At 46.9% G+C, this 144,179-nt stretch overlaps 1 protein-coding gene and 2 long non-coding RNA genes across 4 annotated transcripts; 2 read left to right on the top strand and 1 right to left on the bottom strand.

Moving 5' to 3' along the window:
• Positions 1 to 7,509: 7,509 nt before the first annotated feature.
• Positions 7,510 to 24,565, top strand: LOC136021405 (uncharacterized). The gene is made up of 5 exons (XR_010615763.1): positions 7,510 to 7,656; positions 7,741 to 7,789; positions 19,064 to 19,202; positions 20,346 to 20,517; positions 23,221 to 24,565. It is a non-coding gene; the product is annotated as an uncharacterized LOC136021405 (long non-coding RNA).
• A 54,261-nt stretch (positions 24,566 to 78,826) lies between these two features.
• On the bottom strand, positions 78,827 to 134,603 carry MAP2K6 (mitogen-activated protein kinase kinase 6). Of its 2 annotated transcripts, XM_065693832.1 has the most exons (13): positions 134,256 to 134,603; positions 110,987 to 111,053; positions 109,991 to 110,039; positions 107,587 to 107,700; positions 106,666 to 106,785; positions 105,821 to 105,937; positions 105,300 to 105,351; positions 103,181 to 103,308; positions 102,411 to 102,488; positions 101,584 to 101,723; positions 98,772 to 98,817; positions 95,154 to 95,269; positions 78,827 to 79,173 (listed from the first exon to the last, which is right to left on the bottom strand). In XM_065693832.1, the coding sequence occupies exons 1-12, from the start codon at positions 134,269 to 134,271 to the stop codon at positions 95,192 to 95,194; spliced, it is 1,005 nt and encodes a 334-aa protein (XP_065549904.1). In that variant the 5' UTR covers positions 134,272 to 134,603; the 3' UTR covers positions 78,827 to 79,173; positions 95,154 to 95,191. The 2 variants fall into 2 exon arrangements, with proteins under 2 accessions (XP_065549904.1, XP_065549905.1); XM_065693833.1 differs by lacking the exon at positions 95,154 to 95,269.
• Positions 125,655 to 133,640, top strand: LOC136021356 (uncharacterized). The gene is made up of 3 exons (XR_010615741.1): positions 125,655 to 125,714; positions 131,704 to 131,915; positions 131,989 to 133,640. It is a non-coding gene; the product is annotated as an uncharacterized LOC136021356 (long non-coding RNA).
• Positions 134,604 to 144,179: the final 9,576 nt, after the last annotated feature.

The following is a 144,179-nucleotide window of genomic DNA, read 5'->3' as shown; positions in this document are numbered from 1 at the left end:
CAAAAACTCACTGCAGGCAGCACAGGTACTGGAGGAACACTCAGATCCAATTTTCTCTTGTACTGAGCCCATGGAAAATATTCCTAAAGCCTCGTGCCCTGGGTCACTGAGTTGACCCCATCTAGCCCAGCCAGTCTGGAGGCATTTCTGCAAGCTTGACCTATTAAATAGTCCTCTATATTTTTGTTATTTCACAAAAAATACTTCCCTCTCTCCTTTTCTAATGGGATATTTGACTGGGAAGCATGTAGGGAATGGAGAAATTCCATGCCATCATTTGCAGGTGGGACAGGCAGAGGTGTCTTTACCATCAGGTTTTCTTTTTAGAATCATAGAATAGTTAGGGTTGGAAAGGACCTCAAGATCATCCAGTTCCAGCCCCCCTGCCATGGGCAGGGACACCTCACACTAAACCATCTCACCCAAGGCTTCATCCAACCTGGCCTTGAACACCGCCAGGGATGGAGCACTCACAACCTCCCTGGGCAACCCATTCCAGTGCCTCACCACCCTAACAGGAAAGAATTTCCTCCTTATATCCAATCTAAACTGCCCCTGTTTAAGTTTTAACCCATTGCCCCTTGTCCTGTCACTACGGTCCCTGACGAAGAGTCCCTCCCCAGCATCCTTATAGGCCCACTTCAGATACTAGAAGGCTGCTCTGTGGTCTCCATGCAGCCTTCTCTTCTCCAGGCTGAGCAGCCCCAACTTCCTCAGCCTGTCTTCATACGGGAGGTGCTCCAGTCCCCTGATCATCCTCGTGGCCTCCTCTGGACTTGTTCCAGCAGTTCCATGTCCTTTTTATGTTGAGGACACCAGAACTGCACACAATGCTCCAGGTGAGGTCTCACAAGAGCAGAGTAGAGGGGCAGGATTACCTCCTTCGACCTGCTGGTCACGCTCCTTTTGATGCAGCCCAGGATAGGGTTGGCTTTCTGGGCTGCGAGCACATTTTATTAGATATTACAAGAAAAAAAAGCCTAAAAAACATGTAATCTGACTGAACTGCAGCCCAACAGCAGCAAACTTTCACACAGCCATCTACTGCAGTAGATTAACAGCCTTCAGAAGAAGCCAAAGGACCTGTTTTCTTTAGCAACCTTTATTAAGATCTCTAAATCTTTTGGATGTTTTCAATCCCAGAATAACTTCTGAAGTACAGGGATGCTTTTCTCTTTTCATCTTGTCAACAATTCCAAGCACAGATTTGTTCCGGAGAAACCAGAATCTGCCTTAGGTTCAGATAAGTGGAGGAGCATTGGCATCTTTGTGCTGCTAAATGCATCCTCCAAACACAACTCAACCACATAAATTTCAATGGGACTGTTGAGAAACCTACTCCTCCGTTCTGACTCCAACATTTCCACTTCAGGTCAGACATAGCAATGTCGTAACACAAAAATGGGTCTTGAAGTTTTCCATTCTTTAAGAGCTGTGTCAGCCCTATTTAAATAGGAGTAAATATTGTGGGTTTTTAAGGTGTCACAAAGAAGTTTAACCAAAACCTATGTTTTGGCAACAGCAACGTAGCGTTCATTGCACGATGGTTTCTGCTGATAACACTCTGATGGTCCGTTCTGCGTATAAAATCTGCTTCTGTGGGTTTGGATTTCAATGGGGAAAAAAATCACTGTAAGCCTAAATATGTTAAGAGGTTTCTGAGCCTCACACTGTCTCTGCAGGGGTGAAGGCTGATCAGTATCTTGGAAGATCTAGAGTCTATTTCAGCTCAGATGGAGTGTGTTTGGAATAGAAAGAGTTCCTGAGTTAATGTAGGGTGAGGGTGCAGGTTAGAAAGCTGCAAGTGAGACTCGTTATTAGAGGGCTGAAAATATATGGAGGGAAAATCCATCATGTGCGCTTTCCGCATGATTTCAAAGAAAAAAGAAACCACTTTGAGTTAAAGCTCTGAAAAAAAGATCCCCTCTAATTCCAGAAGTTATGGATCTATGAATCAGTCAAATACTACAGAGCTGGCCACAAGGCAAATATATCTTCTAGCACCAAGAAGGGAGATTCTCTTAGTCAAGAGTCATTCATAATTCACTATAATTGGTGGGAAAGTGAGGGTTGAGACAATTTAATTCATTCACAGTCGGCGGTGTTATTATTTCAGGACAAAAATATTGAGCTCTATGAAAACCATCTGGTGTCCACAGAAACCATCCCTATGGTCAAGCAACAGCTCGGTACAAGTGGCTCTTGTTTGAAAAGTCCTGGGAATGAAAGGTTGCTTGGTTCCAGCCCAGGCGCAAAAGCTTCACTTTGAATAAGGGTGGTGTCACCCGAATGTGAAGGGTCCTGCGGGGCTGATGTCAAGCTCTGTTTACCCTTTTTATGTGTTTTCATAGAGTTTTTGAGAGCTGGCCATTTGCAGTCAGTGTGGTGGAGGTGACCAGGGGCAGTCATTGGGCTCTGTCTGCAGAGGGACTCCTGAAGCTCCAGGAGAATTCCTTCTGATCTGAGTAGCTTTAGATGGAAGATACTTAGAAAAGGCTTTTCAGCAGAGCTGAGGAGAGGGTAGCACCTTATTATGCAGTAATATATTAATTATTATATATTATTGAGCATAATATTATGCTTATTACGATGGCATCATGATAAGCAAACCCCAGGGTCTGTGCAGCCTCAAGCGTTCAGTAAAGAAGAAAGCCAGAGCTTTTTTCTCCCGCTTTGAACATCTCTGTAGATGACTGGGATGGTTCTTGGCTCTTTGCTCAGGAGATCTCATGTTTTAAAGAGCCCATGTAAGCTCCTGGGCTTTTACATTCACCTGGGTCTTCACAGAGGTTCCAATCAAACCTCTGCAAAATCAGAGCATCTCCCATGCCTTGGAGGAGAAGGGGGGGCTTCTGTTCTGTTGTCAACACTTTGTGTTTTAATCTCCAGCCAGAACAGGAACCAAAGGGGAATGGAATAACCCATGCACATCAGGTTTTGTGTTGGGATCTCATGCAGGTGCCTGCGGGACCCCCTCCCCACGGAGTGCAGGGTCTGGGTTTTGCAGGCTCAGGCAACTGGGATGCCCTTGCACAGACATACACGAACGTGGGAGTGCTTGTGTGAACTCAAAGCCTCCTCCGGAGCCTTTCGAGGCCTGTCTGTCAGCACTGCTGACATCAAATGTGTATCCCCACATCAAAGCCCTGTCGAGGCTGCTGACTTCCTACTAAGGAAAACAAGGGAAAACAGATTTTCGCTGCGTGTTGTTTATTTTAACATGGGTTTAGTATTTGATTGATTTCTTTTTTTCTTCTCTAGAAGCAGCCTGAGGGGGGTGGTTTGTTCTATCAGGAAATGAGGATGAATTTACTGAAGCAAGCTTGGGCAGTGCAGGCAGGCGCGCTCTCAGGGCTGTTGTACTTTGCCTGTGGGTCCCCCAGTGCCCCAGAGCAAGGGCTGGGGCTGCTGATGGAGGTGGCAAACGTTCTGCTCAACCATGCAGGGATGGGGGGACCCATAAAGGGGCTATTGCTGCTAGAAATGGAGCAGTTTTAGACAGAATGAAGCAAAGTCTCCCCACACTGGAATGCCCCAAGTCAAACCCCACGTTAGAATTGTGGTCTTTACCCTGCCTGTTTGCCTGGTCTAGTGGAAGGTGCCCCTGCCCCTGGCAAAGGGTTGTAACTGGATGAGCTTTAAGGTCCTTTCCAACCCAAACCATTCCATGATTCAATGATTCCATGAAATAAGGCAGACCTGTCAGCTCTGTATGTTTGAATCTTCTAGTGAATGGCCCACAGAGGACCTAGAGACATCCGTGCCTTTAAGACTCTTCTTTGCTTATGGATGGTTTACAAATCACTTCTGATTCCTGTAGACACAACAATCAGCTTTGTAACAACCAACATAATCAGCTTCAGCGATGCCTAAAAGTGATCACTTTATAGATTATAAACTAAAAACTGAAACAAGAGGATGCTACAGCAATGCCCATACTGAATACCAGGAGGAAACCCATAAACACAAGCTGCACCCAGTCTGATGTCCGGGGGGCTCAGGTATGCACCTTCTCAGGGTCTCTGTGTAGTGCTGCCCCGTTGTCACTGACTGCTCCTAAAGACATCGCACACAGCTTAAAACTGCGTCCTCCACTGCTTGCCACTTGGCTGCTGAGGTTCACTACTGCGGGTATACATAAAGCCTCACGTTAGGCATAGAAAGTGAAACAGCCTTTCAGACGCGTTCAGTTGGGTGCGAAGGAGTGAATCCCAGCACAGAGAATATCCAGGGCAATTTTAGCTGCAAAAGCACGAACTTGAGCACAGCCTGAAAGGGAGGTTGCTGCACGTTGCAGGGATATAAAGGAGTATTTCCCCTGTGCTTTGTGTTTGCTGAGTTGCTTACACAGAGCAAAACGAGTGTGAAGGCAGCAGCCACTGTTAGGGACCAGGGTGAAGCTGAAAATGCCTCAGCTTGGGGGATCTGAGACTAAAAGGAAGTGTGGTGGCATCGGGATTCCAAAGCAGCACATAGAACAGTGAAGCTTCATTGTCCCTCTGAAGACCCCACTTCTCCACATGTATAGAGACCCTTTACAATGGCTTCATTCACAGGGGACATTGCTTCTGGGATGCTGCAATTCTCCTGACTTGCATATTTGTTCTTTTCTGACAAAGACGTAGGAAAACGGCTCTTCAGTCATTAACGATAAAGTTTCAGGTGGGGTTTTCTGTGTGTACATCCATAAGACCCTGACACTGGCATCAGTTATTACATCCGCAGGAGCATCAACTTTTGGAATCGAATGGTGCACAAAATCCAGAAGATACCAACTTTATCCTCATTTATTTTCCTTTCCCATAGCTACAGTGATAAGGACATAAGAAGAAGAGCCTGACTTCTTCCAGGTTTGGATAAAAGCTTTCCCAAAAGTCTCAAGAGAAAGATGGGAAAAGAAAGAGGAAAAAAGTCAGGACAGGCTCGGGGATGTGAGAGTTAAAAGGAACCTGCAGCTTGGACTGCTCTCGAGGGAGACAGGAAAGCCGTAGAGATTTGGCAATAAGCGCAGATCTCAAAAATTAGATCATAGCACATAATTATCCTCTGAACTATTCCCGGTGCCAAAATCTTAATATCTGGGATTGTTATAATTTGAAGTCATGTAGGAAATGCAGCGTTTCAATCAGTTGCCTTCCCATGCCCAGCCGCTCCGTGTCATTGCCCGTTCCACAATAAAACGTACCTGGCATTGTGTGCGGAATGAGTAACGATTCCTGTGCCGAAAGGGAAGAGGGAGAAACACCGAGAACTCTCTCAGCGCTGCAGCCAGCGGGAGCCGGCGGTGCTGGCAGGGGCTCAGCACCATGAGTCAGCCCCTTGGCTCCGTCCCTGCTGCTGCCACCCCAAGCCTGCCCAAAAACGTGTCCCTGGGGCTTGTTCCAGCAACACCCGCTTGGGTTTAGTCAAAGCAAAGCGCTCACAAGAGACACGATGCCCGATCCGGTGGAAGGTCCCATGTGGGGGCTGTGAGGTCAAGTCATGGTTTGGCACCCACCTCTGACAACCTTGGACAAATCACTGTTCTCCACTCTATTTCAACAGTTACACAAATGCCTGCTCATTTCAGGTCATGATTTCCATGGAGGGGGTTATATGAGTGCAAACACAGAGGTTTGAGGCTGCCCAAGGAGATAACACTGGCTGTCCTTCCTGATAGGGTTGGTGGGAGATGCCCAAGCAGTTTGGGGATTTGCTGCACTAAGATGTCTGCACAGAGGTTTCTTTCCCCCTCCACATCCAGGCTTTTCCTGTTGCTCACCACAATACACAGAGCCAGCTCAGCTTTCCACCCTCAAGGTCTTGGAGCTGCAGCATCCCATGGGATCAAGCTCCCATGTTTTGCACAATAGGTTCAGATAAATGCAGCATAAACCCTGTTAATTCAATCCCACGCTCCTGATCTGAGTTTGGTGCTTGGGCATTGCTAACATATGATCACCATCACGTCCTACGTGCTGTCCTGCTGTGCTGGTCTATGGCTGTCCCTAGCTGGATTCCTTCCCTGTCCTCTCCCACTCTCCCAGTTTGATGCTTAAGCCCATCGATGGAATGCTGTGTGTCCAAACCTGATATAAATGTTATAAGCCTGTCTTGCACCTTTCCTTCAGGAGGGCACCCAGCTCTTCCACATCTCCAGCCCTTTGCAGGGCTGAGTTAAATGCATGTATTCCTAAAATAGATCATTGCACAAAACCCCTCAAAATCCCAGGAATCCAACCAGCAGAGGGCATGAGCAGTCACTGCCATGCCCCACAATGCCCAAGGCCAGAAAAAAGCTCTTTGGGGGCAAAACCCCCTATGTGCAGGATGGGATCCATCACCATGGTGGCACTGGGAGAAAGCAGTGGCTTATTCAAGTGTTAAGTACCGTGATTTCCTCCAGGCAATTGCACAGCCTGGTAGGAAACCACAAGCTGAACAACTAAAGTGTGATAGCACAAAAGCAAGTTTCATATGGCACTGGGGTGGGGATTAAAGATGTTGTGCCAGCGATGATGCTGATGCTGATGGAGCTACCAGAGTTTACCTGCTACCAGGGGCTGTACTAAGGACAAGCCACGAAAGCCTTGGTTGGCTCTGGTGAGGAAAGTGCAGCAGAGTGATGGCAGCTGAGGCTGTGGTGGGTGATTAAGGGCAGGACATGCCTTGGGATTTAGGAATTCTTTCTTTTCACTTCCTGTTTACAGGTTGACCGCGTTTCCCCAGCGTTTGAACTCCTTCGTCATTCCATTTCTGCGCTGCTCCGGCACTCAGTGAGGATTAATAAGCTTCCTCTGAGCAAATAGCTTTATTGAAACAAGCTGCTGTCTTGCCCTGCAGGCAGAAACCCTCTGATAATGCCATTTTGCAGGAGGCAGGATGCAGGCAAAGACCCTTCCTGGCAGCACTGCTGAAGGCCAGGATGCTCTCCCACTGCACTGGTGCAAACACAAGGATTTGGAGGGTTGATCTCTTTTTCCACAAGTGTGGAAGAGCAGGAGGCTGAGCATGACTGAGAACCTGGCTCCAGTCCCTGGTGCCGCACGCTCGACCTCAGACTGGCCATATTATTCCCCAAACTGCCTGTTTTGCCCCTTCCAACCCCTGAACGGTTGTTGTGAGCAGTGGGGCAGGGAGGTGGCAGCTGTGTTTTCTGCTTTTCCTGCATGGAATTACCCTGCAGTGATCTCCAAACAAGATGTTTTCCGATCAGACCTGAAATGTTTATTTTGCTGGTCAAAGAACCCAGTCTGCTCACTGCGGTATGCATGGCATCTCGCATGCTGCTTCCCCTCCTCACTGTCAAGTGACTGCATATTCCACCAGATACTGCCACAAAAGCTGGAAGTCAGATGCTTTGCAGGCTAATTAATCAGTTTGCTATATTAGCAACCTTAAAGGAATTCTGATGCAGACCCAGTGCTTGAGCCTGCTGCCACATCTGCAGCCAATCATGCTTACATTACCCCATTAACAAATCACATATGTGCTAAGCAAGATAGCCTGTGGTTCCAGTGTGCAGAGAGCTCCTTGCTGTTTCTGGAAGGACCGCAGCCGCTTCATAAGCAGAGCACAAAAGGGTAAAGGCTTCTTTGGTGGAGAAGGTTTATTCTGTGCTTGTTGCACTTGTTGCTTGGACTCAGTAGTTTGAAGAAGGCCAGACTGGTTCAGGAGGTAGGAGACATTTAGCAGTGCTGTGATGGGGTGATAAAAGAAGTTTGAATAGATATAGCCTTTATAAAAAGCTTTTATTACAAGGTCTGCAGGTCACTGGAGGACTCGTGTGCTGCGCTGCTCCCTCCTAAAGGTAAGCAGCTTGCAGGCAGTTATAAGAGTTGAGGGCAGTTTGGGAGCAAGGAGAGGCTGGCTCTGCCCTGCTTGCTGTGGTTGGAGCGTTGTCCCGTTCCAGCATTGCCAGGAGCTGTTTCTCCCAGGGAGGGATTTGTGCTGAGCACGTGGGGCAGAGCCCCTTTTTGGGGTGCATTTTGCTAAAGCCCAGCACTGACACAGTGCTTGGGGTCTGGGTGATCTGCAGCCGCTGTGCTGCTTGTGCTGCTTTAAAGCTTATCCCGCAGGTACAGTCCCTGCAGCCCACCAGTGGCTCTTCCCACTGTCCTGGGATGGGACGTGGCCCTTCAATGGCAACCAACAGCACCCTGCAGATGTACAGAGCCCCGCAGCAAGGAGGTAACTTCATAGCTGCTCTTGTGAAGCCCTGGATTTGAATGCTTTCCTCTCACAAAGCCTCCCTGTTATGCACTGCACAAATGAACATGCACTTTATTTCCCTTCATTCATTTCCAAGAACTGCTTCTGTTAAATGGAGAGCTGAGTGGTGCTTCACCTTACTTATACTGGGCAGCTTCAAGCCCCGGAGTGGCTCAAGCCTGTTTTGTGTTTGCCCTTCCTTGCTACATACAGCACTGTCAGGGCAGCAGATGCTTTGCAAACAGCTTTAAAGATGGATTCAGTGCCACAGAAGAGTTTGAAAGCTGAAGAGGACGGTCAGGGCTCACAGAACACTGTGTACTGTTGTATCAGGCATGAGTCTCCCACTTCTATATCTTTCTGCTGTCTTTATACCTATTATTTCCCCCATACAACTTGTTTATACCTTTTACTGCTGAATGGGAAAGTGAGTTGCCAGCATCAGTGGCAGACGAGCAGCTCAGGGCCAGCTTGTTCCCACTCACCCTTTAGGAAGCATCCATGGCTGCCCTCCAGCTGTATCCATGGTGGGGTGTTTCCTTGCCTACTGCCCAGCACCTTCACCTCTGCTGGAAATGGGGCTCTTGGCTGGTTTGGGGGCAGCTCCTCCTATGAAGAAGTCAGAGAGCCCCTTTAAAGAACAGAGTCCCTTTAAAGCACGTAAAAACCAAGTGCATCCAACTGTGAGCTGCTGGTTTTGTTCCCCTGTGATTATTTGCTGCCTGATAACCTCACAGCAGAGGTACTGATGAGTTTAATTTCTTATTACATGCCACTTTACATCAGTGAGGCCACTAGCTTAATGGACACCACTGGTTAACGTAGGCTCACCACAGCCTCATCAGTGTATTGCAATTTGCTGTGGCATTTTGAGGCAACTAATTGATCCAGCAGATTTATCCCATTGATTTGTATGTGTCTGATAGAGTTGGGTCAGGTTCCAGATTGGGAATTGCACTGAATAGCAACGTGTATCCTTGGGAAAAAGAGTTAGTCCAGAGGTGGCATCCTCTCTCCTGTAAAAGATCTCTATTCGCTGTGGATGGTTAGTGAGATTCCTTCAGTGACAGCAAAGATGAGTGAATGAATGGCTTTTATATTTGCTGTGGGTGCTTGTGGGCTCAGTTAGATAAGCATCTGTGCTTTTGGTTATGTTCTTCATACATATGATAAAACTTCAAGCCAGGCTTAGTGGGGCTGCTCCTTCCAGGACATGGGTGCTCTTTTTGAATCCACTAAGGTAAAACCATGTTACTTGGACATCTGTAAGCTCGTTGCCATGGGTCAGGATGCTGCTGCGCTGCTCCTCTAGTGCCCTGCTGGCAGCCTGGCTGCAGCCCTTAGTGATGCCCTTAGCTCAGGGTTAGTGGAGCTTATTTTAATTCAGCCCCCACAAGGTTTAATTCCCAGCAGTGTGCCATTAACAGGCCATGGGGAGTCTCTAGGAGAAGCAGAGACAAAAGCAAAGAATGAAACAGTGAAAAGAAAGGGCACTAAACTGGAGCGAAGCTTGGCTTGGGTCCCTGCTGACTCCGAGGAGCTTTGTGCAAGGAGCTCCTGCTAAGCACCAGCGTGCAGATGCGAATACATAGTTCCTTTTTCTGCTGAAGGCGATGTGAAAATCCTGATTCCCGACTCTGCCAAGGACAGGATGGAAATCCTCTTATGGGGATTAAACTTTCAGAAGGACAGAAAAGTTCTCTTCTAAGAAAAGCTGTGCACTTCGCTGTAATGCAGGTAATTAGGCACAAAACATCGGGCAGCCAGTTCTGCTGTCAGCACCACGAGCAGATAGAGGTGAATTTGCTATGATTTGGACTCAAGCTTTCATCTGTAGCTCCAGATTAAGTTGTATTTTCCTGATAGGATTATCAGTTTAGTCCTTTATTCTCCTTCTGTACAGTCTTTCCAAAACTGCTCAGCGTCTGATCCTGTGCATTACTTCTTTGGTCAGCACAAGGCATACTTTTGACTAGAGGCCAGTGACTTGCCATTGACATGGAGGAAATTTGGACTATACCTTGACTGCAGAATCCTTTTTCATTTGTCTGCTTTATTGCATTATGGCGATTTGATCCTCCTCTGGAGTCTATTGGGTGATTTCCAAGGGATACAGTTGGATTCCCCACTTCTTTGTTTCTCCTTCCAAGATGGAATGGACTTTTATGGAGTACGAAATCAAAACACAAGCTATCGCTTGCATTTGCTACACAACTCTTCCTGTGCGTTGGTGGAAGTGCTCTCTGGGGGTTTCATAGCCTGTTGTATGATGTGTGGGATGGCAAAATGATGGTAAAGGGCTTTGTGGAGATGGAGTGCTGTGAGGAGGTGACACCCCTGCTCCAAATGCCTGTGCTTACCTCCATCCTCTGCGGTCTGACCTGCAAACCAGGCACTTGGGAGCAGAAATCCCAAGTTTTAGAAGAATCCAGAGCTTTAGAAGCACAAGTCGCATCTGGAAAATCAGGAAGCTGCTTTTTAAGGAATAGTGTCAGAGATGAGGCAGAGTTCCTTGCCAAGGGATGTGTTCTTAGTTCATAAATAACTCGAGGAGAATACACCTTATTATATACCTGGCCTGCTGATATGAAGCTTTTCCTGTAGCAAAGCCAGGGCTAGACGCAAGCCAAGCAGAGTTGTGTAACACACACTTAGAGGGAAGAGGAAGTGCCAAGCAGAAAACTCATCTGAGAAAACCAAAGTCCATCAAGCACTTAATGGGCAAGTCAATACAACACTGCAAGTCAAAGCTTCCTTGTAATCTCTGCTGCAATTCCCTGAACACCCATCCCCTTCACTGATCATTCACCAGTTGCTGATGAAAACGATGACAGCAGATCCCCCCCCCCCCCAACCTGGTGCCTTTGATCCCTGCTCTGTGTTTAGCTTAGCGAGTTTATGTCTCGGCTCAGTGGTATTCAAGTGGCATCGCTCACAGTGGTGGTTCACAGAGAAGCTGTGGGCAGGCAGCCTGGCCCAAGGACACTCACAAAATAACAAGCAACTGCGCTGAAAGCATTTCCTGCTCCAGCTCTGTGCTCCCAAAGCAGCGGAGTTACTGCCTGGGAGTAATTTGGAGGAATTCTACCAGCAAGTGCAAAATCAATGCAAATGTGCAGCTCCTCCAGGCTTAATTGCAGGGGAGCATCTGTTTGTGTTGCAGTATCCAAAAGGCAGCCTCGTCTCTGGGGGAGTTTGCAGTCTGTAAGGGTAGTGTGTTACTGAGTGAAGTTTTCAAAAGGATATGCTGTCATTCACCCCTTCCGTGCAGTTGCATCTATTCAGCCGCTAGCCAGAACCACCCTATTAAAACCACAACTGCGCGTACAAGTATGTCTAAGAGCCTTCATTGAAGGCTTCTATCACAGCCTTGAAAGCAATCATTCTGATTGCTCTCCGTTTAGCAATTACGGCTGAGCGACACATTTTCAGCTTCGGAAAATGATATGCCAGTTTCCTTATGCATAAATCTCTCATATACATATATATACGCACATATTTACCAGCTTTCATGTGCTGAATGGCTTCTAAACTCCTGCCTGTCAAGAAGCTGGCTGATGTGGGAGCAGGATTCCTGTCTGATGGCTGCGTGATGTGTGCCAACAGCTCCCTCTGGGCTCTTTGTCCACGATTTACTTCAGCTGCTGAAAACTCGAGGAGTGTCTTTGTTCCCAGGAGTATTTTTGGCAACCGACCGTACAGATCATGACCCATCCTCACAGCCCCTTTGCGTGGTCTCTATAGAGCAGCTCCTCAGGGCCAGCCCAGCTTGGGGGGATGAGACAAGCTCTGTGATGGAAATGGTTGTGCCTTTGTGTCTGGGTAGTCAGCAAATGTCATTCTTTGAAATACAGAATCTGCTTCAGAATAGAGCATCTCCAGCAGGGATGGGCTGTAGCTTCCCAGGCACCATGGAGACATCCAGTTGCATAACCCTGACAGTCACTGGGAGACGATGCTGCTGGAAAGAGCCAAAAATTCCCCTTCTCCCGCTAAACACAAAGCGTCGATGACCTCAGCCCTTGGCCATCCCATCCGCATCCAGCAGAAAGCGTTAGAGGGAATAACATCTCGGGAGCCCCTCCCATCATTTATGGACTAGCTCAGCTAATATCACAGCTACTAAAATATGCCCAATTGCTAAACAATAGCTTTACACATTGACTAAGTGGAAACCAGGAGCCAAAAGCAGATGGATTCATACTGAGGTGAGCAGTAGGCAGAGGAGGAGCTGGAGTCCCTGAGCCTGGAATTGAAGGCAACAGCTTTATGCTGAATTTCACCATCTGAGAGCCTGGTGCTGTGTTTTGCAGCCAGTGGTGTTGATCTAACCAGATCTCAGATAAGAAGCAGGCTGGTTTGTTCCTTTGTTCATCGAAACTGGAGAAGAGCTGAGCATTTAGGAAAAATTCTGTGGAATTTGGTCAAAATGAGCGTGCCATGGAAATTTAATAGAGTCATATGCAGAAATTACTGTAAATACTTGTAGAATTTAATAAGTACTTTTATGCTTCCTGTTGGGTTATTTTTAACACTTGCAGAATTCCGTAGTGGGATCAGATTATGTATTAAACTTTAATAGTTGTTTAAAAGAAAAGCTGTTGGGCACTATCATTTTCTATTAGGTTACACGGGGTGCCTCCATTAGGAGTGTTTTTCTGCTTCCAAACAAAGCCTGAACAGATTTGAACACTGTACACGAGCAAAATAATCCCAGCTCTGGGAAGATATTAATGAAATCCAGGCTGAAAATACATGCAAGAAACCGTTGTGCTGATTCCACTCCCAATTTCAGTTCACGCAGGTGAACTGAAGAGCAAAGCAAGCTTCACCACATCCTAAGTGTATCTGGGGGCACTGTCAAAACCCTGAATGGTGAGCTTTTCCTGAAGGAAATCTTCTTGATTCATATCTTCTGCTGTGATCAAGGAGAAGTTTTCCTGCCATTTGAAGAGGCTGTATACATTTCATGCCTTTTCTAATCTAACCCCATGTGGTACAGATCAAAAGCCTTCGTGAAGTTTAGTGTGTGAAGATCAGCAATCTTGCATCCTGTATGAATTATCCTCCAGGAAGACATCTGAGTCCTCTGTGAAGATGCCCATGGCCTTCTATCGTTATGTGTGCTCCTCTGGTTCGATGATTAATCACTATGATTTCTCTAAGACTAACATGGTCATGTCTCATTAGTTTTGGCCACCACACATTCATTAGTCAGGCATCATCAGCACATGTTTGGGTTTTAAGACCATGTTTTCCCAGGTCATGCCCAATTTTCGCTGGAGTGCTTGGGAATGGTGGTTGCATTTGAGTGCCTTTGGGTAAGGGGTGGATTGTTCTCTGCAAGCTCATAAGCTGAGTATGCCAAGATGAAGAGAGACTGAGGAGGATGTGGTCAGCTGCAAATATCATGCGAGTTGCTCCCAATAATGTTTTTGGCAGGATTTTTGTGGGGGAAAATTTGCTAATGAAAGAAGAAAAGCAAAGAGAAGCTCACCAGATGAGGGTGCCACCATGCTGTCCTCAAGCCTTGACACATCAGGAGCTGAGTGTCTCTCATATGGGGGCTTCCCTGGTTTTGGTAGATGAACTTTCCAGCTGGCTCCTTCCAGCCAGATTCCTTGGCTGTGCTCTTGTGCCATGGTCACACTGGTGTGCGGAGGACTCTGTGGTAGCACGGTGGCCATGTCCCGAGGGCAGAGGGCTGTATGGGCACCTCCCGCTTCAGCTGGAGAGGAAAGGACATCCTGTGAGAGATGGGCAAGAGCAGGGATCTGTGTCCAGGGTTTTCCAATAGATGACTCCTGCACTGAGCTGCTCCGGTGCCATGGGTAATGAAGATGTCTGCAAGAAGCAGACATTTTTTTTCCACCGTGGATTCTGTCTCCATTTATTTCTCATGTAGGCACTATTCATCCTGACTCCATTTACTTCTCTAAATACATTGTGTGCTTACTAATACAGACAGCATGTTCTCTTTTTCTTAGCTCAGAAAGGAAAGCTTCATGCAATACTTTGCCAGTCTAAATTATTCCATGACTTGCCTACATTTCAAATTAACTGGAGGAATATCAACAAACATGATGGCAATTCTTTTCCAATCCCATCTCCTTCAGTCAGTCTTTAACCCACTTATCAGACACTTGTTATTACAGAAATAATCAGGAGAGGAAAATACACCAGTGCTGAATCAACACTACTGTACTTCATTTCCCTTTTTTTTCCTTCTTTTGTACTCATGTAACTTCTTGGTTTCTGTTGGACGTACACCAGCCTGAAATAGTAGAAACACAGCTGGCTAAACCCATCACATCTTATTACAGGTTATCAATTCTCCCATGTAATAAACACGTTTGACAATTAGCAGTGAGTTGATGAGTGACTCAGGTTGGGCTTTGCCATATAGAGGAGACTCTTTCTTTACTGGTTTGTGCTTAACAGAAAAGCTCACAATACAAGCTCAATCTTGTAGCAGATGCAAAAAGCTGGAAAAGCCATTACCTTTCCTTATAACTTAAACGACAAATGGTCTTTACATTAATCTCAAATAACTTCTTTAAGGGATCAGGAAAGAATTTTCCTCGAAAGGATATTGCTGCCCAAGTAGGGAGGTGCTTTCATGGGGCTTTCTCACCTTCTGTGGATCCATAGGCTTGATAAAACCATTGTTCTGATTTGCTTTGATGATTCTTCTGCTTCTATAAGAGATTAAATACTGCAAACTCTGCATAGACAGCAGACCAAACCACACCGTGACTCACCCCATACAGTAAACCTTTTAGGGGTAATACTGCAATAACTCAGATTTAACTTGTTCGGTCCCGTATCTTACTGCAATTAAACTGGGATATTTGACCAGCTGGCTTTGTGCAATTTCAGCTCTTAATTTAAGGGAAAAATCTGCCTGTGCCAAACACCGTATCAAAGCTCTGTAAAGCCTTAAAATAAGCATGGAAAGAGATTTTTGAGGAACCTGTTCCTTACCTCTCTGCTCCGCAGGGACTGAGGTTTCCTAAGTGCCCTATCAGGTACCAGACCCCTGCAGCATTCCTCCCATTAGGCTTTATAGAGAGATGCATCAGCCTTGCTGTCTAAAATGAACATTTATCAGGAAAAACACAAGGTATGCTCAGTGTAGTCTCAGAGCAGCACCCGGTCAGCTTTGATGTCTTCAATGTGCAAATAAAATGAGGCTGGTAAGAGAATGAAATCTCTTTCCTTTTCAATTGCTGAGTGCATTAATGTGTTCTTGATCCAAAAATGATTCTCATTTGCTCACTGTAATCACAGTACTTCAGTTTTTCTCTTTCTTTTTATGGGGTTTGCTTGTTTGGGTGGGTTTTGTGGGTAATTTTTCTAATCAAGAGGTTTTTCTATTCATGCAAGGTAAATATTTTCCTATTGACAAACTTGTCCTAACTTTGTAAGTGCATTTTTTCCTTCACTTTGTTTCCTCTACCCGGTGCAGGGATTTGCTCTGGCAGTGGAAATGAAGGGTGCCAAGGTGATGCCAAGGAAAGTAAAGACCAAACAGAGTAGTATTGGTCTAAGCAGCAGCATGAAAATGCCCCACGCACATCCCTTAGTGAGCAAAAGAGTTTTGTTCAGCAAACCCCCAAATCCCCCAAAACAAGTGGATTAGGGTTGAGGCTGGCTTTTTGGGTGGGTTTTTTCTGCCTTTACTCACTGTTTGGAAGGGGTGCAGCTTAAGGCATTACAGTGATTTGCTGTTCACTATATAAATGAGTGAGCTGCCAGATTAGTAATGCTGTGCACCTCCTCGGTGGGCACAGAGGGTCAGGTCTCATTGTGAAATACAAGCTGGTGCTTTAGGATGTTGCTGTTAGAGGCAATAAGAACTCACTGCCTCTGCTAATCAGTGCTGTATGCGAAGCCATGTGCTGACTCCTGAGACTTCAAGATGTGTTTCGCACTCTAAGCATAAGATGCTCAACCCATTATTCCTATGGTTAATGAGTTACATCTCCACATGAGTGTGTGTAAGCATGGTCCGTGGTTACTGCGAGGTAATGTTGTTCAGTACACAGTGAAGACAGGCTTAAAACAAGATGCCTTGGTTTGCATTTGCCACAGATGTAGAAAACAAAGAAAAAGCACATATGGAGATTTCCTACAGCTCAGCTGGTGTATGGTAACTTGTTAAATCTCAGTAAGTCAAAATCTCTTCCTGGCAATCGAAATATAGCTCTCAGTGCTTTAGCAGAATACAATGGCACTTCATGACAGTGATATTCCATTAAAGAATATGTCCAGGTTATATCATACAGGAAGTACGTAGGATGTAACAAAGAGTAGTGGGTGAAAAGCAGAGGTTCCCAAATCAATCTGTGTTGGGAAAATCATCCGCAGGTTCCAATAACTGTGTCAGCTGAATCGCTCGGGCTGCTTTTGTGTGCAGAATCATGCAGGAAATCCCAACAAAGCAGAGTTTCTCGTAAGACTCCTGGTGCATCAGCCTGTGGCCGAGCCAGAAAGAAACCACAAAAACAATTGCTCTCCTCGCTGTGTGGCTACTACAAATCCCAGGTGGAAGCTGAAAATGAAATGTGTGTGTGTCAAAACATCGCAGGGCTTTCCAAATCCTCGCTTTGGATGGAGCTGCAGAACCAAGCACATGATGAGGGTCAGAGAGTCGCTCTCTGTACTATACATTGTTCTCCATCAGCTTGGCTGGAATTGACCTAGTGACTCCATTTGTTTAAGAGTATTTTAAAACGTTTCTTATACATCTCAGATTTGAGAGCCCAGGATCATGTACCACTTTGGAACATCTTTAAGGAAACTTGAGAGCTTTTATATACTTGTGCTGAACAATGGACCTATTTCTTCATTGTTGTTCTGAGATGGATTTCTGCTGAACCAGAAATGTATAAACAGTGAGAAAAATTGGCTCTAAAAGGTCTTTAAAGCTAACTTATTTTCAAGGCTTGCTGAAGGAGTTGGATTATCCTATTCTCACCTTTTAGAGAACCATAATAACGAAGGTAGAAGATTAACAACAGTAACACAAGAGGCATATGTAAGCGAAGAGCCCAGCAAGATGTCTCAATCCTATTTTTATTTAGGGGCAAATATCATCCCTTTTGTGAAGTTTATGAACTACCCAAGTCCATTTTAAACCCCAGCCTGTAGTTTTAAGAACATGGAATATTTCTCATCTTGCAGGAAAATATCTTGGAGAGAAGTAAAAATTCTGAAGCACTGGAGGACGAATCAACAAGAGGAGAGAGCTATTTATGTTTTTTGGGAAGATATGAGTGGATGAAAAGTTGGGAAGTAGCACCAAAGTTACACAGGGTTAACAAATGTATTTATGCCAAGGATCTTGTTGTCTTCCTCTCTGAAATATCCAGCAAACTGCTGGCACTACATGAAACCAGGAGTAAGACTGAGACCGAAAGCAGTCAGACTCTGCTGAAATTGAAGTCTTGTTAAATGTTTTCCAGGGTTTGTGAGAGCTATTTCCCTTCCACCTGCTGACCAAACAGGATAGCAGTAAAATACTTCCTCTTAGTGACTCAGAAATCTGTCGGAGGTGATGAGGCCCAATGGGAGTTCGATGATGTCTTAAATAGCGATTTGCTTTTCGCCTCTTGGCAAGTGGTGTTCTCCAGACTGGGTAACACAAGCTGCGTTTGCAGGCTATGGAAATGGGAACCAAGGAATATCTGTTGTTGGTTGGTTTGCTCCCAGAAGGTGTCTGTCAGGCATCTATAGCTCAGTGCGATTTGAGCAGTACAGAAAAAGAGGGAAAAAAATGAGAAGCTCTCAGTGATGTGCTGCTTATTGGGGGCTGAAAATTACTCATTAAAGCTCATAGTCCCATATCACTGTTAGGAACATGGTCTCTCCTCTGCTGCATGGAATGAGGGCTTTACTTCAGAAGTTATTTTGGTGGGGGGATTTTTCCATTTCTTGACATTGAAAGACAAGCTGTCCTCAGCCCTAGGAGCAGACATCTCCCTGCAAATGGTCCAACACTGGCCTGTTGAAATCATGCGCCCAAATCTATCTCCACAGGGCAAATCACGGGTTTCTATGGCCCATTCAATGCTGTCCTCAAGGCTAGCTCTTTATCTATGCTGATTGCTCTCAAAGAACACTGCTCTCCTCCAGCTGACAGCCAGAAAGCCAAGAGGCTCAAGTAAATCTCAGTCGGACTTTGGTTGGTTTTATTTCCCAGCCATAGAAGCAAGACAACAACGGAAGATTAAAGTGAATTATTATATGCTATGGGTTTCGGAAACATCCTTTTGCTTCCTTCCTAGGTCATGCACAGTCCTGTGGTTTGCAACTGCAGGCTCTGCTCCTGTTTTCAGTTGGTAGCTTTCCATTCACATCGTGCCGAGCTGCTTCTCCGAGCATCCGACGAAACGTGTCCCCCAGTGTGTTTGTAAGGGGAAATGATTAACTTCAACCGTCTATAGAACGCAATACTTCCTATGTAAAGACAAAGTTGAGTGGGAAAAATGGCTTTGGTGGTTTCAGATAAAATATGCTGCACTTTTTCCTAAAACTGTCTGGTGTTTTCCATGAAGGATACAGAGCAGTTTCTGCAGGAGAAGAGCTGCCACCTCGCTACAAGTAACTGCTTTGCAAAGCGACCATATCCACTACTTCTACACTTGAAATAAACCCCTATGCAACCAATATAAATACTGATTTCTAATAATCTTTAGTTGGGGTGCTGAATTAAAGCATAAACTGAAGATCTAGTAAATGAAAGAAACTGGGTATTTAGCTACACAGCTATTAGCACTGGGTTTGTATTTTAACAGATGATCTAAACCCAAGGTGACACCCATGAACAGTCGGACTCAAAATGCTTTCTTTATGTTTTCTTTTGTTTCAGAAGCATGTTCAGGACTGAGCCATCTATTTGAAATGTCCTCCCAGCTCTCCACCCCTGCAGGAGATTTTAAACAAAGGTTAAAGAAGGAAAGAAACAGCATAAGCGAATTTCAAGGGACAAGATTAATCGCTGCACATCGGTAGGTTTTTTCCCACTCTGCTAATAATCCACACTGAAATGTTTGTGCTGTGTTTTCACTGTACTGAAATGTGCCAGCAGACTCTCACTGAAGTGATCCAAAGACATCTGAGCAGTTCTTAACTCACTGCTGGCTTCAGAAGCCAAATTAAACCAGTCCTTGCCCAGCAGGGTCACATTTGTTAGCAAACTTTACAGTGGAGATGCTGGCTTTTCTTTTCCCAAGTCATCAGTTTGCCCGTTCCATAACACTTCCAGGAAGGGGGAGTTTTCTTCAGGCGTCTGCCTTGTGGGATATTCAGGGAAAGGGCTCAAAATTCATAGCAGGAGGTTTCAAAGGCAGTGTCCTGACTTGGGACACATAGAAGTGAACGTGATGTCTAGGGTGAAGCTGTTCGGGTCCATACATGGAACAATCTCTCTCCCTATAAACAAGAAGAAACGTTTTCAGTTTACAGATTTCCAGTTTACATAGCATGGAAGTAACAGGGGGAAAGAGGAAAATCTAATGAATTCATAACAGCCCAGCGAGGCACGGTATCCAGAGCTAAACCTGTCAGGCTCTGGACCAGGGAGGATGCTCACTGGGAGAGCTGACAAGTGAGACTGCAGAACTACAGAGATTTATTGTATACCAAACTCATTCCTACGCTTGCTGAGCAAAGTTGCTGCCCCAGAGTAACTGCTCTCCAGTTACATTTTCCATCGTGAGCTCCAAGTCCTTTTTCTTGCCCAGATTCCATCACGACAAACAGCCCAAGGATTTACGTGCTGCTCACCTTGTGATGACTGCCTGATGTATAGGTTTTATGAAGACAAAAGTGAAGGAGTGCAGCCCCCCTGGGCAGTCACAGCAGAAGGAAACTGAGGACCAGCTCATCCTCATTAAAACAGAGATGTCCAGGTCCTGGGAAAGAGGTGTTGCTTTGGCCCTTGGTGTGGGGGATCTGTTGGAAGAGTAGAACAAGGATGTGTGTCTTAGCTCAGGGCTAACAGTGACCGACCTCAAACTCACTAGATTTGGTTCAGGCACAATAAGAGACATTTTCAGAAGCATTACATCACTTCCTCGTGGTCGATACCAGACTTATAAAAGAGCAGATTTCAGGGAGGTTTGAAATTCTCATGCTCTTTTCATGTGCAGGTGCCCCAGATGAATGGCATCTATAGAAAATACATTTATTTGCTGTCAGTCAGTTCCTGATCTACTGCTCAGCAGCCAGACCTGGCATACCCAAAAGTCATCACTACCTTGCTGATGTAGATACTTAAAAGTGAAATTCATCTCGTCTGGCTTCAGGGTGTCTAAAAGCTACGTGAGTAATTCTGGGCTCATGCCCTCCCTCCTTTCATACTCCTTGAAGAAAACCAGGCACCTCCACATTTCGCTCTGTCTGACTGTAGGCACGGTCTGAGGGTGAGATGAACCTGTGCCTTGTCGTAGGCTATAACGGGATCACAGATAACGAGCCCAGGCTGAGGTGCAGTGGCCTATTTATAGGATTTCAATAGTAAATCAGGAAAATCATATTGTCATAGCAATATAAATCCCAAAATAGCATCTCTGTACCGCTGCCCATCCCCATACCTCCCTTCTGCTGATAAAGATGGCATGGAAATGAGATGAGAGACAAACAACGGAGGCTTCTGTGATGAACAGGCCTTAAAAAGATTGCAAATGGAAAAGAAAGATGTGGCTGTATTAAAGATCACAGGATAAACGAACCATGAGCGTAACAAGAGCTGAAAATGGGAGGCAGATACTAAGGTCAGGAGGCAAAAGGAATGTCCTTGCCTTGTGTGGGATACAGGGACCAGCCAGGATCTGGCCAGTGGAGCAGGTGCAGAGGAAGATGGGGGGCAAACTAAAATAGCTTTGTTTAGGCTAGGAAAAGGAGGAAAAGGCTAGGAAAAGGATTGCCTTCTATAAATAGTCCAAGTAGGCCCCCAGGGAAGTGAGATAATTATTTAAGCTAAAAGACAATGTTGGCCCCAAATCAAACTGGTTGTGAGTAAATAGAGGGTGGAAACATGAAGGAGGTTTCTGAGCATCACAGGAAAGATGTTCTGAAGCAAGTTTCCAGTCACAGCAGGAACCTGAGCACTTCTAAATCCGTCAGAGCAGGAAATTGATCTTGGTGCCAAGATATCTTCCAGATCTACATACACATTACTCATGCTTTATTTAATCTTTATTTTGCCAATGACAAATTTTTGCCTTGCCTTAGAAATAAGACTGGACAAAAACTTCACAGACTGTATGGTCGATCGGTTGATCAAAGGGAGGTTCATTCATACTGATGGGTGTTGGGCTGGCATCAGTTGGCACATCCACAAGTGACATCTACAGTGTTCTAGTCCTCCACCACCCTTGTTATTGTCATAGTTGTTAATATGTTGGGTATTTTCCCTCATTATCTTGGCTTATCTCTCTCTCTGCAGTTTATGTACATCATTAGGCTAATGGAACACTACAAGAATGATGGGAGGTTTTGGCCTGGGAAAAAATGCCATGAAATCTCTTTAGGAGAAACCTCAGTCAACAAAAACTATGGAAACAAAACAAAACCAGGATTGGTGCCTGGGTTTGAATATGGCCATTCAGCAAACAGGGAAACTGAGGAAACAGGGGTACATTTTCCTTCCTCTATTTAGCCCTTTTACATAGCCTTATACAGAGAAATTTGGTAGTGATAGAGGAAAACCCCACATTCCCGTGGAAACTTTGATGCACACTTTCCAGCAGCAGTGCATAAGAACGGACCAGAATGGTTCTTCTTTTGGGATTACCCTAATGCAATCCTTTGGCTTAGCTCTTAGTAAAAAACATATTCCAGCCCAATTTGCCCACAGTTACATTCTCAGTGTTAGAGTTTTACCAAACTGCTTTCTTTTTTTCCCCCTTTATACCTGAGGCAAATAATTGTGCAAGACAGGCACTAGCTTTCTAAGTAGTGAATCCATTCGTCAAAAGGGTTTCCTTGCTGTGTGAATGAGATTTCTACCACTTGTCCCTAAAGCAAATAACTGATTGCATAAAAACTATTTAGATTTAAATAGGAATTCTTATAATGGAAGGAGAGATAAAGAATGTTCTTTTTCTTTTCTCTTTCTGCTTCTGAAAAGATCAGATTCATGCTTACCTTCTAACGTAATCAGGCTACTCTAATCTCAAGCCATCCACCACTGAACTGACCAAAGTACAGGAAAGCAAGAAAACAGCTTTTTCACAGCTGAAAATGAGTCAACTGTCCACCTCAACCCTTTAAATGAAGTAAAAGCAAGGCGGAGATGGGGAAGGGAGTAAGGTTTTGTTAATAGAAGCAGGCTGTGACCCACGCTTACCTTGATGAATAGGAATAACCCCGTGCTCTGAACTAGATAGGTAAATACAACCTCTGCCAGGTACACCATCATCCACCTTCCTCATATATCACGTCTGAACTTTCATACCACGTCACACATCAGTGGGTGGTTATCAAGGGATGATGAACAACCTCTCTGCTTCGGAAATTGTCTGTTTAATAGAAACTCCTTCTGTGTCTCAACAGTTGCATTAGGAGCCCTGTCTATCTCCCATGGTCTAAAAAAAGCCATTCGTGAAAGCAGGCGAGCACACGAGCTGAGTAAACTTGGACACAGCTCCCAGCCAAATTATGAGCATGCTGCCAAACATGGAGAAAAGTGCATCTGATTCTTCTGCTAAGGCGTCCAAGGAGGGCCACAAAATTATAGTTGAAACTATAAACAGAATGAGTACATTTTGTTCATTTTCCTGTTCTCTTTGTAATCGATGCAATATGAAGAGCTGCTATCAGTAGTTATACAATCAGATGGTGGCAATAAAAAGAACGTTAGCAAGCCTAGGTTGTCATAGGAGGTTGACTGAAGGAAGCAGTTATAAACCAAGACCGTTTATATCTATTTAGATGAGAACATCAGTTTCGTGACAAAGTCATTTTGATGTCTGTCTGCCCACTTAATACTCAACTGATGGATGTCTGCATCCTGATTTACAGGGGTTGCCTGGAGAAGGATCAGTACCGAGGATTATACATGCACAGACATGGCTCTTCGTGCACCTTGAATAAGATGTGTGTTATATATAGTCACAACATATCCATGTATAAGTGAGTTCATCTGATGTACACAATATTATGCATATGCACAACTGCATCATTATCATCCGGTTTACTGCTTCCTCATTCTATTAGACTCATGGAAGGTTTTTCTTATTGCCATGTTAACACAAATGGGACTGCAGGTTCACAGCCTCACAAATCTGTGGCGTGAGGAATACAGTGAGTATAAGACAGGCGTCTCCAGCAGCTGTCAGCAGGGAGCCTTTACTGGAGCATCTTTTGTTCTTTGGCATCTGAAAAGGTCCTGGTTCTCAGATGGTCTTCAGGCTTGTTTTCTTCTCTTACAGCCATCGCTCTGGTATCTGCAGAATGCACTTGGAAAATCTAGGGACTATCAAAATGAGAGCTGTAAAGCTCTAAAAACAAACAGACATTTCACCTGTCTCTAATCAGCCCCATCTCATGGTTTGGCTTTGATTTCCCCAGTGCAGAAAAGAAACGTATAGGATTTTAATTTCCTTGGCTCCCAAGAGCAGTATGAATGAGACTGCAGCATTGCATTCGGCTTGTGTTATTAATGGGCTCCATGCTTGCAAATGTCTCATTCAATATATTTGCTCAAAGTGCTTCCAAAAAAAAAGGGGGAAAAAAAGAAGAAAGAAAACATCAGGTTTCTAGGTCTAATGTATGTGACCTGACAGCATGAATACATTAGATCTTCTACAGAAACATACAATTCCAGCACTGTGCATCGGATCTCTAGCCTTTTTATCTCCATCTGGACTCTAATCAATGTGCTAGCATACTGCCTGGAAATAAGCCTTATTTTCCTGCCATTCTGGCTCAGACTTTCTCTCCATTTGAAAGGGTATGACATGCCTTCTTACAGTCACTGTAAGCTGGGAATGTTTCTGATCTCTTTGTTCAAGCATCCCGAGCATCTTCCGATACAAGTGTTTTCTTTCTCGCTGAGTTGCTTAGTCCCCCTATGCCAGATCCTCTGCAGGCAGAAGGCAGCATGGCTCTGCTGAAGGCTGTATGCTCATGTCTCTCTGCTGAGGATCTCATGCGTCATTTTCCAGTCCTGAAGAAGGGACAGTTCAATAATCCCAAATTGAGACCTAGGAGATCTCAGTTGTCTTCCAAAACTTCAGGCAGGTCATGGCATTTCCCCACTTCATGTCTGGTTTTCCCTTCCCATGCTCTGGCTTATCTGGAAGCCTTTAAGTTCTTAAAAGGAAGAGCTGGTTTATATTATGCATCTGGACAGTATCTAACACAAGAGGGCCCCAGTTTGATTAGGGTCTCTTGTGACTACCGTAATACAAATACTGCTAATAAAATGCATTTGAATCAGAAAAAAAGGCAGTGATGCTTCTTTTCCAGTTAGCTCTTTCCTTGGGAAAGTCTGGGAGAGGTGGGATTCTCAGCCAGAGGCTGGGTGGCCCAACTTGACCCATCCTGGCATAGACAACCCTTTGAGCTGCCCTTGCAGTGTTGCAAACCAAACTGTGCTCGCCTGTGCGATGCCTCCCTCTGCCTGGAGTGCTTTGCGCATCCTCATGTGCCACATATTTGCCTTCCCAAAGCAGAGCCTGCTTCTGTTAACAGCAATTAATCACTTTATAGCCAGCCTTTTATTATTATGAACACAGCAGATGTGTTTCCATTAATAGGTCCCCAAGTGAGCCTTATCCAGCATCAGTGATACTTAATGAAGGAGATTATGTGGCCTAAATAGAGTTTTCATTTTCAGTGTCTTCCCACTCCTATCTGCACTACCAAGTAAGCAAACAAAACGAAGTGGAAATCTTGTTCAAGGCTCAGTTACAGTACATAGGATAAACTTGCTGCCAAATACTAAGATGTGTGATTAACAGCTAAAACTTGCATCAGTATTTTTACAGGGATCTAAAACAAAACACTCAAAACAAGCATGTAGATGTCTTCAAACTGCAGTGGTAATTCCAAGCTCTCCACTTCCCCAATTAACCTCAATATTTGAGCAATGAGAGGGCAGGCAGCTGCTCCCTGGGGATGTGTCTGTCTCCAGAATATTGTTCAATCTCAGGGAACTTTTCAAGCGTGCTGGTTGCCATTAAAAAGTCATCACTTCCAACAGTGGCTGAGACCTAGCAAGTCATTGGGTGCTTATAAAAGAGTGTCTAACTAGTAATTATGAGGGTAATCATGAGGGTTACCGAGCTGTGGCACATGAGGTTTGTCCACGTGAGCCAGCCACATCCATGAGTGCAGGGTCAGGTCTGAGGGGGTGGGCTGCGGATGCAGTGCACAGCATCCTGCTCAAGGAGGATGCTCATCCCTCTGCTGAGCTCTGGAGGCATCCCAGGTTGATGCCCACCATTCCAGTGGGCATCACTGAACATGGACCTGTCCCTGATGTACCACCCTCGGGGTGCTCAACACTTTCCATCTCCTCTGAAATGATCGGCAGTTAAATCTCTGCTGACATGGAGCCTCTGGCTTTTCTCTTTCTTAACAGCAAAAAAGCATGGGTCGAGGGCACAGGGCATGGATGCTCTTCCACACCACGAGATGCTTTGTGAATAGGATGTTTTCCAAAGTGTTTCCTTTGGAAGGTCACACTCTGCCATAACTTCTGATGCCCTAAATTACTTGTGGAACCAGATCCCATCTACTCAAATGTCTTCCTACCCATTTTCAGCTCTGAATTATCTGAAGGTTATTGAAATTTAGTCTTTAACTTAGATCTTAAAAGCAGATAGTCAAGGGGCTACACTGACTCCTTATTCCCAGCACAGTAAATAGAGGAGGCAGTTCCCTGTGTAATACAGACAGGAACAATCCTGTGCATTTCAAAGAAGTCCTCTGGGATTCATAAGGAGCACCTCCACTCTATAAGCGTGTCATATAATTTTAAAATCCAGAAGGATTGTCTCATAAATTCTATAGATCTGTCTTCCACTGGTCTGTGCAGTAAAGGATATTAAAATAGGTTGTGTCTGCAGTATGGAGCCACTGGAGAGGGAGTTCAGTCATTCAGGATGCAGTATTTAGCCATTAGATAGTGACAAACTGGCCTTACTCCTATAGGAAAGGTGGGAGTGCGATCATGTTTAAAAGCACAAGGTATTCTGTAGACCGCTTTAACCCATGAGCATGTTTTCAGTCCCTGCACCAAATGCTTGAGGTCTGACAGAACGGAAAAACGATGAACTTTGTTTCTCCCGCACACCAAAACAGCTTTACCATTCAAAAGATACAGATAACTAAGGCATGATCACCCTTAACTGTGTCCCTTTAAAACGAAACAAAACAAAGTGTGGCATTTTTAATTAAAGCCCAATTAATCTGAATAAAGTGAGGAAATCACATCTGGGCCGTTGCTGCTCTACAGCTCCTAACCACAGCATGCGTGAGGTTATGTCAAGGACTTGCTTGTCAGCTTTGCTTTAACTCACATATGGGACTGGGTATGAAAGAAAACCCCAGAGTTTTTACTTTCTGCAGTAAAAGCCAAACTAACATAAAATGAGATTAATGGCAACAGCAGTGACTGCTTTCATTTCCCAATGAACTTTCTCAATAGTACCAGTAATCAAGATCAGGTTGGGTTTTTCTTCCTTTGTTTGTTGGGTTTTTTTGCTTTTTTTCATTTAAAAAACACTATTCATCAGAGAAAAGAAAAAGAGATACTTAAAATACATAGACACATCTGTTCCCCCATATTAACAACATTACGTCTTTCTCCATGTGATGCACAATGAATCATCTCAGTGTGTTTTGCTTTATAGTTTTGTACAAATCCAATTCCTTATGACTATTACTGTAATAATAATATTTTCCAATTCAACAGTACCTTTCATTTTGAGTTTCTCAGGGCAAGAAACTGTGACGAGAAGTGAGTTGGATCCATTGAAACAGCTAGGAAAAAGAGAGGCACAGCTGTAATTACCAGAGTTAGAATTTGTCTTATCATGGGGAGAAGATAACAGTACAAATAATATTTTTGTATGCAGACATATAATTTTCACTACATTTTGGTTAAATGAGCAAGTGTTGCCATCTTCATTTTTAATGCTTGGAAAAGCAAGCCTTAGAGCACCTTACAAATGCTTTTGTCTGGCTTTTGGCTTAAGAAGAATTAAATCACATCCATGGCACACACTGAGCAGGGGAGATTTCACATCGAAGCAATGAACACAGAGCAGAGGTCCTGCAGCCCATCCATCCTTTGAAGAGGTGGTGCTGAGGCTTCAGCAGAGCCAAGTGAACATCCAGCATCCTGCATTCTCCTCTGCTTCTAATAGAAAACCCTCAGGCAGCCTGTTTGTCTTTATGGGCTTCACTCAGTACACCTATGGATTTTACTGGTGTTCCTCATGGAACAAAATGACCTTCAGTTTTCTTTTCCTTCCCAAAGGCTACTTGAAAATGTAATCTCAGCTAACTTTTTACCCAATGAATTAGTAAAACTGCAGTAAACCCCAGTTCGAACACTCTAGATTAGTGGGGATTAATGCCCACAAATAGGTACCAAAGCTGTATCTACATGCTCCCAGTCAGTGGAAAACCACTAAAGTTGGACCCCTACATGGGTTATATAGGCATCATTAATCTAATGTGGCAGCAGCAATTAACAGTTCCTTGAAAGATATCAATCCTGATACTTTTGACCACGTCTCTTAAATGCTGCATGAGGACAAAAGTCTTGTTTGTGTTTGCTACCAACATCCAACAGGAGCGAAGGAATGTTCTCTGCAGCAAGGAACGATAATGATAGTTCTTTATATAAAAAAAAAAAAAGAAAAGAGAGAAGAAAGGGCAAGAATCCTTGATTCAATTAGGTCTTAGTCATGTAAATAGTTGGGAGTTTCCAGAAAGTAATGTCTTTATAGCAGGATGCCAATGTAGTGTATAATTAAAATGTAAAAAATGTAGGAAGGTGGCCAAGCCTTTGATTATAAACAAGATTTTCCTAACCCACCCATGACTTGGCATTTTGATCCTGAAATTTATCAACAGGAAAAGGTGATGATTTCTTTTTTTGGACTGGAATGGAAAATAAGTTAGTTTGTAGAGAAATAAATCTTGTTCACAAACTTCACTTGCTCCTTACAAAGGCTTTTAGCATTTGATCATGCTTTGAACGAGAAGGCTTTTCTGGAAAGGATTTTTGTTTTGTATGATTGGTTGCTTTATGTAATAACTGCTTTCTCTTGTATAATATGAAAAGCAATGCAAAGCAGTCAGCTTTTACATAACAACAATAATTTAATTACAATAATTCAGTTCATCTTTACCGTGCTATAGCAAAATGATAACAAGACTGAGTGTGACATTGGCAGCAAATATCAGTGTTTAGCACAGAGCAATCCCAAAATATCACTGAACGCTTTCTCTGGTTTCTCAACCAGCTCTCCCAAGCAACTTCAATATAAAGCCCTGCACAGCTTTGCTATTATTTATACCCTTCTCTAGTTTGGAAATCAGATGGAGCCCTTGACATAGGGTGACTGAATGGATCGTCAGTTGTATATTACTATATAGATGGAGGGTCAAATAATGGGAACCTGCTGATGTCCCACCCAAAGCCTCTAAGTCCAGGACGAGTTTTTCCATGGACTTTTAAGGGTTGAATGAGGGAGAATTTTTAAATGCAATATTATCTTTTACTTTATTACACTTACCCTTGCATTCAAGTAGTCATTAAATGCATTATTATAAGCAATAAATCTTGTTATTAGAAAGGGCTTTTTAAACTCTAACTTTCGCTTATTATAAAGTTCCTTCTGGCATGCTCAGGTCTGATGGAATTGCAGAAAGCTGAATCCATCTCTGATAGGGTTTCTGAATCTGAGCTTTTCCGTGTCCTGTCATCATGAACTTCCAGCAGCATAAATGCCTTTTGCCAGCATTTGGCACTCAGCCCTCTATGAGCTGCAAGCTGGCAAAAGAGACCCAATCTACAATAAGACCTGCCTGAAGCTGAGCAGCTTGGTCAGTTCAGTGAAGTGAACACTGCTACTGGTGCCCCAGTTGGGTGCTACCATGTGAAGGAATGGAATATAGCTGGACACAAGTTGTGCTCTCCTCACTGGACAGTGGAAAGGTTCAGCACCCTCCAGATGCCACAGATTTAACTTCACGTATACTTCAAAGCAGGCGTCTTCAAACTGTGATCTCCATGGTAAAGTCTCAATTCATTGTGCTGTTGAGCATTTACTTTCCCTTGTAGAACTTTGTGAAGTCCAGGCTTTACATTTTAAACCATCAGTAGATGAGATCTGTAAAAGATCACATAGAATGTATCCTCCCTGATTACTCATTCATGAACAGTTGGGTCTACAGATTTTCTTATGCCGGTGTCTTTGATACAAAGCACGTTCCTACCTCTTTATGGAACAGTTCCTGTGATTGCAAAGCTTGGGCTTCTCCAAAACACAAGCTGTGTGAATTCATCGGAATGTATTATTCATTATCAAGCAGCTAAAAAGCAACATTATGCCTAGAAAATAAATTAACAAGTCATCTATTGTTCCCCTAAACTCCTCAAAATGTATTTGTGTGTTTTAATATAACACCAAGCATGTTTGCATTTCTTATTACAGAATATAGCACTCAGCAGCCTGCGATACAACAGTTCAGACTGTTGGCAGCAACGATCCAGTTTCCATTTCTTTGAGTGCAAGATTCAGGGTGTGGAAACTTTCTACTTCCTTGGAAACTCTTCTGAAAACGGGTTTTCACTCAATTCAGCCTCTAAGTGTTTAAGAGGTGACTGAAATCCTGAAAGTGGACTGACCGTTTTAGTGCCATTGGCAACCTGGGGAAGTTTCTCACTATGTGAAGGAAAAGGGGGGGAGAAAAGTGGGGGAGAAATCTACATTATTAAAAACCTAACTAAGGATTTTCAGTGAGCACCTTCTCTCTCCCCTCTTACTCCTTTGAAAAGCAGGAGGTGAAAATAGCATGATACTTCTCACTTCGAAGTATTATTTGCCTTCTGCATCAAAATTTCTACCCATGCAGTTGTAGCTTCACTTTCTGCTATTGCTCAGCACTGCTGATTCAGTGCAATTGGCTAAAGGCTTTATTTAACATCAAAAAATACACTTCAGAGAATTCCCACCATTGTCCAAGTAGCAGGCAAGGTTGTGCTTGAGTATGTATCATGACTAGAAGGATATTCCGAAAGAAACGGGTAACAGGACATGGTTAACTGACCTCAGATAGAAAATCCCACTGGGTGGGATGAATTTCACCCAAGTTTACTGATCTATAGTTAGGCATCTATTTAGAGCCGATTGTCTGCAATTCCTCTCGAGTCTCTGGTGGTGGGAGATGACTGCTTCCAGAGGGTGAATCACCCCATCCGGCCGTGAATCACCCTCTGGATGTTCTTGCCATTCCCTGCTGACAGTGGCAGAAAGCAGATGATCTCAGGCCATGTGCCACCCCAAAGTGGCTGCTGCCAAGTGGGATGGGTGCTGTGCACAGATTACTCTCCCCCACGAGGCTGTTGACAGTGTGCACACTGCAAGACTCAGGGATGCTTGTCTCTGCTGATGCTCCATCTGTCATGGTACAGTCAGGTCAAGAGCCAGCGTTTTGTTGCCTGAGGCATAGACAAAATCAGCAGCAGCCTACAGAAGGCTAAGGAAGAAAAAGCAGTCACTGCCCAGCGTTATGAATAGGTTGATAGCTGGAGTAGAAACAGACACTTCTGTGGCTGTTTGGATAGTGAGGGAGTCCTCCAAACCTGGAGTAAGTGGAAAAATGCATTACTTAAAAGCTCATTTTTTATTGGTCCATCTACCAGATATAAGCACCTTAGGAGAAAGAAAGGAACTAAATAACTCAATGTGGCAAAGAGAAGCCAGGACAGGGGAGTCCCATCTCAGCCCCGTAATCACAGGGTAAGTCCTCCTAGACTCAGCCTTCTTGTCTGACCTTCCTGTAAAATCAGGTCTAAAACTAAGGCAATATACAAGCTGGTTTTTAGCCCACTTTCCCCAGACCATATGATCCTTGATTCACAAAGTGATTTGGAATGATTTGGGTTCTGGCATCTGCGAGTAAAATCTAGTAGCAAGGAGCACTATTTTATTCACAATAATCTCACAGGTTTATTGATGCTTTCACGTGTATCTCAGACATTGGGCAGTTGCAAGACTGCCACATTATAGAGGGAACTTGTGAAACCTGTGTTCAAATAGCTTTCTCTGTTGTTTTATTTACAATTGGCATCGCTGGCTAGGCAAGGCTTCTGTAGCCAGTGATTTGATATATTTTTGTGTAGCTTTTCATAAGACAGTCATATGCTGCTATAAACTTTCTGCCTTACTGAAATAGTCTGATTTGTGTCTTTTCATTTTGTCCTAATCTCAGCCTTTGCTTTTCTCTTTCATTTTTTCACCCCACTTTTAGATCTTGTCATTCCTTACCTTTGGGCAACCTCCATTATACAAGAAAAAAAAAAAACAGTGCTGAAAAATCTAACCTTGGGATAGTTAAAGAAATAACTCTTTTCCCAATGGAAATATCTGAAATTCCTCAGCAATACCATGAGAAACTAATCTTGAATTTGATCTGATTTTAGAGGATGATTCATGGTTTCTGACTCAAGAAAAGTAAACTTGTTGATTATAGTTTAGGTATCGCATCTTTTAAAAAGGAGACGCTATTTATTTTGTTACTTTCCATCTAACCAAAGAAAATATTTCTCTCTTTCTATGTTGCCAATAATTTATGAATATTAATAGCTGACATCCACGTTGGACAGAGCAACACGTGGAAATGCAGCAATCCTCACCAACCAGCCGAAGGAGACAAGGCAGGACCCAAAGCAATGGGGGGGAGTTTGCAGTGAAGCTCTTCTTGAGCGGGTTCAGGACAGCAAAGCACCATCTCAGCTGTACTCCCTTGACCTCTGTTTCGAGTTGGCCACATTGGGTTTTGTTGTTGTTGCTGTTTTAATGGAGCTTCTTGGAACAGAATGTGCATTTCTCAGGGTAAGGCTAATGCACATGCCGCGGCGCTGCGCTTTCGGTTGCCATGGAGGGAGCGGGGCTGCTTTTGTATCCCGGGTGAGGTCTTCTTGGTACTCCTTAAGAATTATTCACCCCACTGGAAGCTCTGTATGGGGAGCTAAATGCTCTGTAATGCAACTAGGCAGTCACCCTGCAACCCCAGTGCTGTGTTTGCATTATTATACCCAGACGTCCATCACCTGACAGATTTACAAGAGGTCTTTTTCTTGTATGGTAATTATAGCAACTTCCTGTATCGCACTTCCCTTCAGGTGTGGGTGGGACTTCTCATTTTGCATGAGAATGGCAAAACCATGCAGCCCAAAAAGCCTCTGCAGCAATAAAAAGAACATAAAGTGAGCAGACAGCAAATACACACCCTGGTCTTGCGTTTATCCTAATTCGTACTTGACCTATACACTTCCAGTAGTCCCACTGACATCAGTGGGTTTATTAGCTTAGGGAAATGACAGGGAGATGGCTTGTCCTTGCTGTGCAGCAATGGGGACACTCCTCATGAGCTGACACCGGAACTCAGGCATGGATACCCAAGGCACGTGGATGTTGTCTGGGCTGTTGCAGAGCTGAGCTCTGAAGCAGATGCTGGCTGAGATGCTGCTGCCTCACATGCTGGGACAGAATAAGAATCTTAAATGATGACTATTTTATTATCGTTATCTACAACAAACCAGGCACACTCGCCCGTGTCAGAACGCTGTAGCAGGAGGAAAAGCTATTGAATTATTAATTCCTGAAGGCTAATTAATAGGAAGGATGTTAGGAAAGTTTGGAACTCGAAGTTCAAAGCCTGCATAGATGTAGCTGTGAACAACCCTCACCAACTACACCATTTGGCGTCACACACGCATCCAAACAATACTTAAAAGAATTACACAAACACACCAACCTGGCAATGGAGAGCCTTTGTTTAGCAGCTGAAGACAACTGAAAGAATTTGATTTACAATTGATTACCAAAAAACCTAAAAAAAATACAACAAAACCTCCTGCCAACCCTTCCTTTTAACCAAGCCAATTCAGCACATGATACAAAGCAGATTGGCCAGCATGACACAGGCTGAATCTCTGATTTCTTCTTATCCTCTTTTTGACATGTGCAACTGAAGCCTAATTTGAGATGTTGTTTCTACAAGGTAAAGATGTTGCTGCAATTATCTGCTGCAGTTGCTGTTAGCTTTTTGCACTTGCTGATTCACTGCCATCAAGGTTGAAAGAAATGATGAGACTGCAAAACAGCATGTGCTGGGAAAATGGGAATTGCTTTTGCTGCTGGCCCAGCACTGCTTTAGCCAGAGGTTTGGGTTGTGCTGGCTGCATTTCCACTCATCCTGTAGGTACAAGATCAGAAGGAACTGGGAGCTGGGAGCTGTGGGAGAATGCAGTGGGAGGTACTCAAAAGCGATGTGGCTGCTTGAACCCATTTGCTCTTTCTTCTTCTCTGTTGGTGTTTGCAACCTGGAGCTGCTCTGCAGTAGCAGCCTGGTTGGCAGAGTGGAGCAGATTCTGTGTGATCAACATAGACATGCTTGCTTGTTTGCAGCATTGGGGTCCATATCCCACCAGCTAACATCAACAAGGCCAAGTCAGGGTCTGACACCTTCTCCACACACACTGGTTCCTTCCAGCCTTTTTTGCATTGATCAGATTTCATTTCAGTTCAACACAACCACATAAATGCCATGTGCATTTTCTGAAAGCACTGTAGGGGTTCAAGCAATATGTAGAGAGTTCTTTATAATGGGTGACTACTGCCTTTTATCATACAGAGCTATTGTATGACAGTTACAGAGGCAAAGCTGAGAGCATCTATAGCTGATGATAACAAGGAACAGGCATCAAATCCCACCAAGGACAGAAAGACATCACCAAGGGCCAGCAAGTTGTTTAGAGTCAAGAAATAGACATTTCCTACCAGAACAAACAGACTGCTGGTGAAGGTGAGGGAAGTGACACCTGCAATTACAAGGCATGAGCTGGAGCCATTAGCATGCACTCAAATCACAATTTCTCACATTGGGGGATCATCACTCTTGGGATCATCTTGCAAAACACTGACCATCTCCAGCTGTGGTGGAAGGAAGCACAGAGCTGGTGAATCCATAGGAAAAGCTAGGGCTGGGGTTTTCCTCTCTAGTAAACATACACTTAGTATTAACAGAATTAAACAAATTTCTTAAGGGGCAGAAACATTATCACCCTTTACGATGGGTGATCATAGCAAAAGGGCAGTGCCTGTAACTCAGAAACTCTGCGTGATACAGAACCAAAACTCTACCCGTAACCCTGAAATGCTAAGGTTCATCGGGCTCTTTTCCTGATAACTTAGAAAACACAGCAATAGTCATGGGGAATTATATGAAGAGCAATTATCTTGTCCCATAGCTGCAGCATGAAAGGTTAGAATCATAGAATCATAGAATAGTTAGGGTTAGAAAGGACCTTAAGATCACGGTTGTTGGGAACAAGCCTACTCTGGCTCTTAGTTGAAGCCCATGGACTCAGAGCTCCTTCTTGTGATTCTGATTCCCCTTAAAGATGTGCCATATCTTGTGTTCACACTCAGGCCACATGTGAATATCAAATCAATTTAATAAGGGATGTAACCCATCCATATCAAAACCGCGTTCTGCGTAAGCAGCGGCAGCATCCGCAGTTAGAGCAGCTTAGCTTACATTTATTTAACACTGAGGAAATTTAAGACAGTAAAAGAACGTATTTTGGCTAGCCTTAATCCTTAGCAACCTCCTAACGATTTAGACAGCTGCTCTGGTCTGAAGGACGAGCACATCTCAAGGAGTAAAGGTTAATATCTGCGTGAGAAACTTTCCCCCCTCGCCTTTTACTGTATTTTCTTTGCCAGATGTTTTTTCCAGGCTGTTTGCTTGCTTGTTTGTTTGTTATAAATTGTACCCAGCAAAGAGGTTAAGATGGGTCTCGAGCATTTTATTCCTTTTAGGGGGAAGGGAGCTGGCAGAGGGAATCCAAGCAGCCAGAGACGCCTGGACTATCCTAACATACACAGTCCTGATTTCTGCAAAACCAGTGAATCTTACAGAGCTACATTCAGTTGACAGAACATATCCAAGGGATAGAAATGTCTTTATCTTGAGTTCAAGGATGCTTCAGCCAAAGGGCATGTGGGAGATTCACTCCAAATTCTGCTTGAATATAGCCTACTTCACAGGCTGTGAAAGTTGGGGTTGTTCAGCCTGGAGAAGAGAAGGCTGCGTGGGGACCTCAGAGCAGCCTTCCAGTACCTGAAGAGGGCTACAAGGATGCTGGAAAGGGGCTCTTCACTAGGGACTGTAGTGATAGGACAAGGGGTAACTGATTTAATCTTAACAAGGAAGTTCAGGTGAGATATAAGGGGTAATTTCTCTACTGCAAGGGTGGTGAGGCACTGGAACAAGTTGCCCAAAGAAGCTGTGAATGCTCCATCCCTGGCAGTGTTCAAGGCCAAGCTGGATGGAGTCTTGGGTGACATGGTCTAGCATGAGGCATCCCTGCCCATGGCAGGGGGTTGGAACTGGATGAGCTTAAGGTCCTTTCCAACCCAAACTATTCTGTGATTCTATGATTCTGCAACATAGCTGCTCAATGCAAGTGTTAGTAAGCTGCAATCTCCTATTTGATCCTCTCTTCAGCAGTGTGGCACAGGCATCACGCAGTGCCCTTGGCAATGTAGTACACCCATGGTCACTCACTGACCCTGTGCTTTCCTCCCCTCCTGCTTTTGCCCTCCAGGCTCCTTTCCCAATCATACACCAAAGGTCTCAGTAAAAACAGATGATGTCCAAATAAGTATAAACATTTCCTTCTGTCATTGCTATTAGCAACTTGGATAAGCATCCTTGGACATGCTGAGCTGATCTTCTTTCTAGGTGTTACTCCAGTTAAACCACTGAGTGGATTTGAGGGGTTTTCAGGAAGAGCCTGGTCTGGCCCTCCACCTCTGAGCCATGACAGCTACTCCAATCCAAGAAGAAAGGGGATGAAATGCTAGTGGAGCCATCACTCCTCTGGATTGTATACTGTTGTTACCTCCCAGCTGGAAAACAGCTCAGTGTACCTTGGCCTGGAGGCATCAGCCTTTAGGAAATTTCAGCAAGGAAAGATGCAGAATCGAGAGGAACCTCAAGGCAGTGAAATAATAAAGGAGAGCTTGAAAGAAAATATTGCAACCTCGAAGAAAAACTCCACAAATTGATCTAAGGATCCATCTGATCAATGGAAATAAGGAAAAAAGGTGAGGTAATAAGGCTTGTGATGGAAGAGGGGATGTGTTGTTTGATAGCTCATCTAAGGAAGATATTCTAGTACATGATGCTCCATTCTGGCAGCATGGTGAGTGGAGACTGCAGCCAAAGAGGAGGATAACTACAGAAGAAAAACAAACAAAAAAGGGTAGGAAATGTGTCGGGTTTGATTGTGAAGAACGGTCAGACCAGGTACTCATCCTCCTTGTTTGTGTAGCAACAACATCGAATGGAGCAAAGCACAGCTAGCTAGATTATTTTAAGAGAGTTACTCTGGAAACAAGGAGGGATGCTGAGGCCAGTGAGCAGCCTCATTCTAGCCAAAAGCCTGTGCTAATGTATAGGTCCTGCTGCAGATGTGTAAGGTGAGGTGAAGGAGGTTGGGAGGTAAAACAGTGAATAAACCAGCATCCTGCAGTGCTGCATTACCAACTAATGCATGTGAGGGTGCAGCAGGAGGAGAAATGCTGGTTATTCAGGATGGGAAAGAGATGAAAGCAGTGAGATTGGGTCATCAGGCACCTCCCAGCATAGCCCTTGCCCTGCCTGCACTGCTCCATACCCTGCCTCGAGCAGCCCCTCGCCGCGGCTGCTGGCGCTGCAGCTCACACCGGTGATGGATGGATTGATGGGATCCCCATTCCCACACTTTCCAACATACATCTGCAAATCCTAAGAGGGACAAATGCAGACCAGCTGCCAATTGGCCTTACAGATTCGAGGGCTAACATCCAGTTGGCATCCAGCAGGTTATTCACACTGGAACAGGAAGCAAACTTCTTGCTGCAATTACCCTCCAATTTCTACTGTTTACCCCACGAATAAACTAATTGCTGCTGTAAAAAAACCCTCCCACCAGGTCCAGGAGTAAAGTATGGAAGAAACGAATGTCAGCCAGTTGGTCAGTGGCCAAAGGACTGGCCAGAGGCCAACTGACATCCTATGTCTTATTCGCAATGGAGGAGGGCTCGAGTGCCTTGCTGCAGATAACCTGCCTGTTTACCCTAAAAGTACACCAAATGCCACATGCTAGGTCAGTGTTTCCCTGGTAGGAGCGTGGTAACCAGGACAGGTCTTTATGCTCCCACTGAATGAAGTCAATGTATTTGAGAGTTAGGAGCAGGGTCTGAAAGGGAAGTGTGAGCAAGCTGGAGAAGGGCTAGATAATTCCCATGGAGATGAACAGTGGGCATCTCTCAGTGATTCAGCCCTAAATGCCACCTGCCAAGGTATATCTTGAGTTCCTTTTCCTCTTCTTGATGCAAGAAGAGGATATGATGCAAGAAACATGGCTGGGGATGCTGTCTGGCACCTATGTGTGTGCTGGCAGGGTGGCAAGTTTACCAGTCAAAGAAAAGAGCAAAGCCCTGCCTTGCAGTCCTTGATCTCTGCCTTTGATCTGCTGCCACTGGTTATCTGGGGTCCTTAATCCCTCTGGGAGGGGCAGCCTGGGTTGGACGCACTGCTGTAAGCATCATGCTGCATCCCCACCAGTCACAAAGCTTTCTAACAGCTTGGCATCCCATTCAGGGGCTGTCAGCCTGGATGGAGCCAATCCACCTCTAGTGTCAGCTGCAACCCTGGAGGAGGATCTCACATCCCTGTCTCTTAGTTGCACTGCCATCCATCATCACTCCTCTATTTCTGTCCTTCTAAATTCTGCTCACAGTGGCAAAGCCAATTTTGGATACAGGGAGTAAATATGATTTGTTTTTCCCTTTAGTGTTGTTATCCCAGCAAAGAGGAGTGACAAGAGTGAGTCACTGGCGCTTTGCAAAACATCCCAGGAAAAGTGTTTGTCTGAAAAAGCAAGAAACCTACACCCAGGAGAGGTGACAGGATCCTTGAGAAATTATGGGAATGGAATATCCCAGCACGAATGGACAGCGATAAGCAATAAAAAGCAGCTAACTCCAGAGCTGTCTGAGTGCTCGACTTCTGCCTGGTAGATATTAGCCATTGTATCGGATTGCATGCCTGACTTTTCCTCTTTTTCCATAAGGAATGATGCTTAGCTCAGCAACTCGGGTCTCTGTGCTACCCCTGAGCTTTGCGGAGCTGCTGTCCTGCTTCAGTAAGGGCAGTGTGGGCCAGTTATCATTAGTGGTAAGGCAAGCAAATTCCTGTTGTATTTGCTGGGCACAAAGGTGGAGCAGGCTCTCAAAGGAGCCAGGAGGCGAGGGCAAAAGCCATTACTCCTAAGCCCTCATGCACCGGGACTCTCCACCTGAAACAGCTCCAGGTAACCTCAGTTCATCCCAGACAGGGACACAGGAACCTTAAAACTGCAAAAAGATAAATCCAGAAAGAAGAAAATGTTAAAAATCCCAAATTACCCAACCTGGATAACCCAAGGAATGCCCCTGCCTCCTTTAAATCACTGCCTTGTGCCACTTGTTCTCAGGCCTTGCGAGCACCTTACCCTCATACTTTTTCTTCCTCAAATGTATACATTCCACTTAGAAATAAAACCCCCAACCCACAATAGAACCCATGTACATTGCTGCAAGACTGTAAAATTTAATAGCAAACAGATTACATACTTAGCAATAGACTAAGCACAATTAGGCCTCACATTCCTCTCACTCCTATAAATAACTCTCAGTTTCCTCTCCGCGTCTGCAAATTTCATTAGTATGATGGAAAGAAAAGAAAAATACACACACACACACAAAGCCCCAAGCTCTCTTTTCTTGCAAAGACCAGAGCTGATCTCTCAATCAAGGGCTTTGTTCAGCCTGGGGGAGGGAGCAGGGAGTTAAAATACCCACCCCACAGCCCTTGGGCCATGTGTTCCTGGCCACGAAGGGAAAATGTTCTGCAGATGGCTTAGGAATTCACCTGCAAGAAACAACAACAGAAAAATCCCCCCTCTTCACTGCTCTGTGCAACCTGCAGGTGAGGGATGCGCTGTGCCTTTTGGAGCGTCATCACCTCTGTTTGTCCTCAACACCACCAAGCAGCACTAAGTGCATATATGTATCATAGCATCACAGAGCGGTTTGGGTTGAAGGGACATTGAAGGTCTTCCAGTTCCAACCCCTGCCATGGGCAGGGACATCTTCCACTAGAACAGGTTGTTCCAAGCCCCATCCGACCTGGCCTTGAACACTGCCAGGGATGAGGCAGCCACAGCTTCTAAGTACAGGGTGTAACGGTATTGGGTGCAAGAATGCATAGTGCTGGCCTCTTCTATCTGTGTGCTGCACTGACGTGATCTCAGCTAATTCTTATTAAGAATAAGCTAATTCAGCTAAGATCTCTTACTAAGAGGAAAAAAAAATTTAAAAGGTTCTTATTAACTGCGAGGGAAAAAAGGGGGAAAAAAGGAAAAAATTAAAAAGGATAAAGTTCAGACGGGAGCATGTAAAGCCTTGGAAATTTGATGTACTCAACACAATGACTTAATTGATAAGCTTGGAGATGTTTCCTTGGGTCTCAGTGCTGCTGTGTTGCACTGACTGCCTGCTTTGTCCAGGGTAATTTCAGACACGTCAAAATAGGATGGCTGAGGCGCAAGGCAGCCTGGGCAGATGGACTTGTGCCATGTGGAAACGGTGGCACTCGCACTCAGGTGAGAGCATGGGGAACTCAGGTTATGTGTCTCATGAAAGGGCATCTGAAACTGCACCAGCATGAATGTCAATTGCTAATAGCTCTTAGAATGCTTGGTGGGAGAGAGATTTGAAGAGTTACACCAGGAAAAAGCTCTTGAAAGACAGAACTGGTGTTTCTGCTGTGCAGGAGCTCACACTGTGCATGGATGAGCTGTGTTTCCTCCTTGGAGCCGGGACTGTGTCTGCCACTGCTGCTGGTACCACATCATCTGTGGCATCATAGCATCAGCAGTTAATGCTACCATCCCCACAATCTGTATTCTGCTAATTTGGCTCTATTCTTCCGGGCATCCTCCTTCATAAGCCACATCAGAGGTACAGGGAGAGAAATGAGGTGGTGAGTGGGATTTTTTCCCTTGATAGCAGATACATCTTTATTTTTCTTTCTGTATGTTCTAGGTGACTCACATGTCAGGATCCCAAAGTATGTTGCATAAATGGTAAAGCCCATGCACTTCAATGAATTATTTTCTCTTTTTGTCTAGGAAGAAACAAGATTTCTTTCCCTTTCTTTCCCTTCCCTTCCCACACCCTTCTCCTTTCATCTTTTCAAGAAAGACCTATATGAAATATGGTGGGCAGATACCCAGGAATAATGAGACAAAGATGATAATGTAAACCTCAGGGGAAAAGAGTTGTCTATTGCAGGCAGTCTATATGTGTTTGCAGTGTTTTATATGGCTAATAGAAAGGAATACAGCCCGTCCAAGGTACATTGAAAGAACATGCATCAGCTGAGTACAAGGCATAGACAAGCACCTAGGCCTGCATGTAGGTGCTAAAGCATAAGCACCCCAGCTGCTGGAGGGGCTGACCATCTATAGGTGGGTCCAAAGTTGGTAGATAGACTCTCCCAAGTCTTTCTGGTGTTCGTGTTTAAGGCTCCTCATAAAAGCACTGTCAGCCTCAAAAGGGAAGCAGTCACCAGCTCATACTCTGCTATTTTGCTCTTTTTCTTACGTCAGAACCTCAGCAACCCAATTTACTCCTCACACTGTTATCTCCCTCTGACTTTTATGAATTCCATTACTTTTTTACCCAAATAATTGCCTGACTCTGTTTTAATACATTCAGTTCATTGTTGCTTTAGTCTCCAGTGGCTGGAGGATGCTGAGATTGAAAGATCCAGATGAATCTAAGGAGTTAAAGGCTGTTAGAGCCTATTGTTCTGCCGCAGCGTTTAATGAGTTCTTGCCCAATCTATTACTTTGCCTCATCTCTCTATTCCTATCAGCAGAAGAGTAGCACCCAGTGTCTGCAAATAATCAGGTCCTGGTCCTAAAGCCCATAATGAGTTCATCCCAATGCGAAAGAAACATTATCTCTAATGCGTTAAAAAGCCAAATTGCTGCCTACCTCTGAAGGAGTGTAAAGTCCCAATCAACAGCACTGAGGAAATGAATCACTCGCGAAGCCACACTTTGAACACCACATCGTTATTATTAGAATGGGGAAGCAGAGTTGAAGATAAAGTTTGATTCAACACAATGGAAAAATACCGTACAGTGGGAGAGAGGCCTGCCTGCTAAAGAGATAATGCCAAGGTTGATGAGAAAATACTTTATGTTTCCTGTCCCTTGAAATCCGAGTGCACATTTTCCAGGTCGACTGGAAAGAAGCAGGTTGTAAGATGTCACTCAACACTTCAGAGAGGAGACCTCCCTTTTCCAGATGCACTTACACAGAGGCAACGCTCAGTGCTCACCAATATTGTTTTACAAAGTATGAAACGTTTCCATCTCTAGACTACCTGCAAACTGAGGATAACCAGGCAGGCTGGCATGGCTATGACCTGTGTTTTAATCACTTGGCTTCCAATGATTTCTCTCTCCAAGGGGCCCTTTAGAAACACTCATTCTCATTTCATTGCTCCTATTGATAGGAAAAGAAAAGAAAATCACCCTGAATTTGGCTGCCATCCTCAAGAGCAAGTGAGCCCCAGCATTTCGGAGGGTCTATGACTCAGTTTTAGCCAGGCTGTGATTTCGGCAGAGCAAATCATCTTCGCTATTCAAAGCAAGGATTATAGGAGGGAAAGCAAAGTGTGCTTCCCTTGTAGCACTTAGTACACACAGGCCACTAGCAGATAGAGAATAAAGCTTCATAATGTCCCTTTTACACTCATTTCCCTGCCCTGGGGATAATAGCTTCTCAAATGAGGGGAAGGGAAAGGGTGATCTGGTGGTGTTTTAATACACAGTACTCAAACCAAACCTCATACCAGAGCTTCGAAAGGGTAATTTTGCACTTGATGGATAAACTATAACATCCAAAATAATGTAGACAAATCTTTCCATTAAATAAATTACTTCTTCTGAATAGGTTGTAAAACTTGGTTTCCTTCACTCTGGATTCAGTTAGCCTCACCTCCTCAGCTGTCCGTGCCTGCAAAGGGAGGAGGGCAAGGCAGAGCTTTGCAAATTGTTTTCCCACTTTCTGGTCTGCTTATAAATGCAAAGCTGACACCAGCTTCATGGAAACACTGGCTGAGATCAAGGACACTCTCAAGCCCCCTGACCCAGAGCATGAATTTGCCACAAAGCCCAGGATTTTGACCAAATTCCTGTGATCAGAGTCAAATGTAGAAAGTGAGAACTGAGCAATGGGCAGTGCAAAATAACATGTTCTCCTGGGTTGAGGCTCACCAGATTAGAAGAAGCCAGTTCAGGGTTTGCTGCCTGTTTAAATCCTGTTTCATCACTAGTTTTAGCAGCGTCTGGATAGGAGTCTGCAAGTGGGTTGCTCTGGAAAGCCCCAGGAGGAGAGCAGGGATGGGATCTTCCCCAACCAAAATACCAGCTTGGATCATGGTGTTCCAGTTACAAAGCTCGCATCGGAGGAAACCCCTTTGCTCTGAAGAGGCAGCTCCTCAACAGATGTAATGTCAACTCCACTGTTTCTGACAGGCTGAACATCTGCTTTTGCTGATGTATGAGCAAAAAAACACTTGCTTCATAGATCTCAAAACACCGTTGTGTGCGAGACAGGAAGGTCCCTCTGCGGAGCAGAACACACGTAGAGTCTCTCCCATAGCTAAAACATATTCGTATTTACCCACCTGATTTCCACTTTGGCTGCATAAAGCTGGGTTTTGTTGTAATGTTCTCTTTTCACTTGTGTGCTCAGTAACATTCATGTTACTGAGAGTAATTGCCAAGGGTAATTGCATCTCCAAAGCACACCGCCACTGTCAGCATTAAATCTTCCCTGACATATATACGTGTTATTGAATTGTATTAAAACACATTGCTGCTTCATTGAAATCATGAAGAAGCATCTCCTTGGAAAACTAAATCTTTTCCAAGAAACCCAAAGTCTGCTTGGAGGAGCCCAGGGCAAATGATGGCAAAGTCTCATTTCACTGGATAGAAGGATATTTTCACTAAATTTGGGAAGATGTATGAGAAATGACAATTTAGTTTTCTCAATAGTAATTGTAGGCTCCCACCAGCAAGTAGGAGGAAGAGGAAGCAACACGTCATATCCAAAATAAGATCAGAAAGACATTTTAGGCCACCAGATCCATGTCAGTACTGTGCTCCATAACTCCAGGGGGATGTTCCCTATTAAGGAAGGGTTCTGACATTTCAGAGCGGTTTGGTTGACAGTGCAATCCTTCCCAGTCCTTTGGCTTCCACCTCTCACACACGTACAGCTTTCCTACGCCTGACATCCATGCACAGCAAGGTGTAAACAGTGCAAAAGAGTGCTTTTTATAACCCATAAAGTGCTTTGTCAGAGTCCATTGCTTCAGCCATGGCTGTCAACCCCTGATTAGAAGCAAGGTGTCAAGCTGAAGCAATGGATGACTGGCATTTAAGCTACTCTGCAATTAAGAAAGCCTTGAAGGTCTGATGGGTTTCTATACTCACCCTTCATGCATGGGGTTGGAAAGGGGCCATGCGAAGTGTTTACTGAGTGTGAGCTTAACCAGAGCGACGTAACGTGGTTACAGTCTTAGACTGCTGTGCAGCATGTGAGACAGCACATCTTCAGCAACAGCTGATTGAAACCACCAAAAAGAGCCTTGACAAAGCTTACTTTTGGGTTTGGGACTCACTCTTCTCCATTCCTGCACAGCACCTAACAGTGCAAAGCCACGAAAAAGCTGTTTTATAGAGGAAGGAAAAGCATCCATTGTTGTTTGAGTTTGCCCTAGACAATCTCAGTAAAACCTGCTCCTTCCGATACTACACAATGGAGCATATGCAGAAATCTGTATTTTTCTGTCTGTGAGGCAGTCTTAAAGACACAGTGAGTTCTGTGAAAGCCAGATGACTTCTTTTCCTTTAGAAAGCCATAAATAGCAATGTGTAATAAAATGCTGCGCTTGAGAAAGTGCCCATTTCACAGAAATGAAGAACCAAGGTGAGGAGAAGAGTAAAGTGACCTGGATTCATTACTGAGCTCTGGTGACTGCACCAGCTTCGTACTTAAATGTGGGGAAAGGGCTTGTCAAAGGCCCCCAGCTCTCACCGGCGATTGCTGGGAGTGCTTTCCCCCTTGCCTGATTTTGGGAAGCTTGAAATTGGATAACCAGGCATAGAAGGAGTTGGGAAATGCAGGACCATTTCACCTAGAAGAAGGTGAATTCCTCTTCTAAAGGATGAGATGCATGTCACCATGAAGGCATCATTATTGTCCCTGCCTGGTGCATCCCAAGGGCAGTGGCTGGGTGTGTGATAGACCATGTAGGTGTTGTTACCTCCGATGAGGATGCTGTGACACGTCTGAGCATACAGATACTTTCGGAATACAAAACACTTACTCATGAAGTATTAAGCTGCCTTTGCCTGAAGCACTGCAATCCAAACAAAAGAAAATATTACTTTTGTTTTATTAATCTTCCGGTAAAATATATAATATGGACTTGGTAAAATACATAATACGTTCCATTAAGCTCAAGTTAGTTAATTACTAGTTAGGAAACCCAATATATTCTCTGGGTTATTTTCCAGTTGTCATTTTGCAAGAGAATTTTGCTTTGACGTCATTGAGAGACAAAAAACACTCTGTGGACAAAAGAAACCACAAATAGAGGAAAATACATCAATATTGTTTTTCTTATAGCCCGCTACTCATTGGGAGGAATCTTTTGCAATATTGTGAGCCTGCCTCTGGCAAAGCTCTGTTTTCAACCCTAATGTGTGCTATAATAGAAGACAGCTTATGGAGCCATTCCTGGAAAAGCTTTGCAGATCTTGCAAGTCCTCTAAGGGCTATCTTCAGGGAAGCTAAATACTGACCTAAGGCTCAAGAAGTGCCCACTGGGGGGAAAAGGTATGGATTTACGGGTCTATTTTCATGTTGAAATCTAAGACCACCATTTAATGCCTTTTCCCCTTAGATTCTGTTGCATTCCCACCCAGGTGTAAATCTGTTCCATGACCTTCATCTGTTAACAAGTGAATTAGCGTTACCAAGGCGCCATGCTTGGAACAGAGAGATAATTATGCTCCTTAATATTCATCTGATCATCCACTGAATCTATTGTCCTGTTTCATCAGTAGCCTAATCAAAATTAAAGGAGTTCATTATCAGTTACAGACTGACTCTAGCGAGGGTTCTGATCTCATTCATTGCTAGCTAGTGTATTTACATACAAACCCATGAAAGCATCTGTCAGCTCAAGATACACGGTCATTTGTTCTGTACACGGTGCATGTTTGTGTATAGAAGTGCTGACTGCAAGAGTTGCTATAAAAACACATAATCTGTTGGATTCTGCAGGGCTGAAGTGGAAGTTAAGTAGAAATGCTTAATGAAATGTGGGGTTTTTTTTCCTGTGGAATTTTGTTTTGGAAGAGAACCTGAGGGAAAAAATTCTGACAATGTCAAAATATTCTGTTTTGACTATTTCAGAACAAAATGTTTAGAGTTTCCTTTTTGAAATGGCTTTTGTTTTGGATTTTTTGGGTTTGTTATATTTTTCCCTATTATTTTTCTATATTAAATATATTATATTATAGAAAGAAAAGTTAGAAAGCTGCAATGAAAATAGTTGGTTTTATCTACAGAAAACATTTTTCTGGATTCTTCCTGTGGAAAATTTGACTTTGGAGCTTTGCACAATCTCTGGTTTGTAACAAAGGACTAAACGCTGGGTTGGCTTTGAAGGATGCAGTGGAGGGGAACTGGCCACAATATCTTCCTAAATGCTGTGGGAGAACCCAGCAGACATACATTCTGCAGCATACATCCAGCTTGAGTAGAAACACCAGGTGCTGTTTAATGAAGGGTAAATTGAGGGAGACTGGCACATGCGAATCTCCTCTGAACTGCTCTTTGTTTCCTTTCATTCACCATCAGATTCCTCCAGGCTTATCATTAGCAGTGTCAAATGATGAAGGCATAAAGAGAGTTTATGGCCTGGTTTACATCCCATTATGGATGGGTTGTATCATACTGTTATTTTGACATTTGCAATGCAAACCCAGCAGAAGGTATTTCCCTTTGAAGGCTGCATCTGTGTTACTTGTATCCAGAGGCCATTACAATTAGAACAGCTTCTCAAGGAGACTAAGCTTAACCTCTTTACCCTTGGCTTCTTCTTGCTTATTATTTTAGGCTCATTAAATGTTTAATTTGAATGTTCTGATTGCAGAGAGGTTGTGGGGTCTCCAGCGCTGGAGATACTCAAAACCCAACCGGACACAGTCCTGAGCATCCCTGCCTTGAGCCACGGGAATAGACAGTCCCTGGAGGTGTCAGCCATGGGACTCAGATAGCAGAGAAAGAGTCAGAATTGGTGGTGAGCTGTGTGCGTAAGCACAAATGAGTTTGACAAACAGAATTCCATCACTCTCAATGCAGAAGGAAGATGTGTTATATCAAAAAAATTATTTTCCTAATGAAATCTAAGCCTGGGGAAAAAAAAAAAAAAACCAACAAAACAACCAAAAAGTTTTGCTGATGGAGGGGGAATTTTGTTTGCCAGAATCTGCTTCACTTACTTCACTCTGTGATTGCAGCGGCTGGGAGGTATCGGGGAGGATATACCTGAAAAGTATAAAAAAGGCACAGTGAAGAAGGTAGCTTATTTTCTATCTCTTGCTAGATAATTACATAGATAATGTGACCTTGCTCCTGTTCCCACCTCACAGCGGAAAAGGTCTCTGCAGTCCCAGGCTGGATCACCTACCTTGACTAGTGATGCTCCCAGAGAGCTTGGCTGAAGGTCTTGCCTCAGGAGGACACTGCAGACCCATGCACAAGGCTGGCATGGGGCAGCAGCCTCGCTGGGGAGCAGCACCCTTGGCTGGAATATGGAAATTTGGAAGCTTATTGCTATAATCTGTGGTTATGATTTCCAGCCCTGCCAGCAATGCCGGGAATCAAACCACAGTCTCCCGAGTGCAAAAGAGCCTTTAATGTAATCCGATAAAACCTTAACAGCCAGTCGTCTTCTTTTTATGGTAAATTAAGGGCCTCATTTACTCTGCAGTGGCCTCCTTGCCCTTTTGTTGAAGTCTCAATAAGAGGGAAGTAGGGAGCACGGGGAGGGAAAATGGATCCCAGATTCTCCCATCCAGCCTTGCGGAATGGAATACAAACAAGCCCCTATTTTCCCAAGATATCTGATTCCCAATTGGCACTTTGGCACCTCGCTAGAGCACCTAGAAGCCATAAACAAGGCCAGCCATGAGTTTGCATGGTATGAACTCCAGTGCACCTACTCTGCAGCGGTGTCCAAGTTTCCCTGATTTGTTTCTTGGAAATGCAATCAGCTCTGAATCTTAGATTTCTCCCATACTGGCAACAGCAAGCTTTTGCCTCAAACGTCTTGACTGGAAACCTTCCAGTGAAACTGTACTTTGAGCTCTCTTGGTTATTTCCACATGAAGTGCTCCCACTTACAAAGCACTGTCCTCTCGGATGGAGACGTATGTATGCTGCGCGCAGTTGTGATAACTCACGGCGCTGATTACAGGTATCCGTTTCTTTATGGGATACAGATGGGCTACCCAGGGACATTGCTGCTCCCCGCATCCCTCTGCAGAAAAGATCTGTTTCCATAACGCTGGGGTAATTTATGAACTTCCTTCGTCTTTCTGGCAGACAGCCGTACTCAACTGATCCTCTGCAACCCACACTTACAAGGTAATGCACTCATCTCACTGCTGCGAGTGATGGGGCTTCATCAATCAACCCTGCATCCATTTAACAACTCAACCTGTACAAAGCCATCTCCTGACCTCAGGGGAATCCTTTCTATTCCAAATTAGCTCGAAGTTTGTTTTTCCCTTTGCAGCACTCTGTGCTCTCTAGTTAACTCCTCGGTTTCAGCCTTGCTATAGCAGAGTCTCTGCTGTCAATCACTGTGCTACCGTGCCAGGACTCAGTGCTGACAGCGAGGTAGTTATTGGGAATAGTTATTTCTGGCTAATTTATTCAGCTGTCGCAGTCCAGTGTGTGAGTGGGAATGGACCCAAGAGCAAGTACTGCTCACCGGGCAATAGCTGTGACCTCTGTGTGGTTGCATCAGGATTTGGGAGGGCTCGACACACTCCATATCTCTGTGAAGGGTACCATGAATAGGTGTCAACCCCCTCATATGCTTTAATAACAAAGGAAAAACAGGTTTCAGCAACGGTTTCCATTATTTTTATATATTCTCCCTTAAAAAAAACAACCAAACAAGCAAGCAGTAGTTCAAAATAGTTTATGAAACAAACACCAGGTTACCGGTGCCTTCAGGGTGGTAAAAAAGAGGGAAGAAATTCCAATTCGAATTTTGTGCCTAACAAGACACAGTTTTGGTCTGGTTTTAGGAGCATTGAGCACCTTTGTGCTCAATAAGCAGCCTTTTCTGAAAATCAGGCCCTGGAGAGGTCAGCCTGGACTGACAGAAAGCAGAAACCATTCTGAGCTTAAATTGTTGACCTTGAATGCTTCAGTCACCTTCCCTACTTCACTTCTTATAGCCCAGAGCACAAACTCGAGTGGAGCATCTTATCTGTGTTAATAGTAGGGCTATAGCAGAAAAGAGGCCACTCAAAGCACAACATCCCCAGGACCAGCTGCAGCAGTAGGATAAGGCACCTCTCAGACAGAGATGCAGAAGAGAGCAAACATCAGAATGAAGAAATAAAATCATCTCTGGCAAAGAGAGCTACTGGGCTGAGGCTGGATTGCCTAACAAAGATCTCAGCAAAGCTGCTTTCTGTCAGGTTTTTCACTGAAGCAAGTAGATCTCGCTCACTTTGGGACTAGTTTGCAGTGCAGCTTCAAAGGGCAGAAACAGCAAACACAAGAAATTGGAATGAAGAAGATTTCAGGCATCACAAAATGCTGGAAGCACCGATGGTTCTTAACAAAGCACGCTTGATTTATGACTTCTTTTCAAAAAACTTCAGAACTTGATTATTCCTGGGATATATTTATAAAATAAAAACCCAAACAAACCAAAAACCAAAAAACCCCATCAACAACCAACCTTGAAGGTATTTGTGTCAAATAGTTTCGTTCCTTTCCAAAGGAAATAGTTGATTTTATAAGTGCAGAATCCTCTCCATGAGCTGTTCAAGAAATATCCCATGGTTTTTCCATTCATGAGCCACTCCAGGCTTCCTTTTGCACCCGCAGTAAGGTGTTGCTGTTCTAAAACTGGGACACTGTTTGTATTTTGATGATGTGCTCATAACTAGCAACTTTCTTCGATGTCCCTCTGGTTGCTAACTAAAGAGCAGCTGATACTGATGAACTGCAAGAACATTCTGTTTTGAGACCGTTCTGCCAGTATGCCCTGTGTTTTCTGCTTCTTATTAGAACTAAGGGTAACTCTACAAAAATAAACTCATTATAGTTTCACATAAGACCTTGTGCTTCCATATATTCCCCAGCTGAAATCGCCATGTTGCTGCATGACATGCATAATGTTACCTTATAGCAGCCAGCTCTGATGCCACAGGCATAGAGATGGGAATGAAGAGCTGAAGCAAATGAAATCTGCTAAATCAGTGCAGCAAACAAACACACACATGTACACGAGGAGAAAAAGCAATTAAAAGCTAGGCAAAAAATATTGTCTTCTAAAATACCCTCTGTGTTCAGAGGGAAGGCTGTCACTGATGGACTTTCATAGCTGCAAAAGCCTCTCTGCTCCTGCCATGTGCTTGTTTCTGGGCTGCTCCTGCAGTGCGTGCACAAGTTGTGTGGTTATTTCTGCCCTTAGGACATCTTTGTGCATGAGAAAATAAAGCAAACTATCCAGGAGAGGGTAATGCATCCCTAAAAACACCGTGCACCTGGCATGCTTGCTAAAACTGCAGCAAGAAATGGGTATATTTTTGTATTCCTTCACACACAGGAATTCATCTAGAACAAAGAGTGTTTCCACCACACAGGTGCCTCTCCTTTTCCATCCAGATCAAGCCTATATACTCCTGCAGACATCCCAGTCCTACCAGGCACTAGGAACCTCATGGGTTTCCATAGAGCTGGGACCAGCCTGCTCCTCACCCGACATCCATGGTCACCAGCAGCAGAAGACCCCCTTGGCTCATGTAGACCTTTGCAGGACCCCACTGAAGCCTGAAGGAACTGGTATTGGAGAACCTCAATGGTATCCAGAGAAGCCTTTCTGACATCCTAGGTTGTCATTTACACCTCTAACTCCCAGTTTGCTATGCAAACCTGATGAAAGTTGTTCACCCCAAATCTGATGTCCCTGGAGAGGTTCCCTGTTTGGCTAGAAACGAGTGAAATTTGTCGTATAGTTGGATCCCTTCCATCTAAACACTTATACATGAATAAGAGGAGGGCTGTTAAACCCATCTGTGTGTAGCATGGGGAATTTTTGCTTTATGCTCTGCCGATGTTCAGGCTTCAGGGCTCCGTCACCTGCCAAAACAGAAACAAACCACCCCCAAAGAAGCTGTGTGATCACTCCAGAGTCCTTGGGCTGGGAGGTGATCCTGAGTTAATGAAGAGCCTTACTTTCACCACAGGCTGGCAGATGCTGCATTACAGCCTCTTGCCTTTTCTCTCCTGCTGGATTATTCACTTCTAGTAAGCTGATAGCATTTCCAGGTTACATGTGATGTAAAATTGCTCCAAACCAGTATTAATGTCACCGTTTAGCTTTGCAATTCTCTTGCAAATTACCTCTTTTAACTCAGTTAATCTGTCTGTCTGCCAGGCATCGAGGTAGGGGAAAAAGCAAGACAGAGAGACTTTGTTTTTCTCACCGGTTGGAAGAACTCAAGTTGAAAAGGGAACACTGTGAGCATGAACACAGCTTTCTGTATGGTTCAGAGAGCAGTCTCCTTTCTCAAGCTCAGTAGCTCTTTTGGGGTTAGGACCGTCTTCCAGGGGCATCTCAGCTTAACAGAACAATGTTGAAGGAATCCTGAAAGATTCCATCACTTCTTTTTCTCTTATGCTCCCTCCTACAGCTACTGGTGTTGCTGGTACTGATTCTGGCTAAAGCTGCTTTGCAAAAGGCCATTTTCCTGCATGTTTGCCGAGTGTAAATGTGATCTTGCAAAGTAGAACGTGTTTCCATGTGGTCTGAGCAATAGCAGAGAAAAGGAGAGTTGCTCCAATCACATTTGATGCGAGATCTTGTATTAACAGCAGAGTTTCTCAAATAAGAAATCTGGCTGCAAGGTCTCATTGTCTTGGGTCAGTGGAGCATTTAATGAGTGAGGGATAAATAATAGATAGAGAGAATAAGCCCTGCAAAGCAGATTGGTGTTTTATGTAAAACTTTACTGCATTGAGCACCATGGTGCGACATTTCCCATCTTACAGGTTAATGAAACATTGGTCCCCCCCTTGTGTCAGCTCTTCAGGGAGGTGTATCCCAAATCCGCATGCCTGGGTTGCTGCTAAACAGGGATAAAGCAGACAAGCATTAGAAGAAGACAGTGCAGACCAGAGTCCTGCCTTATACCCAACCTGGCCTTTCTGAAGGATACTTCAAGCCTGTGAAAGAGCAGGTTTGCTCAACAAACATCTCCCTTTTCCCATCCAGAAGGTCAGAGTTTGGGGGGTTTTTGCCTTTGCAACCACTTGGAGAGGCCGCTTAGCATTTAAAAATACAACAAAGCTCTGCAAAGAAAGCAGGTGTCTGCCCATTAATTCCTCATCACATGGATTTTACAGCAAGTGAAGGGACAATGAACACATGGGAAAACAGACGACTCCGATCCTGCATTGTTTCTTATATTTTTATATCGATAAACACTGACTCACCTTGGAAAACATCATCCCAAGACAATCAAGGGAAGTACAGAGGGATCTCATGGTCTTTACTGACCTTGTTTTGTTTATGACCCCAAAAGAGTGTAAAAGAAATGCCCAAAATCATGTCCTATGTCTACAAGTACGGACTATAGACTTGTGTAAGAGCTGAAAAGTCGTGTAAAACCTCTGCTTCCTGACACAGAGAGCTGCAGAGATTGTAGAGTAATAGCTTATCGCTAGTTTGCACATACAATCAATTTTTACTTGCTACAACTTCTTTCACAGACTGAAAGAGCAAAAAGCACCATCTTTTTCTCATTTGTCTTTTTCTTTCTTTCATTCTTTTTTGTCTTTCTGCATTTCATAACATTTGAAATGTTGGTAAAACATATTTCCAATTCTTAAAGGGGACCATGCCTGAAATCAACTCCAAAAGGGGCCAGCGATGCTCATAACTAATAAACATCAAAGGGGAGCATTCTTCTGCTTGCACAGCTTGTTGTAAAAGCACCAAAATTCCCACTTCAAAGTGGATGTGCCGAGTTGCAGTGACGGGCGTCAGGAACATGGCCCGAACATGACGTACCGGTGTTGCGATGAAACGCAACAGAGAACTGACCCTAAACATACACTGCAACCACATGTGCTGAGACAAAGCTGATGAGATCTCAAGCTTCACGCCCTGATCTCTTTTGCAGGGAACAGTGGAGGATGTCCAGACCGGCAAGACCCGGAGGTGGTTTGATGATCATCTCTATCTGATGTACGCTATTGGCAGAAGAAAGGATCCAGGTGTCCGCAGGCAGTGATGCTCCAGTACGGCAAATCCTTCCTTGCTAAAGTATTACTTGATGTAAAAACTATTTTACGCCCCCAAAAGTCAGTGAGAACTTCTTGTTTTTCTCACTAACAGCAGGATATTACCTTACATGTCCTAAAGCTTAGCAAAAATCTTTAGAAGTTTTCTCATTCAAAAGAAAAGAATGAAAAAGGCAGAGCTTTTCCTATAGGCACTGTTGCCTTCTGATGTGTGAAACCCACGCTGACAGAATTTAAACCTTTAAAAACCTTCATCTGAGCTCATATTCACATATTCCCATGAGGCTCACGATGCCGAGACGTAAGTACTTCGACTCCCCAGCTAAGATTAATTGCACAGCTCTGAGTGGGGTGTTCCAGTGGCAAAAAGTCCTGGACAAGAAGTAACTGATGTTGAATGGTCAGAGCAGTCTCTCACACATATTTCATTGCAAACCACAGCCCAAGCAGGTGCAAGGACTGGCTGTAGCTGATACCCACCAGCAAACCAGGCTGCATCCCTGTGACCATCTACCTGCAGGCAGAGGCAAAGTCCTCTGCTCCCCCCAACGCACACTGCCTGCGATAGCTGTTTACCTGTCCTTACTTTTACCTGCTGTTCCAAGGAAAGCGATTACTTTCTTTCCCTTGATTTTCCTTTCTTCCCGCACAAACATCCCACCCAAATATCTCTACGTCAGCTTTTTTCCTTTTCTTAGTTACCACATAACAAAAATGTTTCTCTTATATTAATTTGGTTACTCAGGCAAAGTAAACCACCGCTCCTCCGTCTGCCGTCTAAAAGCCAGAGATGGAGTGACTCAGTCAGGCAGGGTTTTATTTAAACCATTTGTCCTGTGGTCAGAGTAGATTAAAGGCAGATCAGGTTGCCCTCGGAGCAACGCTGGGACAGTGAGAGTGAGAGATGTTGGCGCTTGCTCCTTAAACCACATGCGGCTCGCGTGACTGCGGCTTCCTCCGTCCTCTCTCTGCCTTCTGGAAATGCATCTCCTTGTGGGAGCACCTGTGTGGACATGGGATAGGGGAACCAGCGTGGCCCAGGCCACCAGCACTGTGGTGTGATGACCACAAGGGTGGGCAGTGCGCTCCAGGGATGGGCAGCTCAATAGGAGGAGGTGGTGGGGATGCACATGTAGCATTTCCTCATCCCTCCACGTACCAAGGGGTACCTGCTGGGCTTTTTTGCCCTAACTCATCTGCAGAAGGCTTAACCAGTGTGGGAGCATGGGGCAGGTACATCGAAGGTTTTGGGATGAGAATCCACAGCCTCACAGAAGATCTGAAGTAAAACACATGTGATAAACTGGCTGTTGGCTGCAGAGCCGTCCCCAGTGGACCATAACATCACAGAAGGATGCAGGCGTGGTTTGATTGATCTTAATAGTTGCTGTTACAGTGTCACCACCATGCACTTGGTGAGGTGGAGAATGGTAAAACCCAAACCCACTGGAGACGCCCCAGATCATGGTTTCACACTATGAAATGGCCAGGAATGATGGCAGGTCCTCTCCCTGGCACCCCAAGCAGGGCTCCCTCCCGCAATTGCACCACGAACCAGCCTGGGAATTGATCTGGCTTTAAAACAACCCAGCAGCAAAATAACATTTGGTTTAATTTTGAGGAGCATCATTTCCCTGATGTGGCTCTTGGCATGCGCCAGCACCAAAGGAGCAGGATGGGGAGGGAACCAGCAAAGGAAACACCTTGAGCCACTATCACTGCAGGTACCCACAGTCCCCCTGAGCTCCAGGAACATTAACCATTTGCTTAGATATTTAACTTGGGGCTTTATTAGCTCTAAACAGCGCATTTACAAACGTGAACCTTTCTCCATCACATGGTGACCGACAGCAGATGGACAGGGTCTCTTCCAGCTCTTGTGCCAAAAGACAAAGCGCAGAGCCACAAAAGCGCTATAAAAAGAGGGAAAAAACACAAACCTGCAGTGTGGAGTGTTGCAGACTGGCTTTTTGATGGCTACAAAGGACATTTTAGGGTCTGTGTGTATATATATATTATATATTATATATATTATATATAATATATTTATTGTATATATATATTATATATTATATATTATATATTATATATTATATATTATATATTATATATTATATATTATATATTATATATTATATATTATATATTATATATTATATATTATATATATTATATATTATCACATCGGAGACTGGCTATAGATAACATGCACCATAGATTTATGGTGCTTTTCTCCCAGATTTATCCATCCAGCAACTCACACAAACAATAGTTCCCCTGTATTAAAAAAACATGTTGAAGGCTTTGATTAACGGCCTCATCTTTCTGAAGCCGCCCTTTAGGTCCAGGTAATGGGGTTACAGTCTGGAATGCGTTCTGCTAATGTCAACCCAACTCATTACCCTAATCCTCGGAGAAACAAAGCCTGGCAGCCTTGCCTGGGTTGTTATTACGGATTACAACTCTTGTGATCAGTTAATCCAAGAAATTACTCAGTCCTTCCAGTTTACAAAGGCAAAATATGATTGCTCTTCAAAGAATGCAAACTTGCATGAATTAATCTCTTCATCTGGGGATAAAATGGGTTTTTTTACTAATTCGATACAAAAATATTGCCATGTGTGGGCTCCATAAATCTGTCTCCCCCTGTTACCAGTTACTTTCCCCAGATGCTTTGAACTTCTACAGAAAGTTGCTTAACCAAAAGAACACAGCTGGCCACATGTTGTCATTTCCTCTTTCAGGGGCATCTGTTGCCGTCCTTCCAAAGGTTTTGCCAACTTCCCTCTGTTGTATTTCTCAGTATCTTTTTAGTTTAATCCCAGAAAACAAAGCTGCTTGTTGCTGTGTTTTCAGCACCTTCCCAATATCCTGATGGATGCAGTTGCATAAACTCGGGTTATAGTCAACACTTTGTAAACCAGTTACAGTTCCCAGCCCTTTGAACTCTATTGGACTCGTTTTCCCGTGGCGATTGGGACTCTTTGTCTGACCAATGCTGGTGTCAAATTCAGGGAAAGGGGGAAAAAGGAGGGAGGAAAAACTTCCATAAGACAATAAAAGGAGAAAAGGTCGCGGTGTGAAATTTACCTTAATGTTCTCCTGGCCAAATGTTTCCCCCTGCGCTTGTGGGTGCTTCTTCTGACTTCAAAGGCGTTATTTCCAGGGAAGGTAAGCGCGACTTGGCCTGTGTTCCTCATGACAAACACTGACATTCCTTGGGTGACCCCTAAGCCCGACACATCAAAAGTTTTGCTTAAGTTGCACCTACAGAATAGGTCTGCAGCAGCACAAACAGCTTCTCTACTGTAAAACGAGCAGGCACATGCCAAAGTATATAAAGCAACAAGCAGAAGGCCACAGACATCTCAAAGAACGGGGTCTTTGAGATGGAAATCAGTGAAATTTAGACTGGGGGAATGTGCACCACAAAGCGATGTGGGAGCACTTTAGTACACACACACACACATCCCCCCACTGAAAAGGGGCCATCTGGAAAGCACCCAGCCATGCCCCACCGTGGTCTGACATCTGACACGGGAGTGGAACCAGCAGGAATGTGGTCCTGATGCTATCGGGGTCCCTAATGCACGTCAGGGGTGCTGGGGCAATGCTGCCTCTGTGTGAAACCATCACCCTGACAAAGTACCCAGGAGTTTGCGTTGCAGATGGAAAACGAATTGCATCAGTGTCCCTGGGTTACAGCTGTATCCCCTCCTCACCGACGTGATGCTGGTGCACACAAACTGCTTCTCTCCCAGACTCAGCGGTGCTGGGGGCTGAGTGATGCTCTGTTGATTCCCACTGCACTGTTTCCATCCCAGAAACTTCCCCACTTTGGGGAAAACAGGAGAAGTTTGGCAGGAAGGGCAATATCTGTGGCTCCAGTAACCACCACCTGCACCTCAGGCTTACTTTTAGGTTCTCTCCTGCTTGTCCTCAGCCACCACGTGTGGAGGTGAGTCACTGTGGCTTTCCAAACACTGCAGCAGTGTGGAGATGTGACACAAACAACTGCTCACCCACACATGAAATTGGCTCAATTACTCCATCTCGCCTGGAGTTCGCATTAAAAGGATGGTCTAAATAACCACATCGATTTCCAGATCCGGGGAGCATGGTACCGTTTTACAGCAACGTGCCTTTTCCCCCAAGAAAACAGAGGAGTTCAAGGAGCTCAAGCAGGGATCTTGACTCATTGTTTTCTAACTATACTTGGGGATCTGTTTTACTGTGTGGCCTCCTAAAAGCTTATTTCTCTCCTGACTAATGTGAGGAGTGAGTGAATGATTTTTGTTGGCAGACATTGCTCATTTCTCCCATTGTTTTTTTTTTTTTTAACTGGCTTTTTTGGGGGTTGTTGTTTCTTTTTTAAACCACAGATAAAATTAGCTGGGTTCCAGTTCTGTTTTGCCTTCTGCAGCTTAATTTTTAGTGGAAATCTTGTCATCATTCCTCTGCCCTGAAGACAAGATGCTGAGAGAGGACTGTGAGTAAGCCAGAGTTTATCATCTCCATCCTGCAGAGGGGATGTGTCTGAGGTTGTTAGAGCACTGGTGACTCTGAGCTAAAACATCAGCCTGAAAGCAAAGGTTTGACTTTTCCATTTAGCTTATTCTTTAAGAAATCTACTTTTTCATCCTGGCTTAAGCAAATTTGGCCTAAAATCTGGCATGATTCGATAGGAATTGCCTGTAACATGTATGTCGAGATGAAGAGCCTAAAGGATGCAAGAGGAGCGACCCCGGCTGTGTGGTCCCTCCCTTCTCACTCATGTGAGCCACCTCTTGGCCATCCTACAACCAACTTTCCCAGCAGCTGGAGGGATGGACCTTCATTTGGTGGAGGCTGAGTTGTCTTCCACCTTCTTCATTTTTATTGCACTAGCTAATATGTACGGGGTTTTTCCTATCAAGGCTTATGGATGCGGTTTGCATTGTGTCTGACGTTGCTATTTAGGGTGCAAGCAGTAATTACCGCTAAGCACAAAGGGAATTATTAGACATCTCCATATCCCATACGACTGGCCATTCATTATAATCCTAGGCTTAGTACCCGTGGTAGTTCTGCTCTTGGAGTAATGCAATACACTGTCAGCCTCGCAGCAGGACAGGCTTTCAAACACATCATTTTCTGGAGCGCCAGCATGAAATCTGAAAAGGAAACAGGGAAAGAAAAGCCAACCTAAGCTCCAGGACCTCAGCACCTCCAGGAGTTGGGACCTACAGAAGCAGTGCCCTAGCAGTGGTCCCTGCTATCCTTCTCTTTTAATGATCCATTCAACTACAGTTTGCAGAAGCAGACTGGGTAATATAATTAATCCTTGACAATAAAGTAGCTGCTGTGCTGCAGTGAGGTGGAGAAAAATATGCCTTCTGGAAAGTGCTTTGTCTTATAATCCGCTGCTCTCCTAATATGCATTCTAACAGCAGTGTAAAGGGGAAAACCATTTGGAAGGCTGCGTTATTTCTCGGCGCTTCGTGTTGGAATTCATGTCACTGTAGAAGTTATTATTGTAATAAAAAGTAAAAATGAGTTCTCAAAATACACTATAGCATATTATTCAGGACAGCCTGTAAGCAGAGCCTTAATGTTAAGCACATGCATGGATCACTCTGAAGTCAAACCAAAGACTTCTGCTGCGAATAGGGATGAATTTCAGTGAGCTGTTTTCCTGACTCAGGACTCCACGCCGACCCTCAGATAATGGAAAAAGACAGACACAAACTCAGGAGGAAAAAAAATCCTAATCATATTAAAGCAGTGGTAAATTCCCCTTCACCATATCGCAGCCCAGAATCCACTGTTAGTTTAGGACAGGGTAAATTGCTGTATTTGTTTATGGAGACATTTCTGTGCTAGCTGTGAAGCCAAGCATGCATGTGGCATAGCATTCGGATGCTCCTTCCCATTGCACAACACCCACTGCAGAAGGGATTAAGCTCCATCTTTAGCATTTGGATTTGCCTCTTCTATGGGTATGTGAAGGCTCCTCCAGTCCTTATTGCTCTGATGGTTAGAAAACTTGCCCATAGCATCCAGGGTCAGTTTTGCTTTCTCTCATAGTTTATAGCTCTTCCCACTGATTAGAGGCTCATCCTGATGCTCTTACATGGATTTTGAGCCTTCATTGTATACGGCTGAGCAAAACCAACTTATCTTATTTTCCTGTTATAGGAATTCTATGTTCCAGTCATCTAATAGCCCTTCTCTGAATCTGCTCAAGTTTAACTTAGTTTTTCTTGGACAGCGTTACCAGAATCACACAGTTTTTGGAAGTGCCTTTATCTAGACTTTGCCCAATGACAGGAATATTCCTTTATCTTGCTTGGAAATAATTGGGTGGACACATTGAGAATTGAATTTGTCCCATTCATCAGTGCATCATGTCGCAGTGCTGTTATTATGCACGGAAGGGTAACGCTCCGTCTCCTCCTCTCTGGTTTCCAGTTGATGAAATTGCTTCTCAACTGTAAGTGGGATTTTTCACTGCTTGCACCTTATTGTCCTGCTCCTGCATCCCTGCAGTTTACAAAGTCAGAACCTCAGCCTGGGATCAAAGTGTACAAAAGGAACCTGGATAAACTCACTTATATTCTAAAAATAATCTCAATTTTGAGGCTATAATAAATAATCTCAGAATCACTCTCTTATAATTTGCCATGAGAGATGTTGGGATCTCATTGAGGTGCCTGCTGTGTTCCTACACATCTCAGTCAATGATCAGACTCATGCTGGAAAACTCTGAATGCAGAAAGCAGCATCAAACCCTGTGTCAGGCTTGCTGAGGATGGCTCATGCTGTCGTTGCTCAAGTATTCATAAGGGAGAAAGGAAGCTGTTATCTGGAGCAATGCGCACGCTATGTCCCATTCTGCCTGCTGTGACCCTGACAGCAAAACAGCCTCTGCCACAGGCAGGGAAAGCAGCTCATCAACTGAGAAATGTAAATGGGACATTACATGGGTGATAGTGGTCGGTTTATACAAGATTTCAGAGGTATACGCATGAACTCAGGGTCTTTGGAGGTCTTTCTTTATCAGAATAGGATGTTTGTTTGGGTGTTATAGCTCAGCTATCTCCTCTGGGTTTACACATAAGCCTGCAGTAGGTTTCCAGGAGATTTATCTGTTTTATTAAAGATTTATTGCATTATTTTCATGCAGATAAAACACCAGGATGCCTTACACTACAGAAATACTAATAAGACCATGAGAGCCGCAGAACCAGGGCATATGAGCTTGGACACCAGCATCCTGTCCCCAAAAGGTGGCTGCTGAGGGGGGTGACAGACACTGACCCCATGGGGATGGCCCCCAAAGTGCTCTGCCAGCACTGAGGACCCACAGATTGGGCATATCCATGGACATAGGGCTGTGTGTCTGTCCATGTCACTCTTCAGGTATCCTAGCAAACAAGGAGGACACAATGGCCTCATTGTGGCCATTAACAGAACCGCAGGTGACTTCAAAAGGAAGATGAAAATCCCTGAGTTTTTAAGGAGCAGATGTGGGAAAAGCAGTAAAGCAGAATATGTGGCCAACACAGACTGCCTGAAACGCCAGGAGATGGAAACTCTGCAACTTAGGATCAGGTTGTTCAGAAGATTTACAAAGCGTAGTAACTCGTGCAAAACATTTTAACAAACCCTCTGTATGGCATTCCTCATCATAAAAACCCCCACGTACTGGAGTCAGCGCAATGTATTTGATCTTTCATCTGGTTCGACTTCCATCATCCTGAATTCAGGGGAAAAAAATGCAGGGATGTGGGAAGATTTCCCAGCATTGGAGTTAGGGAGCAGCATGCCCTGCCCTGCAGGGATCTCTAGCAGAGACACCGGTGCCACCTAGGCCAGGGAAGCTGCTCTGATTGATGGATAAACCCAACAGGCAGCAGAGAAGTCCCTTTAATAAATAATGGAAGCAAAATAATACCCACAGATACACCCATGCGAACTCATTTAAGGCTTCGACCCTATATATGAATTCAAACATTTCATTACTAAAGACGCTTAACTGAGATCATGAAATATTGATGCAAAGTAGCTGCATGCCAGTAGTAGTTCTCCTATAAATAAAAAGCTTTATATATGATTTCTCCTATAATAAAAGCTTTTTGCTTTTAATTACTAGGCCTGGGTTTGTACTACTTCCCCAAGGGGTGAAACAAGCCACCACTGACCCATACCTACGTGTCTGGAGAAACCTGCCAACACCAAGGCTCTGCAAAACCTATAACCTATCCCTGCATTATCAGGAAATAGAGTGTGCAATAACCCACGCTATTGCCGGTTAACGTGATTCAAAGATGTGTTTCTCATCCTTTCCATCTCTTCAAGACGCTTCCTCATTATATGAGCTTATTCAGGCAAAAGTCAAGAGTGAAGCGGCCTTCCTTCCTATCATGCAACTTGTCGAGACACTTAAAGGAATTTTAGGGAAGCAAACCCACACTGAGCATCAGACTGACGGAGGCAGAGAGCTGCCAAGTTATTATTACAGCATTTTGTTATTATTTAATAGGAAGCATCCCAGACATCTTCACAAGTAGGAGTCCCTCGCGGCTATTTTGCACAGTATTTCTTGGATCCCGTGACTCAGCACTTTATCAACACAGCAATGATATGAAAAATGAGGCTCAAAAAGGCAACAAACAGCAGTAGCAGCAGATTGGAAGTGCTGGGTGCACTTCATATGACAACCTTGACGGGCCTCATGGGAAACAGAGGAGCCCCCATATCTCACTGCTTGTCCCTTCCATCACCATTCCCCTGCCCGAAGAATAGATGCTGCACTTATGCTGGGTAAACAAGATAAGGTATCCATCTAAAGGAAGATTCCAGTCACGCTGGTGCAATTCCCAACCTCCTCATGGCGGCCATATGAGGGATGAAAACTGGTTTCACACCAGCATTTGCTGACAGGAAAATATAATGAAAACCATTTCCATGAAACAATGTAGACCGCATCCTAATTGGCATTTTATGTAACCACCCCGAAGATCATAAGATTTCAATTTAGCATCTCTAATCACGGCATCGATTGTGCTCCCCCGCAGCCACGCATCGCTCCGAGGGCTGCACTGCTGTCCTGCGGCTCCAAATCACACCCAGAGATGTACATTCTCCTCTTGTCAAACCCTTCAAAGCCATATAAATGTGGAGCACAGGAAGCCCCGCGGTGGTGGCCGTGGAACAGGTTTTTGGGCTGAACCCCAAGAAAAAGAAAAAGGAATTAAAAAGAAATTAAGATTCAATTCAATCCATTGAACTTGGCCACCACTGGTGTGCCAGTAGCCTGGAAGTCTTCTTTAATCCTCTTCAAGAGTACCTGGGCCCTGGGACCTCTAGACTTTGCATCTTAAGTAAGAGCACATAAGGAAAGGCAAATGCAAGGGGACAGAAGGACATGGCTGTGGGAGATGTGATGACAGCATCCAAAGACATCAGTCCAACCTCACCCATTCTGTTTCTCCCCAGCAGTGAGAAGATGCCTCACAGTGAGAACTGGGTTGATCCTGTTCCAGTGTTGGGTCCATGTTTTTAACAATGCAGATGTTTTAAAATGTCTCACCCATTTTCTTGTTGTTTGGCAAGAAAGGCAAGGTCTCAGCTCTCATCTCACACCCAGGGACGTGGTAGCTGAAGCAGCACACCCAGTGTGTGAGACCCATGGAGCTGGTAGTTCAGCAGAAACCCTCGCTCAGTGGTTTGCACTACTACTAATGCCTGGCATTACCTCAACACCTGGAAATGGAAATGTTTGCATGCACTGTGACTTCTAATGAAGTTTGCCAGGCTGAGCATCTTGCTCCAGACCTGGAGCTCATCCTGACTTAGTCCGCAAGGTTAACAAAAGCTCCTGATGGACCTCTTCTAGGAGCCTCTTCTTCCTAGCAAATATTTGCTAAGGATCCACACAGCAAGGCTAGGCTGAATGAAATGATTTCATATGCTGGTCATGACCTGCTACTGCTCTTGGGCGAGTATGTAAATAAAACTCATTGCATCACACTTCAGTTTTTAAACTCCTGAGTCATTTCTGTCTAAACATCAGTTTTGGCACAGCACCTCAGGCATGTTCAGCCTTTAGAGGTTGGGGTTTTTGCTTTACAGGTACCCCAGAAACTGTCAAAACCTCAATTTTAATAAGAATCAGGGGCTGGAAAAAGCAGCAGAGATACTTTTGCTCCCTTTTGCAGGCTGGGGAAGGTGATGCAGCAGTTTGGTCCTGCTCGTGGCTCCTCCAAGCATTCATCTATTCCCGCAGTCACCCCCGGCCCTCTTTGCTCTGTGTCCTGAGACCCAGAAGCATCCAAGGGAGCTTCCGCATCTCAAAGGGCCTGAAAACACCCAGAGCTGCATTTTACATCCCTTCTCTTCTCCATCCCTCCCTGCTCCAGTCCAAGGCATAAATATACATCCACAAGAGGAGCATTAAACCCCATGAGGCGGCCGCTGCAGAGCAGGGAGGAGAGCAGCGGGTGCTGCAGTGTGTGTGTGAGCGCCAGCAAGAAAGTAGGTCCAAGGTAATGGGAGTGAAAAACAAACCCACCAGGTCCCATACCCGGGGCTGTTGTTTTCTGTGTGAGGTTACTCAGGAAGTTTGCAGCAGGATACGCCGGTGACCTCTGCTCGGGCAATCGCGTTAACACTTCGCTTACCTTCTCTCCCACAAGAAATGGAATGTTTCCTCCCTGGGAATCTGGCTTCGGATGCAGGTTTCCTGTGCTAGGGAGCAGCTTAACCCTTTGGGAGGTCCCAATACCCCCCTGGGGCACCCTATGGGATGTGGTGTAGAAACAGCCCACACTGCTTTGCCCTCCCAGCCGGGCCACTTGGATCCCTTTGGGATACTGCGGCAATGTGGACTCTCTGGCTGCCAGCAGAGCCGTACTCAGTTATGCATGCTTCATAGGAGGAAAGGAAGGAATAAGTAATGAAAAACAAAGAAGTTGTTTGGGTTTTTTAAATGAATTCTTTTCAGTCAAAAAATAGCCAAAATCCAGGGGCTGTGCACAGTGCTCTGCTGAATTCCATGATCATTGTGGAATCAAGCCCAGGATATAGGATAATCCATCCCAGAAACATGCAGAGGTTCTACCAAATGCAAAATAAAGGTTTGTTAGCCAGAAAAGTCACCTTCATCATGGGGGTTCTTGTGGCTTGAACAACACCTTGGGAAAGCCTTCCCTTTGCCCCAAGAGATGCTCTGTCCCTTTTGCTCACTGGTACCTTGCAACCCCTAATAAGCTTTGGACAAAATACTCAGGGCCTGGGAGGTGGAAATCACATCCGACCCTTGTACTTCAGCCCTGGACATACCCTGGAATGGAGCTAGAGACATTCTTATCCTCTTCCTCTGCAATACTTGTCCTTGCTGGGCAGTATCGCTGCAAGAAGGAGCAGCACAGCCGCATCCCCAGGGCTCTGAGGGCTCCTACTGTCTTGTTTTTAATTGCACTTTGGATTGGGGCTCAACAACAGCTCAAAAACAGGCTCTGGAAAGAGCAGCTCACGCGCTGAGCCATTGAGGATGTTGTTTATGTATTAGATCCTGTTTTCTTCCTCCCGCAAAGAGCTTCTCCTCCCAGGTGCATCTCCTGTGGCTCCTGCCATGCCGGGAGAGAGGCAGCTTCCTGCCAGTGTGACCTTGGGAGAGGCTCAGCCGCGGGTACCCCACTGCGGAGAGGATGGGTACCCACTGCAGGGCCGATGCCACCTTCCCTAGGGATGAAGGGCCCCATCCAAGGGTCTGTGTTGGTCAATGCTGCAAGTTCATAAATAAACCCCCCCTCATCTCCATGGTGGGGAAAGCAAGACCTGGGTTGAGATAATGCATGCTGCTGTATTGCATGAGTTGTTTGGGTCCATGTGGCATCCTTCAGCCTCACTGGGATCCTATGGAGCAGCAGCCCCATAAGACTCTCCACGGGTCACCACTATCTATCCAGCCTTGGAAGCCCTCAGGAGCTTTCCAACCCTAACTATTCTGTGATTCTGTGATTCTATAAATGGCTTTAGGTGTGCATGAATGGATTTAGAGGCTCCTAATGCTGCTGCATGATTTTGCATAGCAATTATTCCAAATGGTGCTTCGAAATGACAGAAAATGGAGAATTGTCATCTCCAACACACGCTGCTCTGCACACTGACGGTGGCAAGGAAGATGAGCCTGTGGGGACAGTGATGTGGGGAGACAAGCCAAAATGTGTGAGCCCAAGGAGGACATGCATGAGGATGTAGTGGTTCCAACAAGCCCAAGGGGATCTCACTGCAGCTTGTGATGCTCAAAGGGTCCCTGGAAGGGGGGACATCCACCTCCCACCCTGCCTTTAATATCTCCCACTTCACCAGGGGCCGAGGACGCTGCCTGGGCTGACACGTCCCCTTGTTAGGGGAGGGGAGATGGGAACGGGGCCATGGGCCGGGAGCGCAGCAGCTGCCAACATGGGAATGTTTGAACAAGGAGCGAAACCTCATTTAAACAAATAAATAAACAAGCTGACATCCTCTGGGCCCAGGTTTATGATAATAAAAACAGGGCGCACAGCTTGTGGGAGGAAAATACATCGTGTATTTTCACATCTCCCGTTTCCTCCTAGACCGTCGCAAGAATTTCCTCCGAGTCCATCACTTCCTCCTGACATTTTTGAGCTCAGAAACCCATATCTGAGCCCTGGTGCCCTCTCCTTGACGAGTGACGCAGGAAGAAGAGGCTTTGAAGGATACCTCTCAGCCGGAGTTTTATGCCTGATTGCTTTGAAGTGCTGGAGGCAGGGCAGAAACAAAGCGGGGCTGGGGATGGGAGCTCACCACATCCCAAACTGGTGTTTTCCTCTCTTCAAACCTCAGAACAACCCTGGAGAGCTCTGCAGAGCACATCTATGCAGGTTCATTTACTTCCATGAGGGTCTTCTCCAGCCAGGCTTTTCCTATTGATTTTCCAGGTATCCCCAATTCTAATAGGATGCAGCAGGAACCTGCACTTGCAGCTCTATCTGAGCAAATTCTATCCCTTTGTAATTAAGCCCCTCTTTTGCAGTTTGCAGTTGGGGAGTGCATGGAAATATCCTGATGTTGTGTGATATGGATTAAATCAGTGCAAAGCAATGCTTCGGACATGGGTAAACTGAGGCACCAAGCAAGCAACTTGCTTAATCACCACCCCCAGCTCCATTTCAGAGTCCCATATAGACTCCGGGACCCTTTTTCATGTAAGGGTGCTTAAAACTCCCTGTGCTTGCAAAAAGTGAGGGTGAAGCATCTTCCCGGTGTCTCAGAGCCTCACGTGTTAGCACAGCGCTTAGTTGTTTGCCCTCGGTTGTGAATGAGCTTGCAAAACTTGTGCTAAATCTAAGATTGCAGTAAACAGGTTATGGAGAAGTGAGCTGGGATATCCTGGAAAGCCCCGGCTACCCTGAAAAGGGAAAAGACTAAGGAATGTTATAAGCGCATGCCAAAGTGCTTTAGATTGAGGTGAAGTTGCCCTGACTTTGACTCCATCCAAGGCATCTTTTTTCCCAAAGAGTGGATAATTTGGGCACCTTTGCCCCATAGGAGTGACCTCCAGCTTGTGTCCCCAAGGCAGTGCCATTCCTGCCACTCCAGCCCCTCGAGCCTGAGAGAGAGACCCAGCGGGAGTATCACAGGGGAAAAAAATAAAGTCACCTTGGGAAGAGAATGCTTCCCATTTTCTGGCTCTCAGAGGTGTCAAAGGAAGCAATCTGACGTCGAAGGGCCGGAAAAAAACAGCTTCTTGGCTGATGTTGCTCATGTACAGAGAGGTCACTTAGAAAGCTATCAGCGGCTTAAAAATAAATGCAGCATGGAGGTTGCCATTCAGCGATATCCTGTATCCGAAAGCTGCGAGGGGTGTAAGCAGGAAGAAACTGGAATGACCTTCCCTCCCCCCGCCCCCATTCCCACTGTTTTGTTGTGGGTTTTTTTCCTCTTTTTCATGCTCCTGGCACTGAAATTTCTGTATTCAAGAGATTGTGCTTCATTAAAAATAGCCCGGGAATGGCCTCCAGTGAGTGATGCCTGTCCATGAGTGCTCCCGCTGGCCTGGCACACGCGGGTGCAGGGATGCCCGGGATCACGATCCATGCACGCAAGCAGTGCCTTGGGAATTGCTGCGTGCAGCTTCTGTGCTCCCTGCCTGGACATCTGCGGGTGGACGCTGAGCTGAGCATGCACGTTGGCCCCAAGCAGCATGGCAGTGATGGGAGGAGGAGGAGGATGATGAGCAGCTCCAGGTATTTAATCCACGTCCCCATCCTGCCTGCAAAGCAAGTTTCACAGATACCCAAAAAGAAAATCCTCCATGTAATCCATTCAGTTTTCCATAACTGCTTCTCCAACAGATTAAAAGGGCAGCACAAATACATCGGTGTGGTCCTAAAGTAACATCAGTTGCTGTAGGGATGGTGAGGATGAGCACATGGGAGGAGAAGCTGTTGGCAGTGATGCAGGCAGTGCTCGCTTGCTCAAACGACAGCTCGGTGCTAGGAAATGCTCTGACAATGCAGATCTGGCCCTGGTCCCTCCTGTTCTATGGACTTCAGCTCTTTCCCACCTTCTTATCTCCTTCCGGGTCCTTCAACCTCCATCAGAGATGCAAAGGAAGCTCTGAAGGAGGGTCTTGGGTTAGGCAGGGTAATGAAGGGACAGAAGCCCCCAGCCCACGTAGAGGCTTAAGATTTCAGACACTTTAAACATGGAGCAAAGCAGCCCAAATGCTTCTCACCTAAGAAGACACAAGGGGCTGTTTCTGCTCCATCACCCAGTGGGTGGTGGAAGAAGCATCACAGCCAAACTAGGGAGCTGTAAGGCTCTGTGGGCATGGGGTGCCTGAGATCAGGGCTTCTCTCCCTTGCAGTATAAATAGCAATGCCAACTTTTGGCCTGCATTCCAGCTTTAGTGGAGTTTCCCCAATTCATCCCAGGGATATCCATGAAGGGGATGACTTTGGAAGCCTGGTTCTGCTTCCCTCCCTGCCTGGCGACACGGAAAAGTCAGCACCACCGTTACCAGAATCAGCAAACCAATGGAGGCATCTTCCCATTGCAGCAGTGCAGCCATGGGTTTACTAAACCAGGTCTCTTTGCTGGCTCCTGCTTTCCCTTCTTCACCCTGCTCTAGTCCTTACCGAACCCTGTCAATACAGTAGCCAACTGATGGCAATGATTGGAATCACCAAGGTAAAAATCTGCTCATAAACCCGCTTACATTTTCTCCTGAGAAACTTCAGAACACAGGAAAGAATGGACACCCAAACAGCGAAGGAAAGAGGAAGAAGATTTATGTCCTCTATGGCTTAAAGGATAAAAACCGGCCGTGATGTAAAATGTGATCGAGCCCACAATCCCCTTTTGATGTCTGCAGGAAGGAAAGAAGATGCTGAGAACTTTCTCAGCTCTGTGGGTACCAGCCCTCATTTCCACGTCCAGGGTCAAGAGGTGGTGGAAAGCAAAATAAAGCCCAACTGGGAAATAAGAAGTTGAAAGAGCAATTTCCTTCCCTGAGGCTGCAGGGCTGGGGTTGGTGGGATGGGCAGAGCGAGCATGAAGGAGCTGTGGTCCCACCTCCATGCGGTACTGATGGGTGTGCAGCACCCGCACAGCCGCTGTGCGTGTGAATGGCTGTAGAAGTTCCCAAAGAAGCAATTGGCATCAGTTGCTGCTGCAGGTTGACCTGAGCGTCCCCGCCGTGTCCCCTCCAACAATAGTGCGTGATCCCACTGTTCGCAGTGGATGAAACCCCTAAATTTAGCTGTACCAGCTGTGAGAGGTACGCAAGGTATTTAAAGGGCCTATAATTTTAGACTAAGCATAATTGTGAGACATATTTAATCAGGTTATATCTGGGGCTGAGCGATGCCAAATATTTTCCATGGTTATTCATGCAGATCTTTATATGAATTAGCACCAGCCACGCTCATCCCTCTCTGGAGCCTGTTGTACAAGTGAGAGAAGGTGAAGCTGCATTCATTTTACACCACTTGGGGTTTGTGAGAGAAGTCCTCGGACATTCATCGGAGTAAGGGAAGGAAAATCCCCTCTTGCCTGCGACTGGCGCAGATCCTGTTCATTCCCTGCATAAACACGGATAAATCAATCAATGAAGGGGGTTTATTGAACAGGCCAAGAAATTCAGGGGAATTTTTATCTGCAAACAACAAACCCAAGGGGCTGCTGGGGCCAGGTCAGGGATCGGGTGAAGCTGCCTTGAAGTCAACGTGCTAATGGGTAACAGCTGAGGAAATCTGGCTTTGACGTCCTGGTGAGTCACTGGGTGAGTTCTGCTCACGGAGCCAATCACTGCCCTCCCCAGAGCCATGAGCAACCGGCACATGCCTGTCCTTTGGGATGCATGGCCCTGCCCGGAGCATGGGAGCATCCTGGAGAAGTCCTCCAAAACCACTGCTGGGGAAGCTCGGTTTGCTTTCAGCCAGGACAGCAATTCCTGCTTGCAACCTGCTGGCAGCCATGACCTTCCTTCCATAGGGGTGGATAACAGCTATTCATTCCTATGCCATTTCCTGGGCAGCTCCAAGGTCTCATAGAACACTCCATTTGGGCCACCTCTGCATGGGAGGGTCAGACCCAGTGTGAAAGGGAAGCTCCAGGGAGTGCTGGAATTGCATCCATGCGAGAAAAGCCAGGTCCTGGTCACTCAGTGCAATAGGCTCAGCAATGTAAGTGTTTTACTGTTCAGTGCACACTTTAAGCACCTTATATTATACAGGATAATTAAATGGGATATTTTTAAACAGCTCTTCATGTTTTCCTAGAGCAAGTGATGGAAGATAGTGTCTCCTGCTGCAATCCCCGTTCTCCATGGTTCAGGCCCTGCCAGGGGTGCAAAACCCAGAGCACCTTTATTTTTCCAGGCTCCTGTAGGATCATATCCATTCAAGCTGGCCCGTCTCAGTTACCAGCCTTGCCAGACAGTGTTTTAACTGCTGTCATCTTCAATAAGTCACAGCCAAAATGCTGACTAGATGGGGTTTGTTCTGCTGGCTGTATCTCCATGCTGTCACCACTGTGTGCCTGGTTAGAGCTGATTGCTTGTGATGCCTTAAAGAATTCCTTCATGCCACTTTGAATTATTCTGGGCAATGGAAAACCCACTTGGAGTGCTCTGGGGTGCTTCTCCTGATAGCCAGCACATAGCAGGGACATGGAGAGCCTTTAAACTGCACCTACAACGTGTGTTCATGAATTCTCCAGCCTCCAGGAAAAGAAGAAGTAGTAAAAGAGCTTTAAAAGGAAACTGGTGCTAATGGAGTTTGACACTGGACAATGAGGGGGGCAGAAATTGTTGCTGCAGAGAGGCAGCACTGCAAATGGATATGGAAAGCACCAACCTGGGCAAGGAGGTACCACAAATGAAGGATGGGGTGTCTGAAAGAGCCTCTCCCAAACCCAGTGCAGATGCTCTAAATGCAAGATCTTGATGGTTTTGGTGCTATTTGGTGCTTTCCTAAAAAAAAGGGGGGAATCTGGGGAATCTAAGCCCACTGGAGTTTGGTAGGAATGTCAATGGACTGTTCCGATGTGATGGAGTTCTGCCAAATCAAAAGCCATGTGTAGCTTTATTTGAATTGCTCTGGGATCTCCTGCAGAAAGGGCTCCTGGATGGGTTCATTTAGTACTTCCCAAAGAACCTCATGCGGGGTTAACAGACATTAATAGGCATTGCAGTCTTGGGGAGAGAGCAGAATCATCATTGCTTCTCCAAGGAGAAACCACTGCACTTTTTAAGCTGTCCTGATTCCCTCTTGTCCCCCATCCTTTTCCTTTTCATCTTCTTGTATTTCAGGAGGCAGAGGAGGAGGAGGAAGGAAAGGGTAATTGTGACTGATGATGAGGAAACAATTCGGTGTAACTCTAGGCAGTTTTTTGTGAAACACTCAGCACCCAGCATGGTTTTCCCCAGCCTGGGGAAGCTCATTTTATCATCCTACCTGGAGGGTGCTTAACCGGCTGCATCCATCCCTCAGCAGGCCGGAGTTTTCCACACTTCCGTGGAACAGGGGAATTTTTGGCTTGTTTCTTCATGTGCTTTATTTCCAACACGACTTGTCCCATCTGCCACGGGGCAGGCTGGGGAGCAGTAAGGAAAAAAAACAATCTTAAAAAGCCTTAAAAACTGCCATTTTGGCTTTTGGGGCTGAAATATGTTCAATAGGGCACAAAAGAGGAGATGTAGGTCTGTTTATGCCAATAGGAAAAGACCAAAATGGAGACGTGAAAAGGCTGAAGAACTACAGCTGCATTGGAGGGACTCGATGAAACAGGCTGCAGCTCTAAGAATGGGGTTTAATATAAGACAGCAGCAAAGCATCATCAGGAGGTGGTCTGAAATTTCCCTCTAGTGTCTGAAAGAGGTTAAGCCTCCATTTGGGCATCACTCCCTCCTCTGTGTCTCCTTCAGCTCAGCTCATGGGGCTCCCTTTTAACTCAGAGATGTCTTTTTGCATGAGCATCCTCTCAATGATGACCAAGGAAAGGGAAGGTCATCCAGCCATGCTCAGACACAACACTTGATATCCACTGTGTTGAACGTGAATGGTCTTGGCTGATAACACTGTACAAGAAAGTATAGAGAAAAAGGTGAAGTATCTTAGAGGAAGGACAACTGGGAGAGAGGAGTCATTATCAGTGCATGAATCACATGTAAAGACAAAGACATTTGTCTGCATTATGAGTAACGCTCCTGCCTCAGCTGACTGAAAATGATTAACTTTTAACAACCCAACTGCTTTTTATTACTGATGTTCTACCAGAGTGCTTTGCATTTGTGAACGTAATAAACTCGGGTTGGTTTCACATTTACCTGCGGGTGGTTTCACTTCAAGTGTTTCAGAGATAGAAAGTAATCTGCAAACAAAATAGAGATGGTTTTAATATGTTTATAATTAATGGGTTTCATGGACATATTATTCTCAACTCATAGAAGCTTTTCATTTCAGTTGTCAAGTTTCTATATTTGATGATTGGATGATTGCTTTGAATGAAACAGTTTGGATTTCTTTCTTTGTTTTTCCTTCTAATTTGGGATGAATAGAAGTTCACAGCATCTAATAAATTTGTGTGAGAAATTGCCTTGAAGCAGTTGTGTGTTATGCATAATTACTAGGGTCAAAGGGATTATAATGCAATTATTTCCTCCTAGTCAATAAAAATAGGAATTGTCATAACAGATTCAATGCCACTCATGGGATTACTTTGCAATTAGGAAGGAAGACCCCACAGTTACTCACTCCAAACCCTTTCTTTGTGTTCACGAGGTACTAAGGGGGTATTCCGAGGGAGAAGTTGTAACCTGATGATGCTGGGGCTCAGCACCTTCTGCCTCTTCACAGAGACGAAGGTTCTGTGATCAAACCAGTGACACCAGTGACAGCAAGGATGGTGGCAGCTCCACAGCACTGGGCATGGGCACGAGTCTGCCAGTTTCTCCAGCCAATGTCTCTTTTCCATAGAAAGCTCTAGGAAGCAACATGACTGAGAGGATTTAGGACGTGAATGACTTCTGCAGGTCTGGGCAGATGAGGCCCTGTATCGCAGCCAACCTACGAGAAAATTTAACCCGATTCCCTTGCACTAATCCCACTATGGAAAAAGAGTTTGTGCAGCAAAAGCAGAGAGGGAAGGAGCTGAGTGCTGCCCCTGGATCATTTATCTGCATTAGAGGGGGAGGCAAGAGGCCAAAGGCAGTGGGGCTGGATGCTGTATTAACTGCACGACACCACAACGCTGCTCCCTGTCACTGCAGGGCATTTGCTTTCAGGGGATGACAGAAGTGCCCATCAGAGAAGACAGCAGTTTCTAAGCCATCCCATGTTCTGATCCTTCATGTGCCGGAGGAAGCTGAACACGTTACTGTCAACAGAGAGGGATTTGCGACTCATTTTTCTCCATCAGCTGCTCAAGTGCTTGTGAGAGAAGTCCCTCTGTCATCACCCAGGCTCTTTTCCCTGCGCTTCGAGGGAAACGTGCTCTCCTTTTCCAAAGCCTGCTCTATCATGAAGTGCATCCAGCCATGGATGTGATAACTGTCGGAACTGCTGCTGGCGCTGGGTTAGTTTTGCTCTTGCTGGAATAGACCAGTTCTCTTCCAAGCACAATAAATGCTGTGACCACCAGCCCCGCAAGTCTCTCTTCTAATTAAAGGCTTTAGGTATGGATATTCCAAGAGCTGCTGAGACCCAGTGGAAGCGGGACAATGTAAACACCTTGGAAAATGCCTCAGTTTCCAAATGACTTCCCCACCGTAGTAGCTGATCTACCAGAGCAGAGCAGCAGTGAAGCCAGTGCATTGGCCATCACTCTGCAAAGCCATCAGGGAGAGGGAAAAATACAGCGTATTCCTTCATTCCTGATCATTGCTGATCATCAGCCATCCAGAAACTTGGTCACTGAGAGCTAGTATTTTTTTCTCAGCTTTTTTGTATAAGAGTGTCTATTACTGTTATTGATTCCTGTCCTATTGCACTGAATTTCATGCTCTAGGATGGGTTATAGCACCTAAAAAGCAAAAGCTTTTCTTGCTTTATGGGCAAGTGGAAACATTTGATTCACGTTTTCAGTGTTCTCTGTGGAATTCACCTTTTCAATGTTCCCCCTGGATTTTCCTCTCCCTCACCTTGGGCATTGCCCAACAGGGGTAGTAAAAACCATTCTGCATACTTTGACATTATCTTCTATCAAAGAATCCATGAGGCCTTTGTACACTCATTAACTAAACCTCATGTGCTGTCTGGGAGGTAGATCCAGGCTATCCACCTCCATTTACATTGCAAAAGGTTAACTGGCTCATTGGACCTCACAGAGCCAGGCTAGCAGGTGCCCTCACATTCCTGGGTCCAAGTAACCTTACACTGGTGCTGTTTGCTCTGAAACCCATCACAGACCACACAGGGGAATCGAGTGAGCAGTACCAAAAAAACCCCTCTCCTGCCCATATCCATCATCGCCTGCTTCCCCTCTTGCTTTTCTTAGCATCCAGAAGAGAGAAAGAAGGGGGAAAATAAAGAAATTTAAAGGCAACATGAAACCACTCCACACTCCCAATGAGAAAATAAAAATGGATGTTGCAGGCTCATGTGTTCTATACGTTTCCAAATATTTCCATCTGCTCCTGAAATTTCCATTAGGAGTTGCCAAAAAGTCTTACAGAATTGTTAACACGATGGTAAATTTAGATTCTTTTTATGGAGAGACGTTTCCCCACCCTCTTAAAAGTCTGGTATCAATTTGTCCTGTCCCTGATAAGCCAAAGGTATTGCTGAATTTGCCCTATTGCCCTGCTCGTGGGCTTAGAGACCTGCTCGCTGGGATGGGAGCAAAGAGGCAGCTCCCATGTGGGGAGCAGGCCCAGCTTCACCCTTGATCCATCCCCCTCCATCCTCCCACTATCAGCACAAACAGAAATACATTGCAAGAAGATTATGGGCCATCTATAGCCAATTCCTCAGCCATCACCCTACTGACCTTCAGTTTGGGACTCCCAGGTGGGTCCTGCCCATATCCCAGCCCCTCATTAAAACCTCTGTGCTCAGCAGGGCTCAAGGCAGCTCTGCCTTTAGCTGGAGGAGTTAAGCTGGACGTGTCCCCATCACCTGCCACAGTGCAATTACAAACACAAGAGCTGGCTTGGTGGCTTTGCAAGGGGTGATGGCAGAGAATGGAGCCAAGCAGAACTGGGGACCAGAGGGAGAGCATCTTTTAGGGGTGATAGAGTCCAAAAGAAAGAGCAAGATGAGGTGGGGAAATCAGGGAGAGGCTGCAGCATCTCCTTGGTTATGCATTGGCTGCCGTGAGGATGCTGTTTGCCATGTTGGCCACATGGAGTGGATGCACACATGGGTATTTATACATGCAATGGCACCCCACAGGCACAGCTCTGGTGCATCACCTTGATTCACATGAAGTTATGCCATGGGGCTGCTCTGTCAAGATGGTTTGATCAGAATTCCATTGCTTTTTCAGCAAAACAGGGCATTCTTTCCCATTGGAAAGTGCCTTTTTGGGTTGGCTTTTGTGTGTGCTCCATTCAGTGAATTAATAATGGCATCATTCAGGGCTGATCAACCTGTTTTTAGAGCACCCCAGCAAGAGCACATTGAGTACTCTCCAATATTCTGGGACCATTTAATAACAGTCCTGCTCTCACAGCATAGCAAATAAGGGCTGTTTTCCAGAGGAGGCATTTAATAGAGATTAAAGATTTGAAGCCATTACAAAAGGGCAGAAAGCACCACTTGCCTCTCCAGCAGGAGGAATGATGCTGCAGAACTGGTGAACTCAAACCTTACACAGACTTGAGATAGATGTTGTATGGCTTAGGCAAGACACATCCTTGCTCTGACCAATATCAGAGCCCTCAATGGTACTTTCCCTGTCTCCTGGCAAAGCTGCTCCATTTCCAGCAGCATTTCTCCCCACGGAGAGGGATGATGTTCCCCCTTTCCCATGATCCCAGGCAATTCTGCCTCCCCTATGACCCTCCATCTACTGGCATTAAACACTGCACCAGAGCTGATTAGCAAAACCCCAGAGCAAAATAATCCCTTACAGACACCTTTAGTTCTCCTTGAAACCCTGCTATAGCACCTAGAGAAGTGAGATTGCTAGATGGACACTGTAAGGGGATGCACTTAAGGATGCTATAAATCATAATTAATGTAAGTTTTACGCTGGTTAATTTCCTTAAGGAAGGAGGGAGAGACGCACGTCTGTATTCTTGCTCCTGGGGGAACAACATACCAACAGCAAAGAGAATTAAAGATGCCTCATTTCATCCTTTCTGCTTCTGAGACATTCCCTGCTGTGCCGCAGAACTCTGCCCATCCTGGGGGATGCTGCTCCGCCTGGCTCCTGGCATATCCCATGCGGCACGGCCACAGCCTGAGAGGGCGAAGCAGTAAAACCATAGTGGCTGCCTTCAAACACGAGCCGTTCCCACTGGAAGGAAACCTATTTGATCCCTTCCTAACCCCTTCCCTGCAATTATCCTTATCATATTTCCCTCCTCCTGTATTTCTTCTTCGAGAGCAACATCCTCTGCTGTGATCCCGGCACAGCATTGCAGGGAGTTCTGAAGCCCCGAGAAACCAACATAAATGTATTGCCACCTGCAGCCTGCTCGTAAAAGAGCTGCTAAAACCAGACTTGCAGGCTGGTATTGACCCTGCTGAGTGCTTCCATAGCCCTGGATTACCCAGGAATAACAAGCATCAGTCCTTGTCTCATCATTGTGTAAGTTAATTCATTCACTTCGTTTCCAGTTTTAGAGCTTTGTCCAGAGATGTTAACTCGAAGGAAAGAGGGAAGTTTCCATCTGACTACGTGCTTGGGCAGTATGACTTATTAACCTCTCTTGTCTTATTCAAATCAGTGCTAAAGGGATGTGGTTAATAACTTCCCTGTTCTAAATGTCTATTGTCAGAGCAAAACTTCCTTGCCTTCAGTGCTAAAGGCACACAGGGATGCACGGCGACTCTGCAGACACGGGCAGAGAGCTGTGCGTTTTAAGCAGTTTTATCTCAAACCATTCATATTTCATAACACTTTTCACTATTAGTGACTGAGCTCTTATCCAGAATTCTTTTTCTTTAATATTTAAGCAAAAAAATATATTTGACTGAAGAAAATGTCAAAATTTGAACAGATGGGGATTTTTACCAAAAGACGACTGTTTTTCCTCAGAAATCCTTCTATTCCCAAAACCTCCACTAAAGTTTCATCTCTTTCAGCAAATCCTGGATGGGGATTATAAATTCAAAATAAAAAATACAGAAATTTCCTATGTTGAGCTTATAAATGCCACTTTACAACCTTTTCTGGTGTCTTAATGGGAGCCATGTGACTAAAGTTACATATTAGAGGAAATAGCCCAAAGGCCCATATTATTTTACAGGTATATTTTAAATGTAGAGGGTTGTTTTTTTCAAATTTTAATGCAAGATGTCAGTATCCTTTTTTAATTAAAAAATTACTGGGCTATTTCTTTCCCCCCATTTTTTAACAGGGTCTGCACTGCACCAGAGAACCAAGTGCTGTCTCCAGAGTCCCCAGTGCACTGCAGGTGGTTGCACCAGGGGTATTCACATTCCTTTAAGCCCTGACAGCACTGCTTTGGGAAGGGTTTTGTGAGTGCAGTTCAAGTGATGTTGTTGGATAGTAACAGCATCATTAAACCACGTTTGTTACACTTAAACCCAGCAAACTAAGACAGTGACCATAATGGCACATAATGGTGTGGGAGGGGAAAGCTCTCTGCTAAGCCTCCCCAGTTATATGTTATCAGTTTTAGTGTCACAAGGAGCCCTGAGCTCTCTGGTCCTCACAACTTGGTCCTTGTAATTATCCTCATCTCCAGCCCCATCTCCTCTTGTTTGTCCCTATTGACAGTGTTGCTATTGAATACCCAGTAATGGTTTGTAGCCTCCAGCAATCCTGCCTCTCTGTCTCTAGCTCAGGGAAAACACAGCAGATGAGCCCATGTGCTAAAAGGATGGGAGGCCAAGCTTGCTTAAGGCAGTGGTTCCCTGTAAAGCCATCAGGGGAGCTCATTTGGGTCTCATAGGGTACACACCAATAATGTCCTAGTGATGGTTTCTCTGTGTTTGTATGGTGCTAAATATGGATTCCAGATTCAGCTGGCAACTAAATCCACTTGCTGTCAGCAGCTTGAGGCTGACCTAAGGAGAAGATGTACCGCATCAGGTCCAGGAATGGGACGGAGATGTCCTTCTCCCTGGGCTGACTTATGCTGGTGTGCTGGTTTTGACTGGGATAGAGTTAACTTTCTTCACAGTAGCTGGTGTGGGGCTGTGTTTTGGATTTGTGCTGGAGACAGTGTTGATAACACAGGGATGTTTTAGTTACTGCTGAGCAGCTTACACAGAGTCAAGGCCTTTCTGCTCCTCACCCCACCAGCAAAGAGGCTGGGGGGTGCATAAGGAGTAGGGAGGGGACATGGCCATAATAGCTGAGACCAGGGATATCCCACACCATATGCGCTCAGTATATAAAGCTGGGAAGAGGAAGGAGGGATGTTCGGTTTGATGGTGTTTGTCTTCCCAAGTCACCGTCACATGTGATGGACCCCAGCTTGCCTGAGACGGCTGAACACCAGCCTGCCACTGGGAAGCGGCAAATGAATTCCTTGTTTTCCTTTGCTCATGTGCAAAGTTTTTCTTTCCCTATTAAACTGTATTTATCTTAACCCATGAGTTATCTCACTTTTACCCCTCCAGTTCTCTCCTGCATCTCACCATAGGGCTCAGTTGTCGGCTGGGGTTAAACCATGACCCAAGAGAAGGAGCCACAGCTGAGATCAGTCCCAGCATTCACAAGCTGCCACGAGATCAAGACTTATCCCTCAGATAGTCCATGGAAACCTTCAGTGGCACCAATTTCACTGTAAAATATTTGCATGTTTTCAATTAGAACTTCACCCAGGCAGGCCCACGATGCTCTTTGCAATACTGAGGCTGTGTGTAATGGATGCGTTATATCCTGCTCCTAAGCATTGCCTGGTGGGCCAGGCAAACACTGGGATCACAAGAGTTAAGGGCTGTGGGGCTGGGAATGAATTGACATCTTCCATCTTCGTATGATCTCAGGTGGATACTTTATTTTCTTGTCTGAGGAGGTTTATTTTCCTCCAGATTGATTGGATGAATTGTGTTCCCAGAGATCAGAGAGTTCAGATGGCAGAGGATCCTCTTACCAGAAGATGAAAGCCAATATAATCAACTGCACAACTTCAAAACATGCAGCTTGTTCTTGTTGGCTGCGCCTAAGTTTTCCCTGCAGAGAAGCTGTCGACAATGATTTGATATCAATCCAGTAACAATCCCTGGTTTCTAATAATAATTTGCACTTCAGTAGAAATGCTCATGTGAGGCTCTGAGAACATTTAGCAGATGGTCATTAGTGAAGCTCCCCAGTTCTCCTGCAAGGAAGAGATAACAATTATTAGCCTTGTTTTACAGATGGTGACACTGAGGTGAGGCCCTGGAAGGTGAAATAACTCTCCTGGTTTTCCATAATGAGCCAGTGGCAACAGATCTATGAATGAAACCCAGGCATCCTGCTGCGATTACTCCACAAACCCTATATCCTTATCTCTTACAGGAAAACGTGGTCAAAGAGGTGAGCCTGGAAAGCAAAAAGCAAATGGTTCAAAGGCAGGATTCATGACACATTTCTGGAAATAAGGAATTAGGTCTGGGTCAATAAATAACTGGAAAACCAGGGGGACGCAATCTGAGAGGCATGTGAAAATGAGGATGGATGGAAAAGAAAGAAGATAATGGAAGGGAGGGGAAGGAAAACAGAGTAGCTCTGACTGTTTATTTCCACTCTTGGTTTCAATCAGTGTTGTAAAATTAAAGGTTAGGGCTCAGAAAGAAAGAAGAAAGCGCGCTCCATGTACTCCCATGGGGTACGGCTGATGGGTGAGGCTTCAAAGGCGGATGGCCGATAACACAACCCTCCTCCTCACGTGGCCGGTGGTACATCACCCTGCATGCAGGGACATCAGCCATGTGCTGGGTACCACAGAGACCTGCCTCTCCCTGGGCAGGGCAGGGAAACAGGGCTGGAGCTCTTGTGAATGCCATGGGCATCAGCATGCTATCAATCACCAAGAAGTCCAGGTGCTGGCTGGGACGGAGAGCATTCCCGCTGCTTCCCGGAGCCAGCAGGAGGTCAGCCACCAAGCTTGAGGTGTATGGATGGGCGCTTCGGGGACTAATTTTAGCTTTCACTTACACTGTCTATTCCTTTCTCACCCAGAACGTCTGGGCTGCTAGTAGTGATGGACTGGCTGATACTACAAACCACCCCGCTAACATCACACATGCGACGAGGGGAACGCAGCCCAGCTAAGCTGGCCCAGCGGTGGAGTTTATAAAACAGCCAAATGGAAGCCAAAAGACTCGAGTTTAATCCCCCCAGTTAAGTCATCTAGATTCCTTCTCGCCACCAGCCATCTGATCTCAATCAACAAATCTTGGCCTTCATCTCCCAACCTAGCCGAGAGTTGCAATGCTGAGGCCTGAAGTAATCCGCATGCAAAATGCTTTAATAACGATTCCTTCAAGAGGGTGTTTTATTATTATTATTATTATTATTATTATTTCCCAAAAGCGCTTTAATGTGAAAGTGGTGGGCAAACAAGAGAGGTGCCTTGTTTGCCATGAATCATTTGTTAACATTCTGTAACAGTCTTTCGTTTCATTTTAATACCTGTAGTTAATAGAAGCATATTGAAAGAGACCTATTAACGTGAATGCCAATCACTGGGCATTAAAATGGGATGCTTTTTTAGGACTGAAAACACTTCCAATTTGGCTATTCCTCTCATAACATTAGTAGGAATTGGCAAGCAAATGAAACAGAATGAAATAGCTGTATCTTTAACATCGGTAAACTGCATCACCCCCTAGATGCTACATATTGTTTGCAATACATTGCTTTCAGCATCGTGCCACACACTTCCGGCACCAGAGAGCCAGGACTGTAACCAAAAGGGCACTGGAGTGCTAATACGTGGCTTTGTACCAGGAAACACCAGGGTACTTTGACAGAGCAGAAATGATGTCTGCATTGGCAAGATCAAAGAGGCAGTTTGAAAAGCCATACCCATGAACACATACATGGCTGCTGCTATTGCAGGTGCTCCTGAGGGGCAGAGAGACCTTGCTGGGCTGGCATGGAAATTGGGATTGGGGTTTTGGAGTGCTTCATTAGGCATATTTGCATTTTGGAAGCAAATATTGCTGCGCACACAGCAGGGATCCTAAGTGAGAGGAGGAAAGAGAAGACCTAGGAGGGGAGCACTGTGCTGCTGTGATTGGGCTAACTAGGGTAGTGTTTTTCATGATGCAGAGAAGCTCATTGCAAAGAAGAGTGTGTGTCACCTCAGATGCTCTTATCCATGCTTATTTTATCAAACCTAATTGCCAAGTTCCCTGTGCCTTGTCACAGCCACAAGGGAATCACACAACGGTGGAGCCAACCTGCAGAGCAAGAGCAGTATTTGAACAGGTACAGTGTGTGACCTGAAAGAAAACCCTGCAGTTTCCTCAGACCCTTGAGCCGTATTCCTGAGCGATGTGACCATGGAGAGGTATGAGGAAAATGGCATTTGTCAGGCCAAAGGCAGAAATCAAAGTTGGGTTCTAGATATCCAAGGCTATCTTTAGCAAGAAGAGTTGTGAAACACATCTCTCTCCCATTTTCTAATCTCTAATGACTGCACATTGTTTATCCCTTAGCATTTGATTTCTCCTTATTATCTCTTTCCAATTTCAACAACCACCACAGATATAGGAAACAAAGACACATTCAGTGGATGAGGCGCTTTCCACAAGGGCAGGGATATTTCACTCCGAGTGCTACTTGTTATGCCAGAGGATTGCTCTACAATCCTACACCTCCAGTGTGGGAAAGTAACTTGAAGAAGGACCATATAAAAGATACACTTCAGGCTGGACTTGTTTAAATGTTGTCTTATAGAATAGTTAGGGTTGGAAAGGACCTCAAGATCATCCAGTTCCAGCCCCCCTGCCATGGGCAGGGACACCTCTCACTAAACCATCCCACCCAAGGCTTCGTCCAACCTGGCCTTGAACACTGCCAGGGATGGAGCACTCACAACCTCCGTGGGCAACCCATTCCAGTGCCTCACCACCCTAACAGGAAAGAATTTCCTCCTTAGATCCAATCTAAACTTCCCCTGTTTAAGTCTGAACCTGTTACCCCTTGTCCTGTCACTACAGTCCCTGATGAAGAGTCCCTCCCCAGCATCCCTATAGGCCCCCTTCAGGTACTGGAAGGCTGCTCTGAGGTCCCCACGCAGCCTTCTCTTCTCCAGGCTGAACAGCCCCAACTTTCTCAGCCTGTCTTCATATGGAGATATGCAGAGCTGGAGTTCCTATTTAACTGCAAGGACCTCAACTTCCACTCTTCCTCACTGCAGTGTGAAGTTGGTGGTGATAACGCAGGGCATTATTTCACTGTTTCATTTTCTGCACGCATGAAACACTATATAGCAGGCAGGGAGGCAGAGGGAACAAGCTCTGCCATTTCACCAGCTAAGGTCATTACATTACAAAGCTCAGCACGGTTTACATTACTGTGCCATGCTCAATCAAACTCTACCCCAGAGGTGCACATGAACCTCCTGACTATTCTGGGGGTTGGCAACTGCTTCAGTCCTCTTACCCCTCTTTATTCAATTGTTAAATCTGAGGGCTTTTAAAACTGGTGGGAGGCTGGAGGCAGGGACTGGCGCATTGGAGATGACAACAAAAGAGGTTCCGCAGAATTGCTTTTGGCATCTCGTGTGCGTTCCATCTACATCTTCTAAATTACTGCTGCGTTTCAGCGATAAAAATAGGTTTGTATTTGGAATTGATTACAGGGAGATAAAGCCCTAATATAAAAATTACCGATGCATAAGCATTCTGAACATACAAGGGTAATTTGATTTGATCAAATGAAAGCATGGCTCTTAATTCCTTGCTTTCAAACAGAACACACATGCACTCACACAGGCACCCCATCGTGCAGATAAAACTTGGGCGGCTGTTTTGCTTTGGATTCCCAGAAATGGCGATGTGCCTCTTGCAGCTCTTCTCTACAGACGTTTTTATGGCGATCTCCGTATCACCGGCATTCCCATCACTGACGCCGGGTAACATTCCCCTGCAATCTGAAAGCCTTCAGCTCCGGCCACTGCGCTTCTTGTGTGCCATAAACATCGATTCCTTTCCTGTGCCTTTAGAGGTTATTATATTAAGTGGGCTATTTCTGTTTAGTCCATCCCTTCGTTCACCAGCTCTGCAACTTGTGCTTTTCAGCAGAGGGAGCTGATATATTGTTTTCGTCAATTCTAAGATAAATGGAAGCATAATTTTATTTACATGAGAAAGAGGGAAACAGCGATTCATGTTTCAGTATGACCCCAACCAGGCATGCTTTACTCCAGCAAAACGCTATCTGACTTAGCCTAATAAATTAAGGGTGAAAATTGGCTTCGCATCATGACAAATGCACAACCTAATAGTTAACCTCCAAAGAAATGCAAGGCTTAATTGCAGATAATAGTGATGGGGCTGGCAGTGGAATCTAGGGCTGGATCCAGGACCTGGGGAAAGGCAGAGAGAAGCAGCACATCTGTTTTCCAGCCTGAGAGCTCAGGGGCTGATGGCTGCACAAACCCCACCGGCTCGCTTTGGCCACATCATTGCAAGCTGCTGAGTGATCCAGGTGCTTCCAGCCCCAATGGGATATGTTGGTGTCAGTCCCACACCCTGAGGCGATGCTGTGCGTGGACCCTGTGTCCACTTACAGCCCCACATCCATGCTGGAACGTGGCTTTTTGGGGAGGAGAGAAGGAACCCAGAGGCTCTGGTCGCCCCAGCGCCCTGCCAGAGCCACGCAGGAGCTGGTGCTTTTGATGTGGGCTGGATGGGACGTGGCTGAGTCTGCCCTCACCAGCCAAAGTGCAGTAACTAAAACCAACGGCACAAAGACTGACAATAACTTCTGTGGAGCAGCTTGAGCACTCGGAGCTTTCACCAACGTTCGATCAGCTGCCATGAGTAAGGCGAGCCTTAAAAACCTTCCGTATGACCAGCGAAAGCAGCACGAAGCGCATCCCCAACAACCGGTTGTACTTCCATTGGTTAAATGCACGTAGGCTGAGAGCACGTTACTTTTCAATTCATTTATTTACTTTTGTGTACATTTTCCTTAATTTGACTGACATACCATCGCGATAAAGATGCCCTGCTCTTTGAATATTTAATCCAAGACCACTAGTTCAAGTGTGGTTATGAAAAGTCACGGCAAACATATGACTGGAAAGAGGTGGTTGGTTTCGACTTCCAGGCAGTTGTTTGAAGCGTCTCATAGATGCACACAATATCCAGCAGAACACACGCACACACAGCGCTGAGTTTAAACACACACACACACGCACACGCACATCTGGAAAACGGTTACAGTGGTTGAAGTTTCCAAAAGGTGTACTGTCCCCTTCTCTCAGCAGCACTGATAAACCTTTGCATATCCTGAGAAATAAAACTGAAGCGTAGTGAAGATAACCTATTCCATCAGCACGATTTAGGGCTTTTTTTCAAGTTAAATATATTCTCCCAATCTAATCTCTTCATTCAGATGAAGAGGGTGGAGGGGAAGGATGCGGGGCAGTCGGGGTTAAAGAATACCAGTTCCGTTGTGCCACCAATATCCTTAATCCAGTACAGCACCGGTCCTAAAAGCATCTCATTAACACAGCAACATTAAATAAAAGCCTATCTAACGTCACGCACGTGGTCTTACTGTCAGTCTCCCACTATCTATCATCTTCATGGTATGAGGAACGGCTCTGAGATGAATGAAGACAACACAGGTTATGAGAAGGGTTTCAGACAGGGCGGATGCAATGCTATATGGGTGGGCAGCTGGGAGACCACCGAGGTACTCTGCAGTGCATGGAGGACCCTGTGGGCTTCGTAACATCTGACTGATGGAATTTCACACAGGAACAGGAGCTCAGAGCCACGCTCAAGCATGGGCAGTGTTGCCTTTTGGCCCCTGGCTTTGCACTGCTAAAACCCTGGGCAAAGCCTGAGGGTACCTTAACCAGCACTGACAAGAACCCGGGTGCCATCTCACAGAGGTGACAGCACCTCGTTTCTTCCAAGATACCACTAGTACATGCTCACAAGAGCCAGTCAAGGCAGGGAGAGTCTTTCCCAAAGCTATCTCTGGACCAATCCATCAAAGCTGTGATTTTGGGTCTTGTTTAGGCTGTGGGCAGCTTTGATTCGGATGAGGACAAAGCTTCCTCAGCAAGGCTAAAAAATGGAAAATGCTCATATTGCATTGTGCTGCCTTTTACCCTAATGCTCCCTTTTCGGTTCCTCCCATGGATGTGAACACCAGTGCTCTTCCCGGTGAGCTCCCCAGTGCCATGCGCTCCCTCGCTGCCAGAGGGGTTGTGTGAGGTTACAGGCTGCTAAGTAGCAACAGAGGAAACAGGCCAGCAAAGACTTAAGACAACAAAAACAAACACGAAGCAATTAAAAGAAGGATGGGAGATGTGGTCTGATGTCCTTCTGCCAAGAAATAAACATTTTACATTGGCTTTTTCTTATAAAAACACTTGCTTTGTGTGTTTTACATCTCCAAAATGGTAGACTCGCTGCACCCACCCATGCACAGCACGTGCACACACACACACACACACACACACACACGCATGCATACACACTAATGCACACGCGTTTCCAGCTTTGTAGAGCTACTGGATTTACTTTGAGACAAGTTTCTTGTGCATTTTGACAACTTACTTTGAGACAAGTTATTTGCAACAAGGCAAAGTTCATGCATGGCTTTGACAGCTCCACTTTCTCATAAATGGTTTTTGAAAAGCAGAAAGCAAATGAGGGCCAAAGCTCCATTTAAAGTTCACCTCAGATGCCTGAAAAGCATTTATACCCACATCCTTCTGAGGTCCCTGCTTTATGAACTTCTAATGAATTCCACATTCTGCTACCCAACGTTTCTTATACATAGGGGGAAGAAAAAACAAACCAGGAAACCAATGCAAGCTGTTTGAAAACAGATGCACCACAGCAGCCAGGCTGCCCAGGAAAGTGGTTGAGTCACCATCCCTGGGGGTGTTTAAAAGACGTGTAGATGTGGCACTTAGGGACATGGTTTAGTGGTGGGCTTGGCAGTGCTGGGTGAATGGTTGGACTCGATGACCTTAGAGGTCTTTTCCAACCTAAATGACCTAAATGATCTTATAACTCAGAAAGGCTGGGGTGGCTTTTGAAGCAGCAGAGCAGCAAGGCACCTTTGCAAAGAGGAGAAAAAGGGCAAAAAGCTGATGGTTTTGAGCTCCAATCCAATCACGCTTACAGGATTTCACCTCAGTATCTCTTACAGAGCAAGAAGAAACCACTCATCAGTTGATCCATCATTCGTGTAGGACTCGTGCCCTTCATACCCAAAGCAGATGTGGTCAGAGGGTGCCTGGGTAGCCCTCAGCCCTGCTTCAAAGCAACCCTGGCAACCCAAGTCTCACTGGCTTGAGGGATAGAGGAAAGCTCCATGCAAATCTGGTACAGAAAAGACTGGCTTGAGACTTGGACAAACCAAGCTCATCATAACCCAGATTTAACTTTTCAGGTGGGAAATTACTGTTTTCTCAGCCTTCCGGTGCACTTTTGGTTAATGGTCTTGTGACACAGAGCATTTTCACCACTTAAACTGAACCCTGATGCTAGTCAACCCCCCCTTGAAGGAACAATTACAACCCAACTGATGCTTTTCCTATTAAAAACAAGGGCGAGGAGGGTCATTCAGAAGCCTCCAAGATGCTTAAAAGAAAAACTTGAAACCACAATTTTTAAAAGGATTCCTCATCCCTAATTCTAGAGCAGATCAGGTCACTAAAAAACCCCCATCTAAATTGCTATAAATGTGATTTAAAATAAAAATTAGCCATCTACTGCCATTCACCATCCCAGCTGTTAGAGGAGACAATACAGTGATTCCATATGGCTCAAGGGCAGGCTGGGAGATACCTTCAGCACACCTTGGAGAATACAAGAAATGGATCAATAATAAGTCATTGGAACAGGAGAAGGAATAATTGGCCTTCCACATGTAAGGAAAAAGAGACTTTCACAGTTATAAAACAAATGATGCTACTGTAAAAAAAGTCCTAAAACTACAGTAAAACAAGGACTTGCATTACAGCAGGTCGGAAAACCTTTCTAACGCATTCAAAAGCCATGGGTGCTTTGCCTGTGTCCTCTTCAACACCAGCAGACCACTGGGAAGTGGTTGCTTTTCCATTGTCCTTTTCCATCTTTTCCATTATTTCTAGCTGACAGTGTGCAGAAACACCCCGTTTCAAATTTACCACCATCTCAAGAGAAACCAGATTTCACACCTTCAGGCAGAAGCTCCAGAAATTTCATATATTTTGATGCTAAACGGGGATCTTTGCCAATAAAACGGCAATTCCTGAAACTGAAGATTTCTGACATTTTTAGACGGTTCTTTCTTTTCCCATGAGAAACGACAAGTTTCACTCCAACACATTCCCAGCTCGCGCGGAACTACATTTAGCCGCTGACTCCCAATATATCGCTATTAAAAAATCAATGGGAAATTCCAACCATTTCGTCTGTTGTGACTATTTCCAGCAGCCCCACTGGCACGGTGACAACTGTGCCACTCGCTTCACATGGCGGAAACAGAACAGTGGCAGAGCTCTGGAAATTCACTTCATACATAGATTATAGTGGAAATGTTTGGAGCCAAACCCTGGTTTTGGTGATGCTGTGCTTTGAAACAGGCTCTTTCCTGCCTGTAGAGCCAGAAGGCGACCAAACAGCATGGCCCATATTAGATATTTAGGCTCATATTAGATACTTAGGACCATATTAGATACTCAGGCCCATATTAGATACTCATGCCAGACTTACAACTAAATCTGGGCCAAATGTGGACGGAGAGCTCTGCAGCTGCACCTGTATATGTGAGAATTAGATCCTGACTTCACAGCTATGGCAGCGACTGTAATTCATCTTTAAACACACCTTTTTGGCTCTTATGAGGCACTTAATCTGTGTCTCTTCACTCTGGCTGCGCAAATCAAGGACACCTGGCTTTGCCTGACTTTTCACAGTATCCATCCTGACAGAATCCATACATCTGAGGAATGACAAAGGCTTTCAGATATTGTTCCAGGAGAACGCCTGAATGTTCTTTATAGAGGGAGAAAAAACCCAAGACGTGGCAGACTGATATCTCCATCACACAAACCCTGGGGGAATTGTCTCTACCTATGTTTTTGGAGGCCCTGGCCATGCTTGCTGCCAGACTGCTCTCTCCAGCCATTAGACATTGGCTGTCTCTTACTGTAGCACTTATCTCCATCCACCTTCTGGCACAGTTTGGTGCATGCCCTTGCGTGACGGGTCACAGCGTTCTGGAAAGACCATGGTCTGATCTCTTTATTTCCTACAAAGGAGTAATTATCTGGGGTAAAACCAGACTAAATTAGGATAAACCCTGAGCTGGCCTGAACGATTCCTGTAAGAGAAACCAAACAGGAACTTTCCTCATTGATCCAGTAATACTTGGGGGTGTGTTTTCCCTCTTTATTAAAAAATTACACTATTCCGAGTTTCCTGGATTTAGCTAGGCCCAAAAGCAAAGTCACAGCTCAAAATACCCTGAAATAAACTTCTAGGAAGGGTTTTCAGGTCTGGCTAAAACCGTAAGAGCTTTGGAAGTTGCCGAAAGACGTCTGATCTTTTGCGATTTCCATCCATATTTCCAGAGCGCTTAAGACGCTTCCAAGCTTTTCCCAGCTTATCCTCGCAGCACCTCGCAGCCGCTGGACTTTTGCCCCACCGTAGAGAAAGCTAAGAGCCTTTCGAGGAAGATAATGCAGCCTGTCCTTGCAGCCTGGCTGCAAATCCAGAGCCGCTCCCCTTCCAGAAAGGGATTTTTAATGCAGTATAGAAAGGAGAAGCTCTCGCTTGGGCTGGATACCTGCAGGACAGCTCGTCCCTGGCTGCGGCTTCCCACTAAGCAGGTACTGGATAACAGACAAGCAGCTCCTTCCTATCCCAAAGCGCTCAGCGGAGCTGGCTGGAGGCCCCTTTCCCTTTCCTTCACTCCGACCAACCGCCTAGAATAAAGGCTGCTAGTAAAACCCAGACATAAAACACGGAACGTAAAGGTGACTGAGACGTAACGTGTCGATGGAGGCGAAGAGCTTTCTAGCAACCCAGGGGTGCACTAAAGGAGGCCATGTAATAAATGTCACACAGCCAGAACTGCTCCCCGTGGAACAGCACTGCCAGCTGGATAGACCCCTGAAGAATTCATTTATCCCTGTAGCCTGTAAATTAGGTATTCCCACCATTAGGTTAGAGACCACCTTTAAATGTTTACCTTCTCCTGTCTCAGCTATGGAGGAGGCCTTTCTCATGCTTCCCCCATCATTTAAGTCAGACCTCTGACTCCCATTGACGAGGGGAAGCAGCAATGCACAAGCCATGCAGCAGGCAACAAGCATCAGTTCACTTGTAGCTTGTCCCTGTGGGGTTCTTTTGGGGTTTGGATTGTGTTTCTCTTGCTGGAAGTGGGGATGCAGCGGTAATCTGGGACTTGCGAGCAAAGCCATCACCTACAGACCTGGGTCTCAAGGAGCACATGGCAAGAATATCGCTCCATTGAGTCTCTGGCTGTCTCTTCTGTCCTCTCTGCTCCAGCCTTCCCAACTCCAGACCTTCCCTGGCAGAGTGAATTGACACCAGCTGCCTGTCAGAGGGCTCATTCTGTCCCTGTGCCATTAAAACCACCCTTGCAGTTTACTACACTGTCTTCGGTCCTCTTCATTTATACAGCACACGAATCTTTGTATCCAGACCCCTGGCACCACCAGCTCCCCACTGTGTCTGTATGCATCTGCAAGCACGTAAGAGCTGAGATTCAACTGAGCTTTTTCTGACCCTCTTAACAAATTCAACTGCTTCAGCAGTGTGGGGTTATGTGAAGGAGCAGCATCCTTTCAACCCGCAACACAGCTACTAACTGCACAGAAAGCATCTCTTCCAAAGCCACAGTCCAGGAGAGTGAATCTCACTGCACTGCAGAGCTCTGGCCTGCCAGAGTGCATGTCAAATTCCATATTATCCATCTGCTCCAGTAAAGGCTGAGCTGAAATATTAATTAGGAGACCCGATCCTTTCTCACCGGGAACAATCTGGATTTTATAGCTCAGGCAGAGGCCAGCGGAGCAGACAAAGCTCTGCGATACATCCTTTGCTGCTGGTTAAGGGCTTTCAAGGAAACAACCAACCTGGGGGGAGGACACGGGCCGTAAAACACGTGGACATCTGGTCTGGTTTGTCCACCCTTCATACCCCCCACACTCAGCCCCCAGTGCATGCTCAGAACAGAGGGGGACGACTCCTCTAACATAAACAGCTATAATATGGCAATAAAGATTAATGAGTAAAACTTGCCATTTTATGTATAATCCGTGGGGATTTACAATCATTAATCTTTATTAGTGTGTAATAACTGTTTAGACATTAAGGACAGATTCTCAGCTGGACAAAACTGGCTTTATTCCAGCCAAGCCAATGGAGCAATGCCAGTTTACACCCTCCATGACCCTAGCTCTAAATGAGACCCATCCCCATCTGTAGGAATCATATCACTAACAGTATTTCCCCAACAGCAGGGGCAGACCAGTGAAGGCAACTATTTGTCTTTCTCCGCATCCGAAAAAGAGAGCTGCATGTGTCCAGGAAGCTCAACAATAGACATGTCAATAAACATGAGGAAATTCAATGAAGAAGCAACAGCAACAAAAGGAACCCCAAGGAGCAGGGAAGTGGATGATTTTTGAGGCAAGACTGTAAGATCTGGTTTGGCAGGAGTGTAACTAAGAGGAATGTAGCAATCTTTGGCATGTGAAAGAGCGAAAGCACCAAGACGGGCTCCCAGAGATCCTCTAAGAGGAACAAGATGGAAGAGAGAGGAAGAAAAAGAGCATCTTGGCTGGCTTTTCTGAGAGAGGAGTTTGGGGTTTGTTTTTAATAAAGAAGAGGCCTATTAAACAAGGGAGCTGGTGGGAACCTTGTCTGAACTACATCAGACCAGCCACTAAAGCAATGCTGTGTTGACCAATGAGGATTCCCTCTTCCAAAATGCCTAGGGAAGAAGGGAGATGTGCAGGTACATCCTTAGCTTGCAGCAAGCATGGAGAAATCCCAGTTAAGGTGTGCTTTTTCCAAGTAGTGACCCATCAGCTGCATCCTCCATCACACAACCGAGGCCAGCTTCCTCTGGAAATGGCATTCCCACCTCTTTACCAAGTCAGAAATGCCTCCTTCCTTGCCAGTAAACCTGACAAAAGTCAGGAAGTACAGTACATAGATACCTGTGTAAAGTTCTGTACACCTGGAGAACCTCCAGGAAAGATGGGCATTTCACCCACGGCAGCAGCACGGACCTGGCGTTTAAAACAGTAGCTGGCAAATGCCCTCCAACTCCTCTTTCTGGTTTAAGAGACCAGTGGGCTCTTGAGGACCCAGGAAACAGCTTTCCTCCCAGTGACACTTCAAGAGATCTAGGAAGGGCAGGGCCTCAAGCATCAGGAGGTTGCGGGAGCATCAAGAGCTGTATGGTGAAGGAAGAAAGGATGAACATCATGCCCTGGTGGTCCCCCACTGCCTGCCACAGGGATGGGCTGAGCATCCTTCATGCAGCCCAATAACCACTGCTTGAGGCAGAGCAGAGAGGTCCTCCCTACCTTGCAAATGGCTCATTGGAATTCATCCATGCAGCTGGTCCAGGGCACAGCTTCGAGCAGCTTTTCTGTCCTCTCTGCTCCCTGGTGCATTTTCTGTTTGTTTCAGGTTTATGGCATGAGACCTGCTTCTTCTGCAGATTAAACATCCCAGTTCAGGACAACCTAAGACAGTCTTGTGGTGTCCAAAAACAAAAGAGGTTTCTGAAGAACAGCTTTAAGCCTCAACACCTTTGCTGTTCAGGGGGCATTGTTGTTGGGAAAGGCTTCATGCCCCAGAAACAGGCCTGTCCTAGGCAACCCTGTGCTCATGTTACAGCCAAGCAAAGTCCTGAGCACCAGCCAAAGGCTTTTCATCTTCACAGAGGTTACAATCAAATGAAAGAGAGGAGAGTCTGATTTTCATCTTGTAGCCCAGCATGTCTTCAGGGCTTTTAAGCACACAGGAGTCCCTGCCTCGCCTCCCTGTGCCGGGGCCACCAACTCAGGCTTCTATCTAAGAATACCCTGGGTCAGGCCAAGCTTTGTGTCCACATGTGCCACGAAGGATGCTGGACAGACAGGCAATCTCTGCACTTCTCTCCTGCCATAACTACCTTCCGCAGAGGTGATCACTGTTTTCATTCACACTGGTCATACAGATTCACGCTTGCTCCAGGCTGATGCAGATGACTTTTAAAGGAGCAAAGTCACAGAGAACCAGGAGAGAAGGGAAGTGATTTGTTGCATGCCCTATTGTAATGTCATTAAAACAAAGGGATTAGACGGCCCAAGCACTGAAAGAGAAAAAGCATAAAAGAAAGCATTCAGTATGTAGTGTCGAGGCATGCAGGAGTCGTTTTAGAGGGTTACTTAGCTGCAGACAACACTGACATTAATTTTCTATTGGAAAACGCTGGTGACATTAATGTCTGCTATTAATACTGAACTTTGACAGCATCTCATAAATTCAACCTGTCAATTACAATGGCACTGAAATAAAGGTGCTCTGAGGTCAAGGAGATGCGGTGTCCAAATGAGACTTATATTCCAGGAGGAAAGCGGCAAAAACAGTCTTTAACAAAAGCATCAGATCCATATGTAGGAAAACCAAAGGGTGGTTTTAAATGTCATGTTTTTCAAAGCAAGAATTGATGCTGGAACCAACTCCATAAACTGCCTGGCTGGACTTTTAGCTGCAGCTGAGGACAATCAATCAAAACAGCTCTCTGAGAAAGCGAGAGAGAGAAAACACACACACATACCCCATGGAATATGAGAGGGCAGATCATGAGCCATGCGAGGCCTCTGAAAATTACACTGCGAAGTAAAACATCCTTGGGTTTCACCCACCACAAATGTGACCTGAAAGGTTCCCCTCGACATGAAGTGGAATATGAAGCTTATCGTTACCGAGGGCCGGGCAAGCTCATGGCATGAGGCTGAGGAAAGGGAACCTCCTCCCCAAAGCCTGCACGACCCCTGAGCTCTTTGCAGCAAGGAAGCCCCTGCACTCTGATTCCTGCATTCCTCCTCAAGCCACCCTGCCCTGCAGCTGCAGGGCACGAGGATCAAGAAATCCCCATAAGCAATGCCCCCATATATCCTTCGATGCCAGCCCCAGGGCAGAGCTGGACTATTTTAGGGTTCTCTCTGTGGGCGCTGCCAGCCCTGGCTGTGTTGTCTGCGTGCATCTCTTCAAAGTGGTCGATATGTCCCTAGCACAAGAGGTACCACTGTCCAGGAACTCCTGCTCTAAATACTGCCCTCCCCATCAGCCCTTCCAAGGCTTACGAAACAGATGTTCAGACTATTCCAGAAGCCCAACGTGTACCAACAGAGACTGGAGCCACTAAACTGGGAGAGAAAGGGCTGGATCCCAGGCTGAACTGCATCCTGCACAATGTAGATACTGCAGAGCAAGCCATGCTTCGAGCTGGGATTTGACTCTGAGAGTTGTGCAAAGCAATGAATGGGGAAGAGAACCATGTGGCGGGGCATGAGGCACACGTGCATGCTCCAGCGCAGCCACACAAACAGGCACTGTCCTTCATGGGCTGCGGGAAGGAGCCATGAGCAAAGGCAAAGGTCCTCATGGCTGAGTGAAGCAGCTATCCAGGTTTGGCTCAGTCAATGTGTTAATCTGGAGCCAGTGGCCTTGCTCCAGACTCAGCAACACCTTGTGCATGGTCCCCCCTTTCTCCTGACAGTGATCGTTGTTACCTAAAAGCAGTGTGATCTGCCATCTTCCCCTCCCACCCCAACAGTCCCCATGCTCCTGCCCATGCTAACAGCCCTTCTCTAAGGACCTGGACAACAGCATTGAGCTCCTGGTAGGGTGGGCTGTGGTTTCCCTGCACGGTTTCCAGGCTGCAGCTCTATGGAGGACACCTGCAGCCCATTCCGCAGCTGCTGGCTGCCTTCAGCATCCCAACCAGAGCTGGACATGGCCCAAGCCACGGGATGGCATGGGCTCCAGGGGAGCTCAGTAGCACCCCCAAAGCCTGTGGGCAAGCACAGAGGGATTGTTGCTGATGCAGTGTGAGAGCCCTGGAAACTCACACTGAGATACCTCATTTTTCACAGATGTGATGCTGTGCATACTGTTATCCCTTCTCATCTGGAGAAGGAGAGAGGAACTCCCTTCTAGGCTCAAAGTAGCTCATCCCCAGCCCAAGGGCACTGCAATGCTACTGGGGTTGGTGGGGACCAACCACTGCAACCTCCTCCTCCTCTCTGTGCAACTCATCTGACAACCTAGTTTCCTCTGGGTTTTTGCCCCAGACACTATCCCAGCAATGCCCACACCTCATAACCTGCCCGATATAGTGAGATAAGTTGGTGGAATGCAGGGCAGGGGCTTTCCCTTTGCAGGAGGCTGACAGCGCATCGAGGGATGGATGGGATGCACCAGGAAGAGGCAACCTCACAGGATGCAGGGGCCTCCCTCCCTTACAGTGATGCTGCCTCACAGCTCGGGTAGCTGAGCTGAGATCCTTGTTTATAATCTCTTTTTATGATGCACATTAAATATTTTCCACAAAACAGACACTTCTCTTCTTTCTCCTTTCCTTTGACACCTTTTCCGCAGCAAAGCCCTACAACTACCGCTTGCTGTGGCCTCACCATCATCGTCACCACACATTCATCCTCATATAAAAGAGAAATCTATTCCATCAAGCACTTAACATAAATATTAAAACAATGGAAGGGACAAAATATAAATCTAAATACAACTTCATGACTACCATAGCACCTATTACCATGACAAAGCAAATTCTGGTTCAGGGGGAAGGGGACGAGGAGGAAGTTAGGAAGAGGGACTTTGACTGTCATTAAATATGTAAATCACTCTTTAACATGGGGTGTTTTTTTTTTTGCTGTCTTGTTTTAAGGTTTCCAACCTCCTTACAATTCATTTCACTACCCAGCTCGTTCTATGTCACTATGGATACCAAAGAACCCTTTGAAAAACTTCGGCGAGGCGGGGGGTTTCTCAGCATACAAACAAAACACAGCGAAACACGGCGGCTTTCTGTTGGTGCTTCCATGACAAGTCCTGCCACGCGCCCCTCCCCTGCACCCACCAGTCCACAGAAGGGCAATTCATGTACAAGTCCAGTTCTCAGTCTCCCAGGATGAGTTTGACAAAAGAGGCGACGTCTGTCTCTTTGGATTCGTGCAGGGTGAAGAAAGGATGTTGCTGGGAAAGAAAAGAGAGGGGAAAAATAGAAGCCATTATTATTCATGATGCTGAGGACCAAGCTAAAAACCTTTTCAGACAATCTTCTAGACAAGGAAAAAGATTTTGTCACTAGCAGCCGAATACTGGGCTTCCCATGTTTTGTAGCTGAGGCAACTTAGGGAACTCAATGGGCCACTTCATGAAGGCTGCAAAACTATGCTGCCCTCATGGGTTCCCTCTAAACCCTGAGCCTGGCTGGGCTGCTTTCAAAGGAAGAGGCAGTATTAAAAAGCATTGCCTTCATCTCTAGCACATCGTGCCCTTCAGCACACACTGCAGTCTTCAAAAGCATTGTCTCCACCTCCAGCACATCGTGCCCTTCAGCACATGCTGGCTCGCAGCTCTGTGGTACCGCAGGAGAAGATGTGCTCCTCGTAATAGGGTGGTTACCCACCGCACCATGTGCCAGCTCCATCAGGAGCAAGGAAAACCTTGCAAGGGAGGCTGACTGCAGTGGGTTTTCCGTCAGCTTCCTGCTTTATCTGTGTATTTACCCTCTGGTGACTTTTGAGTCTCATTTCTTCCCTGCAATTGCTCATACTCACAGCAGGAGATGGCTACTTTACCCCTAACCACCGCAAAGAGGAAAGCCATCCCGGCTGGAAAACCATCCGCAGCTGTATGTTTAACTACTTAATCGTGACCAACACGGGAAGACATCCTGCCAGAAAATCCTGCCTCCATTTCAGCACAAATGGAAAAATATGTGTAAGGAATAAAAAACCACAACCAAATGCCCCTTGACAGCAACAGCAAAGCCCCTCTCCGCTAGCACCAGCCATATAGTTTGCTAACAGGGGCTGCAACGCATCAGCTAAGATCATTCAAATTCCAGCTGAGATCACCAAAACCACTGTTTGACACCCACTGTCCTGTCAGTTGATCGTATTTATTTGTAAGGAGGGTGTCAGAGAGAACCAAAAGGCAGCCAGGACCGCGTGGGGCTCACAGGTGACCTCAAATCTGTGCAAAATGATGTTGTGCTTCCTATGCGCAGGCTGGGGGAGCTCGGTTTGGTTCCGCACCCTCTCACTTCATTCCAGATTGGACAAATAGGGGTTTCCAGTGTTTTTCAAAGCTGCACCTCGCCTCGGTCCCTGAGCATTGGCTGTTCCAATGATCATCTACGGCAGTGGCCAAGTGGAGGGAGAAGAGCAAAGAAAAGAGATTTTCCAAGGTGGGCTCGAGTGGAAAGTTATCCAGTGAATAACAAGAGGCAGCTCTGAGCAGCTGGGAAGCAACCCAAAGACACACCGGCAAGGAAGAGGAATCACAATCATGCGGGAAACGGAGCTGAAACGGGTTGAGGCAAGGATCCAGACGTAATTTAAGGTCTCCCTGGGTCAGACAGCCACGGGAATTCAAACGTCCTGAATGACTCTCATAGAGATGGCCCAAATGGCCTTGCTGTGTTATTAACCCAGCACGATGCCACTGCTTTCACATCCCAGCTAAATCGCACCCAAGGCAGAGCTACCACAGCCTGGAAGCACCCACAAGCATGACATGGGTGTTAGTGGTGGCCTCCAGCCTTGTCTCTCAGTGAACCCAACCCCTTTGCAACGACCCAGCCTGGTCACAGCACCGAGCACCCTGTGCCAGGTCAATGTGCCCTATTCAATGTGCAGACCACCAGTCCTGCAGTAGTTTCATGCTTTGCTTCACCTGGGGAAATGGGTTTTTAAATGAAATTAAGCCTCCCTATCAGTTTTCCTGATGCTCAAGATAGAACAGAGTCATATTTTCCATGAGAAACCTCAATTCCACAGGAAAGCAAGGGAGCAGCCTTGGTCTAAATGACAAGTCCAATCCAGTACCGCAACTTAATGCCGTAAGGGAGAGAGGAGGGAGAAAAAAAACCCCAACAAAACAGCAACCCTCAGCCACAGGACCTCACAACATTCATGTCAGCCATAAAATACCACAGCATTGAGATACTCGGGAGAGGTGATCCAAGAACCTAATTCAATAGAAATGCACTCGCTTGCCAACGGGTATTAATGCTGCAACAGACGGAGCTGCTCCGGTGAGCCTTCTTGATAAAAGGCCATTTGGCAAACTTCAGAAATTTGCTTAAAATATATACGTATTTATTCAATAATAATGAAAAAAAAGGGCAAAAATAAAAAAAAAAAGCCATAAACCTCGGGCCTCCCTTTGTTTGAAACCAGTATTTGGGCAAACTGTGTGTAAATCAGATCTATATATAGTCTAATTGCATTACAGGGCCCAGCAAGAAATGCCACAGGAATTATTCATTGCTTACAACCACATGCAGAAAGCACATGGATTTCCAGTGTGTCTTGCAGCTACAGAGCACCTTAAACCCTGGCACCTTCATGCCACACAGGGCCCAACACCTCAGAGCAAAGAGGCAGCAATAAGGCTGATCCCCTGGATGACATAATGTATGTCCTATGAGTTATGGGGCACAAGACACCAATGCCTGAGGGAATTCTGCAGCAGCTTCCACCCTTAACCCAGGAGATCTTCCCAGTGGCACTGGATGGGGTGGGCAGATATGGACAGGAAAGCATTTGGGTCAGGATCTTTAGAAATCACAGCTAGGCACCTTCGTGCCTTTAGCAAGCTGTGTATCAGGTAGGGCTAAAAAAGGGACTAGATGCTTAGGGGAGTGGAACACTGACTTCCTAAGCTGTCCTGCTTTTTGCTGGCAATTGGGAGCACCAGGATCAATACCAGAAAGTTGGGAGGGACAAAGAGGCCATGAAACCTTGGATCTCCAGCAGAACAATCTCACCACAGACCCTGTTCTTGCCAGCTCCAGCCCAGAGCTCTAGCTGAGTGTGCACTGCTGTGAGTTCATCAGCAGTTAAGTGCCTCTGACCTCAAAGCCCTGCACTGCCTTTACATTTCCCCCTGTCGTAAGCCTTTATCAGCATCTTCTTCCTTAGTTATTCCTCTGTCCATACAGCAAACAGTATCCAAGCAGCAGATGAAATTCAATAACCGGAATTATTAGTCACAGACTCGTCTCTATCCCTAATATCCAGGAATTACTCTGTCCAAAAGGTCTCCTCTCCAAGGCACCACAACAGCGAAGCCTAGCAAGCTACTCAGCTCCTGCAGCCCACGTGGAGCATCTGGGGTGCATGCATTTCACTTGGGTGTCTGAAGCCATCACACAGATGATTTTATCCTCACTAACTGATTCTGCACACCCTCACTCTTGTCCCTTAGCACATTTGTTAACCGCTTTAACATCTTTTTCTCCCTTGATCTGACTGGAATAGCACCTGAATGAGATTTCAAAGAGCATCTCTGATTTGCAGTCATCCCCCCAAGCCCCTGAAGCGCCATGATTCTCTCATCTGTTATGGAAAAAAGAGATGCTAAGCATCCCAAACCACCAGTCACTGTTAGAAACCCTGTCTTCAGCATCTCATTGTAACCCATCTCAGCTCTGAACCAGCACACTGCTTAAGGCAGGCACACTCACCATAAGCTCTGGGTATGTTGGCCGCTCTTTGGAATTCTTCTTCAAGCTTTAATGAGACAAAACAAAAGAAGAAAAACATTAAGTGTTACATTCAGTATGCAATTTAAGCACAGCCATAACATTATACCACGGCAAAAGCAAGGTTTCAAGTCCTTGGACAGCAAGCCCAACTACTTGTCTGCATGTTAAGTGAACAGCTTAGGGCTTGAGGACACCTACAGCCAACGCAGCCTGCACACAGGCCCGTACGATACACACGAGAGCAGCGAGCTCAAGGTCAAACAAGAGATCCAGGGACACCATATGCACCAGTTAAGGCACTGCCTGTTGCTGGGGGCCAGGTGCAATTGGGGTTTTTGGGTGCTATCCAGTAGGCCAGCAGCTAAGGGCATGATACAGCCTCCAACCGCTGATTGGGAGCGGTGACCGAGTGGCTCCAAAGCACGTGTACAACTGTTTGTTTATCACTGCGCTGTTATCAGCGGGGACGGTTACATGGGACATCCTTTTTTTTCTCCTCTCCTACAACAGATGGCTCTGGAGGGTTGTAGCTGGGAGTTATTTTGGTTCCCCTCCAGCAGAAAATAGCTTTTAAAAGACAGGACGTAATCTCTGCTCGCTTCCTGTCAGTGTATTTAGGGGAAAGACACTTGGAGCGACTTGAAAAGATCTTCACACACGTACACGTCGGTGGCGGGGAAAAGGTGTCACACTGAGCAAAACAAAAGTGAGAACCTCGGCGGTGATAAGTCGCTCCTCTGCTGGGATTTGCCGGAGCCCAGAGGAAGCAGAGGACACACACTGAATAGATATTTCCTGCTTGCTGTGTGGAGCGGGCTCGTGTTTAGTGTCATGTTGTGAATGAACAGAGGAACCTAGTAACGATACGTGCCAATAGCGCCGAGCCGAAGGTACGGGATGTGTCACATCCTCTGAGCTCAAAAGCGGCCCGAGCCGCGATGCTAAGGTGAATTTGAAGGTTAGGTGTGTCCACAAGCAGGATTCGGGGATAATCCTCTTAACGTAGACCCTCTACAAACAAAACCACTTGCTTCCAGGTTACTAATACCAGGGAAGCTGGTGACAAGTTACTGAAATCAATGTAAATCTTCAGGAATGATGAGCTGTATTTGGATGTGATCCTGACCCAGCTGTCCAGGGAACTTCCCTGCAGTGGCTACAGGTAATCAGACTGCTGCTGCTGCCCCAGCGGCTGTGATTCACTCTGTGACCTCCTGAGACTGAGACAGACCTAAGCCAGGCCAGCCGCAGCACATTGAGTTGAGGTGACTTTAATCAGCATCAGAAGAAACTCTCAGACTCCAATGACACAAAACTGCAGCCAAAATTCCCTTTTCCAAGTCCATGCCACTCCACTGGTGCTGAGGGATCTTCAGTGATCCCGGAGGATGGGATTTGCAAGGAAAGGAACCTCCACGCGCTCCCCAAAGCTTTCAAGGCGACAGCGGGGTCGTTCTCACTGCAACCATCATGGTATCTTACTCCTAAATCAGCTGCAAGGCACCGTGCTTGCAAAAGCAAAACATTCCGTGGGGAACAACAGCCTGCCTGGCACAAACAGGCAGCTTTGCAATAACAAGCAGAGAGCCAGCAGCACGGGAGAAAGGCAGCTGGTCCAAAATCACAGCGTGGGCCTCACAGAGAAACAGTGGGCATTTTGAGAGAGGGTTTTTCCAAGCTCCCACCTCGCACAGACACGGAGCAGTGTGGGCACGGGCAGGTATTCCCCAGCGCAGGTCAACGTGTAGCTCATCACAAGGACCTCAAAGACACGTTTGAACAAGACTCCAAGGAATCCGCATGTCCGCACTTAGAGTCCTGGGGCAGGAGTGGCTGATAAACCCCTTCCTGGGTCGCAGCAGAGCCGCCCGGGCTGGGCGCCCGGATGCTGGCGGCTCCGGAGCAGTCTCACATGTCTGTATTTGTGGATGTGCTGTCCTCTCCTGGCCACCACGCAACCCCCCCATCCACCTGCCAACTTGGCAAGCCGCGGATGGCACCGCAGCGCCTGGAAAATAGAAGCGCCTTCCCAGGCGGTTTCCAGGGAAGCTGGAGGGAGAAGCAGTCAGGAGCCGCGGGGCCGCTGCCAGCTCTCTGCTGAACCATAGGACGAGGGCAGCTGCGAGTCTCCTCGGGCGCTGGGGGAGCCTGTGCTTTCATGCAGCGCTCGCAGCCTCCAGACAGCACGCATCTGCTCCAGCCCTTTTCCTACGCCGCAGCCAAACTCTCCCGCTGCTTCCAGCTCTGAGTCCCATGCAAAGCAGCGCAGCAGCCGGAGGGCCCCGGTAGCTGCTAACGGGGGCCACCACGGGGCTGACTCTGCCCTTGGAACCGTGTATCCCGTGGGAGCAAGAGGAGGCAGCCATTCTGTGTCCTACTCCTGTCCCCGCACCAGCCATGGGATGTGAGGGGTCCATCACATCTTCGTGCCTGCACTCTCCATGCTGCCAGACCGGCCGCAGACACTCCATGCTGATGGCAAATGGAGGGAGAAAGACCCCTAAACCCCTTCCTCCTCTATGTCCCCTCCAGGCCTGTCCCTTTCCACCTCAAGCAGGGAAGATGCCCGCTACCACCAAAGGCACAGCACCAAGCCCCAGCCTGTCCCTCATGGATCACTGAGCACATGAAGGTGCATCCCTTCCCCTGGGGAGGATGTTTTGATCACAAGCTTGGGTTGTCCCCTAAGGGGATGCCTGCGGGGACAGGGATGCTGGAGGCACCGCATCCTCCCCACAGCCTGGCAGAGGAGCGCAGGGCAAGGCTGGGTAAGGCCAAGGGAGCACTTTACCATTGCGAGGTAAAATCGACGAACTCCGCTGAGAACTTCTCCGCCGGGAGCTGCGGCGATGGCTCCTCCACCACCTGCTTGAGCTGCTGGAACGGCGTCCCCCAGGAGTCGTAGGGAAAGCGCAGGATGGCCAGCTCGATCTGCGGAGACACAGCCGAGCCTCAGCCCCACAGCATCTCACCCTCCTTCCCCACACATTCCCCACGTGCCCATCCTGGGTGTGTTATTTAGGCACAAACACATGGTGTTTCCTCACTCCACTTGGCCACCACATCTTGTTTAACCTCTTCCATAAGGGATAGGCTGGAGGAGACCTGGCAGTTTCCATGTGCAATCCTCTGCTGTTAGGCTTGGGAAGGGTTTGAACTCAAAACCACCACCACATCTCAAAGGGTAACTGCGCTTTCAAACGGCTTTGCAAGCAGATGGGTTCCCCCTAAACGCTGCGTGGGAGATGCCACCCATCCCTCCTCTTCTGAGGGGGGCTCCGCTAACTGCAAAGCGTTGGGAGTGTTTTTGTGCGCTTTGAAAGCCAACCTGCTCCAAGGCGACAGCCGCCTTCGCCTTAGCCCATGCTGCCATCTCCCGGCAGCCCATCGCCACCGCATCAGGGCTGTCCCCACCAGTGGCACCCCACAGGCGCATCCGAAGACAGCGCTCCATCCTCCTCCCTTCCAGCCCTGTGGAAAGCTTGTTTCCCATTCCCACCTCATCACCTTCCCAGGGAACCGATGCCACCAGTGTTTGGGGGGGTATGGGGAGGAAAATGAACCCACAAGCAACATCGAACCCTTTTGGCTTCACTGTGAGCCTCCAGGTCACCCTACCATTGTGATCCCCAGGCTCCAGATATCAGATTTGACGCTGTACCCCTTCTGGTTCAGCTCCGGGTTAATTCTTTCAGGCTGTGAACAGAGGCAAAGGTGGTTGAGGAACAGGGACGGCACCAGTGCAATGCCATCACCACAAATGGGTGCACCATTGCACCACCAGTGCGAGGCTCACTGACCACAAACGGGTCTCCGAGGGTGGCAGACCAGGACCACACGTGGCCCATGCCACCAGCTTGCTCCCTTGGTTGTGATGGGGCCAGATCTAGTGCCACGGTGAAAGGGGTCACCAGAAGCAGATGGTACCTGCTCCAGGGATTGAGGTGCTGGAGCTCAGGGAACAGCGAGCGACAAGCCCCAGTTCCCCTGCCCTGTTTTCACCCTGTGCAAGTGCTTCATAGAGGCTGAAGCCTGAGCAGCGGCTCCCAGGAGGAGTCTGAGGGACCCAATCCCTGGGGACTGTTTTTCCTCCCTGATGGAAAGTACTATTGTCCCCACAGGGCAAACAGCAAAAATGCAGCACAGAGTCATTACAGAGCCTTCCCCAAGGTCACCGGGAGATGATAAGGCAGCAAGAAGCTGTGCCCAGGAGATATGATCTGACCCAGGAGATCTGCCTCTCCTCTCTGCCCCTTTATGAGTAACTTCAGGGATTCATCTTCCAAAACAAGTCTCCGGAACACATGCCGGAGGCTGATCCTTCCCCCTTTCGGATGACCCGGTGCCCAGGCTCATGTTCCTCAGCCCTCACACGCAGCTCAACTTACAGCCATGTAGGGTTTGCATCCTGCATCCATGGTTTTAGCAACCGAGTCTACGAGGTAACCGCTAATGCCAAAATCGCACATTTTCACCTGCCCCTGCGTATTGATCAACACGTTAGAGGGCTTTACATCTGCAAGAAGGAACACATACCACAGTCACTGTCACGCACGGGTGGCTGTGCCAAGCCAAAACAAGCCAGGGAGCTTCCTAGCAGCAGAGGGCACCAAAGGTGTCCAGGCAAAGCCCTGGGCTCTGTGCACGCCAGGAACCCGCTGGCTGCGGATACTGCAAGTTCAGGTGACAGCCTCATGGCCTGTCATATGTTCTGCAAGTGCCCCTTCCCTTGCAGACTCCTCTCTTCTGATGAGGGGAAGCAGGAGGTATCCCTGCACGTAACCATCAGATCCCACTGCACACCCCATGGACATATCCCATGCTCGCAGGAGAACAGCTCATCGGAGCTGAGGGCATCTCCAGGGGATGTCTGGAGCTCTGGCAAGTGCCCAGGTGGATGTGGTCCAAGAAAAAACCCATAGGGAAAGGATGAGGAATGGCCAGGAAAGGGTGAACAGGAGCAGAGGGGAAGGAGGGAGCAGTAAAATAAGAATCCGGATTTCAGAAGTGGCCTCTGCTTTTAAGGATACCAAGCTTGCAGGCAATGTGAACAGCAGCAGGCGTGTGGGTGCTCCACACCTTATGGAAATCAGGCCAGTGTCTCATCTATTTATTACTGCCAGATTTATCCGCTTCCCATCACGGCCTTATAATCCTTGGTGCGTTCACACTTGCATCACGCTCATGAAGGCAGTTAAAATCACCATCAGAAAGCGAAATTAGGGCTTAGGAAGAAGCTCTCAGTGATATCCATGAAAGCACGGAGGTGCCCTCCTGTGCAGCAGGCAGTCACTCCCTGTGAGGCTAATACCAGAGGAAATCTCAGCACAGTGCAGGTAGCACTCTCTTCTCTTATCCCAGCACTGATCCTCAACAGGCAGCAATCCTTCCCCTGTTGCCACCCAGGGGTAAGAGGTCTCTTCTGCAAGAGGGTCCTCTGTCTACATGTGATAGACTATTAAATAGCAGTGCTGAAACACCATCGGAAGCTGCTTTTGAGACCTGCCTATTTGAACTGGATGATTAATCCATTAACATCTGCTTTCTAATCAGCATTTTGCACTCAAAAGCTTCAGGTTGCTGAGCTCCTCACCCATCTGTTACTATGCTGAAATAAGACAATTTTCAGTGGAAATCAAACAAGTAAACAGAAATCCAGAAACCGAGCAGCATTTCCCACCTACTGTCAAGGATACAGAAGGCAGAAACAACCCCCAGCCACACACAGAATGTACAGTAGGTGTCTGCAGGATAGAGCTGAACTCTGCTCCTTCAGATGCTCCTCTCCCCGGCAGTCACACACTCCAGAGAGGGCTTTTTCCTCCTCATGACATCAAAAACGACCCCTTCAAACTAAAGGTGTCAAGCAGCAACACTGCAAATTGGTTTCTTTCTAAGAGTGTTCGTGGTATCACTGAGATGCTTTAGAGGGGAAAATATCAGAAGAGTTTTAGGAGGGTATTTACGACTTCACTTGAGGCTACTTTAGGTATCACGCTCTTCTGCCCCACCAGTGCTTAGGGAAGCTCACAGAAGGGGATGAGGACGGTTAGATCCCTACATGGGGCATCACTCTGGCATCTCCCACTGCACATCGACATGGAGCCATCAAGCTAGGGGAGAAGCCTTCTCAAACCTGATCCAAAGCCCACCAAGGTGAGAAGTATGGTTTAATATTGCAGAGGTGCTAAAGCAGACCATGGATTTAGACTGTGCATTAGGGAAATGCAACCCAGGGGGAAAGAGCCCATTCTCTGCCTGCACAATCAGGGAAAACATGGGGACCAGCATTCAGCTTTCAAAGAGCAAACACAGCAGGTACTTCCTCAGAGTAGGTTTTGCTACTCATGAGGTGCTGGGGAATATTTTTGCTGCCAGAGGCCTGTTTTCTCCTAGGTAATTTGGGAGCCCTGTGCCTGGGCACAAACCAGCCCCTGCAAGGCTGCGAGCACATAGCGCAGAGCAGACAGACACCAGCACGGTCATGGCTGTGTGCTTGGCTCTTACCTCTGTGGATCACGGAGAGCTTACTGTGTAGATGTTCTAGCGCTTTTACGATCTGAAACAACAAATCTGGAGTGAATCACAGCTGGCAGCACCATGAGAAGGAGGAAACGCTATCTGGCATCACCCACCCCATCCTCACCAGACCCACTTGGAGGAAAGGAATTACATCTCCTGCAAGTCCTGCACCATCACAGCAGCTTGAGGTGATGATGGGTACCCAGGGATCTCCCAGGACCCTAATGAGAAGGCAAAAGAGCTGCAAGGCCCTCCCACACCTGATCTGTGCCATCTCTCAATTATGTCTATAGGCACATTCTGGCTTACTCATGGCTTATACAAACCATCACCACAGGACCAGATACTAGAAACCATGTGGGCTGGACCACGGACCATGCTCTTCCTGGTGCAAATACAGCAGGGAGCTTGGATCATATAGAATTTGGCTTAGAAGATAAACACCCTTTCCCTTCCTCTTCACAGAGACACTAATCCCACAGCTAATACTAATAACTCATACTCACGGAGACAGCTATTTTCCCTAGGATGTCCTCAGGAATCGTCAGGCCTTTGTCAATGACGTGTTTGTAGAATTTGTCCAGTGAGGTATCCATCAGCTCCATGCAAATCCACACATCTCCCTGGAGCATAAAGAAAGCAAACAGCTGCTTACTGGAACGAAGCATCCTTTCCTTTCACATGTAAAGGTCTTCTTTGGCACTTGTCCTTGCTGGCCTGTTTGCCTCTTCCCTCTCTTTTAAAACCCACTCAGCAAAACTGTACTGGGCTTTCTCTCCCCTCTCCTCCAGCTGGAATTAAGTGCTGTTCACCTTCACTACCATTTAGAGGTAGAGAAGTGATTTAGGAGCTCAGAAAGTTATCGGGACCGATGCTCCTGCATGTTCAAGTCACTGCAATTGCTCAGGCAGCACAAGTTCAGCTCTGCAGAGCTATGCTTAAAGCTCCTCAATACATCTCGCCTATTTTTCCCCATGTGGCTTTCACATTGCAAGTCAGGACAACATTAACACTAATTGACCGGGCTGTGTGTTGGTGTCCTGAGCACCGGCCATCCCCATCACTCAAACTCACCACCAAGCCCCAATATCTCAGCACAGGGATCTCAGACACGCTTGGCACTAAGGCTTGGCTGCCTCTTCCTCACATGGGACCACTTCTCTCTTTGCTCAGCACGAAGTAACTGTATGTGACAGATCCTTAGGCCAGGACTAAGCAAACCCATATTGCACCACATCTAGATGGAGATTAAACCCCTGGCACTTGGGGGGAGTTTAGGCATGGGAATTCAGAGCCTGGGAGCAGCTCCAGCCTCCCAGGGGCAGCACGGCTGATCTCCAGGATGCCATACCTCTCGGAAAAGTGCCCCATAAAAGGTGACAGTGAAGGGGCAATCTACCGTCCTCATGGAGATATCCAGATCCATCAATAACCTCTTCTGCTCCTGGCTGTTCACCGTGGCTCGGATCCGCTGGAAGACGAAGCAGTTTAGCATCGGCTGTAAGCATCTCCATACCACAGCCATACCCATGCTGTGCCTTGACATCGCTCCTTTACTCTTTTAGCACACCTCTTTGTGTTACCCTTTTTGACACCTCTGAGCCCAAACTGCAGGCGATTTTGCTCTTCCCTGCAAACACCACTCTTTGCAAGAGCCAAAAGTCACTGTGGCTCGGGAGAGGAGGAACGCGCAGTAATCAGTTTCCAGGCTGGTGAAACCTGTGACTTTCAGAGATGCTTTGGACACCTATTTACATCAACAGACTTGGGTGATGTCTACTGCAAGAGAGAGGGCTCCAGCCCTGCATCCAGACCCCACAGCTTTGGAAAATGGGCATTTCCCTGTCTCCAGGGAAGGAAAATTAACTTAAGCAATTAACTTTATAGCATGCAATTCTGTACCATTACAATTAATGTGCAGAGCCCTGAATCTGAGGGTACATCTGCATTAGAAAATACGCATATTTACAAAATGATGGCAAATAGCTGGTAAAGTCCTAGTGAAAACAGGAATATTGTAGACATAGGTGCATGCACTGCAATGCTGGAAACACACCGAGCATCATGCGGTTAAAACACACCCTTTTTCTTGGTTAAATAGCCCAAATCTCCCTGGTCACTCTTTGCCTCTGTGCAGAAAGAGGATTTCATAAGGAAAGCAGTAAATCTCAGTAAAGGCATGCATCAGAACAAGCGACATTAGACATGTGCACCAATGAGAGCATCCACGCAAGACAACGCAGACAGGAAGCACCTCGGAGGCTCACTCTACCTTCACTGCCATGATCTGCCCGCTCGGCATGTGCCGCATCTTCTCCACCACCCCGTACGCACCTCGTCCCAGCTCAGAGATGGGCTCCAGGTCATCAGCTTTCACCTCAAAGTTCTGTGAGGGAATGAAACATCAGTGCAAAGGTGGCTGCTGTGCATATCCGCTATGCAAGGAGTGAAACACCCCTGAAATCTAGCCCTGCTTGGCAAATAAATTCACTCCTGTGCATCCCCCTCGCTATCGGTGTTCATGAGGATAGAAACAAATCACAGTCCTCAGAGGCTGCCAGGAGATTAACTACAATGTAGTAATTAGCAGAGTTCTGATGAGGATGTGCTTCCTAACAGCACAAGCAGGGAGCCTGTGTTGAGGAGCATCCTGAGAATGGTGGGCGCCAGGAAGGACCATCCCATCGACGGGATGCTCCCCTCAGCACCCGAGTGCTCATTCCATCCCCTGCAGCTGCAGCACTTTCAGTGCTCATTCCATCCCCTTCAGCTGCAGCACTTTCAGCTTCCTCATCCTCAAAGGGCCGGGATGGATGATACCACATCAGCTTCATCCCCACAAATCACCTTCAGGCTTTTATTCCTTCTATCCTCCTACAATTACGGAAGTATCTCTATGTTTTTTAAGGCCTGCAAAAGCTTAATTCTCCAGACCTGTAGACAGGCCACATACCAATGACTGTGCCCCATTTTCAAACCATGGATGATTTATTTTCTCTAGCATTCGAGATCTCTTTCTCCTGGCCTTACACAGAGGGTGACTTTGTTTGCAGCCCTGCATCCCAACCTGCCCTTCTCCCTTCTGCCGCGATATTGTGCAGCAGCTCTATTTTTTGCTTCGTATTATTTTTGGATGTTTAAGAAGTGCCTTTGCTCCTAAACCCAACCATTCCGTTTGCCCAACGCGCGACCACATCAGTCAATCATCCTACAGAAAGACGCGGGTTATAATGAACCGATTCACAGTGCAAATCCCACACCGCTTTCTGCCGGCACAGCAGAAATAAACCCTGCAGCCTCAGCTGTGCTGGCTGGGGATGCCACAGCGTGCAGGGCCACACACTGCATTACTGTGTCCTTCCCTCGCAGCTCCATCGCCTGCAAAAGGAGCCCTGGCTCACAGGTTTGTGCAACAGGAGGGATAGAAGCATCTCCGCCTGCCCGACACTGCTCCCCCTGTTCAACGAGATCCTCTCCAAAGAAGCACTTTGATTCTCTCAAGGCCACTCTTCAATTTAGCAGCAAAGGGAGAGGAGGAAAAGTGGCTTTCCCTAGGGATGAGGGGGGGGTGTAGAAAGGCTGGTGGAGCACATGCTAAAGCAACTTGGCTGGATGGCTAGGGAAATGCAAACCACGGGATGCCAGTCCCTCCGAGATAGCCGCATATCTGTGCCTGTCAAGCTGAGCTCTGAGTTGTACGAGTGCTTTTCTCTTTGCACCATCCAACATGGGCTCTCTGCCTCTGTGCATGGAGCCTTTCTGGAGTGCCTGAGCCTTTCCTCATCCCTAGGACTGCAGGGGAGAAATGATTTTCTTGGAGCAGGCGCCTGCTCTAGCAGCAGGCGTTTTCCCTGCCTCGGTGCTGCACCACTTTGCTCCAGAGGCATCTCACACTGTTTCCACCTCCCAGCCCCTGCTCCATGCCAGGGAAAATACAAAATCCAAAATGAAGGGAAAGCATCCAAAGATACAGATGTTATAAACCACTATTAGATTAGCATTTCACCCCATGCATTAACTCACCGACGCCAAGGCCTATCTTTACACCTAATACATGTACTGCCTAGCTTTAAAATGCTTTTGTGAATGCTGCTGTGCTGTTTTCTCCTACCAAAATAGCTGTTTTGTTTTTTCCCCGCTATTTTCTCAGACCATCAGGTGACTGGTTCCAATGCTGTCACAAGGATTTGCTTCCAGAACAGCAAGATCTACCCTGAGTTAGACTCCTGACGAGATGGCTGCCAATATTAGGAAAGAGAAATACTTTGGATGAAGGCTTTAAATCAGCAAAGGAACTGCAAAGAGGAGAAAAATCTGCTGTTAGCAATCCCCTCTTTTTATTGTTACTTCCAGGGGACTGCCTGGAATAATGAGGCAAGGAAGGAATTTCCCAGATGGAAAGCATGAAGGGGACGGAGGTGTCATGGGATGCAAAGGGTAGATGTTTGGGGACACGTTCATCAGAGCAGTGACAACCAGCAGGTCACTCTTCTCAGCTTTTACTCATCCAGCAACTGCCTTCCATTTCCAGCTTTCAATAGCTGGTGTTTATTAACCTGCCTTTTTCTGTGGGGCTGAAGTTAAGCAATCCCACAGGCAGGCAGCACCAGAGCAGCCAGCCCAGGGTGGTCATCGGTCCCCAGAGGTCTTCTTCTCACCACAACTCTTAGTCTTACCTCCTCACCAATAGAGATGCAAGCTTTGGAGTCTAGATCTCTGGGTGGCCTGCAAAGGAGAAAAGGGAAAAGATGTGAAATGTTCCTTACAAAGATCTAGTTTCCCTCAATGGGTAAATACAACCTCCGTGGCCGCCCAAGCCATCCCCTCACACCTTCAGGCCAGCAGCCCGCGCAGCCTAAGCAGCCTCCTAGCTTTGCAGGATCAACAGATAGAGCCAACATCCACAAAGTCACCCCAAAAAGGGGTCAGGAAGGAAGCTGCTGGAATTGGCTTTTCTCACATCCAACTTCCCCATGCAGGAACCCAGAGAGATTCATTGCGAAAGGCAAGCCAGGTGCAAGCACCAAATCTCTGCCAGCCTGTATGAAAAATGGATTAAACGGGCATAAAGGTCTAAAACCCCTGTAAATGATTACCCAAGTCACACAGCACGGGTTAACAGGCTAATAAAAGCCAGTCCTCAAGGAAGCAAGGAGAGCCAAGCAGGCGGGAGTTGCACAAATGGCCTTAAAAACACAGGGATTTCTTTTGCAAGGCTCAGTATGTAGGGAAGGGGATGCATTTTTATGCTCTGACCAAATGGATGTTATTCAAACTGGGTGGCCAAAGTGCCACACCGATTAAAATTGGGTGCCTATTATGATTTTTCCTTTTCCTGGGCACATCATTAAGCAGCACATGAGACATGTCCACAGGCAGTGATGGGTTAGGGCGATGGGCTGAGATCCCACAGTTATACCTGGGGCTACAAGAGAAATACAAGGACTGTTAAGCTATAATCCTTCCTAACGACGCCAGTATTAACCCAGGCATTTTGCCCTTGTTCCTTGCGAAGGGTCCCCGTTATCCATAAGGGTCCCTGTTATCCATAAGGGTCCCCATTATCCCAGACCTACAAGCTCAAGCCCTTGCAGCGCAGGCACAGCAAAGGCTGGAAGGCAGCTGGGGCTCGTGGTTTTCTTTTCATTCTGCCTTAGTGTTTGCAGACTTACGTGGAGCTTGTCTGTGGTTGCTCGAATGCTTCTTTAGGAATTTTCAGCCCAGGGTTCCTCTTCTTGCCTGTGAAACAAGAGAGAGGCAGAATTAAAGAAAGGCGCTTTCCTGTTGCTGTTGTTGGGTTGTTTTGGTTTAATGTGCAAAACACAGCTTGTCTATATTTGTTGACCTTATTTAACATAAATGCCCGGCCAGGCTGGTGGTGCTGTCTCAGGGCACGGAGTTCAAAACATAAAGTGCCTTTGTTCAGTAACGCTTCACTTAGACCTGCAAGGTCTGGCTGCCAGCTTGGTACAGAAAGCAGGCAAGAGCTCTGGCAAAGGCAGGCCACGTGAAAATGCAAAGTGAAAGGTATTTCTCCTTCGTCAGCCCTACCCATGTAGAATCCCTTAAAACGTTCCTCAGATTTTAAACCACTCCAGATACAGAACGGCAAACCCTGGCAGGAATAAAGACCTTTTTAAAGCTGAAAGTCCAGAATCAGATCCTGATTCTGTTTAAATGGATGCTTCACCTCTTGGTCATTAAAGTTGTGCAAACCCAGCAAAAAAACTAAAGCAGAATTGAGTTTGCAGGCTTCAAAGCCATTTGTTTCTGTTCACACTGACCAGCCAAGCTTCTCTGTGCTGGATGAAGCTCAAGCTCTGAAGTAGTTCAAATGCAGGCTCTCCTGTAAGGGGGGTCCAAGCCGGCAGACACAAGAGCCAGGCAGACTAGAGAAATACAAGAACCTTTTTATGGCTAAACATATACAGCCACATTTCAGCACGGGCTTTTGAATTCATGGCTAAAATCACCTGGAAACACAACTCATGTCACCAAAACCCCAAGGTAAACATCTGGCTGTCTGCCTATGTAATAAAATCCCTGGTCCCCAAAAAAGGCACAAGCATCTAATTTAGGCATTAAACATTTTTAACCTAATGACTTATATCAATTACAGTCTTTCTTTTTAGCATCACTTTTACCCTCTATTCCCAACACTCTCAAACTTTACCTGTACATGTTTGAGTTTGTTTTTCCTCTTAACACAGACTCATGCCAATCGATGTCTGTGCACCCCAGTGCCGGAGGGATGCTAGTTCAAAGTGCAGGCACCCAGAACTGAGAATGACCTTTCCAAAGCAATTAGTCAATTCAGATCGACAATTCTTTCTTTTCCCAATCTTGCCTTGTCTGCTCCAAAAGACAGGATCTTTTAGAAAAGAGTCATGCCAGGATGAGACAGGCAGCAGCAACCCAGCTGATACCTCTTGGGAAAAGCATTTATTGCAAGCCACGGTGCACACTCGCTGTTGGGATCAGAAATCAACAGAGCTGCATATTTAGGAAAGAAAAGGAAATAAGAAAAGCCAATTCTCTGCTCCAAGGAGCTTCCAAGGAAGGTCACCCAGAAGCATAAAGAATAGGTCTTGGTTTTCCCAAGAGGTAAAAGCTGGTCTGTAAGGAAGTAAGAAACACTCTCAGAACAAGTGGAGGCATTTCTACTTAGCAGAGCTGTTCTTTGCCCCTTTTCCTTCTAGTTTCCTCACTTGCACTGCAAAGGTCTCTAACAGGCACAACAGAGAAGCAGGCTCTGCTGCGCCACATGCTCCAGATACCCTTTCCCAAGCGGTGCCAATGCACATCGGAACTGACAGGATGCTAAATGGGTACCGGTGCTCTTGATGTTGTCATGTTTTAGCTAAAAATGGAATCTCAAAAACACAGGTCTTGCAGTGCAGGCGGACAAAAGCCCTGTTTCTCTGGCAAGGCCTAAGTCTGCCATCCCAGTGACATCTCTGTCTCCAACAACCCACCTGCATTCTCTCGCAGTTCAAGCAAACAAGACAACCACAGGCACAAGAAAGCAGTAGCTCCATCCTGATTTTGCACATGGAAATCAATACACAGAGAATTACTGACTTGCCCATGCGAGCAGGATCTGCCTCTTTAGCTCCAGAGCTGAATTCCTATGAACACTCACCAGCCGTCTCCTGACATACATCCACACTACCGCAATGACATTCACACAGCAACCAAAATCAGAAGAGAAACAAGCACAGATTTCCTCTGTTCTTTCCTTTTGACTTCTTTTTCCTTTAGGGATTTGCTTGCACGATCCCATGCGCTGCACCTGAACCTCAGGAACCTGCTCTCAGCAATGGGAACATGAAAACAAACCTACTGGAAACAAACCTAAGTTGAACGTGAACCAGAGCCGGTCGCACAAGCATCTAACGCTCCCATGGCTCACGATCGGCGCCAGCAGAAGAAGCAGGGAGCAAAACACCAAACCCAAATAAATGTTAAAAGCCTTCCTCCTCCTGGCGAAACAGAACCTGCCCTTTGGGGAGTTTATTTTCCTTGTCTCTTCTTCACGGAATACAATATTTTGAAACTCTGCCATTTTTTGGAGGCACAATCTGTTCGCGTCTCCCAGTTGCCAAGACACAGACACAGTTTAACGCTCTTTGGGGTTTTCTTCTCAACAAAGAAGAAAGCAACAACAGCAGCAAGGATAAAACATGGATCTCATGACGGCACCAGAAGGAACTGCGAACGGGAATTGCCACAGCCAGGACTCGCACCAGCAGCTCCTGTGGGATAAGCACTGCAGGGGCATGCGGTCACCTCCGCACCGGCTCACCGCGATCAGGCAACTTCATGCCTCTCATCTGGATCTGGTAAAGTTCTGGAGCTCCTTTTATTACAACGTGCAAAAACCTTGGGTTTTGGTCCCTCCAAACCTTCTGGGGACGGTGTCTGCAAGTGTCTTGCAGGAAGCATCCGCAATCCTGGACATGGCACTTGCCTTACAACCAGAAGCATGCAGCAGCGCTCAGCATCACTCTGCATTAGGGTGCAGGAGCCGGGGTCTCCCCTTGCCCCAGCTCCATGGGTCCAGGTCACACATGTTTGAGTGAGCTTGAGGGAGCTCTTCCCCAAAGGCAAACAGTGATGCTTAGAGGCCTTTTTATCTCTAAGAAAAACCCATTAATTGGAAGCCCCAGGATCAGTTCTCTTCAGTATTAACTACCAAGCAAGCACCTCGCTGTCAAAATAACATCCCCCAGTTTACCATAGCAGACACTGGCTTTGAAAGATGACGCTGTGTTAAATTGCAGTTTGCAGAGAAAGTCATCTGTACAGGAGCTCAGAATGTGGAGGCAGCTTAATAACATATAAAATTGGATGTTACCTGTTCCATCCACCAGAAAACCAGTATTTTCCACAGTGTTTCTATGAATCATTATTATTATTTTTAGCCTTGTTTCCTGAAGAAAATCACCACGTGCGTGTTCCTTGTGGCAAGTGTAAATCCACTGGCCAATTTCAGCCCTTTCTGACGAAGAAATGGAGCTTTTGGAGATTGTAAAGCTGATAAAAATAGGTGTTTAAATAAAGAAGTCGCCAGCTCAAAGGAGGCTGAAGCACAGAAGGAACCCATGGCATACACCAGGCATCCACGTTCAAGATGGGCAGAAGCTCTGTGTGTCTCATACATCAAATGAGGCACAAACCAGATGGGGTCTGAGCATCAGTGCAGGGGGTTCACTGTAATTCCTTGGGATTTACAATAAGGAAAACCCCAATGACCCACTATACGAAGCATGATGTCTAAACGTGGCTCCTTTTGCACAAGGTTTGCTATCCTGGTTGATCAACAGGTGGGATAGTACATCTGTTCCCCAGCATCCAAAAAGTCTTTCTAATAGCAAAGCAATTACCCACAGTGAATATTGAACAGACTGGTGGTAGAGATGCTGCCACCTTTAAAAACCCTCTATGCTTTCTTGGCACTGATGAGGACAGTGGGGACACAAGGAACTACCTGCAACACCACCACAACCTGCCCCATGCACGGGCATGGGCTCATCAGCCCAAGAAAGTCAATGCTGAGAACAAAGTGCGGTCTGAAAGCAGAACCGTAACAGCAGAAAGAAAACCTGACTTAATGAAAACGCATTAAACACTTCCCTGTGAAGGTCTTACATGCAGTTCCTGAGGGAGGGGAGAAAAGCCTAACTTCCAATGGGCTTGTTAACCTCCTCCCACCAGCACTGACAGAGCACGCATAGAGATTAATGTTGCTTAGCCCATTCCAATTAGGGCAGCGTTAAATATCGATACTGAAAATGGAAACTTCAAAGTTTCCCAGCAAAAGGGTAGGAAGCGTAACAGAGAATAACAAAGAAAGGGAAGACAGAGGAATTCACTGCCCACATATGCTGCAACACAAACTTTCCACACAAATCCCATTCCCCAGTCTCCAGACTTCTCGTTGCAGTCAAAAACTTATGATATAATCCAAAGTAAATGGTTCCTTGCCACAAAAAGCTCCTATTTCCTTCAAGGGATATTGACCAGTTCTGTTGTTACCACACTTTATTATTAAAGCTGTGTTCGGTAGCCATGTAGCAACAATTTCTTTCAAATAAGGCTTTTTAGCACATAATTTCACGGGTGGAAATGCCTCTTTCTCCCACTTTTGTAAGAGACAAAAGTGTCTGGTTTATTATTCCTGTCTTTCCTAAGGATTTCTTGTCTCATCTCTTGAAAGTTTTGAAAGCCAAATGATCTGCTCTCCCCCTACCAGCTGTACTCAACTACGTCTGGAGCGTCTGCTGCCATAGAAGATGTAGAAAGCTCCTATTTAACATCAGTTTCACACAGGATGACCAAAGAGGGGGAATAAAAGTATTTTTTACCAAGTATTAAAGATCATCTCACAGATTTATTATTATTTATGCTTGCAAATTGGTAAAGGTGAAGGCACACAGAGTGGTTAGAGCTGATACAAACCCATCTTAACAGACATGAGAGTTCAAGGGCAGGTTCAAGGTGCCCATCTCCTTGGCTCCTCAGTGATCTGCCCCAACAACAGCTTGTCCTCAAGGTGAAAAGCCTTTAATTCTGCCCAGAGGAATCTCCACCAAGGAATCCCACAAGGATGCCCCAGCCAAGCCTAAGAGGAGCGGGAAGGCCGGGTGCATTCCTGGTGTCCCCACAGTCGAATACTCACTACCTCTAGACTAAACAACAGCCACCGAGCAAAGACACTCGGGATTCCCTGCCAAACTGTTGTGCTCAGAATTCAAACCCATGCAGATAACAAAGTGTATTTTAAACGAGGGAGGCTGAGGGAGAAGCCACACTGCCCGGCCTCCACTCCAGCTGAAACAGGAATCAAGTCAAAGAGAACACGAATGGGTGTAAACTCACGGACTAGACACTTCTGGTGGTTTCAGTAGCACAAGTGCATCTTCACAGAGGCCACTTTCCAAAGGTGGTCCCATGTGCCCTGCCATGGGTTGCTGCGGCATCTCCACAGCTGTGACAACAGTCCTGCATCACCACTGCCTTCTTCCCATGGGCTTCATCTGTGTGAAAGCCTTAGGGCTTTGCCATACAGGCAGTCAAAGTATGGAATCAGGTCATGCCTTTTCGATGTAAATGCCTTTGGGACAGACCTGCAGGTGATGAGGAGGCTGTTGTTCATGACAGTGATCTGATGGCTTGGGTGGGAAGCTCTCTCACCACTTTCGCCTCCATGGTTGGGTTGCTGGTATTGATAACCCTTTGGTAAAGCTGCATAAAACCACGTTGTGCAGTGCTCGAAGCAGGGTGCCAGCGACAGTGTGGCTCAGCTGCACCCACCATCCAGTCTGTAAATGCAGAGCTTTAGCTAAGCCTTGGAGAAAACCAAAAGCAAGGTGTTTATGTAAGCACAGTGAGGTGGAAGTGGCCCTGAAAAATCTCTTTTCCAACCCCTTATTAAACCACAGAAAAATAACTTAATGTGCAATAGATTCTCAAAACCTGTTGAAGTTTCAACCAAAGGCCAAGGGAAGAGATGAAGTGGATATTGTGCTTTATTTACCTCTTTGAAACACAATTCAACTGCTCTCTCCTTAGCCCTGTCAATAACAGTGGCAAAGCACCACGGGCTGCTCTTCCATCACTGCCATGAGCATCAGCTGGAGGCAAATGGAGATGCTGTGATTAGGAACATGGTACGTCCTCTGAGCAGGACAGGGACGTTCCTGCACGTCCTTTATCTGTGCCTGCTCTCGTGGTTGTTTGTAATAACTCCTTGGAAACAGCAAACTTGAAATCTGTTTCCTTAACAACTCGATTCAGGGCTGCTCGGGAGAAGGGAGCTGCAGGCTGGGGCTTTCTTCCTCTCATTTGGATGCTGCAGAGCTGCCGGCTCATTTGGTGGCCACAGGCACATCGAGGTCTGTGCACACCTCGTTGCTGCCTGCCCCATCCCTGTGCCTGTGTCCATGCTGCAACTCACACCTTTATGTCTCAAGAACTGAAGCATTATCGACTTTTCCTTTTGTTTTCCCCCAGGAACCACAATTTGGGACAGGAAATGGGAAAGGCAAGAGCACTTTTATGACTGTGATGGATTTTGCCAATGCATACTGGAATCAGGATACACATGCAACACTGCACTCATCACTGATCTCCACTTGGACATCGAGCCATTGACCTCAAGCCTTTGAGTGCAACCCTCCAGCCAATTCCTTATCCACTTATCTCCTTTCTGGCTCTGACTGATGGCTGAGACACACTGCACTGAGTGGGGAGAACCTAAAAACACCTTGCAAAGACTTAACCAGCCAACACATTGCCCCACATGCAGCCAAATTTGCTTTGGCAAAGAGGAGCTGACCTCAGAGCCACAGCCCAGAGGCAGGTACTTGCTTTCCTCAAAGTCAGCCTAAGTAATGAAAGTACGAAGACAGAAAACCCCAGTGCTTCTATCTGGAAAACCAACAGTAGGAAACCCTGGAACACCAGCACAACGCATGAGCGGATGCTGCTGCATTCATCTCCAGTTAGGGGGTGATGCTGCATTCATCTTCAGTTAGGGGATGATGCTGCATTCATCTTCAGTTTGTGGATGCTGCTGCATTCATCTTCAGTTTGTGGATGCTGCTGCATTCATCTTCAGTTAGGGGATGATGCTGCATTCATCTTCAGTTAGGGGATGATGCTGCATTCATTTTCAGTTTCAATTCCCAAGGCTCATGAAGATAAGAACATGGAATGACACGGCCTGGGCACAGTTCACTCAGTGACCTGGATAGTCCCAAACTCTTTGCCAACACCATCAGCACCCACACTGCAATGCTGGAGCTGTAACTCGCCCTCCTGCCCCAACAGTGCCATGCCCCAGGGTTTCTCTGTCGAAGGGCTCAACTCGCTCCTCTGACTCAATCCTGCAACCTGCAATAAACCCAGGAGAGGCCCCAGTCCAGAGGAGCAAAGCTTTTGCAAGGAGTGACTGAGGTGCACCCAATGAACCGTGCGGCAGAGGTTGTGCAACGCCTGCTTGGATCACACCGGGGTTATTTGTGTCCCAGGGGCTGTCTGTGCTGCAAGAGCCAGTTGTGTTTCCTGACGTAGGTCAGCTCTGCCGAGGCACAAACACGACACAGACAAAGCTCTTCAGCAAGGTAAAATCACAAGGTCAGTCCTTGGTGCCTGCCTCAATAGCAGCCTCCAGCAGGAGACAGTTTGGTGGTGGAAGCTCTGAACAGCACAAGAACAGAAGAAGGTGAAGCAGAAAAGCTTTGCAATGGGGACTCCAGCAGAGTAATATCTGGATCCTGCCGTGCAGAAGCATACAGAAATGTCACCAAACTGTGCAAATATCAGAACCCATTTATTCGGCTTTCAATAAGCTCCGTATTTCTGTAATTCAATTTTGAAGGTAATTTCCTGGTTCAGGCTAATCTCTCTTACTCTGCCCATTTTCTTCTTAACACATCCTGCAGAAGGGCTGCAGGCTGCCGTGTTTATTCGTGTCAACACAGAAACCAAGGGGGATGCAATTTCTCCTTATCTCTGTGCACATTTTGGCTGTGTGAGTCTGTTTGTCGCCCTGATAACAGAGCATCTCTGCATTTTAGAAGAGTTAAGACCTTCTGAGAGTGAAGCGGAAGAGACACTTTGATAGAGATTAGACACAAGATCCTGTGCTAAGGCATGCACTGAACACAGGGACGCTGGGAAAGGGGCAGGGAGCTGATGCAGCTTAGGGGCAACTCTTTACACTCCTGCAACCCCCCCCTCCACTAAACAAAACTGAGCCCCTGCAGCCCTTATCCATAGCAGCCTGCAGGGAGCACCGCAGTAATCACAGAATCAGAGACCGGTTTGGCTTGGAAGGGACCTTAAAGCTCATCTAGCTCCAACCCTCTGCCAGGGATGATGTGCTGAAGCAAGCTTCCACCGCGTTTTGTGGGACACCAACACCCAACACCAGTCTGTCGATGAATCGTGGTGCTCTGATGGAGGGGTGATACCACACGGATGCACAGGAGAGAGTATGAGGGTTTAGGATGACCTTTTGCGTCCCTGAGCTGTTTCACAAGCTCCCACACTGGCCTGGACTTTCCCATTGCCAGGACCTTGGACTCCACTTCCCATCTGGTCTCTGCCTCGATGTGTTCCCTGCTCCCCATTCTAGTGGTAGCTTGCAGGAACGCCAGCACAAGAGGAAATGGTGTCTTCAGCGCCCATTTTCACACTCACAGACACACGCTCCCTTCTGATTACTAACAGTTCAGAGAAAACAGGGAGGTGACAACAGACAGCCTTTCAGATAACACCCCTCCCCAGCCCAGAAACAGCATCACTCCCAGTCTGAGCAAGGGAACAGCGCAGGGGCACCCACCATGTCCCTGTTGCACTGGTGCCAGGACCACGTTAACATCTGCAGATGTGACAAGGCAAGGCACGTCCCTCCCCTGCCATCCTGCACTGCTGAGGCAGCCTTTGCATTAGCCAGCCTTTCCCCACAAAACAGATGCAATGCAAAACAGCCCTAAATCGGTCGTGCTTTAGGTGCTAATGTAAGTGGGAGATGGCAGATAACAGAGCTCTGCCTGGCTTGCAGCACAGGGCATAGGAGACTTTAACATTAAAGCCCCTGTTACAACACTTTGGCTGAACTCATCTGGCATGTGCATCCAGCTGCTTGGATGGCCTGGGGGAAAGGGCACAGCTCCTCCCAAGCACCAGCACCTCTGTGCAAGCGGTGGCAACATCACCCGGCAGGAAAGGCACTGGTTGCACCAGAGCTGGGAGCATCCGCTGCCAGGGAATTCCACCCAGGCTGGGGCTCGGTGTCCCGAGCTGACCCCAGATCTCCAGGGGATCACCTCCCTGTGCTGGGATGCAATGGAAATGTTCAGTTCTCTGCTGATTCACCGCAACCGCAACACCAGGGACATTGTGGTCCATGGGATAAAGAGGGGAGAGAAGGGACCAGGCACCAGGATGTGCATGCTGTGGTTTCAGCAATAACAACCCTGTCCATGGCCATATGCAGGTTAATTATAGAATCATAGAATATCTGGAGTTGGAAAGGACCCATAAGGATCTCATTGAGCCCAACTCCGAAGTTGCACAAGCCTTGTTTGTGTGTGTTATGTCCCTTCTGCCCAGCACAATGCTGCCACATTGCACAGGGGACACAAGGCAACACAGGCTCACAACAACCATCCTGCTCCCCCTGGCACCTGAGAGTATTAGCCTGAAGCCACGGAGGTGGTTCAAGCTAAGGATGGGAGAGCAGCCTTGTGAGACATCCCTGGCACCCTTTAGCTGCAAGGAGTCACCAAGTCTGTGCCTTGATGCTCCAGACATACTGGAACCTCCAGAGAACTCCTATGGAAGCACGTGCATAAAACCACAAAATGCAAATTCAACAGCTTGCTGACACATGCCTCCATCTGCAACAGTCTGACAGAAATCCTACAGGGACCAAAGCCTCTTCCCTCTCCTCACCTTGCTTTACCTAACTAGTTTTCCACCCATCAACTTAACTTCATGGGAGTGCTCAACCTCCCTCATCACGCACAGCGAAAAACCACTTCCACTGCTCCCATCACACCGTCTCCAACGCCCTCAAATCCTGCATATCACTCACGCTGCCCAATGCGAAGCTGTGAAAGCCAAAGGCAGCGCTAATGGCTCAGGGAAATCTTATTAGTGTCCAAGTGATGCCAAAAAGGACTTTGCTTTCTGCTGATGAGCAAGTTGCATCCCTCGCCAGGCTCCTGCACCTTCAGCATTCAGGCTGCTGCATCCTCCCATTGCCCTGGTGGTGGCAAAGATCCCATGGAGCAACAGAGGACATTTGGGGCTTTTCCCTTGCCCCTGTTATCAGGAGAAATCACAGCAGTGGAGCTCCGGGCAGACGAGCACAGGGGCAGTCACTCCAGTCACCAGCACATCACAAATCAAAGCCATGGCTTCCCTCTGCCAAGGTCCGCTGGCACCGCTGCCTCCCCATCCCAGAGCCTGTTTTCATTGCTGCTTATCTCAAATTCGGAAATCCACAGGAATTGCTGTTTGAATCCAACCCTCGTGGGGATTGTTTTCACGGGGGGACTTTGCGTTTAGTCGCTGCTTTGTTTTCAAGCTGTCTGCTTGCAGTGGGAGTTTGCTGGAACCAAAACTGGAGAAAAGCTCTTGGAATTCACCCAGGGAACAAAAGGGCTTTTGTGCAGGAGGATTTGGAGGACTCGGCTGCTTCCATTGCCGCCACCTTCATCTCTATTCCTCCCTGCCAAAAATTACCTGCAGTGATGCTGGAGGTGGGATGCTGCCTGTGCAGGTGCTGGAGGTGGGATGTTGCGTGTGCAGGTGCTGGAGGTGGGATCCTGCCAGTGCAAGGGGATGGACAGGCAGGAGGACGGACACCTTCACAGGCAGAAGGATGAAGTGCTTCCCAAACGTTCATGCACCATGATGTGAAAGGCTTATCACAGCCCTTCACCCAAGCCTTGCGCTTCCTGCCCTGGCTTTGTCCCTTGCATAGGGTGGGCTCTGCTCCTCAGTGCATGCAGCAGCACCCTTATACATCTCCCAAGGGTGCCATGCTGGTGGGTGCTTCCATGGGGTGATGCAGCCCTGTGGCTAAGGGGATGAAGCTCCAACGACCAATGTGTGAGCAGGGATGTTGCTGAGCATCACTCCCGCTACTCCCATCTGCTTTGGTTTACTTCCCCTTATCCAGCAAGATTCCACCTCAAAACACCAGTGAGTGACCACACGCAGCTACAGGGCGCTGAGCAACTTCCCATACAAATACCTAGCAGGCAGCAGCAAATCTCCTCTATACAGCATAAAAGCAGGGGCCCTGTCTGCAGGATTTGCCTTAAATCCACCAGCCTAGCTACAAACACTTCTACACTTCTTAAACCCACTGCTCCCTGGAAAACATGACACAGTGAAGGAGCATCCATCCCTCCCCAGTGCTCTGCAGAGCCTCAAAACGCAGCTTTCTTAGGGCAGTAAGGTCCCCTCTCCATCAGACACCCTGTGGGTGCCTTTTTGCTCAAGGTCTCCCTCCAGTTTCTATTTTGCTTTAACGTGGTCAGGATTTTCCCCCGGCAGATTCCTGCGAAGTGCTTTTAAAGAAGAGCCACAGAGCTTCATTCCCCCTCATAAACCAGATCAGCCTCTGCATCTGCTCCCATGCCGAGGGGTGACAGGTCCATGCATCCAGCAAAGCGGGCGAGAGGCAGCTCCAGCACCGTGCATCCTGAGCCAGGGCCTCTTGGAGCTGTCAGATGTGCTGCCAGCCTGGAGAAATGCAAATTGCTTTGGAAAAGGAAGGTGACATTCCCACCCGCGTGCTGACTGCTGCTGCGCTGCAGACTCAGATCCAGGCCTGCGGCTCCAGCTATGAAGGTGCTTATGTCTTGATGGTACTTACACTTAAGCACGTGCTTACTGTGAGCACAGGTTCCTATTAAGGCTGTATCAAGTGCCAGGCTGAGCAGAAACCTGTGCATCAAGGCTGTGCCCAGACTGTTGTCTTCGCCTTTGCAATAGCTGCAGGCTTCAGCCATACCCACCAAAAGGGACAATCTGCACACAGGCACTGGTGGATGTCCCTCTGTAATTGATGGTGTCCCCTCATCATCACCTTCCCAAGATGCTGCCCCACAGCATCCACTTGCAAAGCTCCACAGAATCATAGAATCAGCAAGGTTGGAAAAGACCTTTCAGATCATCATGTCCTACCATTACCCCAGCACTACCAAGTCCATCACTTACTCGTGTCGCTTAGGGCCTTATATATGTGGTTTGTGAACACTTCCCAGTGCCGAGGCTCATTCACAACGAGTCAGGAGGCTTAAACACAGGAAAAGCAGGACTTTCCCAAACCAGAGGGTGTGATGGGGCAGGAAGGACGCCCTTGAGGAGCTCAGCAAACCATCCCCAGGAAGGGACGCACAGTTACTCGTCCTTAGCTCCAAACCACTGTTCCCCACGTGCTAATGCAGCCCCATTTCTCTGCAGAGAAGCTTTTGCTCACTGAGCAGGATCGCACCCAGTGCCTGTCTTGGTGTCATCACCCGCACAGCAGGACAGAACAGAATCTAATCGATACCACGGGGCAATGTGAGGTCTCGCTTCTGTGCTCCAGGCAGCCGCAGGAGGTTCATTTTACCCAGCACAGATTTAATTTGCTCAGCATATTGTAAATGTTGGACATTTAAACTCCATCGTTATCAGCCATCTACAACTGCTGATGCACTGCATATAAAGCTTGGGTTTATAATTTTCTGCTCATGAATAAAGCCACCTTAGGACAAAATGACCAAATTACGTTCCGTAGAGAGAAAACTGCCCATTGATTTGGTCATTTCGCAGTTATACGGTATCAATAACTTTTACAGCCAAAGGCGAACAGAGGAACGTGCCACAAGCCATTGCTTTAGCAAATATCCTCACCCTCTGCAGAAGGTCCCTGATGGGGACTCTGAGGGCTACATCAACCCCCACAGTCTGGCACCCACTGTGCTCCTATGGGGAAAACAGCACCTCTGGGTCGCAAACAGTGTCAGAGTTGTATGAGACACCTCAAGGCTGAATTGCTGCTCTCCAGTCCCCAAGTTGTGCTGTTCTTTGGCAGCTGGCAACCGCTTGTTTTCAACTGGAAGTGTCCAACTGAGGTTAATTTTAGGACCACTTTCCTCTCCGGAGGTGCAAATAACGCTCAGAAGGATTTCAAATCAACGCCTCATCTCTTCCCAGCGATATGATGCTCACGCTCCGTCCTTCACCCTTCTAATTCCCTGCCTGTATTAGAAGAACACCATAGCACTGGCATGGAAGGGGAAGGTCTCTTCCTTGCTTAACACCTTGTCATGGGGCATTTTGGTAAAGGTTCAGCCACATACTGCAATTGAGTTTTCAACACAGTCAAGACTTTGCCCGATCTGCCTTTGTGCTACCCCGTCAGACAGCTCTCTTGTTTTGATAGAAGAGCTTATTTTTGTGCCTACATTACTAAAGATGGGATTTTGACAGCTCTGGGCAGTGTAGATGGGAGGAACTAACTCCTGCTCCCTCTGCTGGCAATGTCTCAACTAAAATGTGTGGGTCCTACTTTAAAAACACACAGGGATCCTATTCACAGCGAGAAGCCAAAGGCAACTGCAGGGAAACCAAAGCCAGGTCCCCAGCGCTGAAGCATGGCAGGAGGCTCCAATGGAACAACCACCCTCCCGTTTGCACTGTCAGCAACAACAGCAGCAGCTCCAAGACACCCCCAGCAGCAAGAGCTGGAGCTGCTCCATCACCACTACAGCAGCAGCGAGTCCATCTGACCACGAACATCAAGTCTGGGTCCTGCAACCACTTCAGGTTCTATCTTTGCACTAAGAGAAAGCTCAAAGCCCTGCACACAGGATGCTGAGCAGCTCATGGGGGTCCAAGGGAAGCTCTTTCAAGTTCAAAGAGGTTTTAGCCACAGGTCAGAGAGCATGAATTACAGCTCTCCTTCCAGACACCTGCCAGGAGCATACAATCGCTTGTACGCCATATAATAAAGCACTGAGGATGTGAAGGAAATCAGCCTTTCCCCACTTTTTATCATGCAATTTTATAGTAGTTTGGAAAACGCATTGAATAAATGCATTATGGTGCAGTGCTGGGGCAGAAAACAAGTTTAACCCTTTTTTCCCCATAAAGTGTCCCTTACACAACCAGACGCCTATGTTCTCCATCCGCACATGTCCACGTGGATCAAACCCCATCAGGTTACACCCCTCCACCCAGCCTTCTAAATCAGGAGCTGTACATACAAAACCCCCTTTATAAGCCTTTCTGTCAAAGCCTCCATAGAACTCCCTGTGCGAGGTTCAGGACTGTAGTGTCAGTTATACACACACACGCTCACAAATCCAGTGCTGCTTTCTGAGTTGCAAGGACAGATAAGCAGAAACGGGATCAAAAGAGCCCAAGAAAAAGCAGGGTGGTATAGATCATCTACACAGATGCATCACGTCCACCCTACTTAGCAACCAGGACAAAATACATCCCCAACCTTGTAAATTCTTGTGTGTGTGCTCAAACCCCAAGCACATTCAGTCCCACTGACGCCTGCAAAAAGTCTCCTATGCTCCAAGTTTAGCACGTGCACAAGTTGCTTCAAGATCAGAGCAAAATAAAACCCCTATTTAGCTTCCCTTTGAAGGGGAAAAAAGAAGATTCCTCAGACCCCACTCATCCAAATGAGGGCCTTGCTTGGCTACAGCTGCTCTGCATCGGCTCTGATTCAATCTCCCAGATTGCTCCTTGTGTTTCAGCTGCAGCAATGCCTTTTTAAAGCAAGCTCCTGGAAAACGAGCCTCCCCCCGTTGCAGGAGGTGCTGGCCAGGGAGATGCTTGCACAGGATGAGCCCTAAATGCCTGTGCCACAAGGTAAAGTAAATGCTTGTTGACGCTGGAAGCGCTGGCATTGTTCTGAGGTCTGCGCAGGAAGAGCGAGAGGAGGAATGCTCTCCTATTGCAGGAAGCTGTTCCAGCCTCTTATCAGACATAAAGCTTCTGATTCCTTGCGGGGGAAGTACCAAATGTTTTTGAGGGGAAGGAAAAAAAGAAGGGAAAAAATAAATCGCATGCTTGGCTATAAAGGAAGCTGCCTTAATGGCATGAATGAAACCCAAGTCGTGCTATGTGGGAGCTTGCTGCGCTAAATAGCTTAGGTGGCTACAAGCAGGAGCGTGTTACCCTGCTGTCACCGCATAGAAACCTGCGGATGGGCAACCCAAAGGTCCTCCTTTCTGCCCCAAAGGTGTCTGCAGCCAATTCAGCCTTTCTTGTCTCCAAACACCAACTTCCTATGAGCCATCTCTGAATGCCGCGTCTGTGTTGCCCTCCCCAGCTGCCAGGGACTATTTTGGGCTCTCCCTCCAGTTCAGATGCTGCTCCGTCAGGGGCTATTTCCTGATGTCCTTTCATGCACTGCACTGATCTGCTCTTTTGGTTAGTCTATAAAACTGATGCTTCCTTGGCAGGAATCCAGGTTTTCCATCGAGATGCTCCAAGTTTTAGTGGCAATGAGCAAATCACTGGTGTCCTTGGGAAACATCAGGAAGTCGGAGCCTATGTAAATGGCCTTTATGTTTCTTCTAGAGGGTGTCTCCCAAAGGACAACTCTGACACATAGAATGGCTCTCTGGTTACACAAGTACCTGTATATATAATGGCTGTCATCATGGCTTACTGCATAGATATCTGAGTAAACCTCAGTTTTAAGTCTGTTCACTGCATTACCAGATTTTGTGCTCCATTTGAGCCAAGCACTTCTGGTCTCCAGCCTGGTTCCTCCCGATTGGTTATTAGGGGACTGTGGCTCCCATCTCTTACAGTTAAAAAGCAGAAAACCCTTTGGAACAGGTTGAAAAACAACAGTATCTAGAGCATTGCCTTTCTTCTCCGTTAATAGGCTACTCTGTCAACCCTCTGCTTGTTAAATGAGAGAAAAATCTGTGGGCATGCAGTGAAGGTCAATCTTGTGGTTTTTGAAAGCATTTAATTAGGATGGTTAAGTACAGAGGTCTGCTTGAGAGTGAGCTTCTCCATTAAGCATCTGCATCCTTCTGTCTGCAGAAGCCAGCCTGCAAAAGGGGGCTGCAGGTTAAGGCTCCATCTCTGTGTCCAAACCTTCAGTGGTGTTTGAGCTTAGGATGAAAACTGTTCTGCATTGCCTGCTCCATTGCTAGCTCCAAAACCTGCATGGCATGATCCTGCACGGATCTCTTTAACAGCACAGTCCCAGCTGGCCAGATCCTGGCCTCCTTGTGCAGGGGCTGGGGTGACCCACTGCACCCTCGGGGACCCATCAGGGCTGCCAAAAGCCCTGTGCTGTGGCTTGTACTCCTCCTGAGGCATTTCTTGCTGAGTGCTGAGGCTCGGTGCTTAAACAAAGCTGCTTAAGATGTAGCTTTGCCCAAAGGGGTTTTGGCATTTTGATGATAGCATGTAAAATCCCTGTCTTCCCCTTCATCTGGCTGGAAGAAGGGCAGATGTACTCAGCTGCTACAGGTGTTTCACTCCTTGAATGAAGCTACAATAAATGTCACATATCTGGGCTTTAATCCCTGGGCAGTGGCATCATAAATGCTACAATCACAGGCTGCCACTTCCTTTTTAAAGGGCCACAGCATCAGCTGTTTGAAACAAGAAATCAAGTCCAGTCATACAAAGCCAAACTTGGTTTTATTTCTTCATGCTTTCGCAGCACTGGAGACCCTAATTGCAGGCAATTAAAGCAGCCTTAGGAAAAGAAGGGCTGTGTTGAAATCCAAGCTGGAAAGCATACTTCTAAATGGGTGCCAGTTGCCAGCGCTGGAGAAGTGCCCCAGGAGAATAAGCTGGTGCTGCACAAACCCTCCACATAGAGCTGGATCTAGAAGGACCTTCTCCTCTCCTGTGTCCTGGTTATGTGAACGCTTCACCTCCTGCATGCAGGCACTTGCATGAGCAGGCAAATCCAGCAGGCTCTTACTGGGACTCCTGCATACGGGAAATGGGAGATGCTGGGAGCCGATGAGGGCAGATAGAATGGAGCAAGTCCAGGGAAAGAAAGTAATCGATGCTGGGCTTGCCTTTAGAATGTTCCCTCTCCCTTTTTGATGCTGGTGCTCTGTAAAGGTTTGCCTTTGCCAGATGAGGACTTCCATTACCTTAGAGCTGTCAGAACAACAAAAGACTTCTTTGAGTCATTTTCTGTATCTGACCTTGAATTACTGGAGCAGCAATAAACATTAAGAGCAATGAGAACAGAGAGTGAAGCTGTAATCTTGACGTTATAACTCGCTGCTCAAGTGTCAAATAAGCCCTGCTGAAAACACAAATAAGGATCTGACCCTGCTGCAGGATGAAAACAAGCACAAAAGCATGCTGCCTGGGACTTCCACAGCCCAGCAGCCAGATGATGCTCTGAGGCCATTTGGCACTGATAAGCATTGTTTCACTGAGTGCAATCACATATTTCTGTGTAGAAGAAAGATTCTCCATCAAAAGCAGCTCCCAAGTCTCTGCTGATTCAGCCTTCATTAGAGGCCTCTTACTGTGGACACAGTGAAGTGGTGACTCCTGTGCTTATTTTCTATTGCTGCCTTATCTTGGGCATCTCATCTGCAACTTCTGCTGCATTTATTTTTTCTCCACTGGTTTCATCTGAGTGCAAGAGAAGTGGATGCCGTTTGGGCTTCAGTTCTTGCAGTGGTTTTTGATCTGCCTGGGTGCGGGATCGGAGAATCTAGCCCCGATTACAAAACTGCAAGCTAAGTAGGCTAACAAAACAGCAACTGCAAGAAACTGGATCAGCTTTGCTCACTGAGGTTTTCCTGCTCAAACAGAGGGGGGAAACATGCTTTCTCTTTGCAGTCTTGCTTACAAATCTGAAACTCTATGCAAACAAGCCACAGCCATTGCTCCTATAGGAGCTCCAGGGAACAGTAGCCTGAGTAGCTCCAACCCCAAAGTACCCTCCTGATGCAGTCAGATGCTGCTTTTACCATGCCCATACAAATCCAGGCCCCTACTTGATGATGGGATGCAAATCCAGAGCGATGGTCAGCCTCACCTTTGCTAGCACCAGCAGACCAAGATGCACAAGTGGCTGTTTGGAGCTTCCATAAAGGATGTTCGGCATCTGTCTGCAGCATCTCCAATGTAAAGATGATTCGGAAGTGCTTTAGCACCCCAGAGACTTTCCCAGCGGGATGAACCCTCTAAAATGTTAGCTGGGTATGTGGAATTCCTAGCTTAAAAGGAAGGATAGCTTCAATTTCGGCTTTGAGGCAAAAGAAAGCCCTGCAATTGAGAGTCTCAGGCTTCCCCTCTCCAAACTTCTTTCCCCTGAGCAAAAGACTCTTTTGCATTGACACTTGTCACCATGCAGAATACAATGGCTTTGAAGACAAAGGCGAACTTTTTGCACGAGTACATATGGAAATTGCACTGAACGGCCTTCCCTGCTTTGCTACTACAAACCATAATACCTAATGTGGCACCGCTTCAGGGTCCTAGATCTGCTTTCCTGCTAACGTTGCTCTAGCTGATAATGCTCATCTCTTCAACTCTTCCCAGACAGGCCCCAAGGAAAGGGAGCAAAGTAACTCCACAGGTAATGAAGCATTTAATTATTTATTATTTTAATTATAGCTCTGTCCGGGTCCAAAATGAACACAACAGTCCTGCAATTTACCCGGCCTCTGGAGACTGACTCAACACTATATAATGATGCTGCTGGTGACCGTGCTGCCAACTCATACAATGCACCCATCGTCACCCAGAATTAAGTGGCCACAGCCAAGGACATGCAGGTCCTCTGGGTTTTACCTCTTTGCCTTACTCAGAACTCTTCGTGCCACTCACTGCCAATGGGAAGCTGTGACCTGGGAGATGCAGAGCTTGGCCTTTGGAGCTGGAGGAGACCTGCTATGGGCAGGCTGAGCATTTGAAATGCAAGTTCATGGGGTGATAGCAAGGGCCCCATGGGAAAAGGCTGAGAATCATGACCGTGCACACAGATCAGGGTAACAGACCCTACGGTCCTCCAAGTGCATCACAAGGGAAGGCCGCAAGTGTCTTCCCATTCCTGTGCTATTAAAGCTCCTCTCTTTTCCTTCTGTTTCCTACTTAAAAAAGGGATCTGAGCTTTTGTCAGATGTGTTTTTAAATCCTCTTCCAAGAGGCTTCTATAGGTGCTGTTACGGCTCTTTTCAGCAAAAGAAGATGGACAAGTGACATCAAATGCATGTATTGTTTTTGGGGAAAAAAGGCCACTTTTAGTCATCTTGTATACCTGCAACCACAGAACACAGGATTTGCAAATCTACCATGTGACTTTGAAGGTAATTGTGTTCCACTAATGCCAATACTCTTGCAGGAATGAAGTGTCTCATCCCTAAATTACTTCTGTGGTTTTAATTGAGTATCATTTGCTTCACCTTAGCAGCTTGTGTATGTGTCAGAGGAGGGAATTCACCCCAAAGGAAGCTCCATTTTTTTGGGTGTCTAAAGTAGCAAACAAGCAACACTCAGTGTGGCAATGAGAAACCTACACTTTTCTTCAGCTGGGAGGAGAAAACAGCTCTTTGCTCCTTTTCCCCTGCAACTTACTGCTTTTATTGCTATAATTACTTCTATGGTTTGAGCTTTCAATGCCTGTGTCTTCCCATCCATGCCGGGACACAAGGACATGGCACCCTGCAAATGCACCCTGGTTTTTGCAACCCCAGAGTCACTGCCTGGGGTGGAAGGGGTGAGACCTGCAAGCAAATGCCTCCTTAGTGCAATGCAGAGGGAGCTAAGGCATCAGCTAGAGGGGCTTGATGGGGTGTTTTGGTCCCTGCTGTGCAGAGCAGTGATTTGGTTTATGTCAGACATCGTTCCTAACACTTTCTACCCCAACAGTTGGTTGATTAACTCATGGTTAATTCCTCCAGCATGGCATTACATGAGATTTTTAAACCTCTTTATAATCGCTTGCCCCCCTCTTAATCCAAAGCAGGTACACAGGCACTTCCACCATGGAAGTGAGAAAGCAAAGCAGGGTGAAATGGTAATTCAACGAGATAACCCTAAAACGTTAAAAGTAAATAAGCAGCTCGGACTGAAATTGGCCGTTTGCTGCTAGGCCAGGCTTTGCTAGGCTTGCACCTCACTGGCCATGCCACAGCTTTGCTAACCCTGCTCTGGCAGAGCCTGGCCCGTGCCAAGTGCCTGTGTCATGGGAGTGAGTTAATAGTGAGAAGCCGAGGTGGTGCTGACAAGGCAAACTGCTCATTGCACAACCAACAGAGCCTCGCGCTGCTCACGGGTTAATTTTATACCAGCAAAGACCTGCCACCTACCAAGGATTTAGACAAAAATAACCCCAACTACCATTTAGGCTTTACACTGATTCCACTGAGGCTTCTAGCTGGAAAAAAAAAAAGAGCATTTCACATAAAAAGTAATATTTAGAATAGGCACAGGGCCTTTGGTCAAAGTCCATAGGGTACATGTTCAGCCAGCACCACGTGGGACGTGGTTCTCATAATCTCAGTGTCCCTTTCTCAGCTAGAGCACAAAAAACTGTGTTTGAAACAACAAAGTGTAAGATGTAAGGAATGAGATCAATGGACAGCGATATTAAACTAAATGTAGCTCATTTCAATGCGCTGTTTATGAATTAGTGGTCTAATGGGAACTGCTTCCCCCTTCCCTTAGTTCAGTGGAGAAATCTGCACATTTGCAGGTTGCTCCTCTGATGTGAGTGAATAATTCCCCCAATTACAATGAATTTGGAAGACTCTTGAATACATCTGCTGTCACGAGAGTTCAGATTTATAGCCTCAGACTCTGTTTAACTTGTAATTAATACGGACTTCCGCATTTCTTTTTCCTCTTCCAGAATAATATCCTATTAGTCACGACAGCAAAAAAAGTGCCCTATTTGGGCAAGGATTCAACTTCTTCTGAGCTCCCATCAGCATCAAGTCCCACTTGTCCAGAGCAGGGACTTGATGGAACAAACTGCAGGGACCTGCTGGGGAAATCTTATTTGCTGTGGATTGCTCCATCCAACTAAAAATACCACTCTGCAACTTCAAAGAGGGGATAAAGGTAGAAACAAGTGAAATGCAGGGATTTGGACCTGTTGGTATCTTTCTGACTTCATCTCTGTTTTGTCTTACAGAGTGCATCAGGACATCAGGGTGCAGGGAACATGCCTACATCCTGCAAGCACAATGCTGGAGGCATCTGCTATGGAAAGGGCCAGGATGAAGCTGTTGCTTCTGAACCCCAGGGAATGTTTTATCTCCTGCAGCCCGTGCTACGGTTGCGTGCAAAGCACATCACCTCCGCTTCCCGCATGGCACAGGTAGGGTCCAAGGAGCAGTTCTGCCCTCTAACCTAGGTGAGATTCCTTGCAGGGAGCAAGTGTTATCAGAGAATAACCATCCTGGTTGCACGTTCCCCCGACAAGCAGCATTAGGAAAAAAAGAATTAATCTCTGGCAAATCCTGAGCACAACTTTGGAAGGGATTCAAAGCAGGGAGAGGGCTCCGCAGCCCAGCAGCTGGCTAGAGCTCCACGCAGTATTTTAGAAAGCTGACGAGGAACCTCCTGTGCAACACATGAAAGCTGATCCTGAAATGCAGATTATGCCTCCCTTAATTCATCCTGAAGAGCGATACCTCTGCTGCAAACCCCTTCCCGAGCGAAACCTCCGCCTGAACAGCTGAACTTGGAAAAGTTATCCGTGCAAGGAATTCAGACTTAGACACCCGTATTGCACAGCGCGGGATGGACGGGAAACGGATTCAAGAATGATGCCATTCATTGAGATCATGTTTTGTGGGTTGGCTACTTGCATTTTCCCCATTTTCCTGGTATGAAGAAGGATGGACAAAGCGAGTGCATGGGATAAGCGGCACCCCAGAAGGGTGGGCTGCATGGCCACCAGCTCAGCTCCCTGCCAACACTGGCTCCATGTGCTGCAGCCATCCCAGCCTGAGGCTTTTAGGGACCCCCAGGAAGAGGCTGCTCCCCTGCCCTACTATGGGTCTTGCAGGGACCTTCCTGCAAGCAGCAGCGGGCATCGTTCGGTTCAATTCTGCATTATCAAACTTCTCTGGCTCTTTCTATTGGAAACTTTTAACAATTCTCTGCTTGGCTGGAACAGATGACTGCAGCAAACCCAAATTAGGAATAAATTATACAACAACTTTACATTTTTCTTACAAAGGAAAACTGTGTGGCAAGAGCTGTGAAAGCACCTCCTTCCCATGGCCTCCCTGCAAGGCTTGTGGAGGAAGGCCACGGGCTCCACAGATGGCTTGGGATTTAAAAACAAAACAGCCAGAAGCAGCCCCAGTCCCAGTTTGGGATCTGCTCTGCCATGCACTGGCTCACAACCCCCCCCTCCCTGCTCCCCAATATGCGTGAGGGCTGCAGAATGCAAGAGCCAAGCTGCAACAGCAAATCCACCCATTTAAAAGAAGCTCCAAAAGCTGCATCTGCTGACATATGGGCATCTATTTCCACAATGAATGGCCGGAGCAACTCCTCCTTAAAAACATCTCCAGCCGGCTCTTGCAGGGACTATTGCATTCCCACTGCATTTTTGCAATATTAAACTCCCCACCTCCTCCCTCCCACCAACCATCATCACCCCTTCCTTGCAGGACACAAGGCAGAATCACTCCGGATCAGTTCCCAAGCAAAGCTCAAACCTTGCCCACCACGCTGGCAAAAGAAAGCCATCAATGCAAGAAGGAGAAATCACTGCCGTCCCCTCCCCAAACGCTAAATAAAGCAGCTCTCAGCGATCTGGTGTTACAAACCTCCGACCAAAAGTTACCAAATATTGAAGGGGGGGGAGAAAGGGGGGGGGGGGGAATCGGTGGAAAATGATCTCAGTCCTGGCACAAGAACAATACTTTCCCATGGAAACATAGAGGTATATATTTAATTCCTCGCTCACTCGCACTCAAGTTTCACCTTTCATCTCCTCCCAGGACTTGTTTCAAAGTTTCATCTCAATGAAACGAGCCCGCAATCCGCACGCACGGCCACAACCCCGTTTTCCTCCTCGACACCCTTTTATCTCCTTGCTGACCGGTGCGGGAGGGGGGACACGCACACACACACACACACACACACACACACAAACACACTCGGTGATCCCGGCTGAAGAATTCCACTAACGCCAAAGCGCAGCTGAACGGCGAACGCAGCCTGCAGGAACTGTGCCTGTGTGGATGTGTGTGTGTGTGTGTGTGTGAGTGCGTGTGCGCACCCGCGCCCAACAGGAAATGCAACGGGGGGAGCCACGGAGAAGCCTCAAACTTCAAATTGCAATTGCATCCCGAGCACAAAACGCATCCATGCATGCGTGCACCTCGCGAATGCATGCACGGCCGTCTGCAGAGCTGCAAGGAAGAGAAGCAGGAGCCTTACCTCTGGGCTGAGACATGTTTTTTCCCCCCCTTGTGCTTTGCAGGGGGCGGGGGGGGATAGATGGGCAGCACAAAAGACTTTGCCTCGCCCCTCCTCTGGAGCTAGTTTTGCACACAAAGATGCAAACTGCACCGCGCTCGCTCTTCGTGCACCTGGAGTTCTCCTGCCTCGCTGCTGCAGCGCGCCCTGCAGCGGGGGTGCGCAAAGGGGGGGGGGTGCACGTCGGGGGGGCCGCGCTGCGCTTGCACGCCCTGCAGCAGAGGCCCGCGGGGGGCTCGCTTCCCCCCCCCCGGCGCGGTGTGGGGCAGCCTCCGCGGCACCTACATGATGGGCCGGCGGCTCGAACCTCCAAACTTGGAGCGGGGGGGGGGGGGGGGGGGGAAGGTTTGCGTACAGCGCAGGCGCCGTGCCCACGGCTGCCGCGCTGCAGACTGGGGCTTGGAGTCTCTGCCCCCCCCCCCCCCCCCCCCAAACCCCTCCTCCGGCTTCCTGCAGGGGGCGGTGCGGGGCTGCGCGCCCGCGGAGCCTGCGCGGGGACTGCCGCGAAGTCGCGCGGGAGCGGAGAGGGGCCGCGGTGGCTCCGCGCTGGGGACGCGGAGGAGGGTGCGGGAGCGGGGTCTCTGCAGCCTCGCGGCGCTTCCCTGCGCGCTTCCCTGCCTCTTCCTCCTGCCTCCCTCTGCCCTGCCTCCCTTCCTGTGCCCCCGCCTGTCTGCTCTGCCTGCCTTCCTCTCCGCCTCTGCCCCTGCCTGCCCGCAGACTGTGCCGTGCGCTCCAGGCACCGTGCAGCTGCCGGCTGTCCTCCTCGTGTCCCCACGTTTTGGGCACGGTGGCATCCGCCCAATGCAAAGGCAGCCCTTGGGAAGCAGAGGCGCTGGGGCCGTGGCTGGTGGTGGTTATGATGGGATGGTGCATCCCGGACTGTGCAGGAAGCGTTGTCCCGTCTCTCCTGCCATGCGCTTGGGTACCACCGGTACTGCCGATGTTGGGTGCACACCAAGTTTCCACCGGCTGCACTGCGCTGGGCGTGGGTACCACATCAAGGGTCCGTTTTGTCCCCATTGGCTTTAGATTCCAAGGACCTGTTGGAGAGGGGCATCTTGCCTTTGTGCTAATGTGATGCCCAGGGCATCACACGTTCTGCATAGCGCAGTGGTGCCTGGGCTTAACCAACGCTCCTGGTAACCTTGTATAATAAAAGAATTTTTAATCCTTTTGTATCCTTTTCCCCTCACAGGCAGATGAGGTAAAGTGAGCTTCCCAAAATCTATTTTCTGAGGTGATCACCTCGGCCCCTGTGGGCTCATGGAGGTTTCCTGTGGGAAGAGGTGATGCAGTGACATCCCCCAGGGATGGGGATGCTGCTTGGATCAGGAGTGCAGCTGTACCCTGGGGTGTAGTAGATGAGTACTCACTTCCTTACATAGGGACTCCATCTTGGGAAAAGCCCCTAAGGAAAGGCAGGCCTTCCTAAAGCCGTGCTTTATGTTAAATACGTATTTTGTTACAGCAATATTGGAAGAACTGGAAACTGAAAAACCCAAAACCTGAGTGCTAAGAAACGTGTGGTGTGGCTGATTTTCACACTCCTCTGTGTCCCTGCCAGCCCCATGGGCTCAGCTCACGTTAGGCTGGCGTTAGGCAGGATTTTGCCCCTTTTATCTGCAAGGACTGAAGTCTGGAGGAGGCTGTACCCCTCCGTTAGGGATCTGTTTGTGTCTGGTGTGAGGGAAGTATGGTGCCGCACGTGGTCCTTCCTGCCAAGCTGCAGCTAGATCAAATCCTTACAGCCAAGCGATAAATCCCCCAAATGAAAGGTTTACGATGGAAATGCTGACAACCCCTTCACTAACCCCTTACAAATGGCAGCGTTCAAACTCAGTAGCTATAAGCTAAATGAGCAGCAGTGTCAGCAGCCTTCGAAGAGGGCTGTAGTGAACCCAGAGGCCTTGTGTGGGTAAAGGCTATGGCTTTTAATGCTTCTAACAGACTGCTGCTGGTCTGCCCTCTATGCAGGTACAGAGTGAGGGATGCTCCTTTGGTTTTTCATTGGGTGAGAACAAAAGCTTGGTTGTTTTAAGGCTTTTTTTTCTATAGAGGATGGAGTCATAGACAGAATCATGCAGGGCGATGTGCAGGAACCATCGAGGTGCCTTGTGTGAGTTCGTGTCTCCCAGTGCATGGAAGTTAATTCCCTAGGAACATCACTTTAATCATCTGGTGTCAATAAGTAGTGCCATGCCATGTGCATCCCTGTGCAGTCATTTTATAGGAAGTAAATCACCATGTTATGCATGGCTGTGAAATAGAGGAGTCCGGCAAAGTGCTTGGGGGAGAATCTTAAAGGAAGGAGTTACTCCTAGGAGGTATCCAGAGGGCTGAGCAAAGAGATCTGCTGTCTGTATCTGGGTCTGGCCATACCTTTACCTTTAATACTGACCCTATGTAGAACTGGAATCATATACGTGGTACGGTTTGTTTCTTCCTCTTCCCAGCTTGCTCCCTCATTGCTAAGAGACTATTCTGCTGCAGAGCAATTGGACAAACGTGCTGCGGTTTCAGGGCACCACTGAAAAAACATCTCCTCTCCGCATTTGTAAACAGGGGGGTTGCACCAAAATATGCCTTTGTGTTAGACACGGCTCCGTTTCCAGCGTGTGCTTTGATTGCAGCGCTTGGAAGGCGACCCATGCGTGTCCCGTGGTGGGTTTCTCCAGTAAAAATACAATTAGAGGCTTGGGTTTCAGTGCTTGCACGAAGAGAGAATCAACAGGCTGGAAATTAATCCCAGAGCTCTGCCCACAAACAGCAGCGAGCTCGAGGGGTGCAGCTTCTCCAAGGCTTTGCTCTTGCAAGGCCGCTGTCAGAGGTTCTTTGTGCATTTCAGTGTCTTACACCTCAGTGTTTTCCCCTGGTTCATATCCCTTCACTACGAATTGTTTGGAGAATCCAGGTGCTGGTGATGTGTGGTTTATAAATGTGGTTTATAGTTTATGTATGTTTTAGTCATAGATGGTGCGAAACAGAAGCAAAACTGGTGTCCAAATCACCTCTGGTACCTCCTTCGACATCCTTGAACAGTAAGACCAGGTTTTGGGGCTCAAAATCCCAGGTTTCCCAGTGTGGCACATGGTGGGAAAGTGTCATATCTATTGCTCTGATGCTGTTGTGCATTTTGGATGACAGCCCTGTGCGGGGATGGAGAGGAGTCACGGGGCTTGGGAAGGGGGATCTCCCAAAACCAATATGCTTTGCAAATGGAGAAATCAAGCAGGGCCAACCTGCATGGGGCAGGAGATTGGACTCTGCAGGACCTCTGCAAAAGGACCCAGTGGCTATTTCGGTTTCCTTCCATTCCAGTTCCTATTTTTGTTGGATTATGCTGCTTCCAGCATGGTGATGGGAACTGCAGGGAAGGGAGGGTACTGTGGGGCAAGTGCAGAGAGGCTTCCGCTTGGTCTGTCCTGTGAAAGAGTGTAATGATGGGTTTTAGATACAACAGGCAGGACATTGGTATTTGCAAGTGTCCCAGGGGATGGGATCTCATGAAACTTCCCATCATTTTTTACTGGGGCAGTGGTCAGCCCCCCATAAGGAAGAAGAAGAGAATGGGGAATGCCAGCCATTTCCCTCGTGCTCCCGAGGTGCTGTGGCCTCACAGTACCAAGCTGGAAATGGAAAATAGCAGGAATAGGCACACTGAATGCTGGCATAGAAGGCAGCAGGCTCTTGGCTACCGAAGGTGAAGGAACTGCAGGAAGTTCTCCAAGACAAGAGGGACCAGCTGGAAAAAGGGATGCCCCTGAGGGGTTATGCGGGGAAGGAGCTTGAAGAAAAGCCAAAGCAAACAGCGGGTGCAGATGCTGGGGAGGAGAATGAGGCTTGACAGGAGAGGAGGTGAGAAACAATGAGTCGTCCGGAGCATGAGCTGCTTATGGGAGCAGAGACCATCTGCTCCTCACCAGCCTGAATGGTGCCGAGCAATATCCTGCATTCCTTTGTTCCCGGGGTTAAAGGGAATTCCAGGCTGCCGGCGCTTAAAGCCAAACACAGCCCCTGAGAGTTCAGCCACCTCTTACCTTTTGTCTGAGCTTCCTCCATCTCCTTCTCCTCCAGCATCTCTCGCAGCCGTTTACTCATAGCACATTTATATAAATAGGACATTTATCCACCTTGGATCATGGATGGGTGAAAAGCCGAGGAGGATGCCGCGAATCACAGAAGCTACACGAACTGTGCTGCCCTGCTGCACACAGTGGCACTGTTGGGAAAGTCTCTCTTTGTGGCTTTAAAAAGAGAGCTGAGCAATTCAGAGGGGATAATGTGACCCAAGAAGCACACACTGCTCATAAAAGGGGCAGAAGCCAGTAAATGAAAACTACTTTCAACTCAGTGACCTAAGTAATAGCCTTTGGTCTGGCTGATGGCAACCCCTGCAAGTCACCTGCCCTGCATCCCTCACTCCCTACCTTACACAGGCATTTAGGTTTGGGTCTTTTCACCTTTGTGGCACTGTTCTGTACTTTGCACTTTGTTGCTTGCTGTTTTTCACTGAGTCCTTTGTCCCTCTTAAGTTCTTTTTGCAGCAAAATGAGTTGCAGGCTCCTGCACGGATGCTTCCTTTGGGAGCACAGCGACAGCAGCATCCCTTCTCCTCACTGCCCGTAAGCTCTCTGGGGTAGAGCTCTATCCCTCGCTGTGTACAACCACCACCACATGAGTGTTTTTCTTGAGGTGGTTTATTAAACCTTTATGATGTTTATGTAGCTCTCAGGGTAATGCGATCTGGGGTTAATTACTGGAGCCGCTTTTCTCTGTGAATCCCTCTGAAAAGCCTGCGGTAGTCTTTTGTGCTCCTGTTTAATATGGTACAAATTTGGATGCCTTGGTGTAAACATCAGCATCGGGAGGGCTCAGATGCCATAAAGGTGGCCAGGAGCCATGTGTTGCTTTGCAGGGGATTTGCCTTTGCACAGCAAAAGCCCTGCCTTGGATATGGGTGCCAGATGACTTCTTGGGTATGGATGCACCCAGTGTCCCAACCATCCTGGGGGTTGGAGGCAGATGTGGACCTGCTCAAGTGAGTCCAGATGGGCCATGGAGATGCTGCGAAGGCTGGAGCATCTCTGCTATGGGGACAGGCTGAGAGAGCTGGGCTGGTTCGGCCTGGAGAAGAGAAGGCTCCTGAAGGGGAGACCTTAGAGCAGCTCCAGTGCCTAAAGGGGCTGCAGAAAACCTGGAGAGGGGCTTTGGACAAGGGACAGGCCAAGGGGAATGGCTTTAACCTGCCCGAGGGGAGACTGAGATGAGCTCTTAGGCAGAAGCTCTTCCCTGTGAGGGTGCTGAGGCGCTGGCACAGGGTGCCCAGAGAAGCTGTGGCTGCCCCATCCCTGGCAGTGCTCAAGGCCAGGTTGGACACTGGGGCTTGGAGCAAGCTGCTCCAGTGGAAGGGGTCCCTGCCCGGGGCAGGGGTTGGAGCTGGATGAGCTTTAAGGTCTCTTCTAACTCTAATCAGTCAATGAGGAGCTCAGATATTCAGGGCTGACGCCTTCCCAGCAGCCAGGGAGAGGAAGGAGGAGGAGGAATCCACTGCAGAAATGGTTCACTGAGGTTGAGGAGCTCCAAAAGTGCAGTTCTGAGAAAAGCAGTGCTAAATAAGGACAGGTAGAGGCCTCTGTCTGGAGGGATATTTGTGTTGGGCTGGCAGCAGGAAGCATAATTTTCTTTCAATGACATGTATACCCAGAGCACGCTGCAATACAAAGGCACGGGGCTTTTTCAGAGCAGGAAATTGTATTTCATAATCCGTGCAGCAAAATTTGCTCGGAAGGGAGCACAGCTGGTGGTGGGCAAGTGCTTGATGGCTGCTGGATCGGGGCAACAGCAGTGCTGGTGGAAAATACCTATTTTCTGCCATCTCCCCATTAGCAGTGGGCACATTCCCCCTCCAAACTGCTTTAAAATAGGTCTTTTGGTTCTTTTTCCTCCTTCCAAACTCTGCGGATTTAAAATAGGCATTTTGGTTCTTTTTTCCTATCAACACGAGGTATCATTCATGGCCAGAATGAATATCTGTTTGTACTGATGTGGCTGTGATTGTAGTATTCTATACACATTGCACGCAGTGTATGTATTATCCTTGTACCCCTGGCACTGCTGTTGTTCAAGAGTCTGTTGCAAACTTGGTTTTTTCCAGAGGTTTCTGACTTCCCATAAAAGTCTATTCTGGGCTGAAAGCCTCCGGGTGCCAAGTCTTAGGTCAAGATTGAAATTTCTTTTATGAACTCTTATTTTGAGCCAGTTTGAATGTTATTCTGGAAGGTGGGCAAGGGCACAGAGCCTTGCGTGCTATGAGCAAGTCTGACTCCTAATGAACTTCCATTTTGCCTAACTGTTTATAGAGGTGCAAAAAGCTGCTGTTCTCAGAAGGGGGTTCACCCCTTTTCTTTATACATTGCGATTATTGGCCTGTATTTGATACTTGTGCCCTGCTTCAGAACAGTGGGAAGTTTTGGGTGGCAAAGAGCTGGTGGCTTTGGCAGTGGCAGAGCTCCCTTCGCAGCGGGCACAGCTGCAGACCTCGAGCTGTAAACCCCGAAGGAAGTTGGGTTTTGCAGGGTTTGTTTTAGCCTCCTCCTAGCTCACAGAGAGAGGCAGGTCACTACATTAGGTGCTGTGAATTACTGCTGAAGGGCTTTGCTGGCAGAGGATCTGGGCTCTCACGTTAGATGATGCAAATGCATCACCCCTGTGCTTATATAGAGGTTTATTGATGCAAGCACGTTGTTTCCAGTAAATATGGAGTATCTATCTTCTTTAAAGCCTGTTCTGTGTTCTTATAAGCTATTGGGAGACTTCTGGCAAGGGCCTGTAAGGACAGGACAAGGGGGAACAGCTTTAACCTGACAGAGAGGAGATTGAGATTTAAGATTCCTTCCAAACCCAAACCATGCTGTGATTCTATGATTGTCTCTGCTGCAGATGGTGGAGTCATTACAGACAAAGGTACCTGATTTCTGAGACTGAGTTAACTGTTGGTGGCAACTTTTCTGATTAATGAAACCTAACATTTGGGACAGCCTGCTTTTACAACAGCTTGATTTTGTTCCAGTCTGGATGGATGCACAGCAGGAGAAGCAAGCAGGGAAGCAGCAGCAGTTCCTGCTTGGCACCTCTGATGCTCCTAATGACGGACGGTGCCGCACGCTGCCTCATAGCCCAGCAAAAGTCACCCTAATGAGAAGAGGCACAAGTACATAACTGTGGCTTTGTCCTCCCTGCCTGTGCTCTGCTGAAGTGCCAGGCACTCGGGAGCTGCTGTCTCCAAATAGAAGCAGCGCACAATGGGAGACTTCGGTCTTCTCGCCTGTGATTTGGTTCTGCCCGGCACAGCCTCTAATAATGATCCCTCGAAGGAAGAAAAGAGCAGCACTTCAATGCAGACCCTTAGCAGAGGGGAGGCAGGCTGCTGGCACGAGGCTGGAAACCTGCTGCTGGTGCTCAGCATCAAGAGAACTGGCCTCAGATGACTTGCAGCCCCTGGTTTGGATGCGGGAGGAGCCCTGTGCTGGGTGAAAACAACTGTGCCCTTTGTGTGATGAGAACATCCCTGATTTACAGTATAAATGCTGTTTCTTGTGTTATTTCTGCTTATAAAGCTGCAGTACTCCTAGGTGCAGAAGGAAGAGTGTGCCAAGGACTCCCAGCATAAGCAGCCCTTGGTCTGTGGTCACCCAGCTCCTCTGCAACAGTGACATGCCCAGGGTCAGGAGAGCATCCGCAGCAGAGGCACAGGCAGCGCTTTGCATGAGGAAGATGGATCTAAGCAGTAACAAGGAGTGGGCCAGAGGCAGGGCTCCAGTCAGTTGATAAGCAGGTGGTAAGTCCAACGGAAAACAAGGAATCATTTGGGTTTATCTGCATTTGGATCTGAGCAATCCACGCGGTGGCCTTTGGTTCTCACAGGGCTGTGCAGAGCTTTGATGGAAAGTGGAGCAGTGAAAGAGCAGCTGCTCACCTGAAGCTTCTGCATCAGTGGGCAAAATCATTTCAGCATTCCTGGGCTCCTTGCAAGCTCTCTGCAGAAGGGGCAGAGCCATCGGAGCAGGAGCAGCTTCCCGGCTGCGACAGAAAGGGCCACATCCACCCAACTGAAACTTGGGAATAACGCTCCAGCTTTGGCCATTTATTCATTAGCTCGATACTGCACAGGTTCTCCCCTCTCGGCACAGGAAAGGGTGATGGGCAGAATTTGGTTTCCTATATTTGCTTGCAATAAATAGAGCCTGCTCTGATGTGAGCATCTCCCTCTCGCTCTGTTCCACGTCCTGGTGGTAGCAGGTTTTGCACAGCAGGATGAGCAGGGATGCTACTGAAGAATATGGAAATGGTCCTTTGTGATTTTGATGCTGACTTTGTTTTTCCTCTTTCCTCTTGAAAAGCTGTGTCTCTACCTACTTAAGGAGAGGAAATTCAGTTAATCACATTTTCTTTCTGAAACACGACAGATTAATGCATGGCAACTGCAGTGCATTGAACTGTGTTGCCATAATATCCTGGTTACTGAATTCCTTAGGTGAGTGCTTCTGCACAGCTTTCTTTTCTGTACGAAATACTTCTGTAAGGAGATGCTTGAAAAAGAAAGCGGCAGAAATGGCCATCCAGACTGGCAGGGAAGATGTGCCATTCCGCATGTGCCACTGCAGCTTCCAAGCTCCCAATATGCTGCAGATCCATCAGTGATGAGGACTGGAAAAAATTCCCACTGCTTTGGCATGAGCTGTTGGTGATTTGGGTACAGAAAACAAAGTGGAGACTTGCTGGGACAAGCATCAGCAAATGGTGGAGTTCAGGTGTTCATGTTTCTTTAAAGCTCTGAATTCCCTGTTCCAGACTGGACCTCTGCTCACACACATGGAGCAGAAGCGTGCTGAGGATCCAGCACAACTCTGGCACTAGCACCGCCTCCATAGGTGTTGGGTACCTGGAAGCTGCAGACACTGTGGGTGTGAAGACAGTGTTGGGGCTGCCCTACAGCCAAAGGACAGCTTCTGCTGTCTGGTGTGAGGGTCCCCAGCCTGTATCCCCAGCACCCACCTGGGTTTGTTGGACCCACCACATCACCCTGCTGTTCTCCATTGATGCTGTTAAGAAAGTTATGTTTCCTTTGCTTTGTTATTTTACCTTTTGTCCTCAAACTCACATTAAACAACAACCCCTCCAGCTGCAGCGTGTTTATGCTGAGCTCCTGGAAGAAACATCCCCAACTTACAAATAGAGGTGTAAATGTTTTGCCAGGTGCTGGCTTGGTTTATGATTGGCTTGGATGCAGATGGAGAGACCCTGCTGCAGAAATGGGCCTTTCCCCATTTGTCCTGGTTCCCATTACAAGCAGATGTAAGTTTCCATAAGGAAAATCCTGTCATCTGTATCTACCAAACCTTTGTGCAGCCATTCACGGAGCAATGTTGCGCGTGGTGCACTGGGTGTAGTTCCTTAGATCTTTATTCCAGTTAAAGAGGTGAAATTGCTTCTTTTGTCTTCAAAGTTCTCTGCTCAGAAGCTAAGCTGGGCAGGTTTCTGGTGCCGCAGTACCCATCCCTACCCCAGCTACAGGCTCCTCTTGGCCTTGAACAAATTACATCACCCTTGGCTTTTTATATCTACAAATGGAGATCGTGTTTAAGGCATCTGAGCATGCAGGGCTGTTGTAAAACTTAATTAGGCGGTGGTTTTGGTGTACTTTGAAGATGAAAAGCGTTGCAGTGCTTTAGGTGATGCTTGCTCTGCAGGGGCTCTCTCCCCATTGTGCCAGTCGGTTTCGTCTCTTGTACTGATGCTGCTGTGCATGAACTCGGTGGCTCTAGGGATGCAAGCAGCACCAGTGCCATGGGTGTCCCATTGTCTGGCACTAAGATGTGTTGTAGG

This window comes from Lathamus discolor, chromosome 13 (assembly GCF_037157495.1).
Source record: "Lathamus discolor isolate bLatDis1 chromosome 13, bLatDis1.hap1, whole genome shotgun sequence".
NCBI classification, from domain to species: domain Eukaryota; kingdom Metazoa; phylum Chordata; class Aves; order Psittaciformes; family Psittacidae; genus Lathamus; species Lathamus discolor.
Note: the sequence above shows the minus strand (reverse complement) of the source record. Positions and strands in the feature narration are given on the sequence as shown.

Bases quoted from the DNA above. Each gene is read 5' to 3' on its own strand.
- MAP2K6 (XM_065693832.1), bottom strand. The intron at 110,040-110,986 runs GTAAGTCTGCAA...TCTCCTTTGCAG, and splicing joins CAACCACAGACAAGCTCCAC to GCCACCCAGAGATCTAGACT. The intron at 105,352-105,820 runs GTGAGTATGAGT...TTGTTGTTTCAG, and splicing joins TAGGGAAAATAGCTGTCTCC to ATCGTAAAAGCGCTAGAACA.